This window comes from Mytilus edulis, chromosome 8 (assembly GCF_963676685.1).
Source record: "Mytilus edulis chromosome 8, xbMytEdul2.2, whole genome shotgun sequence".
NCBI classification, from domain to species: domain Eukaryota; kingdom Metazoa; phylum Mollusca; class Bivalvia; order Mytilida; family Mytilidae; genus Mytilus; species Mytilus edulis.
Window position 1 is genome coordinate 1,360,928 of NC_092351.1, and position 122,483 is coordinate 1,483,410.

General features: G+C 33.0%; 4 protein-coding genes across 4 annotated transcripts; 2 read left to right on the plus strand and 2 right to left on the minus strand.

Moving 5' to 3' along the window:
* Nucleotides 1-15,154: 15,154 nt before the first annotated feature.
* LOC139486678 (uncharacterized) lies at nucleotides 15,155-32,816 on the minus strand. The gene is made up of 8 exons (XM_071271599.1): nucleotides 32,703-32,816; nucleotides 25,907-25,963; nucleotides 24,196-24,385; nucleotides 22,979-23,281; nucleotides 22,269-22,332; nucleotides 16,895-16,938; nucleotides 16,454-16,534; nucleotides 15,155-15,198 (listed from the first exon to the last, which is right to left on the minus strand). Exons 2-8 carry the CDS (start codon nucleotides 25,928-25,930, stop codon nucleotides 15,155-15,157), a joined length of 750 nt encoding a protein of 249 aa, XP_071127700.1. The 5' UTR covers nucleotides 25,931-25,963; nucleotides 32,703-32,816.
* Nucleotides 32,817-39,954: 7,138 nt separating this feature from the next.
* Nucleotides 39,955-55,311, plus strand: LOC139484585 (uncharacterized). The gene is made up of 5 exons (XM_071268357.1): nucleotides 39,955-40,012; nucleotides 49,424-49,532; nucleotides 50,415-50,473; nucleotides 52,014-52,202; nucleotides 54,192-55,311. The coding sequence occupies exons 3-5, from the start codon at nucleotides 50,440-50,442 to the stop codon at nucleotides 55,160-55,162; spliced, it is 1,194 nt and encodes a 397-aa protein (XP_071124458.1). The 5' UTR covers nucleotides 39,955-40,012; nucleotides 49,424-49,532; nucleotides 50,415-50,439; the 3' UTR covers nucleotides 55,163-55,311.
* An 8,955-nt stretch (nucleotides 55,312-64,266) lies between these two features.
* LOC139484590 (TRPM8 channel-associated factor homolog) lies at nucleotides 64,267-67,583 on the plus strand. Its single transcript, XM_071268364.1, has 3 exons — nucleotides 64,267-65,632; nucleotides 66,366-66,611; nucleotides 67,060-67,583. The coding sequence occupies exons 1-3, from the start codon at nucleotides 65,462-65,464 to the stop codon at nucleotides 67,213-67,215; spliced, it is 573 nt and encodes a 190-aa protein (XP_071124465.1). The 5' UTR covers nucleotides 64,267-65,461; the 3' UTR covers nucleotides 67,216-67,583.
* A 4,709-nt stretch (nucleotides 67,584-72,292) lies between these two features.
* Nucleotides 72,293-105,795, minus strand: LOC139486679 (ankyrin repeat and KH domain-containing protein mask-like). The gene is made up of 9 exons (XM_071271600.1): nucleotides 99,102-105,795; nucleotides 94,893-95,147; nucleotides 92,645-93,160; nucleotides 87,717-87,832; nucleotides 79,019-80,257; nucleotides 78,156-78,186; nucleotides 77,239-77,528; nucleotides 73,104-73,131; nucleotides 72,293-72,585 (listed from the first exon to the last, which is right to left on the minus strand). The coding sequence occupies exons 1-9, from the start codon at nucleotides 105,793-105,795 to the stop codon at nucleotides 72,293-72,295; spliced, it is 9,462 nt and encodes a 3,153-aa protein (XP_071127701.1).
* Between the last annotated feature and the right edge of the window lie 16,688 nt (nucleotides 105,796-122,483).

A 122,483-nucleotide genomic window follows, 5' to 3' on the forward strand; every position in this document is an offset into this window, starting at 1 on the left:
TGTTATAAAAAAAAAATGATCTTATAAGAATGTAAGGTTTCTTTTTTTGCCTAGTAGTATTGTGGATTGTTTTTTAACTTTAAATGTTCGATTCATTGGTAGCAACACATTAAAAAAAAACTACAATACATATGACAATAACTGTTATGAGCACAACATTCACTGCACATTTTTAAAGTTCTACTAATTAAAACCAACAAAAACTAAAATGAAAACTTCAAGTTTTGCGATGTTTGTTTGATTGAATACCGATTGAGACTGAAATCTTATGGAACATTTGCTTCTAGTAGCTGTGAGTACTCGTGGTGTAATAATTTGCGTCTTAATATCTTTATCTAATGTGCTAGTTAATCTGCTCTTTGGTCGGGTTGTTATCTTTTTGACATATTCTCCATTTCCTGTCTCTCTTTTAAGTGCTGTATTGTTACACAACTGTAGCAATAAGGGTGGAAAGGAGGAGGAGTTTATTAAGTTGAGGTGGGGCGGGAAGGTGAAGCACAAACAAACATGTTAAGGGGGCTCGCGGGTCTTAATCAATTTTTTTATTTAATATAGGATTTCGCTATATTTTTCTATAAATAAACTTTATCTCATACTTAATAGAAAAATGAAATAAAAAAATGGGGTCATCGTTCATTTACGCTAACAATCTGCTATCGAAAGAAGAATACATTTTTGTTAATGTAGTACTAATATAATAGGTGAAATAGCGATAATATCGAAATAAAAAAAGAACTAAATTACTGAAATCGCTTAAATTTTACAATTATTTAGTTTATGTACAGCTTATTCGAAAACAACAATAAAAATATAGATCACCGATGAATTAAAACAGATATTTCAATTTGAATGCCAAAAATGGCATTTTTGCACCAAAGGGAGATAATTTTGTACTTTTTCAATGGTATCTACATTTCAAAAGTCACCTGGGGTCTACACGAATGAATTTTTTGGAATTATTTTTTTACCATATGATAAATTAACAACTTTTCAAGGTAATAAATAAAATTTGTAATGAAAACTAAATGTTTAATTTTTTTCTGAAAATCTTATACCCTCCTTAAGGTCTGTCACGAATGCGTAAAACCAGTGGTTGTCGATGGTTGCTATCTGTCATATTTTTAATCAGGTCGAACGCTTTCATTTTGTTTTTATCGTTCATATTGTTATAGCTAGCATTCGTAATGGTTTTTGCTTGTTGTTGAAGGTCATTTTGTTTAAATCTTGTTCCAATTTAGTCCGTTTTTGTACAGTAGTTGTCGTCTGTTTATGTAGTTCATACGTGTTTCTCGTTTCTCGTTTTTAAATAGATTAGATCGTTAGTTTTCCCGTTTGAATGATTTTACACTAGTAATTTTTTAGGCCCTTTATATCTTGCTGTTTGGTTTGAGCCAAGGCTCCGTGTTGAAGGCAGTACCTTGACCTATAATGGTTTACTTATATAAATTGTTACTTGGATGGAGAGTTGTCTTATTAGCACTCATTCCACATCTTCCTATATCTATATATGATAAGCAAGTCTTGGTCGTTTTGTTTATCCAGTCAAAATGTAGTGGAGACTGTATATAAAAAGGAAGAGATTAGAGACACCAGTAGTAAGATCATCTAACCTCGTATATTTAATTCGACGAAACCTGGCAAATGCTTATTATCGTTATAAATGTCGCTTTACTTTGAGTTAAGATTTATTTGAAAACGCTTATTTGATACTAAAATGAATGCACAAAAGTTAAGTTAGGAGTCATAAACCCGATTAAATACAATTACATGTTGTATCTGCCCAATTTTGTTGATTTTGTAACGTTTGTGTTAAATTTGACCAACTGTTAACCAATAATCACCAGCACCGTATCAGGACTCACCAGAACAATGACAGGACACACCAGTACAGAATCAGGACATGTCGGAATTTTGATTACGTGAATTTCAAATGAATCTACATGAAATTATCGTGAAAAATATACGTGAAACAAGTTTATATGTAAAATTCACGTGAATATTTTCATGTGAATTTTACGTGAATTGAGATTTACACGAGTCTTCAGGAATTTCACATGAATATAACGTGAACTTAAAAAAAAAGTATGGTATGATTTAAATTCAATTTGATTTAGATGTTGTTTGAATTACTTGATTTTAAAAATGTATGTGAAGTTCACGTGAACAAAACTGATGTGAATTATACGTGAAATTCGCTGAGATTCACGTGAAACTCACATACATTGATTGCACGCGAGTTTCACGTATAAGCTCGTGTGAGGTGAAATTCATGTTAATTTCACTTGAGATTCACATGAATTTAAATTCACATGCAATTGATGTGAATTAAGTTTGCCTGTGTATGAACTAATAAGAAAGAAAATTAAAACATCTTAACTGTTTCCTTCCATTTTTATGCAAGAAAACGTCAATATTCATTATTTTAGTATTTGTTTACATTTTTTCAATTATCAACCGCACCAGTCATGACCAAATCAACAGCACAGAATGTTTTCTAATGTCCAGGGAACCTTATGCAATTTCCTATCATTTTGACCTAGTGGAGACAAAAGAGCTGCCGTAGGGATTTTTCTATGAATTAAAAAAGGGAGTTGGTAGGGTCCCAGATTTAACAAACTCTTGGAGTAAAAAAACAGTCGTTTAGATTAACAAAAAATCATGATGTTAATTCCTCTCTTGTTATTTTTGTATGTTTCTCTGACACTAAATATTCTTCTTATCGAACTATAACAAATAATTTATCAGTCGGACGACTGGTATGCTTTTTGATTAAAAAGAAAACAGTTCCATTACTAAGAGAAAAGTGTGTGTAATATGGTTGCCAGTTTTTATTTTTACTTTAAATCTAACAAAAAGAAACAGTTGTACTTCCCAATTAAGTTAGGGTTTTGTTTCTTTTCTTTTCAAATGCATATATAAGCTAGAAGATTACATTGTATCGTTATACTAGTTAAGTGTGAACCAGGGTTTCCGCTGGCATTTGCGAAAAAATAATAATTGTGATGATTAAAATTCGTCATTGGCGAAAGAATTTGGCGAAAGAAATATATATAACGATTTTGTTTCAGCCATCTTGTTTATATACTTTTTTCGGGTTTTTCTGACTTTACCGATCAGAAATACTCGGATTTCACCTTGAACTCGTTAAGATTTGCAGATGGCAGTTAGGTCCGCTGCTGTATGCCCTGAGGTAATCGGTGCCCTCAGGTAATCGTGGCAATAGTGCCCATATGCGTAGTAATAACATGATCTAAAAATAGAATAAACTAAAAATACATCATTGTACTTTCTATTTCGACTGACAGTATATGTGCGAAAAATAGGAGAAAACAGGAACACATACAATTTTTTACAAAAGTTACGACAAATAATTCACGAAAAAAATCCAAATATTTGGTTTATTTGTGATCATTGCAACGTGAACAGATATTTATTTAGTGAAACGTAAATGACTTAAAATAATTAAAAAGAAAACACTTTTTGAATGGCGATTTAAACTTTCATAATAATAGTTGTCAAAAACTGGTTTCATGGAGATTTATGTAAATAAATGTATTTACAATTATTTAAACTAACTATTAAAGAATAAAAGTTATCCACGCATGCTTAAGGCAGCAAACATTTGATTTTCGGTGGGGGGGGGCTATGGATTTTTTTCCCTCAGCGAAAGACAATATTTTTTGGAGACAGGTCGAAAACATTTTTTTCTTTCATTTCAAATTTAGCATTACATATAGTGGCAGAACAAATAGAAACAAACTGAAAAAAAAACATAGCCCCCCCCCCCCGAAAATGAAATGATTGCTGCCTAAGTTTCTTGAATGTCCTGTTGAAACTTTGACTATCATTGTGTTTGGTAATATATGACACTTACATATGGACAGATTACGAATATATTGATTTTGGTTACTTCTTTTAAAGTAACATAAGTAGAAAATGATAACATTTAATAGATAGGTTATTAAAAATCAGTCCATCTTGTCCGACTGTATGAGCAGCAGTGGCGGATCCATCCATTTAAAAAAAGGGGGGTTCCCAATCCAGGACACAAGGAGGGGGTTCCAACTATATGTTTCCATTCAAATGCATTGATCTCCAAAAAAAAGGGTTCCTATACCCAGAACACCCCTGGACCCGCCACTGTCAATTGTTCAACTACTAAATTGTCTGTTTTACTTACTAGTACACGTGGTACAATAAAAAACCTGATAATAAATTGTTCAAATAAGGCCTTTGAAAATAGTGGAATTAATTACTTTTGGAGTGTCAAAAACTCGTTGGAAGTACTTGATAAATTGCATGCATATATTATTGGTGATTTTAAATCTGTTCAAAGTTTTGATTTTTCTACCCTATATACCACTTTGAGTCATATTCTTATTAAGAAAAAATTCACATCCCTAATTAACTGGGCATTTAAAAAGTCGGAATGCGAGTTCATATGTTCAAACTCTTTGCGATCATTTTTTAGTATCATTAAACATAAGAACTATGTCAATTGGACATGCTTTGATACTATGTATGCGCTTGAATTTTTATTTGATAACATTTTTGTTCGCTTTAGAGATTCCGTATATCGTCAAGTTATTGGAATTCCAATGGGGACTAACTGTGAACCAATTATTACGGACCTGTTTTTGTATTGTTATGAGTTACAATTTATGACTTAAATTAGCAAAGACCCATCAAAACAATATTTGATACAAAAATTTAACAATACTTTAAGATATTTGGATGATATATTGGCTCTCAATAATAACGACTTCAGTATGTATACTAAAGAAATTTATCCTGTAGAACTTACTTTAATTAAAGCTAATGATAACAATGACCACTGCCCTTTCCTCGATCTTGATATCTATATCATAAACGGGAAGATTAATAAAAAAATGTTGATAAGAGAGATGTTTTTTTCATTTCCTATTGTTAATTATCCATTTGTAGATGGTGACGTTCCCTTGTCATCATCTTATGGTGTTTATATATCTCAACTTGTACGATTCTCTCGTGTATCTAACAACGTATTAGATTTTAGCGAGAGAAATTTATGTATTACTAAAAAATTATTACACCAGGGTTTTCGATATCACAAACTGGTCAAAACATTTACTAAATTTTATCATCGGTATAAGGAAATAATTCGTAAATATAACTCAACATGCAGACATCTTATACGTTCTGGTATTTCACATCCATTTTTTATGGAAGTATTCTATATAAAGAACAGAAATGTCAGTATTCTCCTCAGAAACTAACAAAACCTTTAAATAGACTTATTAAAAAGGGATAATAGTTACGATACTGTTGTCAGGTCATTAAAGATTTCATATTTTGGCTTTAACATTGATTCACTGATAGAGTCTTTGAATCGGAACTAAACACATCTATTTCTAAAAAACAGTTTTTGGCATAACACGGGTTATGTTCTTCTCATATATTTTATGATAGTATGATACTAAACCCCTAACGGGAGGTATTGTGCCTGATATTCATATGATGAACACATAATCTTTCAATCAGTTTAATTGAGGTCTGGAGCTGGCATGTAAGTTAACTGCTAGTAGTCTGTTGTTATTTATGTACTATTGTCATTTTATTTATTTTCTTTTGTTACATCTTTTGACATCAGACTCGGACTTCTCTTGAACTGAATTGTAATGACCGAATTGTTATGCTTTTACTTTTCTACACTGGCTAGATGTATAAGGGGAGGGTTGAGATCTCATAAACATGTTTAACCCCGCCGCAATTTTGCGCATGTCCCAAGACAGGAGCCTCTGGCCTTTGTTATGCTTGAATGATTTTAAAGTTTCGTTTCTTGTGTATAATTCGGAGTTTAGTATGACGTCCATTATCACTGAACTATTATGCATATTTTTAGGGGCCAGCTGAAGGACACCTACAGCTGGGGGAATTATCGCTACATTGGAGAGCCATTGGTTGCCTTCGGCTGTTGTCTGCTCTATGGTCGGGTGGTTGTCGCTTTGACCTATTCACCATTTCCTTTCTCAATTTTAATAACTATGTTTCTGATCTAATTTTGTATTCTATAAACGGCATCTATATATTTACACTACAAATCTACAACTCTCAGTCTATGGCTACACGTGCTGATCTTATCTATATTCATGCATAATATTCATTAGCTGTGTATGAGTATCAAAATCGTATCATACGCGATGATGACCAGCCAGTATACACTGTAAGGAATTTATTCACCAGTATTAAAAAAGAGAAACATTGCAGTACGAGCAGTAATCTATTTTTGTTTTCATTTGACATTACTTTGAAAGTAACGTAGTTACAAGCACATGTTATATAGTATATAACTGCTTTTTTTTAAAATGTTAATTGTCTTAATCAATCTTATTTGAGAGATGTTGGATATTTTCAAGGAAAAACCTCACATCTCCAGTGGACTTTTGTACATGTTCAGATAACCTTAGGTCATCTCTAAATTACTGTGTATTTCCTGTATCTCAGATCATATCTATGATTGCTCACATGGTGAGGTTACCTCAGGTCACCTCTGTATGATTGAACATTGTGAGGTTACCTAATATTACTTCTGTATTGCTATACATACTCGTATTACCACACTTCGTATAAACTTTACAAAACACTATTTTTTTAGTTTTCCTCAGGGCACTTCTGCATTTCTATACATGGCCAAGTGCACATGTAAACTAATGTCATTTCTTAACTACTGTATATAAATATGTAACCTCAGAATACCTCTGTATGTTAGAATATGGTGAGGTTACGTAAGGTCACAACTTCATGGTCATTGTACCAGCTGCATGTTACCACAGATAAACTTTGCAAAACGCTAATTTTCTACAAACCTCAGGTTACCACAATTGAATGTTCATTTCCCTTCGTCAGCTTAGTCAGTCCAGATTACATCTATGTTCTTTTTTTTCACGGACAGGCTTCCTCAGGTCATCTGTTAATTACTGTACATGACCAGGTTACCTCAGGTCATCTGTAAATTACTGTACATGACAAGGTTACCTCAGGTCATATGTAAATTACTATACATGACCAAGTTCACTGTACTACTATGCATGGTAAGGTTACCTCAGGGAACCATGGTATTACTGTGCATGATCGGGTTACTTCAAGGAACCATTGTTTTACTGTGCATGGTCTGGTTACCTCATGGATCCATTGTACTACTGTGCATGGTCATGTTACCGAGGGAACCATTGCACTACTGTGCATGGTCAGGTTACCTCAGGGAACCACTGTACTACTGTGTATGGTCAGGTTACCTCAGGGAACCATTGTACTACTGTGCATTGTCATGTTACCTCAGGGAACCTTTGTACTACTGTGCATGGTCATGTTACTACAAGGAACCACTGTACTACTGTGCATGGTCATGTTACCTCAGGGAACCATTGTACAACTGGGCATGGTCAGATAACCTCAGGAAAGCATTGCACTACTGTGAAGGGAACCATTGTACTATTGTGCATGGTCATGTCTCCTCAGGGAATCATTGTTCTACTGTGCATGGTCATGGTCCTTTAAGGAATCATTGTACTGCTATTTATTTTAATGTTACCTCAGGGAACCATTGAACTACTGTGCATGGTCAGGTTACATCAGGAAACCATTGTACTACTGTGCATGGTCTGGTTACCTCAGGGCACCATTGTACTACTGTGCATGGTCAGGTTACCTCAGGGAACCATTGTACTATTGTGCATGTTCAAGTCTCCTCAGGGACACGTTGTTCTACTGTGCATGGTCATGGTACCTCAGGGAACCATTGTACTGTTGTGTATTGTGAGTTTGCCTTAAGGAATCATTGTACTACTGTGCATGGTCAGGTTACCCCAGGGAACCATTATACTAATCTGCAGGGAACTATTGTACTGTGTATGGTCAGGTTTCTAAAGTGAACCATTGTACTACTGTGCATGGTAGGTAACCTCAGGGAATCATTGTACTACTGTGCATGGTCATCTTACACCAGGTAACCACTATACAACTGGGCATTGTCAGGTAACCTCAGGGAACCATTGTACTATTGTGCATGTTCAAGTAACCTCAGGGACACGTTGTTCTATTGTGCATGGTCATGGTACCTCAGGAAACCATTGTACTGTTGTGTATTGTGAGTTTGCCTCAAGGAATCATTGTACTACTGTGCATGGTCAGGTTACCCCAGGGAACCATTGCACTACTGTACATGTTCAGGTTTCTTCAGGGAACCATTGTACTACTGTGCATGGTAGGTAACCTCAGGGAATCATTGTACTTCTCTGCATGGTCAGGTTACTTCATGGAACAATTGTACTACTGTGCATGGTAAGTAATTAGGGAATCATTGCACTACCGTGCATGGTCAGGTTACCTCAGAGAACCATTGCACTACTGTGCATGGTCAGTTTATCTCAGGGAACCATTGTACTACTGTGCATGGTAAGGTAACCGATGGAACCATTGTGCTTCTGTGCATGATCAGGTTACCTCAGGGAACCCTTGTACTACTGTACATGGTCATGTTACCTCAGGGAACCATTGTACTACTGTGCATGGTCAGGTTTCCCCAGGGATCCATTGTACTACTGTACATGACCAGATTACTTCAGGGACCATTTTACTTCGGTGCATGGTCAAGTTTCCTCAGGGAACCATTGTACTTCTGTGCATGGTCAGGTTACCTCAGGGAACAATTGCACTACTGTGCCTGGTCAGATTACTTAAGGAACCATTGTACTACTGTGCATGGTAGGTTCCCTTAAGGGAACCATTGTTCTAATGTGCATGGTCAGGTTACCTCAGGGAACCACTGTACAACTGTGCAGGGTCAGGTTACCTCAGGGAACCTTTGTACTCTTGTGCATGGTCAGGTCACCTCAGTGAACCACTGTACAACTGTGCATGGTCAGGTTATTCATAAAGATAGACAAGAATGAGATTTACAGATAATTTAGTAGACTGAATTTTTTTCTGAACTAATTTTTTCTGTTTGTTTATAGGTTTATGGTGAATGGAAATATAGACTTTTAAAAAAATATTGCATCTTTTGGGGATATCATTTCAGGAAAGTGGAAGGATATCATGTTTACTTAAAGTGTTGAGGTCTAGTAAAAATAGCTAACAGAAAGTAGAAAAAAATGAGTTGACTTCAGGATTGCGTAACGTTTTATTCTTCGTGGCAAGACCCCCTTTTTTCAATTTAATCACAATTTCACTATGGTACATCCATGATATGAACATGCATTTTTTTTCTAAGATCAGCTGTTTTGCATGTAAGCCTATGTAGCAGTCAATAACAAGACTGCAACCTTATGTTAATTTGATTTGAATCGATTATATTTGTTGTTATTTTTTGGGTTACCTGAGGTATTCCTGTTATGAAAGAATACTTCGTAGATACTTTGCTGGTATATGCATTTATGCTGTAATTACACAGTTTCTTAATTTAAAATGTAGGACTCATAGATTTGTATTGTTTATGCGATTATATGTAAATGTTACACGAGTTGACTTGAGTTAAATGGGTTGTATTTGGTGTTATAACTGGGGTTACATGAGGTAACCCTGTCATGAATGAATACTTCGTAGATACTTTGCTAGTCTTTGCATTAATTGTAACAAACCAACTTATTCATTTTGAATAACAGACTTCATTTAAGTTATATTGTTTATGGGATATATATGTAAAGGATATCTCAAATAACTTTAGTTAAGTGGGTTATATTTGCAATTATATTTGGGGTTACCTCAGGTACCCCTGTTATGAAAGAATGCTTATTAGATAGTTTGCTAGTGTCAACATTTATGTTGTATTCAAACAATTTCTTTATTTTACATGTAGCACTTCACAGATGTAAATTGCTTACGCGATATTTAGAAAATGCGATCTGTCTTAACTCGATTTAAATGGATTATACTTGTAGCTATTTTATGTGTTACCTGAGGTAACCCTGTCATGACAGAATACCTAGTAGATACTTTGTTAGTATATGTATTTATGGTGAAATAAACCAACTTCTTCATTTTCAATTCATTGAAGTTATATTGTTTATGTGATGTAAATGTAAAGGTGATCTGAATTAACTTGAGTTAAATTGGTTGTAATTGCTGTTATTGCTTGGGTTACCTCAGGTAACCCTGTTATGAAAAAAATATTAGTAGATACTATGCTAGTGTATACATTTGTATTTTAATCACACAATTTCTTAATTTCAAAATGTAGGACTTCATAGATTTGTATTTTTTATTTGATGTCATTGTTATGGTTACCCGAGGTTATCCTGTCATGTGAGAATACTTTGTAGATAGTTTTCCAGAATATACGTTTTAGTTGTAATAAACGATTTACTTTTTTATAAATTTGAACTTCATAGTTTATTGTATTGTGTATTGTTTATATGATATTTAGGAAAGGCAACTTAAGTTAGCTTTATTTGAATTGATATTTACTGTTATTTTTTGGGTTACCTGAGGTAACCCTGTTATGAAAGAATACTTCGTAGATACTTTGCTGGTATATGCATTGATGTTGTAATTACACAATTTCTTAATTTAAAATGTAGGACTTCATATATTTGTATTGTTTATGCGATTATAGATATATGTTACCTGAGTAAACTTGAGTTAAAAGGGTTGTATTTGTTGTTATTATTAGGTTACCTGAGATAACCCTGTCTCTCAGGTAACCCTGTAATGAATGAATTTTTCGTAGATACTTTGCTAGTGTTTACATTAATTGTAATAAACAAACTTCTTTATTTCAAATGTAGGACTTCATGAAAGTTGTATTGCTTATGTGATGTACATGTAAAGGTGAACTCAGTTAACTTCAGTTAAGTGGGTTATATTTGTAATTATGTCTGTGGTTACCTCAGGTACCCATGACATGAAGAATGCTTTTTAGAAAGTTTGCTATTGTAAACATTTATATTTCTTTGTTTTAAATGTAGGACTTCATAGATGTGTATTGTTTATGTGATATACCTGAAAGGCGACTTAAGTTTACTTGATATGAATGGATAATACTTGTTGCTATTTTATGGGTTACCTGAGGTAACCCTGTCATGACAGAATACTTAGTAGATACTTTCCTAGTTTATGCATTTATGGTGTAAAAAACCAACTTCCTCGGTTTTTAATGTAGAAATTCATTGAAGTTATAATGTTTATGTGATGTATATGTAAAGGTGGTCTGAATTAACTTGAGATAAATAAGTTTTATGTGTTGTTATTTTATTGGTTACCTCAGGTAACCCTGCTATGAAAGAATTCTTAGTATACACTTTGTAAGTGTATACATTTATCTTTTAATTACACAATTTCTTAATTTAAAAATGTAGGACTTCATAGATTTGTATTGTTTATGTGATGTATATATATTTAGAGGTGATACCTGAGTTAACTTGAGTTAAACGGTATTTGTTGTTATTATTGGGTTACCTCTGGTAACCCTGTAATGAATGAATTCTTCGTAGATACTTTGCTAGTGTTTACACTAATTGTAATAAACAAACTTCTTTATTTTAAATGTTGGACTTCATGAAAGTTGTAATGTTTATGTGATGCACATGTAAAGGTTTTATTCATGACGTCATTCCCGATCCAAATTCAATAATGATGCATTTTATCCTAAATATTTCATCTGGAATCATCAATTTAGAATGACCATGACTTTGTCATATTAGAACAGAAATAATTCATTACGTTATTTTTAGACATGGTATTCCTCATCTGCCATGGTATTTGCTAGGGTATTTCCCATCTGCCATGGTATTTGCTAGCAAATACCCCGGCACACAGAATTTCCTAATGGCAAATATCCCGGAAGAGAAAAGAAAATCTCAATATATAGAAATTGGTGAAAAATACCATGTTTCTCATCCAATCAAAATACAGCATTATTACATAATATTCATTAAGTCTTCCTACTAGAAATGATTGTCATTAGATTTCAATGAACCTTTGGTGTCATTGCAAGTTATCGGATTTTAGGCGTATTCTGTTTGGCGCGTATTCTTATTGTTCGCTGGCTTATTGTTTGCTGGCTTGAGTCTGGTTATAATCTGTGCAATGAAAGTACAAGATCCTTTTCACTGTTGTTTTTAATAAGTTATATTTTAATCTTGACAGATAAAAAGTAAACATCAACAGGAAACGTTTTAAAAAGGAATCCCGGTTCCTTCGACAAATCTAACGTATGCTGCTATTGACGGTCGCACCCTGTGTTGGTTAGTATCATTTTTAAAATTGTTGATAATAGTTTATTTATACAGAAATTAATGTATTGGTGGATAAACAATATTCTTAGTGTTTGAAATAAACTTTGACCGGTTTTGATTTTTTGATTTTGTTTGCCAAAATAAATAATGAATATTGTCATGATGATCAACATGATGAAAGACCTCTACAGATTTACCCTAAATTTCATCTATTGTGTCTGGTTTTTTTGGGCTCACCTGCATCCGGCGAGCGTCATCGTCCGTTGTCGTCGTCGTCCGTCGTCGTTAACTTTTACTAATATCTACTCCTCTGAAACTATCATTAGGATATCTAATTTAAACCAGAGGCTCTAAAGAGCCTGTGTCGCTCACCTTGGTCTATGTGAATATTAAACAAAGGACACAGATGGATTCATGACAAATGTATGTTTTGGTGATAGTGATGTGTTTGTAGATCTTACTTTACTAAACTTATCTGTATCTATCATGAACTACGTCCTGTTAGTTTCAGTGGAAAATGATAGTGAAAATTTACAAATTTTATGAAAATTGTAAAAAATTGACTATAAAGGGCAATAACTCCTTAGGAGGTCAATTGACCATTTTGGTCATACTGACTTATTTGTAACTCTAACTCAGTTGAACAATATTGCTGTTTACAGTTTATCTCTATCTATAATAATATTCAAGATATTAACCAAAAACAGCAAAATTTCCTTAAAATTACCAATTCAAGGGCAGCAACCTAACATCGGGTTGTCCGATTCATCTGAAAAAATTAGAGCAGATAGATCTTGACCTGAATAACAATTTTACCCCAATGTCAGATTTGCTCCAAATGCTTTGGTTTTTGAGTTATAAGCCAAAACTGCATTTTACCCCTATGTTCTATTTTTAACCATGGCGGCAATCTTGGATGGTTGGCCAAGTCATCGGACACATTTTTTAAACAAGATACCCCAATGATGATTGTGGCAAAGTTTGGTTAAATTTGGCCCTGTAGTTTCAGAGGAGAAGAATTTTCTAAAAGATTACTAAGATCTACGAAAAATGGTTTAAAATTGACTATAAAGGGCAATAACTCCTAATGGGGTCAACTGACCATTTCAGTCATTTGACTTATTTGTAAATCTTACTTTGCTTAACATTATTGCTGTTTACAGTTTATCTCTATCTATAATAATATTCAAGATATTAACCAAAAACAGCAAAATGTCCTTAAAATTACCAATTCAGGGGCAGCAACCTAACAACGGGTTGTCCAATTTGTCTGAAAATTTCAGGGCAGATAGATCTTGACCTGAATAACAATTTTATCCACAGTCAGATTTGTTATAATTGCTATGGTTTTTGAGTTATAAGCCAAAACTGCGTTTTACCCCTATGTCCTTTTTTTTTTAGCCAAGGCGGCCATCTTGGATGGTTTGCCAAGTCATCAGACATATTTTTGAAACTAGATACCCAAATGATGATTGTGGCAAAGTTTGGTTAAATTTGGCCCAGTAGTTTCAGAGGAGAAGATTTTTCTAAAAGATTACTAAGATCTACGAAAAATGGTTAAAAATTGACTATAAAGGGCAATAACTCCTAATGGGGTCAACTGACCATTTCAGTCATTTGACTTATTTGTAAATCTTACTTTGCTTAACATTATTGCTGTTTACAGTTTATCTCTATCTATAATAATATTCAAGATATTACCCAAAAACAGCAAAATGTCCTTAAAATTACCAATTCAGGGGCAGCAACCTAACAACGGGTTGTCCAATTTGTCTGAAAATATCAGGGTAGATAGATCTTGACCTGAATAAAAAAATTACCCAATGTCAGATTTGCTCTAAATGCTTTGGTTTTTGAGTTATAAGCCAAAACTGCATTTTACCCTTATGTTCTATTTTTAGCCATGGCGGCCATCTTAGGTATTTGGCCAGGTCGTCGGACACAGTTTTTAAACTACATACCCCTATGATGATTGTGGCCAAGTTTGGTTAAATTTGGCCCAGTAGTTTCAGAGGAGAAGATTTTTGTAAAAGTTAACGACGACAGACGACGGACGACCGACGCCAAGTGATGAGAAAAGCTCACTTGGCCCTTCGGGCCAGGTGAGCTAAAAATGTGTCCGGTGACCCGACCAACCAATCAAGATGGCCGCCATGGCTAAAAATAAAACAAAGGGGTAAAATTTTGATTTGGCTTATATCTCTGAAACCAAAGCATTTAGAGCAAATCTGACATAGGGTAAAATTGTAAATCAGGTCAAGATCTATTTGTCTTGAATTTTTTTCAGGTTAATCGGAGAACCCGTTGTAGGGTTGCTGCCCCTAATTTTAAGGAATTGTGCCTGTTTTTGGTTATTATCTCGAATATTATTATAGATAGAGATAAACTGTAAACAGCAATAATGTTTAGCAAAGTAAGATCTACAAATAAGTCAACATAACTAAAATGGTTAATTGACCCCTTAAGTAGCAATTGGCCTTTAAAGTAAATTTTTAGCATATTTTTGTAAATTTTTGTAATCTTTTACAAAAATCTTCTCTGAAGCTTCTAAGACAAATTTAACCAAACTTGCCCACAATCATCATTAGGGTATGTAGTTTTAAAAAGGTGTCCGATGACCCAGCCCGTGAATCATGATGGCCGCCATGCCTAAACATAGTACATAGGGTAAAATGCAGTTTTTGGCTCATATCTCTAAAACCAAAGCATTTAGAGAAAGTCTGATGGAAATAAAATTGTTCATTAGGTCAAGAAGTGATAATATCATTTTGAAGCCTAAAACTAACGGTACTAATGGACACCAATTTTCTATTAAATGGCTCAGATACAATTTCGAATGAAGAAAACATTAGTTTATTTCTCATGGTACAACGGTTCAATATCAAAACTAAAAGGTTTACAAATAATGACTCATACAATAAACCTGTAAGCATTTCGTCTTATCAGTTGCATTTTTCTTTACTTTTCAGTTCATTATGTAACTCAACTGATAATATTAATATCTTAATTATGTAACAGAGCATGTAGTTTTGATTTATTTGTGTATAATGTATCTAATTTACCAAGGAGACAGATTAATATAAGCAATTGTTGCTTGTATCTGGGTCCTTATTGTGAATGTGTTTATAATTTATACTTGTATTTATCATAATAAAATATTGTTTACACTATGGATAAAATGATGATTTTTCATGCAGTTTTCCTTAACGTATTGTTCAAGCAGGTAATTTAATATAGATTACAATTCAATAATAAACTACTATATTGTACTTAAGAACCCTTTCATTTAAGTCCTATAGAATAGATGCGTTCAACATAGTAACCTAGCTTTGAGTTATTTTTCGAAAGCGCATCAACCTTTTACTCGAAAAGTGGAATTAAAGGATACTGATAGCCTTTTTCCATTCCTTCTAAGAAGCATCTTGATTATGATAGTTTCAGGGAAAAAGAAAAAAAAATCAAATTTGTTGATACTTTTGCCAGATGAAAAGTCTTATATTATATACTTGTATATCATAACAGATCACTTAGACCAGGCATCTTATTAAATATGTATAGTTTCAGAGGATGTTTTGTTTGAAATAGATTGATACTTCCCTTAGATATGACATTTGAATCTACGTTGGCCGTTCTTTTTATGAAACAACTCTTTTTAGCATTCAGATATGATTCACGCCTCATTGATATTAAATTGACTGAATAATTTATTATTCATTTTGGCGAAATTTCATAGAAACATAAAACAAACCTTTTGTGTGTTTGTCCAAGATTTCCTCTTTGCTTTTTTGTCGTTGGGGTTTATGTTGAGTTTCCGAGTTGTGAATTGTCTACACCTTATTCATTTATCGAACACTGTATGTAATATGAGTTAGACGCAAAAACGACAATTTGTAGGGCAAATGTATAGATAACTTTTAAAAAACGATAAATAAACTTCTAAATATTATTCAAGATGTATTTTAACGGTATTGCCAATGTATTATAAAACATGTACGGTGATAAAAGGTTTACCAAACAAGGTTTATTCGGATACACTTTGAATTTAGTTACGGAAAAAAACAAACGCAATGAGAATGAAGTTAGTTATCTTTTAACATTTACTACATGACAAAAATAACCATAGCCTCTTGTTCATACACCTAATACCACAATCGTTGAGATAGACATTTGAAGCACTTGATTATTTACTTCAACTTCTGTATATGTAAGCATACAAGTGACACTTAGTTTTACTAGCTTACCTGAAATGACAATGAAACCAAGTGTAAAGCCTGCAAAACCAATGCGTCCAGGAGTCTCCCAAGATTCCCATTGGTTATTATCTGCAAATAGATTTAATGGTGTTTGGTAAACTACTTTTTGTATAGGGCAATAAAGTTTATACTATACTTGATTTAATCTCCTTTGTAGATAGTAATGTGCAGTTTATCAGGATTAATACATGCAATTTATAAAGTCAACTTGTTAATTCATATTCCTCTGCTAGAATGTACTGTTTTCGAAAATAACAGGTACGCAGTTAATATATATAAACATATGCAAATGATCAACAATGTTTTTGGCAGAATGAAGTCAAAAGTTTATTCAACACATTTATTCTATATATGTCCTTTTCATGACTATGTATATGTACCTTCCAAACAAATTATGGAGGAATGATACTCTATTAAAAGGATCCTTACCTTCAAATAAAACAGGCATGTCGGTTCCATTTCCATGTTTTTGCCTAAAATGAGGCAATATATTCATGTGTTACATATTTGTTTTTCGTTCATTTTTTTTCATAAATAAGGCCGTTAGTTTTCTGGATTGAATTGTTTTACATTGTCTTATCGGGGCCTTTTATAGCTGACTATGCGGTATGGGCTTTGCACATTGTTGAAGGCCGTGCGGTGACCTATAGTTGTTATTTTTTGTGTTATATTGGTCTCTCGTGGATAGTTGTCTCATTGACACTCATACCACATCTTCTTTTTTATATATTACCATATTGATATTTAGTGACAATATCTTTCGGTGCATGTCTTGTTGTCGTTTTAATTTACCTTCATTCACAGTGTGGGAACGGAACTGTACGGTTTTATAATAATTTGGTCATTCGGGAGACTGTCAAGCGGGGCTCCGACATTCGTAACAATAACAAGTTGCTTGATGGGACGTTTGATACATTCAAGTTTCACTGCAAAAAGTTTCTGCTTCATGTTTTAGTAATCAGAACATTCTATACGTATACATGAACCAATACAATAATAAAAACAACATTTGCATCAATTCGTTTTTATTAGAATGGTGGGGCTCTTGTTAAATCGATCATAAATGTTTAATAAACATCGAAAAACCAATCGTTACTATCAAAATTTGTATATGTACCGTTTCTGATACATAGTCTTGCCTGTCTGAAAGTTTAAAAGTCATTGTCTAAGTCGAAATCCAAATATACTCATTTTCTAAATGTCGGATACAAGTTTATTGTACAATTGCTTAGAGCCCATCTGTACAATCACTCGGAGCTTTCCTTAGCCAAATTCATCTTACCTCCTATACATTTCTACGCATATGATTGGTTAAAAGCGTCCGCGTGAAGACCGTGTATATTCAATAGTAGCTATAAATAGGTTAGTAGGGAGGCTGGGCTTAATTCATTACACGGTTAATAGCGGATTTACGACTTTGGCACTGTTTGTTTATTTAAAAGTATTGAAAGTTCTGTTTAATATTATTTTATCAAGGATGTTGGTAGTAAATAGTTATTGCTTCCATTCATTTTTAGTACAGACCAATTGAAGAAGGTTCTTTAAATTGAACATTTGAACACTTTAATATAGAAATAAGAAGATATTATGATAGCAAATAAGACTCTAGTCTAAATTCAACAAATAGATAGTCGGTAAGATACATTCGTTACATAGTGTGCTAGTGACCTAATTATGAAATTATTCATGTGGGCTTGAATATATCGTGATTTTACAACGGGTTGGCCCTTTATGACAAATATTTTACCCTGAGCGTTAGCGAAAAAAGGGAGAAGAAATCTTACTTAGATGATGATGTGTGTGCGATCATGGTTTGCTACCTAGACAATTTGAAATCTTTCCGAACTTTTAATGAACTCAAAGACATTTTTCAAAATGGTTTGGTTTTGCTCTATAGAAAGAAGACAACTACCCGAGGAAAGTAGTTCTATGTTAATTTTACAATCATTCGGAAGCCAGCGCAGACGTTCAAACAGTTTATTTCGTATGTCTGAATATAATATACATTTAAAAAAGAAATGATAGGAATCTTCACGATTAACACCACAGCGACAGGAAGGGTCAGAAATAATGTTGACCCTAAATAGATCATAGTTTAAGGATGATGCAAAACATCGAAGTTGGGTGAGAATTATATTCAATTTTCGATTTCCAAATTCATAATGCTTCGGTACAAATATATTACTCTGAGGATAACGGTTTTTTAGTTCAGTTTTAAATTTATTAATTGATTCCGCATCAAGAGTTGAATCATCAAGATTATTCCAAAGACGTATGGTTGATGGAATAACAGAATCGTTAGTTAATGCTAGTCTGCAGAATGGAATAATGATGTCATTTCCATTGCGAAGAGGATAGACCGTCATACTTTGTATCTTTTGGGGAATTAAATTTGAGAAATATTCTTGAACATGATTATTTTGAATATTATAAAACATTTAGATTTTTCTTCTCTCTCTTCTTTCAGCTAATGTTTCCCATCCAAGTTCTTCATAAATAACTCTTGAGCTTGTGAATATACATGTAGGTAACCCCGTAACTATTCTAGCAGCTTGGAGCTAGTTCCAGTTTATTGATATAACCTACCAAATATTATCCCAAACCTCACTTGCATATTCAAATAAAGGTCTTATAAAAACTAAATAGAGTTTTTCTAAATTTTTCCTGCTCAGTTTATATTTCAACTTCCTTAGCATATTTATATGTTTAGACGTGCTTAAGATAATATTATCAACGTGGGCATTCCATTTAGCATCATTGCTAAATGTAACCCCTAAATGTTTATGCATATTTGTAATAGGTATATTTTTATCATTGAATATAAAGTTAATTTCTGATGTTTCAACATTATTATAAAAAGTAATGGTCCAGGGACCGACCCTGGAGGAACTCCAGCTGAAAGAAGAAGATTGCTTGATAACCACCCTTTGTTTTATATCACTTAAGTAGCTTCTAAACCATTTTAACAGATTTCCATTTATACCATAAGCCTTCATTTTATGTAATAAACCATCATGCCAAACCTTATAAAAGGCTCTAGAGAAATCGCAAAAAACAAAACTTATCTCTTTCTTTTCAAGTGAGTTCAATATGCAATTATATATTTCTAACAGTTGGTGAACCGTGAACATTTAGGAAGAAAACCCGATTGATACTCATAAATTAATTTAAATCTTTGTAAGTGGTTGTAAACATATTTATATACAACACGTTCCATGACTTTGCCTATGCATCTTATGAGTGATATAGGTCTATAATTTGAAGGTAATGAACTATCCCCCTTTTTAAATAAGGCTATAACATTTGCACTTTTCCAGCTGGAAGGATATTTGCACTGATGCAAGGATTTATCAATTATAATACATAATGGAATTGCAAATTTTTCGGGACAAATTTCAAGCATCTTATGACTAATGACATCCGGGCCTGACGCTTTTTTGGGATTTTTAGTTTTTATGATATCAACAATTTCACTAGTACTAATCACTATATCATTCAATAAATTGTTATTTTTTTTGTCGAAATCGGGTAATTGAGCATTAACATCTGCTAGCGATGAAATGAAACAAAATACTTATTTAGAATGTCGCATTTCTAGTCGTCTCTATCGGCGAACTCCTCAAAACGTTCATCATTAAGAATATTTTTTAATGGGGGTATGTTATTAGATCCTCTATTTGCCTAATCAGCATCTTCATATTTTTCGAATAAGTCTTAGAATCTGAAGCGTCATCTAGTATTATATTTTCAAAGTTTTTCTCAAAATTTTCTTTCGCTTCCTTTTTCATATTGTTCACTTTATTCCTCTGTTTCTTATATTTATTAATATCCGTTTTTTTTTTTAAATTGAATTGATTTTTTTTCGTAATCTATCCCTTATTCGAATTGCTTTTCTGATATTACTGTTAAACCAGTGTTGTCATTACCACGTATAGTTACTATTTTGGTTGGAATTCTCTCTCTTGCAATGCTGAGGATTTTTTCAGTGAATATAGTGACCATTTTCGTCTACTTCCTCAACATTGGAAAAGAGTTCATTCCATTCAATTTGCATTCAACATATTTGAAACTTTTCCACATCTGTTTTTTCATATAACCATATTTCCCGTTTAAACGACTTTGGTTCGGGCTTGTCACATTTTAGCACCATTTGTTTACGTTTCCTTGTTGTGATGATTTTCGGATTCATAAGCGTGAATGTTCCCGTAAAATGCTTACATTCTTACGTCATCGTTCTATGACGTCGGGCTCCTCATTCATTTAAAAAACATATATGACGTGGGGGTACAATGAGAACAGCCCATGCAATATATTCATATTTTACCACGGGTGTGTATGCAAAGCGTTTGAAGGACGTCATGTTAGACTTAAGGAATAATTCATGGGGGCTTGAATATATCGTGATTTCACCACGGGTTGGCCCTTTATGACAAATAATTTTACCCTGAGCGACAGCGAGGGGTAAAATATCGACATAAAGGGACAACCCGTGGTAAAATCTAGATATATTCAAGCCCCCATGAATTATTTCGATTCTAATAGGTCAAATACGGCAATTCTTTTGGATCGAAGCGCTCTAGGTGGAGGCAAATATTTGCCATTCCCAGAAATAAACACACTATTAAATTGGCGTAAAAGAACGGAACAAACTGAATTAGTGACATGCTTAAACTATTTAAAATAACGTATATAGATAGTTTTGAATGAATTTAAATGATAACTTACTTATATGTCTTAAATGTTTAAACACATATGGCTTATAACACATTTTGACATCGTTTGTTTACGTTTTCATGTTGTGATGATTTTCGGTAATGCAAGCGTGTATTTTCCCCGTAAAATGCTCATATTCTAACGTCATCGTTTTATGACGTCGCAAACTCATTCATAAAAAAACCATGATTTGGGAGTTCGATCGGAACAGCCAATGTAATATATTCAAATTTTACCACGGGTGTGTACTCAAAGCTTTTGAAGGAAGTCATGTTAGAATATGATATATACGGGGTAAGTAAATTCCATATGGGGTTCGAGCTTCGCTCTCGCCCCATATGGAATTTACTGACCCCCGCATATATCGTATTTGGTCACTAACACACTATGTTACTTATAATATCAGAAACAGTATATATAAAAATTGTCAATGTAACGATGGGTTTTTCGTTGTTTGTTTATCGTTTTTGATCGCTGCTCCGTCACAGTTTTGTTCGACTTACTCGGAGCCCCACAATATGCATTCTAATGAAAACGTTTGGATGCATATTTTGTTTTTTTTTATTTTATTGGTTGATATATATATGTAAAGAATGTTCTGATTATAAAAACTTGAAGCAGAAACGTTTTATAGTAACACTTGAGTTCATTAAAATTTCCATTAAGCAACTTGTTATTGTAACGAATGTCAAAGCCCGCTTGACAGTGTCCCGAATGACCAAATTATTATAAAACCGTACAGTTTTGTTCCCATACTGTGTTCATTTATTCATATTATTTATAGCACTCATCTACTCAGAGATTTGCATTTCTTTAAAAAAAAAAAAGTAAGGTTTCTTTACCTAGATTACACGTGCTTGAACAACTCCAGTGATACAGAGACGTACAAGGCACGGGGATACTAAAAAAGAAAGCGTCAATGCAAAAACTAGAAAATAGTGGAAAGACCATATAACATTAAACACAACGCAATACAAAAAAAGGAAAACCCTAACACTATCAAAAAAACAGAAAGATATTTTAGGCAGGTTATTCATATTGAAGTGGTTAATTGGTTAAAAATCATCAACCAAGATCAAAAATTAAATACCTTTTATTAACGTGTTCGCAATAGAAACTGTCTTTCATTAAACCAATATAATTGCATTCATAATCTGAAAAGAAAATGGAAAATTCTTACATTTAATCGTATTGAATCTTTTAAATTCGGATAGTTAATTATGCAATGCGTAAGTTGGTTATTAGATACATAGATGACAAAACCAGTGCTTTTTGCATTTGAAGAACGGGATGTCATTGACATTCACACATCGAGAATGCGTAATACGAAACTGAATAATATGTTATTTTTGTTTGTAAAACAAACACTTTGACTAGTTTGTTAATGTGTCAATATTTTTTACTCATATTTTGATTACTTATATTAAAGAATGATATGTTAAAGAATCACTTTTTTTAATTTAACCAAATAATTATATCTTGTCTACAGTTTATACTGTTTATATATATTTTTAAAGTTGATAATCAATCAAAGTTTGAGTATACCATTGACAAGCTACTATGCAGCCATGGACTACCAATGATACCTAAAATCAATAAACTGGACATGTACCAATTGTGTTAAAAAATGATTTGTGATACATGTAGCCGAGATGTCTAATACCTCATAGATGAATAATAATGAATAGTAACATTTGATAGCCTGCAAAATAATAGTTTTTTTAAAAATGTGAGCATCAACTTACACAAATGTTTTTCACGGACAAGAAACTAATGAGCATCAACATACATAAAACTAACCGGGGGATAATGAAGTATTCGTTGAACATTTTTTGATGTAACAGGAACAATCCTCTTCCAACGGAACACAGAAACACTTATTTCGTGGCTTAGAGACAAATGCATAGCCCCTGGTGTAATCACATCTACAAGTGGCATCATTAATTGATGATATGTTGTTGTATACTATTTCACCAAAACCGTTACACTCTGACTTTAAGTTCATACAAACGCTGCTTTGGTTTGACCAGAATCTGACAGGTTGATATCGTCCGTCAGAACATCTAACATTTCTATATGTCCCGGAGATAACATATTTAAGCCCTGCAACATGAAGGTAAATAAACCTTATAAAGTAAGAAGAGTAACATCATTGGAAAATTAAATTGTATCTGCAATCGACCACGACTGTTTACAGATATGTCCAACCATCTGTTTTACCACTGGCTTTCTAATGTTTATATCTGAGCGTAAGCAATGCAAGTATACTTAAAGATTCGCGTCGAACGAACAAAATCATGAGGTATTTCTGTAATTGTGGCTGATTCAATGAGATCTTGAGATATACGTTTAAAAGTAATAAAGATCGATACGAACAAAATTAATCTCTTTACAGCAGATATTGTTCACCGATATATAAACGATGTTCTTTCACAATTTTAAAAAATGAGTTAAGTCTGTGTTAGCATGAAATATTGATGATATGGTCATACTTATAAATTAACTGTTTACACAACTTTTCATTTTTAAATACTTAGACTTTTCTACCTTAAGAATGTGTTACAGTATCTGTATTACGCAAAACGTTTACTTCGTATCTTGTTTGGCTTTTTATGAGTATTTTTTATTATAGAGTCAATGATGAGTCTTTTCTAAACGAAACGCGTGTCAGTCCTGGTATCTATGATGGTTTTTTTTAAACAGAGCTGCTTAATGTTTAATGTCACGTAGATACAAACATAACAATGTGCAATATCGACAGTAAGCAGTGTATGGTTGTATGTATTCTGATAGTCTCGTTAGTATCCTTATATAAAAAGATTCAAAGATTAAAACAAACAAAAGTACTTAATAAAAGATTCTTAATTAACAAGCAGATCGTTTAAAATTATTTAATTTTCCAGAATCTACACCGTTATCACCGTGTTCCGAGTTCATTTTTAATAAGATAACTGTGCAAGTGTACAATAGTCGTTTCATAATAATTACGTGAAATAAAACAAAACAAATTTCTATACCTGCTCTGACAAAGTTGTCTTTCCTATTAGAACAAAATTCTACGTAACCTTTCTTTATTGTGTCGTATAAGCAGGTGTATGCACTAGAATTTCCACTACATACACTCTGAATACGAGCCGTTCGTTGAGATGGGTGGGGACATTGTAGATCAAACCCATTGATTGTAGATAGTAATCCAAATAAAAAAATCTGAAATTAGATACTCATTATAAATCAATTGATCATAGATACTTGAATTCAAAATTTATACTGAAGCTGCAGCTCAGACAATATGACATTCGAAAAAAAATAAACTTAAAGAATTTCCCATTTGAGGTTTTTTACGTTTTTGTTAAAATTGTAAATATTATATTTCTTTATCTCAAATTGGTAAAACAAATTTGAGAAATTTGTAACAAAAAGACATATTTCCTATCTAGCCATTGCATTAGCTTTGATATTATTTAGAGATTAGATTACATTCTACTTCAATATTACGTCACAAAAAGTGCAATTTTATGGGGGGTTTTAAGCTACTATTCTGATTTAATTTCACAGACGTCTGATTTCATGAATATTGTATGTAATAATATGTATCGGTTTTATTTTATTGAGTTGCAAAAAACTTTCCATGTAAATTATTACTAAAAAGAGAGACGAAAGACACCAAAGGGACAATCAAAAGCATAGATCGAAAATAAATTGACAACGTCTTGGCTAAAAAGGAAAAAGACAAACATACAATAGTAAACAAACACAACATAGAAAACTAAGACTAAGCAACACGAACCCTACCAAAAATGGGAGTAATATCAGGTGCTCAGTAAAGGAGGAAATATCATAATTTCAATTATACTAAAAAACGTCAGAGTACAAAGCATGTTATTCAAACAAAATTACGAACTACAGAAATACATATGGGTCATTATTCATTTTGCAAATTTTAAAATTAAGATAGATTTTTATTCTTATGACTGATGCTTGCAATCCTTCAATCGAATGTCAGAATCACAGAATCATAAAATGAGTAAGTTCTTTCTATATATGTCTTCAATTTGACATTTCTGAAAATTGAGCTCACGCAACTTATTGTCTCCTGAAATAGTCATATACATGGTAGTTTTCCCGTTTGAATTGTTTTACAATAGTAATTTTTTAGGCTTTTTGTAGCTTGCTGTTTGGTGTGAACCAAGTCTTTGTGTTGAGGTCCGAATTTTGACATGTAATGGTTTACGTTCACAAATTGTGACGAGAATGTAGATCAACAACACACACTTCATAGATACTAGGACTATATTTTGTATTTACGCCAGGCGAGCGTTTCGTGTACAAAAAACTCATAAATGACGATAGAATCCCCAAAAAGTTAAAGAAAAATAAATAGATAATATAGTACAAAGTTGAAGAGCATTGATGAACAAAATTCCTTAAAGTTTGGCCAAACACTAATAAGGTAATCAATTCCTGAGGTAGAAAAGCCTTAGTTCTTTTAAAATTCAAAATAGTTGTCTCATTGACACTCAATCCACATCTTCTTATATTATATAAACCGTTGATAAACCGTCTGATATAAAAATTAAATTAATACAAAGAAAAACATCACAATTTGAACAAAAAAGAATTTAGAACATAAAAAATGTCAATGAACATGAACTACATGAACTATACAGGCAAAAATTATTTAAAACCGAGTATTTTTCAAAATGCACTAAAATGTCATAAAAACTATACCTGAATGTTTATCATCTGTATCATTATACATGTTCATTCATGTATTTCTTATTATATCTAGAAATATAAATAAGCTAGATTAATATTCAAAAATATAATAACGATGCAAAAATAACAAATTTTAACAGTATGTTTAAATGGAACACGTGAATGAAGCTGTCACACACTATATGTATAGCTATACAGAAACACTGATATATAAATAAAGAAATGAAACTCATTGATTTCAAATATTTACATGTTTAATTTATGCAAATTAATAAATATGTAATTGTTATAAATGAGAATTCCTGCAGATCGATTTTCTGTCCACTGAGGTATAGTAGTCTTAAACTGTCGGTGATTTTTTATATATACATCAAACTTAAACCAACATACAGGCACCTTTAATTTGTATTATAAAGAGAAGCCTTTTAACCTTTACCATCGTTGCATTTGAATAAGTGACAGTTGAGTAACATTATGTTTTTCAAATTAATTTAAGAAGTCCGATAGCGTTACATTATGTAGCATATGTATCATACAGGTCAAACACATATAAGAGCATTTTCGTCAGTGGTTGTTGTTTTTAGGTGCGGTTCAAACTTGTTCATCGTTTCTCGTTTTTGAATGGATAAGACTATTTGTGTTCCTGTTTGCATTGTTTTACACAAGTCATCATAGCGCCTTTTATAGCTTGCTTTACGGTTTGTCCCAGGACTCCGCATTTACGGCCGTACCTTGACCTTAAATTGTTTGCTTTTACACTTGGATGAATAGTTGTCTCATTCGTATTCATACAGCGTCTTCTTATTTATACATAACATTTATATATGTTATTAGTCATTTTAGTTATACTTTTTTGTTTGTTAAAAGTATTGTCATGTGAATATCTAATGCATATTATTGTTAGTTTGTGGTCTTTGTAGCAGTGTTATTTAAAACATCGAGGCTTTTCACCACCCTTTTTTGTTCTCAGCCAGTAAAACACAATAAAACAACAAATTTTTTGGGAAGGTTATATGAAATGTATTGGAACTTGAAATGTATCTGACGATTTAGATAGTTGACTTGGTAATAATGTTCAACTTGTTAAATTGGTATCGTTTATGCTGTAATCATTTTTATATTTTCTTGCCATTTATCCCTTTCTGCACCATTGTTTAAAGATGTTAAAAGAATTAAAACAAAGTTGAATAAGTTAAAGGTAAATGTCATAATCTACCTCATCTCTCAGAGTGAAACGAAATGTGCTAACAGGTGTTTGAAAATTGAAAACTTTTTTTTTGAATGACTCAGACTTCGAACAAGTCAAACGTAGGATGTAATCGAAGGATATCTTGAATAAGTTTATCTATTAAACATAAGAGAAACAGATTCTTACATAGATACTCGAGATAAATTTCGATGTTTATACTAAAGCGTTTATTAAGTCATATTCTAAAGATGAAATTGGGAATCCATAAAAACTGCCCGAACAGAGTTATAAGAAGAAATTAACAATCCATCATTTTCTACACTTGAGTATGCCTGTACCAAGTCAGGAATGTGATACTGGTCCATTCATTTGATGTGTTTTGTGGTTCGATTTTGCCATTTTATTAGGAACTTTTCGTTTTGAATTTTCCTAGGAGTTCAGTATTTTGGTTATATTACTTTTTAGTTGTGCAGTCATCAACAAAGTTAGAGAATAACGTACTTTGGGGGGGGGGGGGGAGAAATCCAGTAAATCATCACGAAAAAGACCATATCACATTACTGCAAAATACCAAACATATTTTATAATAGAAATAGAAACCGGCTAAAATGAAGCTAAGGTAAACTACTTCAGAGAAGGTATAATATATTTTCCCAGACAAGTCCATACATTTGTTTGAGTGTGTATAGACAACCACGGGTAATAGTTCGTATTTTCATAATAAGCTCTATGATATTTTTTTAACTGTGTTTTCATTCAGTTAGACAACAACTTTATATTACGCAAACTCAGTATATTTAGTGAGATAAAATATAAATCCGACGAGAATAACAAATATAACAGTATAACATGAAAAGTAAATACATGAATTTGGAATAGAAAATAACGTGACACGAACGCGTCTTATAGCAATGTGAATTCACACTCAAATATAAGAGGATACAAACGACACAACAGAAACACAACGTTTAAAGATAACACACACAGACACGAACTATAATATAACAATGACCATTTATCTGACTTCGTACAGGACATCTTTTAAAGAAAAAAAAGGGGTTGAACCTGATTTTGTTGCATGCCAAACCTCCCGCTTGAATGGCAATGTTGAATATAAATCAGAGGTTTATCTACCTGAAAACCAGGTTTAATCCACCACTTTCTTCATTAGGAAATGCCGGCAGTCAGGAATAATACCCTTGCAATTTTCATACGTTTTATTTGTTAAAACCTTTAAGGGAGTTGGCTTCTCAGTTTCAAAATAATTATCTTTTCATAACACAAGTATATTGATAGGAGATAAATAAAGGAACCAAAAGAGCCAAAAAAATATATCGGTCAATGTACTTGTTTACGAGATGTTAGCCATAAATTTAGAGCGCGAAAAAGTTTTCTCTTGACTGTTCATAGCTTTATCATTAACAAGTTTTAGTTCTCAAAAACTATTAAAACATAATTAAAATTGCATACGACTTTTACAGATGGCTTATGATCATACATTTAAAAGATTTATAAAATAGATAGGGGTCAATGTGTAAATTTTCATAAAGCATTCAAGAGGATAAAACCAGAGGATTTCGAAAATCTGACAACAATTGCAAAACATGACAAGCGAATTTACTTAATATCACCATTTAATGATAATTGAAAGGGACTCCGATTTGTAGTGACCTTTGAGTTCGGTATTTTTTGTTATTTAACTTATTCAAAGCTGCAATGATGATAATGAATTAAACATGTAAGTCGTTATATAACAGAGAAAAAGATTGTGGACATTTAGCATGTTTAGTACAGATGTATTCACCACAGGTTCATTTATACTTGGGAATCTCGAAAAAATCATTCAATTATTCAATCTGAGATAATGAAACGTGCGGAGACAACCAGTCCACCCCAAATATAATGAATCAAGTGCGAGCGAATATACAACAACAAATTTATATATTTCATGAGTTTGACACACGGTATTTTTTATGTCTAAAATCACACACCAAGGGGCTAGAGAAAGGAGTAGGTTCAGTTAACCCCTTTTTGGCCCCAAAATATAGCAGTTTTAGAAAATTGGGAAAATGTAATCTTCAAGCTATATTTTGGAAAGTAAAATGCTTCTGCTACATAAATATACGATGCACAAATATCGCGTTCTAGCATCATGAAGTCATGCTAAATTACTGAAATCTTCAAAATGTTTGCATTTTGGTTAATTTTTAGACGGTTTCCGTCTGAAATGAAAGTGACCACATTCGTGTTCATTCATAATATTTAAATGTAAGTTGCATTTGATGGTAATACAAAACATATATAAAGGTTGATGATGAACACGGATTCGGACACTTTCTTTTTTGACAAAAAACATCTGAAAAATTACGTTTTTCGGCATATTTCATAGATTTTTTCACATTGAAGCTTGAATCAGAGCGTTGTTAATGACTAAATCAGTTAAAATCTTTCACAGAAACTAATCGAATCAATTGAAATAGACACTTTTAAGTGTTTAAAAAGTGTCCAAAAACTTTCGTTAGATAAACTTGAAATTTGAGGCCAAAATCGGCCATTACCGGATCTACTCCTTTGTCCGACAGTATTGTGTTTTCATTTGAACGACACAGGTATATACAACAATATCACGAGATATAATCTGGTTTATAATCCTGGTACTTTTGATAACTATTTTGCTCTAGCCTATATAAATCATTTGAACTACAGATCGTATTATTCTCCATATACAGTACATCTTTTTTTTCCAATGCGGAATTATTGCAAAATTGCTGGTTAAAAGTTTCTAGAACGTGTTCGTGAACATGGTTTAGTCGATGCAGAGCTATTTTCCAAAATAGTTTTTGAGGTGTCGTAGCCATGATGTATAATACAGAATTACAAGGACACTTGAAAAAAATCATATTAAAGTTTTATTTAGTCATTTTGATGAACTTACATATTACCCTTAACGAGCCTCACCTTCCGATCTTTATATTTAAATGTCTACAATCATGTCAATTTGTTTGAAGGTTCAAGTGTCATATTTATATTTCAATAGACCTATAACGTAGCTATATGGACAAATACAATTGAACACTATCAACACAATAGACAAAATAGGTTGATTCAATAAACAATTAACATATAATCATGATAGGCATTTCACAATATATGATCGACGGAAATAGTTTATAGACATAAGAATATTATTAATATAAATGTATGAATATACAGTAACTTACGTTATTTAACTAAAAACAGTATGATTTTTACAACATGATGCAGTTATAATGGTCTGAGTTAAATAAAGCATGACATTTATCAACGTTTAGATTTGTAGAGAATTTGTTTGGCAATAATATGTGTCCTGTCAAATTTGAAATGAAAAAAATTGGAACGAATAAGGAAACTCTTCACTTAATGAGTTATGAGGAAGGATGACACATCAATGGTTTGTATGTAAAGTCAATGAACAAACGTGATTTCTCACTCAAAACAAAACATTCCATCATTTCAACTAAAATCAATCTTTTTCAAAAATCATTTTTTTATTCCAAACTTAATTGAAAGAGTCGGTATTGGTGTGTTTCAAAAAGAGAATGTCGACGGTAGATTCAAGTATCATATCTTTGGGAGGGATAAATCCTACTTTGTATAGAATCATGCTAATTCAACGATTGTTTTTATCTGAAACTTTCATGATCAAGATGATTGAATTATTAATTGACAACATATTTGTGACGTTTAGAGGACGTGTTTTCTAACACACTGTCGGATTTAAATGTGCTTTTCTTCTGCTAGCTTGTTTCTTGATTGTAATGAGTCTGACGCATACATGGACTTTTAAGGAAGAAATTAGAGGTTAGTAATTACTTATCTGTACGTTCCGCTATATAGACGATGTTCTTTCACTAAATTTGGTGCCTATTTTGAACGAATCTATCCCATCGAATCAGAGATAAAGAATGCTACAGATACATTTAAATCTGCCTCATATCATGACGCACATAAAAAAATTGATAATGAGGGTTAAAACAACTTTACGACAAAAGAGATGGTTTCAGTTTCCCAATTGTGAAGCTCAGTAGTGCCTGCATACGGAATATATATATATAACATTGATAAGATATTCCCAGGGTGCAGTTGAAACAATCCCATCGTAAATTTTACCAGATTTGTAATTACGTAAGTATTACGACAGGTACCACCACATGTACTTGAGACAAAGATCTGCTTACTATTACATAACACTTGAGATCACCACTGGTTTTTGGTTGGGTTCGTGTTGCTTAGTCTAAAGTTTTCTATGTTGTGTCTCGTTTACTATTATGTGTCTGTTTGTCTTTTTATGTTGTAGCTATGACGTGGTCAGTTTGTTTTCAATGTAACGAGTTTGTCCCTCTGGTATCTTTCGCCCCTCTTGTCAATGTACAGAACAGATTTAAATGACATCATTGGTTTGATAATCAATGATTATTAGAACATATTTTTTGAATATGAAGGAGCACAAACCCCCGCCTGCTTTGTTAATATATGTTTTCGTTTGATTACGAGAAAGCATTTTTGTTTTTAGCTAACTCTTCTGCAAAAAGTCTACATAAGACTCATCAGTGACGCTCATATCAAAATATTTATGGGATAAGAAAATCCTTAGTATTTTGAAAAATTCAAAATTTTGTAAACAGGAAATTTATAAAAAGACCACATTATTGATATTCATGTCAACACCGAAGTGTTGACTACTGGGCTGGTGATACCCTCGGGGACGAAACGTCCACCAGCAGTGGCATCGACCCAGTGGTGAAAAAAGTTATCAAAGGTACCAGGATTATAATTTAGTACGCCAGACGCGCGTTTCGTCTACATAAGACTCATCAGTGACGCTCATATCAAAATATTTATAAAGCCAAACAAGTACAAAGTTGAAGAGCATTTAGGATCCAAAATTCTAAAAAGTTATGCCAAATACGGCTAAGGTAATCTATGCCTGGGATAAAAAATTCCTTAGTATTTTGAAAAATTCAAAATTTTGTAAACAGGAAATTTAAAAAATGACCACATAATTGATATTCATGTCAACACCGAAGTGTTGACTACTGGGCTTGTGATACCCTCGGGAACGAAACGTCCACCAGCAGTGGCATCGACCCAGTAGTGTAAACAGTTATCAAAGGTACCAGGATTATAATTTAATACGCCAGACGCGCATTTCGTCTACATAAGACTCATCAGTGACGTTCATATCAAAATATTTATAAAGCCAAACAAGTACAAAGTTGAAGAGCATTGCAAACTTGTCGAACTGACATTCTTACAACGCTTATATTTATACTAGTGTTTGTAATAAAAACGAAAGTAGCAAAAATGGACGCTTTGCCAATTTAATCCTTAGGTGTAAGATTAAGTACATTTACTGGATTTATGTCAATACTATATAATTTTAACTTAAGGGTGAAAGACAAATGTGTTTAGCAACACGTAGGTAGAAAAAAGGTCAAAATCACAGAAATAGTGTATACACAATTGAATTTAGGTTCAATAGCCAGTAGTGTCATTCCTCATTGACTTAAATGTTCGAATAACTAACATTATCATTCTAATATATAAATTGGCTTCAAAATATCAAATAAAATATCTTACCGCAATGTTATATTATACAATGTATGTAGTTTGATTGAAAAGTCCCTCCTTCAACTGTGTTTACTGGTTTTACCTGTAAACACCATGTCATACAAATATTTGTATCGGTTAAATGATGCGTACGATTTTAGTTATATGACTTGAGACTTTTAAAATAAACTAATTGAACTATACATTTCCGGAGTGCATAAATCATGACAGAATTAGCTCCGTTTTGTCTCAAAATATAGCAGTTTCACAAAATTGTTAAAGTGTAAATTTTTGGCTATAAATAAAAAAGTAGTATACTTCTGTTACATACACGGCTGTTTATGACAATACAATGCACATGTATCGGGAACTGACATAATCAAGTCAAGCAAAATTACTAAAATCTTCACAATTTTATCATTTGACCTAATTTTTGAACACTTTCTATGTTAAATGGAAGTAGCCGCTTTTGTGTTCATTCTTAATATCAACATCTAGGTTGTATTTGATAATAATAAATAACATATATAAAGATTGCGACAGAACACGAATGCGGTCACTTTCATTTTTGACTAAAAACATTTGAAAAGTATCATTTTTTCTGACGTCGGACACTCAAGTAGATCCATGTGTTCGTGGATAGGTTTTTGTGTCCTGTTAAATTGTTCCTTTTAAAAGTTTTGGATTCTCATAAATTCTATGTATAACTTTTGGACTAGTTTGATTTCTGTAATTTATTCTTACATACTTTTGATTTTTTAACCCTGTCTGCGCTCATTGCCTATGTAAAATTTAAAATTGTTTATAATCCAGGTACTTTTGATTATTGTATTCACATTGAACGACAAATTTATGTGACGTATATAATTTTTCTGACGTCAGACACTCAAATCAATCCATGTGTTCGTAGATAGTAGATGTTGTTGTGTCCTGTTAAATTGTTATACGATGATGACTGATGTTCCCATATTTTGACTATTTTATTGATTGTGACTGTTTATTTAACGCATCATGTAAATGTAACGGAATTTGATGAGACTGTTATTAAAGTGAGAGGGTTAGCGCTATAGAACCAGGTTTAATCCACCATTTTCTACATTTGAAAATGCCTGTACCAAGTCAGGAATATGACAGTTCTTGTCCATTCGTTTTTGATGCGTTTTGTTTTTTGATTTTGCCATGTGATTATGGACTTTCCAAATTGATTTTCCTCTGAGTTCAGTATTTTTGTGATTTTATTTTTATTTTTTATAGCATACTTAATAGATGATACATATTTGACGTTGAACTTGAGCGTCTTGTATGAATTAATTAGTACAATTTTTTTTTCTTATAAACTGATTGAATCGATTAAAAGTAGACACGTTTTAAAAGTGTTAAAAACTGTCCAAAATCTAATATAAGATGTTTGTTGGCCCATAAAATAAAATAAAGTCATTTGTTATCTATCTACATGGCTAAAAATTACATAGCAAAATAGAAAAGAAGTCCAAAATCAATGGAAAATGAAAAACGTAAAGTTCCTTACCAAATTGGAAAATCAAGAGCGCAAAAACATCAAACGGGAAGAAAACAGCTGTATGGACATATCCTTATATAGAAAATGGTGGATCCAACCTGATTTTATAGCTAGCTTAACCAGTCTCTTGTATATAAAAGTCGAATACAATTTCTTTATTTTGATAACAGACATTATAAATATGAGGCAGGTCAAAAAGGAGGTTTGATTTTCTCACAGTAACTTATTATGAGTGTGCAATGTAACAATTAATAAATATGTCAAAACATTACAACATCTTCAGACAAACTTTATAAATATTGTTTGTCTTTTTTTGAGGCAAAAGTTTTAAAGGTGAATTTTGTCCGAAATAAACGTAAGAAAGTACCAAGGCATCTTTTTGTGCCATTTTTGGCTTGCTGTTCGGTTTTAGTCAAGCTCCTGTTGGACTACCATACTTTCAGCTATGATTGTTTACTTTTACAATTATGACTTGGATAGAAAGTTGTGTCATTTGCACTCAGACCACATCTCTTATATCTCTAAACATATCAGACCACTCCTACTTCCTCCAAAAACAAATACCTAAAGTCTTCTAAATAAAGTTATCCTTAAATATTATAAACATTTATACTATAACACATTCGGGCGTTGGTTGGAGTCTTGTAGACATTTGTGTACCCCCTTGGTATAACGCGATGTCACTATGAGATGAGTCCGTACACTGAGTTTAATGTGGGTCTATAAGCATGTTAAGCTAACCTTTGTTTTTAAACGAGTGGTCTCATTTTTGTCAGAATTATTGACTGTTTAATCACAAGAATCATAATTTATATAGTTCAAGATTGTTCGTGTGTATTTAATTAACATTCTGAAGTAAACAGAAATTGGGTAAGTGAATGACAGCTCAAAAGCTATAATTTAGTAGTGAGGCAAACCAGGTTTTTTCACCGCTTAGCAGAGATAGCTCTAGCCTCCTTTTTCAAATATCTGCTTTTGATTTATTAAGCGGACATCTGAATCAAATACTTATGAATTTTGGAGTTAAATTATTTTTTTCAGATATTAAATGCGTAATAGTTTGTTAATAGCATACACGATGAATTTTCTTCAGACAAAAAGTGACGTTTTACCGGATCAAACAAATGCCGATGAAAATTCAAAACGGAAAGTCCATAATCAATGGCAAATTGAAAATCTTAAACACTTCAAACGAATGTATAAAAGCTGTCGTATTGCTAGCTTGATACAGTCATTATCTTATAAGAACATTGTGGGTTTTATCTAGTATATAGCTTACTTAACCTCTTCCTTGTATGACAATCGCATACAATTTCTTTATATTGACAAAGGTGTGTGAACAATTTTTTCATGTATAGGTAAGGGACAGACCACATACGAATACGTTATAAGACAATTATCAAAAGTTTGGGTGACGGATGAACACTCATAAATGAACATGTTGAATAGACAAATAATCAGGCGTGGTATGATTGTGTTTGAGACAGGTATCCACCTGAGATAAACTGGGGTGGTGTTCTCGAAGCTGTTTTAGGATTAGGACGTGTCCAAAGACCCTCTTATGACTAGTCTGTGTCCTAAGTCGTGTTCTCGAATCTCTCCTAACTTAAGATATATCACATTTTTCGTCCTAACTGTAGAGGACCTCATTAGGTGTCTTAAGGTGGTATGGGAGTCTAAAATAAAAATGATAGAATTTGTTCATACTTTGCCAAAACGTAGTATCTATTGATATATGTTGAAAAATGTAATAAAATGATAGGTCACCGCGCATTTTCTCAAGCTACAGGCCGTTACAAAATGACAAATTTTGTATGGATTATACAGAAAAAAAAACACCATTTTGTGACTAAAAACTAAACAAAATGATAGAATTGTTAAATACTTAAGGAAAAGAAAACTTTCAGAATATGCTTTTAGAATATCAAAAGAAAAGATAGGGTCACCGTACGTTTTTTCCGGCTAAAATACAAAATAGGAAAATTTCATGTAGAATCCTTCTGAAAATGCACTGTTTTAGAGTTACCTCCCCTTGAAATGCCAATTTTTCTAAATTTTTTTTAACAACCAAAACTTATCAATATTTGCAAAAATATTAATATTTGTAAGTTACATTCTTATAAATTGGTTCTTTAAAATGAAAATTCACATTAAATATCTGCATTCCTGCATCAAATTTTGCTAACTTGATAGAAAATATGGACCTTTGGTTCTCTTTTTTTACAATCCAAAATGGAGGAAGACACCCATACCACGTTATGATCATCATATCTTCATCCTAACGTTTTGCATGCTTTTTTCTCAATCTTTTACGTGAAGATGAACATGAAATGAAACGCACCATCGGTTAATAATTCGTATACAGAAATTGTGAATGATTTTAAACTTTGAACTTCGTGTTTTACGATACGATGACACTACGAATTCAATATTCTCATTTCAAAACAAATTGTTTTCCAGTCTAAATTACGATCCTTTTTTTATCTTATTTTATAAATACATTTGAAATCATGCATTTAATTAAATACATGTTATTACAAAATTTCGTAAACAATTTTTTTAATTATATGGTTTCGTCTTTAATAAATGTTTTATCAAACAATTACCTTAACGATTTTAAAATTTCCCACATACGATATGTTTAGGACGTCCTAACATAAGATGTGTCTGAGATAGCGTCGGGACACAACTTAAGAGTGTCCTTAGTCGATCCTAAGTCCATCCTAAAATTGGTCTTATCTATGACTTAGGACGAATCTTAGGATATTTTCGAGAACACCACCCCAGTTTTTTTTCTAAATCTCTGTGCAAGTATTCTTAAGATAGTTTCATATACTGTATATTTCATATTCGCATAATAAAAATGCCAATAATTTTATTCACTTGTAACAATATATGTATGCGCTGTAATTTTATCACCAAATAGATCGAATTTTCTACAAATGTACTAACCAACTATATAATTTAAAAAACAACTCTCCATTTTACTGCACTAATGCAATAGGTACAGTTTATTGAGAGAAAAAGAAAACTGTTGGATCCAGAAGAATTATCATAGAATAACTAATCGAAGAATTCAAATACTAGTAGAGAAAAATATTCAACGAGCGACCTAACAACACATTAATTCACGAATGCGCGTAGCGCATGAGTTTATTATGAGTGTTATTCGCTCATGAGTTGCATATTTTTTCGATATTTGAATTCTTTAATTAGTTATTCTTTTCATTACATTGGCAAATGGCTTCTTTTAAAAATATTAATAGAAAACATTCAAGGAACTATATCTTTTTTCTACGTATACGCTATTTGTTTTGATCCGCCGTTATCGACCTCTTGACAACGCCTTTTGTTGTATGACGTCAGAGAGTTAAATAACCACGTTTATTTCACAATTGAAATTATCGGTATTTATTATACTGGGAAATCAATGTAATTCATTGCAAACAATGTAATAATTAAAGTTATTCAAATTGTATATGAACCTTTGTTATGAGACCGTGTATATTTCCGCCAAACATTTTTTTATTTTAAGCTAAAAAATAGTTTTTGTAAAATACTCTACAAATTTTAACGGTAATTTGTTTGATAATGTAACAAAAATCTGTTGAAGTCACTTCTGAAAAATCATTTTCGTTATGAGATTTAAAATTTGTAAGTATTATGAGATTACATTATTTGATTTCACGGGGATAATAAAAAAGTAATGATAAGTTTGTCTTTAAATGATTTCATCTTAGCAACAGTTTGAATAAATGAAAACATTTGAATTTGATTGTTTTAGAAAAAAAATAAATTTCAATATCCTTCTAAAGAACAAAATATTGAAACTGCTAACCTTTTAGCATTTTTCCATTTGCCTTAAAGTATTGAAAAATGAAAAATGCTAAATGTCAGTATTTTCAATACTTGCTTTTGAGTATGAGATTGAAGTATGTTTTGTTTTCTAAAGCAAGCAAATGCCAATGTTTAAATATATTAAAACTTTTGACAAAATAAAATCATTTTTAACACAAACTTATTATTATTTGTGTTCATATCTTTTCACGAGAATAATAAATTTCAAATCTTATAGAAAAAATGGTTTTTCGAAAGTGATTCGAATAGATTGTTGTTACATTTTTCTAACCAACTACATATAAAATGTTCAGAGCAATTTGAAAATTTGTTTTTCATTTTAAAATGAAAAATGTTTGGCGTAAATGTACACGGTTAAGCTTTTCAAATACAAAGTTATATTGCACTGAAAATGGTATTGATTATCAATTATACTAATATGAATATTTAATATAAGCAAAGTAAACTTGTTAATTAAATTGGCTGCAACACATAGAACATCTGTTATAGGAAGTTGACAGTCACTGTGTTACTTTTTTAAAAACTAATCATAATAGTTGTCAGTTAATAAGTTCAAAAAATTCTGAATTAATTATCAAATGATTGTTATATTTGTAAAACAGGAAAATATTGCTCATGCTATTATTTCAACTTCCTACAACACTTTATTGCTATGAAACTGTTTCCTGTTTAAGCCAATACTGTTTATTTTCTCTATCTAATTAGTATTAACTCAAATTTGATACTATGATTTTATATTTACAATTATTAGTATTACTAATCGGTGTGGAGTCTTCGCAGACAGGAAACTGTTCAGACGTCAGCAGGTAAACTATACAATTTATTTCATACTTAAAATTTGGATAAGTCACAACATGCACAATGAGCACACAATTGATAATATATACGGTGAACGTGTCAAAGAGATAACAACTCGACCAACTAAAAAATAAAAACAGCCGAGGGCCATCGATGGGTCAACACAGCGAGGAAATCATTCACATGGAGGCTGGCTACAGCTAAGCTCGATACAAAAAAATGTACTAGTGCTTAACTTTGTATGATATACTGTTTTATGATTTCATAATCTGATATATTATTACGAATGTTAATATTATATTCAATTTCAGTCAATTTTAAAACCAAAGGTAAAAACATACAGAAAAATAATTCTACTCATTGAACAGATAATTTAACAAATGTACTATTTACTTGGAGACGCAATCGGAAAATTGACCTATATGACTGTTTCAGGTTACTTAGGGTTTTGATATCCACTAGTAAGTCTTTCAAACGTTCGCATATGCCTTATTGCAAGTAGACGACAAAGGTAAACTCGTTGTCGTAAGTCAGCGTAAAATATAAATGTGTTTAATTTTATGTTATCATTTGCATTTGCTACATTTGCACCTTGCGCCATTTTGTTTTAATATTTATTCTACATTTTGGGTTTTACTCTGTAGTTCTCTGTTAAATTCTCGTTTGTTGTATACCACCTCTATTGATAATAAAAATATATGGGAATCACAAGTGCAGTGAAGCATCAAGTCTGGAAACGTCATTTTTCAATTGATAGATATTAAAGTAGAAAAAGATGGAAATGCAGTTTTACAATTTCAATATTGAATTAATAGCATTTATTAATTTTATAAACTATTTTCAAATGGTTGTCAGTGCTACTTGTTATCATCGACAACATTAGTATAAGATTAAACCAATAACCCAAACATTGTCACCATGAACTAAAACCCAATAAATAGAAACAGGATAAACTATCAACCATTTTTTAAACCGAAAATGGGCATGATGAATTAAGATATTAAATTGTCGTTTAGAAATGGGTTATGATTTGTTCACCAATTTTTTCGTAGTTGCTCTGAACAGGGCATAAATAGAATCAAAATTAATATCTATTGTTTTAGTTCCGGAACAAAGAAATGGTTTTGTTGTGATAATCATGAAGAGGTTAATAATACCTGCATCGGTGAGTAAAATTACGCAAAATGAAAATGCAGGTCAAAACTACAGAACCTAACATAAGATGTGTGCTTTGATTTTAAAAATTATATAATGTCCATTAAGACAACCAGACTCAATCTAGCGACCAATTCTATCGCCCACTAAAGTTAACAATGAGGATAAACACGTTACAGAACCAGTTAGAGATATGTCTGAAAATCACAAAATGACATTGTACAACAACGTTCTACTTATATTTTATACGTGATGTATCGCTATTAACAGAAAAATACATACTTTTAGAAAGGAAACACTTATTAGTTTTTTTTTAAATTTTATTTTGGATTTCAATAAACGTGAGTAGGGTGATTGCTCGAGGCTTATGATATAAATCAGTTATTCAGTTTTTAAAGATTTTATATTACAGGACAGTTTACATTTATATCAACTCGAGATTTCTGTTCGTTTCCAAATAGGAAATAAATAAAACAATAAATAAACAAAAGGCAAAAACGAAAAACAAGTTCAACAAAATAAAAATGTCTGGAATGCTTTTTGTTTGCTTAACTAAGATGTTTTAACGTGTAAAACAAACTACATCGTACATATTATATACTAGTAGATACATTAATCAAAGCTAGCTATCATAGTACATAACTGTTAAATCAAGTCTCAAGATTCAGAGGTGTGTATACTAAGTTATGTAAAACAGAATAGAACAAATCTAAGTACAGAAGTTCAGATCTCAAATTACTGTGAGATAAATAAAATGTTTTTAAGTGAACAAGGAACCAGAAAAAAAACATGTAACGACTTTCTATACCCTCGGCATTCTAAAATATCACGTATTTCCCTTAAAATCATTTAGGTGTGAGGGGAGTGGCTCTGGAAACATAATATGTGTTATAGTCCAAGGCACTTGAATTATTATTCAAAGCAATTAAACAAATAACAATTTAATAAGGAGAAAGAACACAAAAACATATTCAATAAAACATTTATAAAATCAAAACATTCTAGACTACGTTCAGCCAGAAGTTTTTTCATACAATATTGCTTTACCAAGTTAACCTAGCCATTTAGGGCTTATTATAACACATTCAACCCAAATGTATCAATTTTCATATGCATTGCACACTATCAGTCCACACATCAACAGTCCCTTAACGACATCAAATATAATTATTATTTCATTTAATAAAATAAGTTCTTTAAAAATGGTAAGCAAAAGTGAATAACATTACACAATTATAACAAACGTCAAATAAATAAAGGATCTCGAATGTCTTGTACAATTGATAAATACTGAATAGAATACATCAAATGAAAATGTATTATAATAAGCAAATAATTAAACAGCCTTAAATAATTGATAAATGAAAAGGGAAATAATCTATTCCTATTACACTGATAAAAAATTACTATATCGACCCGGTCAAAAAGAAGATGCAAAGCAGTACATGAAACAAAATAGTGCCTATGCTTATTGATAAATCTTTTTCAATTAGTTTACTACTAGTATTTAGTATATTTTGGTATCAAATGAGAGGGTAATCACTTAGGATCACTAAAGGATCCTTGTTAAATAATAATCAGAAAAAAGATAAAAAGCAGGGCATATTTTCCCCGTTGTACAGTTTTGCTTAGTACCTATTTTGTTTTTTCCGAATGTCTGGGAACCAGAACATAGCAGTACCCAGTTAAGAGTTTGGTTTCGCATTTTAGCCCCAGTGTATTTTTTAAATATGAAAAGTATTGTGCAATAACATTCATTTTCAAAAAGCTGACTACTAAATAAGCCTTCAAAGATGGTTTATAAGAACATCAATGTTATTTTACATGTTAAATGGGCTATTTTCTGTTTGACCCGAGGTCAAGAACTTATATGTAGGGGGATGGAAGTGAAGCTACCGCTGCCACCTCCCGTAATGGACATAAATGAGAAATTGGGTATGTGATTGTCAGCTTTCAGTGCTCTTTCTTTCCCGGGCATTTTCATGAAAAGAAGAGCCTGGGACAAGCATTATATCCCACTAGATGGGGGAAAAACTTTGCCGTAAATAACTGTACCAAGGTCTGAAAAATGAGCCCATAGGCATTACTGTATATGTACCTCAGACTTTGGATTGACAGGGAAGTCTTCAGGTGCACTTTCCCACTCAGGAATTGATACGAGTTGAAGATATAGATAATAGCTTTCATTCTAACCACGAGCGGTCAAGAACTTTGCCGTAGGGGGATTGGAGTATAGCGACCGCTGCCACCACCCGTAATGGACAGAAATGAGAAATTGGGTATTTGGTTGTCCGCTTCCAGTGCACTTTCCCACCCGGGCATTTTCATGAATAGAAGAGCCTGGGACAAGCTTTCAATCCCATTAGGTGTGGGAAAAAACTTTGCCGTAGGAAACTGTAAAGAAAGTCTGAACAAGTAAACTGCGAGCTACTGCTCACTGATGATACCCCCGCCGCAAGTGGATAATATTAATAGTGTTAAAATATGCAAGTGTTCGGTAAACAGGAAGTTGTCAAGTGATCAATCTGAAAACGCATCACACGGTAAAGCTGACTTATATAAATCCTGAAACAAAATTTCAGACATCCTTGTATTGTAGTTCCTGAGAAAAATGTGACAAAAATTTTCAACTTGGCTTTCATGTGTAAAATCGTACAAGTGTTCGGTAAACAGGAAGTTTTCAAGTGATCAATCTGAAAACGCATCACACCGTATAGCTGACTTAGATAAATCCTGAAACCAAATTTCAGAAATCCTTGTATTGTAGTTCCTTAGAAAAATGTGACGAAAATTTTCAACTTGGCTATCATGTGTAAAATCATACAAGTGTTCGGTAAACAGGAAGTAGTCAAGTGATCAATCTGAAAACGCATCACACGGTATAGCTGACTTAGATAAACCATGAAATCAATTTTCAGAAATCCTTGTATTGTAGTTCCTGAGAAAAATGTGACGAAAATTTTCAACTTGGCTATCATGTGTAAAATCATACAAGTGTTCGGTAAACAGGAAGTAGTCAAGTGATCAATCTGAAAACGCATCACACGGTATAGCTGACTTAGATAAACCCTGAAACCAAATTTCAGAAATCCTTGTATTGTAGTTCCTGAGAAAAATGTGACGAAAGTTTCATGGGACAGACTGACTGACGGACGGACTGAAGGACTGACGGACGGACTGACGGACAGACAGAGGTAAAACAGTATACCCCCCTTTTTTAAAGCGGGGGTATAAAAATGAGCCCATAGGCATTACTGTATATGTACCTCAGACTTTGGATGGATAGAGAAGTCTTCAGATGCACTTTCCCACTCAGGAATTGATACGAGTTGAAGATATGGATAAATCTCTTAGATCGGTGAACCGTGAATCGTTAAGTTGAACTTTAAGTATGCAATATACAGGGTTTCTCCCACCCTATGCTGACCAACTGTTACTTGGTCTTGGCATAAGTGCTATTGTCCTTAGTTACCTCTTCCTCTGGTTTAAAGCCCATATGCAAAATCTGTTAGTTTGGTCAGCCGGATTAAGTAAAGTTTGACTATATGACATAATCAGTACCCCACTTCATGCTAGACAAATTTTGAATTGGTCTAGGGCATAGTTAGTTCTATGGGATATATGTGAAGTTAGCGGCCGTTTCGTTATTCGTCATCCGATATTCTTTATCCAACCGGCTGCTAGCAGTCGGTTTGATATTGAAATTAGGTGAAAAATCCAAACAAAATTAAAATATTCGATATAATATAATAATATTTAAAGCAGGATTGTCATATATAAGAGGAGTCAAAAGATATACAAGAAATTGTCCAATGACCCCTTCAAGCTGTTGCAAACTCTCGTTGTCCTTAAATATAAAATCTTATGTGAGTCGAGATTCGTGTTTATGAAATATAAATCTTTATCAATAAATCGGCAACAAAGATGTAACTTTATATATGTTATTTCTCAAAACAAAAACAAAACCCGACCACGCTAGAATCATTTAGAAATAGTTATGGAAAGTCAAACATACAAGACATTTTAAGCGAAACCCTACTGGAGACCTCTTAAATGTCAGTGAGGCACACCTGGTCTTTCAATGTTTCTAAAACTCGATTACTAGCTATATAGTATGTATATATAAACATGAAATCAAAATGAATTTCAAGAATGAGGGCTTAAATTGTCACTTTTCATCTTAAAAGTGTCCAAAATTCAGGTTAAAGGCCATCTTCCCAACAATTTGCAGATGATTAGTTCTTATAAAGATTAAACGAGACTGAAATGAATTTGGGTAAACTTCTTGTTTTCTATGGTTACATGTACGGATCCGGAAGACTCAACGTGTCAGTTTGATATTCAAAATATGCACGAAGTATGAAGGCCGATTAGACAGGTTACTCAAGTCACCCAACGTCAAAACCGTAGCACTACAAAAAATGTATACGCAAGTTGAAGTAATGTAAAGTGAAATGTCAAAAAAGGGGGAGGGGGGTCCTCAATGTATTTACAGCAGTCACCGGTAACTATAGGTTTTCACTATATTTTTTTTAATATCGAACTGGCACTTTGAGCCCTAAAAAATTAAGAAGACCAAAAGTGTAACCTATTTCCTTTTTATATCATAAATATATATATACTAACTAGCTTTGTGTATGAATTTTAGGAAGATTGGTAAATCAGGGAGATCTAGCATACGCCCTGTGCCCTTCTATCTTATTTTTTTGCGGTTGTTATTCGAAAAGTTTGAAGATGATATTTCTCTTGGAAATCCTTTTCATAGCATCATAAACAAAAAAATATACAAGATTATCACACTGTACGGATATTGAAGGAACAGGAGGGTCACACCGTTTTTTCAGCGGTCTCCGGTAGAGTTTCACTATACATTTTGAATATCGAACTGGCACTTTGAGCACTTCATACTTATAGAACGACAAATATATTCAAAATCATTGTTATACCATGTATATCTATATATTAACCAACCCGATGTGTAATATTAGGAAGAATTTGTCAACGCCTTGTACGTATACCCATCTATCTGTATTTTTACGATTTTCATTTGAAAAGTAACACATTAAGCCCTCCGTACATATCGAAAATCTGGTAAATCCTTTTGATAACATCTATTTATATACGAAATATAGAATACAGAATGTGTATAGAAATTCCTTTTTTATATCATTTATATCTATATATCAATTAACTTTATGTATAATTTTAGGAAGATTGAGAGATCAGGAAGATCAAAAATTAATATTAAGTCAATCAAAAATATATGTAGGTTTGGCTTTCCATAACTTTTCAAATCATATTTTCTAGTTTTAGTAGACCGACGTTGCTTGTTTTTTTTTTTTTTACTTTTTGTCGAAATATCATCTTTTAAATGAACATCTCAGATTATATTTTTGTTAATAAAAATATACATGTCATACACTGTAAAGAAGAATATCCGATGTACGTAATGGTTTATATTTGAGGGCGAAGATATTTGATACCGTCAGCTTGTCGGCAAAAAGGATTTCCTACATCTCTTAATTTTTATTCATTTAACTATTACTAACATACCGTTTTAAAATTGACTAATGTTTACTCATTTTCTGTGCTTCATAAACCTTTAAATTATTGATGATTCAGTGTAAATCATTTCACTAAAGGCATACTATCAATGAATTGTTTTTTCGATCTATGTGATTGGAGTCATCAACCTTTTATTTACTTTCATTTAAATTGTGTTATAAGACGCAGCCCTTACAGAAAGTGCACCTGAAGCTGACAACAACATACTCAGTTTATCATTTTGGTCCATTACGGGTGGTTGCAGCAGTCGCTTTACACCCAATCCCCTACGGCAAAGTTCTTGACCGCAGGTGGTAAGTTTGCAAGAAATTAACAATATCTTCAACTTGTATCAATCCCTGGGTGGGAAAGTGCACATGAAGACTTCACTGACCATCCGAGATCTAAGAACCTATACAGTTATGGGTATGGGCTCATTTTTTAGTCTTTTTTTACAGTTCCCTACGGCATAGTTTATTCAACACCTAGTGGGTTGAAAGCTTGTCCCAGACCCTTTTTAATATTCACAAATATGCCCAGGTGGGAAAGTGCACCAGAAGCTGACAACAACATACTCAATTTCTCATTTTGGTCCATTACGGGTGGTGGCAGCAGTCGCTTTACTCCCGTTCCCCCACGGCAAAGTTCTTGACCGCAGGTGGTTATATTGCAAGCAATTATCCATATCTTCAACTCGTATCAATCCTTGTGTGGGATTGTGCACCTGAAGACTTCAGAGACGATTCAAAGTCTGAGGTACCGATACAGTTATGGGTATGGGCTCATATTTCAGTCTTTCTGTACAGTTCCCTACGGCAAAGTTTTTTCCCACACCTGGCGATGTTTTTTTTTTATCGTGTCAATCGTACGTTCGTGTGGCAAGCCTCGCAAGCTCCATACGACAAAGTTCGCCACCGGACATGGTTCAAACGTAAGATATTAAATCAGAGCAGGGCCCACTGAAATTATATTTTGGGGGTTAAAACCCTCTAGGAATTAAATTCCATCTACACTTGCTCAATAATATCCAATTATGGACAATTTTATGTTACGGGGGTCCTGAAATCTTTTGAAAGCTTCTCATGTGCTTTTTTTATACTTTTTCTTTTTAACCGGACCAAATCACTACTTTACTTTAAAATTCATGACCCACACTTTTTTTACAGTGTGCTTTAATCCCGCTACTTTCTATTTGAGGCATGAAACATGAAGAAATACATTTGGAAGGGGTATAAAAAAATTGCAAGTAACACACTGTCCACACTAAGGACTATATTGGTGGACAACGAAAAATCAAAAGTCGATAAATGTGTACTCGGGACCATTTGTGGATGCCGAATGGTTAGAAAGCCAGTATATAGTAATTCTTTCGAACATAATATGTTTCCTATTTCGTTTATTTGAAAGCTTATACATTGTACACAGGAACGAGTTTTAGTCAACTCACATTGAATAGTTATTTTATGCTACGCCTTCACCAGTGAAGACCATAATGTTATATGGTCTGTAGGTTTGTTCGTTCGTTCTTTTGTCCGTGTATCCATCCATCTATACTGTATTAGATTGAATCTAGGACGACGTTGTAGTCAGATCAAGTTGAAACTAGGTACACATGTTTATCAAAATATGTTCTTTTTAAAATTATTTACGGTTCTCTGAATATTGAAAATAATTTTGCGAGCAAATCATCATAAACAAACACTGTTGGTTTTTTCTTCTAATTCAATTCGTTTACTTTTTTTTGTGTAAACAATATTTTATAATGATAAATACAAGTATAAATTATAAACACATATTCACAATAAGGATCCAGAAACAAGCAGCAATCCTTATTGTGAATATGTGTTTATAATTTATACTTCGTTTACTTTTTATTCTCATTTCGTATCCCTAAGTTACTCGTATATAACTATTATGTGATTGGGGGATATACCATCCGTTTTTAATATTTTATTTGCTATCCTTGATTTTTGTTTACGATCTCGGTTAAGAGTTTGAAAAACTGAAAAAACGTAAAGAAGACCTCAAAATATAGTTTACATTTTCTCCCAACTAGTGCCCTTCTCGATAGAGTAAAATACGTAGAGAGGCGCACTTTCCATTCTATAAATACATGTATAATAACATAACGTATGTGTGTATGAAGGGGAATAAAAATCGTTCGCTAAAAAAGATTGTTCCTGTGCTTTTTGTGTATTTTTCGCTGTGCATTTGCTGATTAAAGATGCCCTATCTCCTTTGTTTTTCTATTGTATTACGATATTTTGACTTTTTACTATTTTCTGGGACGTTATCCCTTTACTGATTTATATTTATGCAGACATTTAGCAACCAAACTAGTCACTACATTAGGCTGACAGACGACTTCTGACTTGATAGGATGGATATCTCTAGTTATTTAAAGGTTAAAAAAAATATAAACCGTATTGGTAGCCAGATTTTATTTATAACAGAACGTTGTTTCACTATGTCGTTTTGTGGTTTTCTCATATACCACATAATGATTCTTTGACAAGTTGATTTTCATTGTGTTCTTGAGTGGTCGCTAGAATTGGTCGCTAGGATTGGTCGCTAGCTTGAGTCTGGTTTAAGACAGACTAGTAAAAATCTTGTCCAAATAATGGGATTATAGTTTTTTTTTTTATCTCACAAATGATGGTTTTAAAAATAAAAAGACGGTAACAAATGCTCTGTTAAATGTAAGATCTACTACCAAATTTGTTTTTCGGTTTGGAAATTTTGACATTGTTGTCTATTGACAAAGATAGCTTGTATGTTCGTTCAAAAGCCGCGATTGCCAAATACCAACATGATAACATCTTAATATTTTTGACAATAATTGTGTATGACTAAAAGACAATTAAACTGTCTATAAGCTTGAAATATTATTAAAATTTCAAGAAATGGCACAAGACAGCATAAGATTATAGATATAGGAAATGTGGTGTGAGTGCCAATGAGACAACTCTTTATCCAAATAACAATTTATGAAAGTAAATCATTATAGGTCAATGAATTTAAATGTGGTTTTTGTTTCTAATTATTCTGTGAATGTTTTATATCTGCAAGACCAATAGCAGATTTTGGATTGACTAAGTAAAGATTTATTTTCTGATTTATTCATCGAAAACACATTTTAAAGTACAAATATTATGAGCAGATAACAATAATCAAAAGTAAAATGAAATAAAAATGACTGTTTAAAAAATCATTAACTCCACCTGATGCAAGTTTCAATAACTATTTTCTCAATGACTTGCAACCAAAATATATATAAACATATCCAAAACCATATACTAACGTTTAAGAATCGGTACAATAAACCAAGACAAAAAAAAGACAAAACCAAGACAAAGAAGCATAGAAATACACGCAAATCATGCAAATATCGATAAAACAGAAATAAAGCGGAAGGGGGTGCAGAATTAGTTTGTTGAAATATTTCTTAATAAATACATTTTCGATTAAAAAGTCTAGCATTTCGATAATATCATCTTTGAATTGACTGTATAAGACAGTATCAATGTGAGAATCAGATGGAAGAAGGGCAGATTTACGAATTTTGTCAAATTTCATTCTTTATAGATAATGTTAAAGAATATATCGGATTACTAGATGTGCTGTTTATTCCAAGCTCTTTTGTTAGACAATGTAAATATTGGTTTGAAAAAGAAAGACAGTATTATCTTAGCCATCATCTGACGGATCAACGACATGTTTGTCATGCAAAGAGGATGTCTGATAAAACTCAAACCATCACAACATATGAATAAGATGGTATTATTATATTTTATTAATTTGGTACTCATATGTCCGTAATGTATGCATTAGCTGTGATGTTACATTCTGTATCAACTTGATATTTTTGTTTTGACAGAATGTTTGAATGGCTTTGAATCGTTTGATGGTCGTCCTTGTAAACCTTGTCCAGATGGATTCTATGGCAAAGACTGTGCCTTCCAATGCCATTGCAAAGACACACAACTGTAAGCATACATTTGTTATTTTGCTGTTTTAGTCAGATTTTGTAAAAAAAAATCCCTTGTAAGTTTGTACATGGATTATACCAAGAGAACATTCATTTTAAAACAAAATGACAGCGTCGTGGCAAAATTAAAGACGTTAAAATTACCAAAAACTCATTATATCAATATTTAAAAGACAAACAGAACAACACGAACATAATCTAATTCCGACGTAAAAATTACTCTGGATGAGTAAGCAGTTTCTGTTCCAAAGGTTGTACTAATCGGTTGCTTGTGCAATTTCAATTGACTATAAAAGAAGGACGAAAGATACCAGAGGGACAGTCAAACGTATAAATCAAAATTAAACTGACAACGCCATGGCGAAAAAGGAAAAAGACAGACAGACAAACAATAGTACACATGACATAACATAGAAAACTAAAAAAATAAGCGACACAAACCCCACCAAAAACTAAGGGTGATCTCATGTGCTCCAAAAGGGTAAGTTTCATTCTGCGTTATCACAATTTAAGATATAAGGGTTTTATTAGTAATACAGCGTCGAAAATTGGAACATAACCGCGGTTATTTGTTCCAGATATTTGATATAGGTCAACCAAATTTCCATTTTGTTCTCAATACATTATGCTTTAACATTATAAGGAACTGCTGTGACACCAAGAGCTGGATGATCATGATCGACTGCGTGTCGCAAATTACCACCTCATACCTTACCTCTATTGCTGCTATGATGGTTGTATTTTCTTACAGTAATTCAAAAATTAGAAGCACTAAATAAATATAATTTTAAAAATGTTTTATTAGTGTTTCATAAAATTGCTGTTCGGAATAACTGAACACATGTAGGACATTTAATAACATTTCTCACGATTGTTGTAGATGTGATAATATAATAGGATGTATCATGAAACAACAGAATATCACAGAAGAAGTTGCAGGTACAATTTTAGCGATCATATTTTTTTCTTAAGTCTCCTTTTATGTGTACATGTTAGAGGCATAGTTGATTACCAATGTTCGAAATCGAATGCAAATATTCAAATATAGGTAAAAAAAACTCAGGAAATTATATAAACTCCAATTGAACAAACACATAATCCGAATTCACTCTCTGTGTAAATTGCTAAATAGAGGAATGACTCACTCGCAAACTTCACATATTAGACGTATGCATTGGTGCCTATATATGTTATTCCTCTAAACATGCCTCTCGTGAGTAAACAGTGTTTGTGTTGACTTGAGTTATCATTGATATGTTTATAATTATAAATTAACTGTGAACAAAACTTTAAATTTTGGAAAAACTAAGGCTTTTCTACCTCAGGAATAGATTACCTTAGCTGTATTTGGCAAAACTTTTAGGAATTTTTGGTCCTGAATGCTCAACTTCGTACTTTTTTTGGCCTATTAAACATTTTTGATCCGAGCGTCACTGATGAGTCTTTAGAGAAGAAACGCGCGTCTGGCGTAAATATTAAATTTGATTCCTGGTTTCTATGATGAGTTTATATACAAATATGTAATCAGTAAACCCTTTCTTGATAATGAATTTATTAATCAATTCATTCGTTCTTTTCAAGAAACCTCCTGAAACAGGGATTTTTCGTCACCATCACATTTTATTGGAAGTATTATGTACAAAAATTACTAGACAAGAACAAGAAAATGATACATTATTTCTATATATATTCAGTAAACTAAAAACGAAAAGATGCAACGACAATACTCGAACACAGAAATGAAAACTAAAGTTAATGAACCATGTTTACCATTCGTTAATGTTTTATTTTTAAGAGAAAACATAATAAAAATTATGATTGTGTGATAATATTTACGGCATCATTTTTTCTGTTCAATTTTTTCCATAACTATAATGATATATCTTCTATGATGCTCGACGCACAAGTACACGTATTTAAAGATTTATAACCTAATTCAAACGTGTTTTGTCTAATAGACCTGAAATTTGCAAACAGAAGTATCATGGCCAAAGTAGAACATGAATACGTGTTACGCTATACAACAAGTTTCAATCTATCATTTTCTACCTACGGAAATGCATATTCTAAGGCACTAATATAAGTGCTATATAACATTCGTTTGGTGTGTTTAAACTTTTGATTCTGCCATTTAGTAAGGAATTAATTTTCATTGGAGTTCGGTATTTTTGTGATTTTTACTTTTTCCTTGAAATAAAATTATATCCTGAATGTAATAACACCGAATTCTGATAATCAATATACTGTCCGTGTTTATTTTTCGTCATAGCTTAATCATGAAATCGATACACGAGTTTCTGTCATTATAACGAAAATGTGTTGTGTAATGCGTGATTTAAGTTAAATGTTTATATCTAAAATTCTTATTTTGTTTACAGTTCTTGTCTACACATCGGTAAACCAATTTGGTCTTTACATATAAAGCATTTATATTGATGCGTAGTTTTTTGTTAATTATTCATGACAGTTGTTATTTCAGAATCTACAGTAACAGTGCAATATACATCAACTATGACAGAGATAGACATCGACATTACTTCGCTCACTACAGTGTTACCGCCTACATTCAAAGCTTCCGTGATGACGTTTGCAGAAAAAGAAACAACATTTGTGATTACTACAAGAAAAATAATAAGCACGACTAAAACGTCTACAGAAAACAACTTAGGTAAAAACTAGATACATATACTCAATTATGTGTGCTTAATAGCCTGTGGTACCTCATGGCGAATCCCACCAAAAACTAGGGGTGATCGCAGGTCAATATGCAAAAAAGTAAAATCACAAAAATACTCAAGTCTGATAAAAATTCAAAGCGCGCGATTCATATACATATAAAATATTATTAGGTTACCATTTGAATGAAAATCGTTGTATGGCAAAATTAATTACCAGGTCAGAGAATTGAAAACATTACCAAAATAATTGCTTAGTCTATTTATTTATGTGGCGGAAAAGCTGATGCAATTTCAAATGATTGAAAACGTTTTATAAATAATATATCATATATCATGTTAGTGCCAGATAGTTGCGGACATAATGCAGATTCCGCCCACTGGTACATGTGATAAGAACATTACCAGTACCAATTTTCCTGCTCCATATGCGCTTTTCGACAATACATGTCTCTTCAGTGTTTCTCGTAACCAAAGTATTTGAAATCCAAAGCTTATATAAAAGATGAAGAAATATATTCAAAAAGGTTGAAAATGTATACCCAAATCCGTGAAAGGAATCAGAGCTTTGCATGAGGGAGATACATTCCTTAATTTTTAATACTTTCTAACATTTTCTAACAGCAAATTTTAATAACACAACATATCCGTATTTCCATGCCAGTACCGAAGTACTGGCTACAGGGCTGGTGATACCCTCGTGGACTAACACTCCACCAGTAGATGCATTGACCCGGTGGTAGTAATAACATTAACGGTACCAATTTTTCTGCACCTGATGCACCTGCAAAATATTTGCATGATTAAACACGCAGAGGGATGTTGATTTTCATTCTATGATCTGTAATAGTTTTCCCCATAAGTTAAATCTATGTTGGTGTTCCGATTAGAGCAGGATTTTTGATTAAGTGAGACTATGATCAACGAGACAATTTTGATATATAATCGCATTATAAATTTTGTTCAATAAAGCACAATTCACCAACCTCTCCCGCGTATGGAGAATATATTTCTCAAACAAATTAATGGGCCATGGTATTGTCCAAAAAAGTCAACAGAAATATGTTACTTTCAATTTGTCCTCTCGAACTTGTATTTTTCTTATTGTGTACTTTATTAAGAGATTGTGTATATAGATATACGACGATGTGATAATGAGACAACTCTCTGTTCAAGTCACAATTTGCAAAAGAAAAAAAAACATTATAGGTCAAAGAACGGTCTTCAGGACGGCCCATTTACTCACACCATTATGTTTTACTATATTTACTATTGCTGTTAAAAAAAATATTTTGGGTTTTTTCATCACACAGGTTTGTGAATATAACTACCGTTGACATAAATAAAACAGATATTTCCAGAGTGTCTTTTTTTACTTTGCGGAGTTTGGTATATTTCAGATTCTATATGAAATTTATTGTTCTGTTCTCATAGGCTTGAAAGGTTTGAAAATAGTCGTATTGAATTAAAACATCCATTTGGGTTTAGATACTTAGTTAATATTTCATTGTGATTATTCACATAATGATACGTGTGATATGCGTACATGGAACAATGTTTCTGTTGATGCGATAAAAGTCATAAACTTAAAATCTCAGGCATAAATACGCGCGTCTGCCGTATATATATAAACGTTTTTGTCCCCGAGGGTATCACCAGCCAGTAGTCAGCACTTTGGTGTTGACATGAATATCAATTATATGGTCATTTTTATAAATTTCCTGTTACAAAACTTTGAATTATTTGGAAACACTAAGGATTTTGCTTATCCCAGAAATAGGTTACCTTAGCCATATTTGGCACAACATTTTGGAATTTTGGGTCCTAAATGTTCTTTAACTTTGTACTTATTTGGCTTTATAACTATTTTGATTTGAGCGTCACTGGTGAGTCTTAAATGTATGTAGACGAAACGCGCGTGTGGCGTATCAAAATATAATTCTGTTACCTTTGATAACTATATTCAGAATGATTCGTTTCAGGATTCAGCAACAGAGAAATAATTGTTTATTCAATTTGTGCCGGTGGGTTTATTTGTGTCATACTTCTTTGCACAGTGTGTCAGCGCCGGTATAAACAGATGTACGGCAACTTTAGACGGTACAAGACTGGGAAGAAAAGACGTAGAAATATACCAGAAGTCTCAATACCGGCAATTCCCCTAGAAGCAAGTGATGGGATATATGAAATCATAGATGAATCGAATATAATAGATAACTTTGAAATAATCAGAAAAAGTAGAAGCTTAGTTTCTTACAACGACGAAAGTTATGTTGAGCCTAACAGTAACGGTTATCTTACTCCTTACCAACCTGTTGATGAAGGGTTGAATACAAATGATTTGAAGGACACTAAATCAGAATCTTCAGAGTTAATTGGTTCAAATGATCAAGGCACAGGTGATTGCGCATCAACTTCGTCAAGCTCGGAGGTAGATGGAAGGAGATCCAGTTATCTAAATCCATACCAGCCAATTGTTCATTCAGGAGATATTCATGAATATTCATCTACTCATAACATGAATGAATCAGGTTCATCAGGGTCAGAAGCAATAACGCGTGAATCTGGTTATCTGAATCCATATCAACCAATCGTTCATTCAGCAGATATTCATGAATATTCATCTACTAATAACATGAATGAATCTGGTTCTTCGGGTTCAGAAACAACAACGCGGGAATCTGGTTATTTGAATCCATATCAATCAATGGTTCCTGACAGGGACTTACATGATTACAAATCTGTCCTCGATTCTACAGTAGGATTCGATTCAGAAGTTTCAGACGAGTGTTCCAAAGAAATAGTTGTACATTCTTATCAAGATCTTAAATCAGAAAGTGATACACACGAGTATAAATCGGTCAGCAGTATGTCAATTGATACAGTGACTAAAGACGATTCTAGTAAAAATGTCCAAATCAAAACAGAAAACGAATATTTGCACATGGAATAAGTTCTTAGTAATAAGAACAATTGACCTAATTATTTTTGCACGGACATGTTACGTTCAATAAAAACAACATGAAATACAAAATGTACAATTAATCATGATTTCGCTTTAAGAAAAGTTCAGCTTAAATAAAAAGCATCTATTAAAAGACACAATAATCTCGTGAAAGCTAACGAAAATTATATAATTGTCTTAGAATGTGATTTTTCTATAGATCTTCGACGAAATGGGCGTACACAGAAGATAGTTGCATAATAAGAAATCATTGTAATAGTTACTTTTTAACATGATGGGGTTCACCTTAAGATTTCAAACTATTAATAGAGAATAAAATTAAAACAATAAAAATAACGAAATCCGAGGAAAGTCCATATTCTACTCCTTTTTTCTAAAAAAAAAAGTCCATCGAAAGGTACCAATATAAATATTCCGTATCAACTTTAAAAAATAATACATTATGGTCTTGATGTATTGATTCTACGTACTGATGTTATTTACAACCTTAACAACGTATTATATTGTTCTTTCATTTTTCTTTGTTCAATTATTAATATTACTTTTACTGTTTAGTCTCTTTTGTGTGATATTCATTTGCAGTGGCTCGGTACTTAAACATACCGTAAAAGTGTTTGTAATATCTTTCATTTTTGCTGGTGTGTTTTGTATATGCGACTTGTTTTGTGTTTCTTTGGTTCTTATAACGTGACTCTTTACTTTTAAAGATCCCGTCGTTATGTTATTGTTCTATTTATAATATTTCGTTATTGTTTTATCATACATTTGAAAATGCTTTAATTGACCGACAAACGACAAAACTATTTTACTCGAATAGTGGTATCAACCATATGTGGATTCCTAAAAATCTAAAGAACTTCTAGACAAGTTTGAATCTCGGTCTGTTTTTTTAAATTAATTGTCACATGATAATAACTTTTGATTTTTTAACCCTGTGTACCATCATTCTCTATATAATTTTTTTAATATACATTGAACGACAAAATTTTTTTCCATGAGACGTTTACATTTTCTGACGTCAAACACACGGAGCAATGAATGTGTTTTCTAATTTGATAGATGCTTTTTTGTGCTTCTTTTGTAAATGTTTGTTTGTTTTGAGGTTGTAATACAGTGATGACTGATGCATCCGTATTCTGACGATGTTACCTATTATGTCTGTTTTATTCACGCATCGTTGTATATATAACGGAATTTGATGCGACGATCAGACTGTCATACAAGTGAGATATTAGTGCTAAAAAACGAGTTTCAATCCACCATATCTGCATTTGTACCAAGTAAGGAATATGACAGTTTTTGTCCAGTCGTTTGATGTGTTTTATCATTTGATTTCGCCATTTGATAAGATGATTTCCAATTTGGATTTTCCTCGAAGTTCAGTATTTTTGTGATTTTACGTTTTATCCAATGACATGATCAAAAGAGTGAAACGCATCGAACGTATAGATAACAACTAACAACTGTCATAGACGTGACTAAGAAAAGGCTTGAGAAATTATTGATAAAGCATTGTTTATAGCTAGCCGATGAAATCATACCCTGTTTAAGTAATCATGTATGGCGTTGTAAATGATTTGAAGGTCCATTTGTTGCTTTTTGATATTTTATGATATTTAATAGTCCACAGCTTGGTTGTATCCATATTTTCAAATTGAAATTTAACAATCACATTTGAAAAAACTCCAATAATTGAGATTCTTCAATATTGCCGGTCTTTTCCATAGAACCTGTGAAGAACTGTTAATTTCAATATCAAAGGCTAAGCACATCAGACAAAATATTTTGTAAATTCAAATTTAAAATCATTGAATTTCAAACTTGATTTTAACGATATTTTGGTGTGTTTTATTTATTCTGAAATGTTTAAATTAAAAATTGAAACAAATTGTTGTTCCTAATTGTACATTAAACAGAAATCCAAATGAATTTCGACATCTTGTTATGCATTGTATAGTTTATATTTCTAGAAGATAAAAATTCTTAATGAAATACATATTATTTCATGGTAAGTAATGTGTTTAATGGAGGTAAGTTTTCTTAATATACAATTTGGATATTAGTATGGCGTTCATTATCACCGGAACTAGTACATATTTGTTTAAGGGCCAGCTGAAGGACGCCTCCGGGTGCGGGATTTTCTTGTTACATTGAAGACCTGTTGGTGACCTTCTGCTGTTATTTTTTCTATGGTCGGGTTGTTGTCTCTTTGATACATTTCCCATTCCCATTCTCAATTTATTAATCTTAAGCTAAAAGGATAAAGGGAGATTTTCAACGACACACAAAACTCATGGAAGTAATAACTGCACACATATATATATTTGTACCTATCACGAAATTTGCATGGATGTTTAATGTGTATGAATCCTTACATGGGTTTTATATTTGACCAGTGTTTGTCATTTTGTTTGGTTTCTGCTTATTTATTTTTTTGTAATGTACACACAACTTTTTCATATTTGTAATTTTGCCATTCTAATACTCTTCTTATTTCAAAATTTCTGTAAACAGATTGATGTAAATTTTGAGTTTATGAAACGAAGCAACAGGACACAATTCTATTAATGTAGATGTTGTTCATAAGTTTTTCTCATTTTTTTTTAATATAGATAAGACCGTTTGATTTCCTTTTTGAATGGTTTACACTTATATATTTATATATATTATTTTCGGCACTATATAGCTGCATGTTCGTTGTTAGCTAATGCTCCGTCTCGAAAGCTGTACTTTGATGAGTTTACTTTGACCTATAATGGAATTACTTTTTAAAATTGTAATGTCTCTGTGGCACCCATATTATGTTTCTTTATATCTATAAGATGTTGTCAAAGGAACATAACCGCCCAATAAAAGCCTTGTAAGCGCTGTAGGCAGTTAACCAAAAATGAATTGAAAGAACAAACATAACACATTTGTCTTTTGTGCATTTATGTTTATTTAATGAATTGATAATTACGGCAAACTAATTAATATTTCATCAAGGTTTTCAGAAGCAACGCATTTATCAATGCGTATTTCTTATATCTTTAATGTTAAGTCTCCAGTGTTACAAGATCGCAATGATTGCACTTGTTATAATTGGTAGTTAACGTTGGTGCCAGTTGACTTTTAGTGGATCCAGTTAATGAAAGACAAGTTTGTTATTGGTATGAATTGACTTGATTCTCTGGAAGGAACGCTGAGTTTGGATTCTTCAGTACATAAGGTATGAGACACTAATCAGACAAATGTTTACTACAACAGGGATCAAAGGTGAGGTTTGACTTACCTGTCCATAGTAAATGTCAATGTCCCGAACATTCACCCTAAGCCCATGATATCACTCCATACCATTATTCAAGAAAACTAAACATTGACCAATGAACCATGAAAATGATTCAATGTCAGATGAACCATGCTAGGCGTGCATGTTCAGCTAACAATTCTTCCATTCAACACATATAGTTAACCTCTTGTGTAAAGTTTAAGAAAACCAGACCAAAACACAAAAATTTAACACTAAGCAATAATGAACCGTAAATATGAGTTCCAGGTCAAATAAAACCTTACAATCATTCCATACACCAAATATACACATTATTTATTTATGTGCCTGTCCCAAATCAGGAGCCTGTAATTCAGTGGTTGTCGTTTGTTTATGTGTTACATATTTGTTTTTCGTTAATTTTTTACATAAATAAGGCCGTTAGTTCTCTCGTTTGAGTTGTTTTACATTGTCTTATCGAGGCCTTTTATAGCTGACTATGCGGCATGGGCTTTGCTCACTGTTGAAGGCAGCACGGTGACCTATAGTTGTTAATGTTTGTGTCATTTTGGTCTTTTGGTCTTTTGTGGATAGTTGTCTTATTGGCAATCATACCACATCTTCTTTTTTATATACTAGACCTATTGCTTATAGTATCTGAGATATGAACTTAACCTTGTTCACTGATCCCTGAAATTAGGTCAAGGTCAAGTAAAAACTCTTTGACGGGCATGAGGACCTCGCAAGGTACGCACATACCAAATATAAATATTTTATTACTTATAATAAGAGAATTTAACATAACAAAACACTAAGTAATAACTGGATCATGAAAATGAGGTCAAGGACATAGGACATTAGACTGACGAAAACTTTGTAACATGAGGCATCCGTACACAAAGTATGAAGCATTATGGTCTTCCATCTTCCAAAATATAAAGTTTTTAAGAAGTAAGCTAACGCCGCCGCCGCCGCCGCCGCCGAAACACTTTCCCTATGTCGAGCTTTCTGCGACAAAAGTCGCAGGCTCATCAAAAATAACTAACGTAAACTCAATTAACCGAGTTAAGCCAGACACATTTTTTGCATCAATAAAAGTTTATAAGACACAAGAAATAATTGTACTAGGATGCTGCAACGAAGTATTCCAAACAAAGTTTCCACAATTCTTCATTACCATGGTTGCCAGGAATTGGTTTATTTTAGATATGCATATGTGACGCCTTATAGATTGGCCTTGTCTGTCCTTCTATTCTTTTTGAAAAGACGAACTGGAATTAATATGGTTTAGGGGTGGGTATCTCGACCGTTTACAAGTTCTTAAATAGGAGGGCATGGGGTGACCTTAACTTTACATCTTTACATGAATATATATGTCCGGGGTGGGGTTTTCAACCGTTTGTAAATTCTCAAACAGTAGGAGTGGGGTGACCGAACGGACTCCCCTTATATTTCATTTCATTTGTTATTTTGTTTCATACATGCATATATGGTTTAGGGTTGGGGAATCCTGATTGTTTACAACTTCACAAACAGAACCCAAATGAGTTTTATTTTATTTGTATTATTGTCCCATACAAGTATAAACATGGTTAAGGGGTGAGGATCCGTTTTGTTTTTATTCAATAAATTGGCAAGCAGTCAGGGAATAATTAAATAAAGAAAGGAATTTGAATGTGCATAATCAACTTTAACTAAAAGGATATCATAATTAACAATACTTCCTTTTTATCAGGCTTTTTTTTATCAGAATCAAACGAACGTACGTTTCCTGTGGGTTAAAATAAACGCCAACTTGGACTACTATACATAACTTTATTTCCTCTATTATAGATTTTTTGTGTACACGAACAATATTTCTGGGCATTTTGCCATTTGTGAAGGACTTGTAATTACAGATTTTCGGCGATGAAATATGTCATACATAAAGGCAACAGTAGTATACCGCTGTTCAAAACTCATAAATCCATGGACAAAAAACAAAATCGGGGTAACAAACTAAAACCGAGGGAAACGCATTAAATATAAGAGGAGAACAACGACACAACACCGAAACGCAACACACACAGAAACGGACCAAGCATCAGACAAAACACCACGAGAATAACAAATATAACATGAAAACCAAATACATGAATTTGGGATAGACAAGTACCGTGTTACGTCTTATCTCAATATCTCAAAAATAAGAGAAAACACAAACGACTCAACGTTAAAATGCAACACACATCAGGTTTAAAATTCAATACGCCAAAAACGCGCTTTGTCCACACAAGACTCACCAGTGACGCCCAGATATAAAAGATCGAAAGTGAAAAAAGTACAAAGTTGTACAGCACTGAAGATCAAAAGTTGAAAATGTTTCGCTAAATACGGCATTGTTTTTATTCCCGGGATAAGAACATTCTTATTATATAGAATAATTCATGTTATTGCAAACAGTAAATTTTATCAAATGAATATGAAAGAGATATACATAAAGAAACTGAAGTATTAACTAATTACAGAAAACTAAACACGAATACATAACGCCCAGATATAAAAGATCGAAAGTGAAAAAGGTACAAAGTTGTACAGCACTGAAGATCAAAAGTTGAAAAGGTTTTGCCAAATAAGGCATTGTTTTTATGCCCGGGATAAGAACATCCTTATTATATAGAACAATTCATGCTATTGCAAACAGTAAATGTTAACAAATGAATATGAAAAAAAAGAGGGACGAAAGACACCAAAGGGACAGTCAAACTCGTAAATCTAAAACAAACTGACAACGCCATGGCTAAAAATTAAAAAGACAAACAGAAAAACAATAGTACACATGACACAACATAGAAAACTAAAGAATAAACAACACGAACCCCACCAAAAACTAGGGGTGATCTCAGGTGCTCCGGAAGGGTAAGCAGATTCTGCTCTACATGCGGCACCCGTATACATAATGAAATTGAAGTATTAACTAATTACAGAAAACTAAACCCGAATACATAATGCTAAGTTTAACATAGAATAGACACACCCGAATCAGTCCATGGCGTCAACGTAACATGTTCTATGTACAATTGTTCTTTGACAGCTTGACAGCAAAAACACAGGGGATAATACACTATGGATGGATTCCTATTGAACATTATTTCCTATGTACAACTTCAGATATAATGGTTCGTTCGAGGATCATTTAAGGTTATTCTGGTCTTATTTTTTTCGTATCCGAGAATAAAAAGTAAGAAAAATAAATAACTAACATATTAGCCTGTTTCGTTGGGAAGAACATAAATCTAGGGTGCTAGCATAAGGTAGCTTATGTGTTCAATCATATTGTAGAAACAAACGGACCTTCACGGACAGAATGAGTTTTTGAGAGTATTTTGTATTTCGTCATAAAGAAGTCAACTTGTTCATTTTACACTTACACTGTCAAAATAAAATCACCTTCATAATATAAAGTTTTAATGCCTTATATGTTAATACTCGTTTAACAGCTCTCTATTTCTCAGTCAAAATATTACAAGTGGTAACCATACAAAAGCCTTTTCGCTTTAATTGCTCATCTCCATAGCAAAGTTAGTCAAATTCTTTCTTATTAATCTCAAAGGCGAATTATGGGGGGGGGGGGTGTAGGGCCTCCCCTTTTGGGAAAAAAATTGGTTGCTTATATAGGAAATCACTGAATGGTCACTGGAGCGTGCCCCCTCTTAGGCAGTCAGTGGGCCCCCACTTATTAAATATAAGTTTCTGATTATTGTTGCTGAAAACAGACGAAAACAAACGCATAAATATAAACGGATCCGGATTTGATTGTTTATCAACGTTTTTCTACCTTATGCCGTCGTTAATTATATGTCAAGTTCAAAGTTAAACTTTGATTTGCCAAAAAACCAGATCGAATTTCAAAATAATAACACACTTATCACAGATCAGTACACATTTTATTTTTCATAATCGATTGTGTATTATTCTGAAAAGAAACGATATATCAGAGTACAATATTATATTAAGTGTAAAGCACATGTGTATACTAGTTCATGTTAAATGATATAATAGATAACTTTGACATATATAATGTCTTGAATATTGAACTCGACGTTCTTGATATTGACAAAATCACACAATAAAAATAACATCATGTTCCAACAGCTGTTAATATAATGATTGCATGACCAAATTCGGTTTACTGTGTATACATTTTATAAGAACCTTAAGCTTTATCAGGTATGTTATATTACTATTTATTGGTGTCGGTGTGTGTGTATATATCTTTTAAAAATTAAAGCCAAACAGTATCATGACCATTTTCCAACAGAGTTTGTTTAAGTTATCCATGCCCACCGTCATTTTGCACCAAATTTAGGAAATTTTGTTAGTCTTTAGAATAATTCTCTAGAAAATATTTCAATAGGTTTTAAAGTTTTTATTGTGAATATACACACTGCAGTTATTCATAGATAAATAAAAAATATACTGTACCCTAAAATCCAATCACTGCGCTCCTTATTGAACTTCCTTCACCTGCCATGTGAAAACTAAAGGCCAACCTATTGCTTGGAAAATTTAATACTACCGTTTTCCCTATACGGTCCTTGTAATTTCATCTTTATAAAATGTTTTGAACACGGATTTGGTAAATGTAATGTAGTGCAGTAAATATTAAAATTGAGAAAGGAAATGGTGAATATGTCAAAGCGACAACCACCCGACCATAGAGCAGATAACAGCCTTGCTTGTTTTCATTGTTTTGAATTCAATTCGTCTACTCATAGTAGTAGTACTATTTTTCAAATATGCGCATATTGATTGGAAACACGATCGATCAAGAAATTTAAGTCCAATCAATTATGTGCTTAAACATTGATGTAAAAAAGGTAAACTGCGAAATTGCATAATATATGTCGTAACAGTATACTTATGATACTTATCAAGTTTTGTAGAAGACAATTGAAATGAAAGACTGGAAAAGAGAAATTCTGGACGGTGTTGACATGGTATCATTTCCAGGCTGTGTCCCGGGAGTCATTTTTGATTACGGAGAGAATTCACAAGCTATCCTTGCCAACAAGAAAGGACACGTTTTATGTGCGGCAGGTTTGTATTCTTTATTGCGCTGATTCTTCGAAATGTTTTATATTGAATACAAATAGGTATATACATGTGTTTTTCCCTTGCTGGTTACGTTTCCATCGATATTATACGAATTTCAATTTAAAAGAGTTTTACAATTGTATTTTTCATATGTTATTGTTACATTTGATTCGATTCGGGGTTATTTTTGTGGATGAACAAAGTAACGTCTATGCTTGTAAAAAACTTTGAAAAAGATATCGGCAAAATACTTTCAATGTCGACACTGACTTAGAGATAGCAAAAGACATCAAAACATCATTACATCTCCTAAAAGCGAGGAGGAATATAATGAAAGCAACACCTACTTATCTATAACATATGTTCCTATTTTATGTCATCATCAATTACTTCTCTGAAAATACTGATAAAAAATGACTTCGCTTTTTTTTTGTTGATATTCAATTGTACTTTTATTTGAGTTTGATAAGAACAATAATACATTCATATTTTATAGTGTATCTTTCTATGGCACATGCATGTTGTGATGTTTCACTGATACACATGACTCCTAAGTCAGGGACCTGATGTTCATTGGTTGTCGTTTTTTTGTGTGGTTTATAAGTGTTTTGTTTTTTTATGAAATAGATAAGACCGTCGGTTTTTCTACTTGAATGGTTTCTGTAAATGCAAAAAATAACCTTTTATCATTTAATACAGTGTATATTTTCAGCTGAATATGGCAAAGGAAGAATAATTGTATTTTCGCACAATGTATTTGTTAACAGTTTTGGAAAGAAAGATACGAAACGCAAAAAAAACGATTCGACGAAAATATCAGAAATTGGATAACGAAAAACACAGACAAAGGAAATGAGATACCTTGTTTTTCTGATTACTTTAATAACCTCGATGAGCTTCCTCCTGAATGTAGGATAATAACATGGAATGGACTTCCGGCTCGGACAGACGATAACAGAGTATTGAAATTACTTGATTGGGTAGAAAGAGAAGGTAGGTTGATATGTGGAGTGTTCCCATGGGGGAGATTTGCGGAGGTTTATAAAATAGACGTTGAAAATATACCACATAACATCATCTTCAGGGCAATAGGTATCGCTTATGCTGGTAAATTAATGTACAAGAATGATAGCGATTTAACGGAACTTTTAGTAAAAGACAATATGGCGCATTATACAAAGCCCAGTGATCTAGTTTTAGCAATTAACAAGCACCCAGAAAAGATTAACAGATAAGGAGGATTAATACACAATGTAGTACTCTTACCAGAGGAACTTTATATCAAACACAAACCACATGTTGTGAAAATGATTCAGAAATTATCACCAGATAACAACCATATACCAACAAGGAGTAAACCCGTTGAGTCACATGGCGCCAAAAAAGCCGCGATGCTTATGTGCGATATCATGATCCGAGATGGCTTAGAAGGGAATTTAGTATTAGCAGAAGGAATTCATGAATTTCCGGGAAGATTTGAGAATATACAGTCTATCGAATTAGAATTTTCCTCACAGACACACAAATTTCATTCAACGGGATGTTACCTTCCTGCTGGTACCATCATGGAATTGTTGTGGAGCAAGACGAAATAAACATGGAATATTATTAGTGGTCTGCATGGTGACGAGCTTTACAATACTGATTCTAAGCTAAGACGATGGCCTAAGATCAGAATAAAGAAAGAGCTTAAAACAAACGAATTTGGAAAGTTTTCTTCTATACCACTAACCATTTGCAGTCCATTTGGAGGACTGATTTATTTACAGTCGCCTAAAAGTACAAAGGATAAATTGCAGTTGAAACAACACAATGTCGTAACTGCTCCCATATTTACTTACAAAACGGCAGATACATGGGAAACTACAGAACGTTAAAAGCCAGGACTATGGTGTCATATCATTGGTGACAAAATAGCCTTGACCTTACCATCCGCGTCAGTAAGACAGCTCTCAGATCCAACAATGACGATGAAAGTTTGGGATTCTGTAGTATCTGCCCATATTGACCTACTTGGGAAGGATCCATCCAATGGAAGAGGACAATGGGTGGTTACAGATGAACAGCCGTCCATTGGTTACATGCATTATGGTTATCCAATCGTCACCCATCTGGACATGGCAGATCCTAATAAGGTTCGGTTTAAAAATTGACCAAGAAAATATGTTAGAATTTTGCATATTCTGTACTTTTTTTAGTCTTTTGACTTTCCTTCTTTTAACGTGATTCATGTTTGCTGTAACAAAAATAGGAAGTTATATTGAAGAGTGCCACATGTGGATTTTTATCTGCTCACACGTCCAGCTTCATGTTATCATTCTCAGGTTTGAAGGGGTTTGTCTTGCTCAGTTGATATTTTTTTATGGTGTCCATGTTTTGGTTGGGCACTAATATTTGTTTGTTTGTGTGTTGATCCTTTCCGTTTGCACACATGACGTTTAAGATATAGTTTATCTCTTATAGTTGTATTTCCATACACACCAAGCATCATAATTTCAAATTGCATTCCTAACTTAACATATCTGACAAAATGACGTCCTTTCACTGAACTAGTATACTTATTTGTTTAGGGGCCAGATGAAGAAATCCTCCGGTTATGAGAGTTTCTAGCTGCATTGAAGACCAATTGTCGGCCTTCAGCTGTTGTCTGCTCTATGATCGGGTTGTTCTTTCTTTGACAACATCCCCCATTTTCATTCTCAATTGCATTATCATTCTCATTAAAGAAAATCCTGATTTGCAAATAGTATGAATATTGCGTACCCTATGCCTCAAACGTCTTACAATTTTATCAAATACCAGTATGTTTACATTGTGCGATTTATTCAAGTTTTATTATTACATGAACCATTTTACATGTGTAATTAGATCTACGAGGACTGCTTCCTATTGTCCAGAGACCACATTCTGAACGTAAACAACAGAAAAGGAAGTTTGGGATTGTTCCATGAACTGGGACATAATTTTCAGGATTCTATGTGGACGTGGGTTGGAACGAAGGAGGTCACTTGTAATATATTTACTTTGCATGCTATGGACGTAGTTTGCAATGTGAAACCATGGGATCATCTCTGGGTCAAAGAAAAGTTCGAAAATGCCAGCAACTATCTCCGGGTGAGATATATCATAAGTTATATCTATGAGTGCTTTTCTCAAATTTATACACAATCCTATTTCTTGTTTCATCACTTTTTATTGCCAAGAAAAATAACCGGTGTTCAAAACGTGTTTTTGTAACTTGAAAAATACGGCTTCGTATACATACCTCTGCTGATTAATCTATTGTATAAACAAAACAAAACTTGATTGATTTGTGTCAATTAACAAAAGAATACATTTGAACTTTATGTCTCTATCATAACTAGATGTTGTTTAAATATGGCGGCGATGAGCAATATTACTCTGTCATTATTCATTACAATAAACCTATTCAAATATCCGTAATTTCAAAGGTTTTAATTTGTATAGACATACGTTATTTGGATTATTTGGATGGAAAGTTGTCTCATTGGCACTCACACCACATCTTCCTATATCTATATACACACACTTTTGTTTACAGGAAGGGGCAAAGTATGACAAATGGTGTACTAATCCTGGTATAGCTTTGTTAGTGTACGTACAGTTGGCGAGGGACTCTGGCTGGGCTACTTACAAATCTGTATTCAGGACTTATGATAAACTTCCAAAAGACAAACGACCATCAAACCAGCAGTAAAAAGAGAACATGTGGATACAGACGTTTTCCAATGTATTCGAGAAGAATCTAAGCCTCGTTTTCGAATTTTGGGGATGGACGATTCGGAGCTTGGACTATTTGAAAAGGTTTCCTCCATATCTCCCTGATGACTTGACAACACGTGAATTTGCAAAAAACAGAGCGACAACAATACTTAAAAAGTACAAAAATATTTCTTCTGGTGCCTGTCCTACTCAGAAACCAGCACACATGGACAATGCACATTGTCCCAGTAAAGGGGGTTCTAAAATGATTGATCAATGTGATGTAAAAGACAACAGTGTGAAGGAGGCTGACAATGACAACAGTTCAAGTTCATGTTCTTTTTTATGAGTATTTTAAACACATTGTGTTGTCATCTCAATGTTATATTTAACTTTGCCATTAAAGTGCGAGGTTTGGCATGCCACAAAACCAGGTTCAACCCACCACTTTTATTCCCCTTTAAAAGTGTCCTGTACCAAGTCAGGAAGATGGCCATTGTTATATTATTGTTCGTTTATGTGTGTGTTGCATTTTAACGTTGAGTCGTTTGTGTTTTCTCTTATTTTTGAGATATTGAGATAAGACGTGGCACGGTACTTGTCTATTCCAAATTCATGTATTTGGTTTTCATGTTATATTTGTTATTCTCGTGGTGTTTTGTCTGATGCTTGTTCCGTTTCTGTGTGTGTTACGTTTCGGTGTTATGTCGTTGTTCTCCTCTTATATTTAATGCGTTTCCCTCGGTTTTAGTTTGATACCCCGATTTTGTTTTTTGTCCATGGATATATGAGTTTTGAACAGCGGTATACTACTGTTGCCTTTATTAAACACACGGACTGTTGAATGATGAAATACAAGTGAAGTTCTACTTAGTCACTTTTTATTCATCACTTCTCATGTTGCATTTTTTGGCAACACTTGAAATAATATAAGATTCAATTAAAAGTCTGGAATAACTCTTATTTTAAGCAATGTAGAACAGAGTGCTTCGATGCCCTTTGTCTTGATAGCACTGGGTCGATACCTCTGTTGGTTGACTATGAGTACACAGAGGGTGTCATCAGCTAAGTGGTTAGTAATTTGGTACTGACGTGATTTGTAGCAAACCTTTCTAGAAGTGTATGTTTATAAATTTCAATAAAAACTAAATGCTCGTAAGAGCCTGTGTCGCCCACCTTGGTCTATGTGCATATTAAAAAAAGGACACAGATGTATTCATGACAATATTGTGTTTTGGTGATGGTGATGAGTTTGTAGATCTTACTTTACTGAACATTCTTGTTTCTTACAATTATCTCATTATCTCAATTTATAATGAACTTGCTCCATTAGTTACAGAGGAAAATATTTTGTTAAAATATACAAAAATTTACAAAATTTACAAAGGCTGAACATAATTGCTGTTTGCAGTTATCTATACTATAATAATATTTAAGATAATAACAAAAAAACAGCAAAATTTCCTTTAAAAAAATCCAATTCATGGGCAGCAACCCAACAACCAGTTGTCGGATTCATCTAAAAATTTCAAGGCAGATAGATCTTGACTTGCAAAACAGTTTAACCTCCATGTCAGATTTGCTCTAAATGCTGTGGTTTCAGAGTTATAAACCAAAATCTATATTTCCTTCCTATGTTCAATGTTTAGCCATGGTGGCCACCTCGGTTGGTTGACCGGGTCATGCTACACATTTTTAAAACTAGATACTCTAATGATGATTGTGTCCAAGTTTGGTTTAATTTGGCCCAGTAGTTTCAGAGGAGAAGATTTTTGTAAAAGCTTAAGACGGACGACGACGGACGACGACAACGGACGACGACGACGGAAGACGACGACGGACGCCGGACGCAAAGTGATGAGAAAAGCTCACTTGGTCCTTTGGGACAGGTGAGCTAAAATGAAACTGAGATATTATCTCCAGCCTGCAAAGTGGAATTTAGATGGATTTGTCGATTTTGCAGTCCAAATAATTTGTAATACCCTGATTGTCGTGAAATTCGTTTGTATTGGTGTTATGAAAATAATTGTGTTAAGTTCCAGATTACATAGTTGTTACATAAGAGCGTCACTGTTTATGTTCCTGTGGCGTCTGTCTTTGATGTAGATGTTCTTTGTTGTTCTGCGGTTTGCATGCTGTGTCCACATTATATTATGTTCCTGTGGCGTCTGCCATTAATGTAGGTGTTCCTTGTTGTTCTGTGGTTTGCATGCTGTGTCAATTGTTTTATTATGTTTTTGTGTGTATCTATGATGAGTGTTCTTGTATGTGTTTGTTCTGTCAAGTATTGTTGTCATTTAGCGTAATAGTTTAACATTATCGTAAAAGCGGAAGGTTGGTTGGCTAGCAATAAAAACAGGTTCAATGCACCATTTTTTCTTAAAATGTTCTGTGCCAAGTCAGGAATATGGCAGTTGTTATCAAACAGTTAGATTCTATATTTGTTGGCGTTTGCTTTTGTTTTAGTTTTCCCCTTTTATTTGATGTGTTTCCCTTTTGAAGTTCGTTACCTGCATTGGCTTTCTCACAATCAATTTATGACTTTTGAACACCGGTTTACTACTGTTGCCTTTATTTTAGGCCCTTTTAAGTCACTACCTTTTTAAATGTTTTGTTTCTCATACATCCATGGCTTGGCAACATTTAAATACAAGTTTCTTACTGATGGCAAAATCCCGAAAATTGCTTACGAGTTACGAAATTAAATAGAAGTGCTTTTAAGCATTGAACGGTAAAAGTTGCTTCAATGTATCAGTGATAGGTAATTATTGCATAAGTGGTACATGTAGTTGGTTTCACAGCAATTCTAGACAAAGGGAAATAACACCAAATTTTTAAAGAAGATTTTAACAATGACACCTTTCTTCTTTTAGAACAGTTATTAAATTCCTGCACTTGTAAAAGTTATGTAATTTTTTTGACAAGTGTAACATTATTTTGTGCCTTGAATATCTCAGCATAAACTAAATCGATTTATTTCTTGAAATGTTCATGGATAGGACGTATAGAATGTAATGATCATTGAACTATTTTTTGTGTATAAAAAAAGGTAATGATAAGCATTTGATGAAATCCTCACCACAAAATTGTTATTTCCATCTTTTATAGCCCATTGTCGAGTGGATTATACAATAAATTTTGAACAAGAACTTATAAAAAACAATTAAAAGAGTAAGGTTAAAATCATTGAATGATTTTTTTTTTTTTATTTTATTATGTATTAATTTATTCATACATTGGTGATATATTTATAAACCAAGTTCCAAGTTCAACGTGATAGCACAGTAATGTATTGACAATACACACATTGAACTTGAAACAAAGATCACTTCACAGACATATTAATACATTGTTTCTGTTAGATTGAAGTAAAAATTAAAAACACACTCACATACACATTCACCTCAAAATATTTTAAAAACATATACAACTATTTTAATAAATGAAGGAAATTAAGATTTAAGAATGATTATTTGAATGTTTGTCTTTAACGCCACTTCCAGCACCGTTAAGTCAACGCAGCCAATGGTTATTAGAGGAGCAAATAGGAGTGCCTGAAAGGTGTTTGTGAAAACTGGCAATCCTAGTTACCAAAGATTGGAGTCAACCTTACAGACCTTAGTTTTCACACATTAATTATCAAATTAACGAACAACATGGACCACTTGGTCAATAAAGCTTGGATAAATTAAGGCAACAGCCTAAGATAAAAGCTGAAATACAGACGGCACGAAACAATCCACTCTCATAATTTCTTACTTGTTACAGCATCATGACAGTTAAATAAAAGAGGGACGAAAGATACCAAAGGGACAGTCAAACTCATAAATTTTTATGATATTCTTTAAACAACATTATATATAAGTCTTATTACATTTTTGGTAAATTTTGAAATCATTGTTTAAATATGAAACAAAGATTACTTGACATGAGTTGTTATTAGTATCAATATGTGTTAGCCTTTACTGTAGGTTAAATACAAACAGATAAATAAACCAGAATTATAACAAAAATGAATAACAAGATAAATTCTGAACGAAAATATGTACATGATGAATTGAAAGGATTCAAGCATTAGGAAATATTGTCATTGTCTAATTAAATGTGGACTAAAAAACAATGCAATACTATTTAATCATGGTCATCATTTAAATGAAAATATTACATGAATATTTAGATGATAACATGTAAATGAAATATGAGTATGAAGGAGCTAGTAATGATTTGCTCTAAAAATATAAAATGATGTTAAACTATTCTATCATTAACATGATATTTTCGTATGTATTTAGGCTTGTATTAACTCATCGATATATAATGGATTTATTTTTCACGTCAATCGTTCTGATCGGAGCGGGAATATAACGTGCCTGTTCGTTTTTTAATGTGTTGAAATCATGTTAAAGAAATCACTTTGTTTTAGATTTCTATATTTGCATAAACACATCAGTTATACATATTCAACATGTTCAATGCTAGTATCTTTTTTGAGATTATTTAATTGTTTCATTCATGCATAATGTTCTAACTCGTATATAAATAACATGATTTGAAACAAACATGATTTAATTACCCTTTTTCAAATTGTCAGATAATATGAATTATTAAGAAACTAATGTAGGGTTTCAACTCCCTCAGAATAAATTTATATAAGAAAAGCATTGGCCTTTATGAATGATTCTTTTAATAAATTGCAAAGCTTTATAATGTTAATATTCCCTGAGGCTGGCATATCGACTGGATGGTTGAACCAACATGTACGACACATACTGTGGACAGTTTGTTAAATGAATAAAGTTGTGTGTATTTTACGTGGGGAAAGGAGTTGAATTGAGTCAATTTGTATTACAAATACCGTAGAAATTAATTTGTTTTAATCAATTTGTTTTACGCATACTATATAAATTGTGTAGAGGTGCATCAAATAGTACGACCCATATTGTAGAGGAAATTCATTGTATATTGGATTAAGTTGAACGAAAATGTATGACATATACTGTTTCCGAATTTAAGTGCATATCGAATAAATTGTAAAAACAACATTCAGTGATTGACATTCATTATTTACAAAATCATTTGCGGAGATACATGTCTTTTACAAACTGGAAGCCACCAAGATGAACACGTTCCAGTCCAACCAGTAACTTGAATAGAGTAGGTTTTTCTTCAGTTGATTTTTTCCATTTTGTTAAGATATCTGCAGTTTGGTCGTACATCTTTCTGTAATCTGTCTTTGTCTGCTCTATAGAATGAATAGTAATTCCTAGTTCTACACCAAGTTGTAAAGCGCAGTTACCAAGGTTTTGAGGTAGATTTTTTAGGACATCATCATTTGGAATTTCGTCTGGTCCGACATTTGGAAATTCTGTAGAGAAATATGAATATTATTAAATATACGTTGACAAATTTTATCTATCATTTTTAGTTGCCATTTCTTACAAACTTTCATTACCTGAGAACTATTTCATTTATTTATTTAAATCACAAAAAAAATAGGGTACGTTTGGTGTTCATCATTTTTAATGTTACCGTTCTAGAGCAAATGAACATGTGATTGAGTGTGGACATTTCAAATGTGTTTGTCTCAAAGTACTTGTAAATAAAAAGGGCACAACTTTTTGAATTAGTTTCAAATCTTAATGCAAAGGTTTGCACCACTGCAGATACGTTGTCTTTGAATTTGATTGTGTTCATCGACCTCTTTCTAGAGTAACTGTACCTGAATGTTGGAAACATTCAGATATTTAGGTTTCCATTTGATAAATAGATAACTGTGTTTTGAATAAATTTACATTGTGATAAATTGTTCTCAAACTTCAGACAATAAATGATACATAGATATCAGGATGTTGCATATTCAACTGAATGCTTTTGTATTCTTACCAGAAAAATCTGTATATTCTCTAAATACCTGAAATTAAAGACACAAGTATTTTTTCAATAATCAATAAACACAAAGGCAAAACTACTTATGGTTTATATCAAAACTCGCCTTGTAAGCAATTTAATTTCTGCAACTTACACCAGAAGACTATTTCTTAATACTGTGTACTATTTACAAATTCAGTGGTACACGAAACCATAAGAGACCGAAGCCTCAAAATCAAATAACCTTATATGACTCTAATATGAATTCATAGGAACAAATGTGTACTAGAAAAATGTAATAAATGAAGATTATTTACTCTCTTTTCGTCTTCATTTTTATCAATCATTTTAAAAGTTCCAAAAAATCAGTTAATTAAAAATATCATTCGATGACGTCAGCTTCCAAACTGTGGCTTTACATTGCGATGTAGCAAAATTGCAACAGCGCCTGTATATGAAGTATATATCTCCCAGTTGATGCTATTTCAGAGCGAACAAATAGCCATATATAAATTTCACTTGTAAACCAACTATTGAAAACCAACCGAGGGGGGGGGGGTGCAACTTCTATATGAAGGTGAATACAGATGTGCCTCGTGAAAATATCCCTTTTTTGACACATTAAATATATCAATGGTGGGTTGCAATTTCACAAAAGAAATTTGTCACTGGGTCAAACATTTTCATCTTTCGATTAGTGTTAATGATTTTATCGTTCAAGATGTAAAAAAATTAATATATGATAACTGAGGAATATACAATACAATACAATACAATATTTTTATTGTCTATCAAGGACGCCCTAAAAGAGCAGTATAATTACAAGCAATTTGTTACAATGATTCTTATTAATTCTTAATGATATGCAAATGACAAAATATAGAATAAGGAAAATGAGCCCAAAAGTAAAATTAAAACCACAGATATTTATATATGCATATATTGAACATGTAAAAATGTTATTAAGCTGTTTATGGATACCATTAACGCCATAAAATTTAAATTTGGTCTATGAATGATTAACTGGGTCAGCGAATTGGCATTATTTACATTTTTATCAGTTTATCCCTCTCAGTCCAGAGACTGATTATTAGATTACATAGGTGTTTTAGAACTTCTAGATTCTCACAGCCCATTAGCCATATAAACATATTTTCATCATTACATTTCTTTAAAGTCATGAGAAACCTCAAATAAAAAAGATTAATGCATATGCTTTTAATAACTCAATGGATAGTTTTCATTATAAAACTTATGTACATATGCTTTTTTCTGAAGACAATTCTTTAATTTATTCATATTTAGAAGAAGTGTACTTTATTTTAATTGCTTCCTTCCAGCAAGCAATTCCCCCGACATATTTTCCGTATGCAAAGTGACATCAGTGTGACCCATCTCGTAAAAATCCGGTGGTCACAATACGCATGAATGTCCTTAAGATAAACTATTATCTGAATTTACATGTTAAAAACGTGCTCTCTTTCCATGCTTTTTTGTTTATTTTTTGTCGATTGTTGACAAACAGGTGACCATCGTTAAACCTCGGTTTTAAAACACGAACTTTAATTACCTGCCATATTTTCACAACAACACTGACCGATTAAAAAAAAATTGACGATTATACGAAATATACACGAAAAAATTATAAATTACGTGCACAGAAGACTAAGTTTATGATGTTTGTATGCATTGGTTCAAGAATTGGAAGAAAATTATTTTTCACCGGTCACTCGTTTCTTATGACTTTAAATTAGGATAAGAAAAACAAAGTTCCTTAATAAATGTCATTCTGTATGTTTCTAATTTTTTGCATCGTAGGAGAAAGTGGATCTCATCTTCCACCTCCTCTTCACAGAGTTTACAAATACGCTCATAAGCTGGGATGTTTTTGTGCCTCCCTGTTTCAATTGAAAGTTGATAGTCCCCAATCCTTAGTTTTGTTAAAGCCTGCCTTTGTTTAGAGTTTAGCAGGTTTAAATAAGGTGCAAAATTAAAATGAGTTTTGAATAAACGAAATGTGCGAAGTTTATTTTTTTGGTTATTAATACTTCTTACATCATTAAAAATGTTATTTTTCCATTCTTTTAAATATAATCCTTTAAGTTTTCCCATGACTATTTTTTTAATACAATATTTACTGTTATGTAGTAAACTGTTTGGAGTGAGATCCAGAAGCTCCAAACCTTTAAAAATATAACTATACCATGAAGTGTGACCTTTTTCATGTAGGCTTTTAGATAGTGCCAGAGCTTCTTTAAGTAAAATGTCTTCAGAGTTTTCTAAAGTTATCCAATATTTAAGGATGCTTAATAAAATAGACAATTGTATTGGTAAATGTCCCACTTCTGCCATAACAGTATTATTTGTGCTCTTTCTGTTCACACCAAGTATATATTTACAACTTTTTACATTCAATTTTTCAAGTATAAAATCATTACATAGTTTATAAAAAGAAGATGAATCCTTGAGTTTCGAGGGACTGCCAGCACCCCATATTTCTGATCCATACAGTAAAATTGGCTGAATTGTATGGTCAAATATATGAATGAATGTTGAAATTTTTGGAAGTGAGTCACTAAATGATTTTCTTAGTTTAAAAAAAGCCTTTAACCCCTTTTTGTAAAGTTCAGACTTTGCCTCTGTAAATGCACCATATGCTGAAAATACAACTCCCAAATATCTATAATGTTTCACATTTTCTAAAGTGATATTATTGATGGTAAATTTGGAACTTAATAAGCGACCAGATGTGTTAAATATCACACATTTAGTTTTTTCATAGTTTATTTTCAGATTCCACTGCAAGCAATAAGATGACAGCTTATCAAAAGAAGTCTGCAGTCCCTTTTCACTTGAAGAAAGCAATACCATATCATCAGCATATAACAAACAACTCAAGGGACTCTTATTCAAGAATGCTGGATCACTAGAGATATCAAAATCATTCTTTATTTCATTAATCAAGATTTTGAACAAATTTGGGCTTAAATTGTCCCTGTCTTATCCCAACATCAGATTGAAAAAAATCAGTCAAACTATGACCTGATTTGACACATAATTTAGTATTGACATACGTGTTTTTCAATATATGATTAAATTTATCATTTACACCAATTTATCTAAGTTTATAGAAAAGCCCCTGAAGCTAAACTAAAACAAAAGCTTTTTTAAAATCAATAAAGCATGCATACAAAGGTTTACTCCCTTTTTTTTAAATGTTTTTCAATAAGGGATCTGTACGTTTTTTCTTTGTAAATCCTATTTGTTCGTGGGGTATAATATTATTTTTTAAAAGACATTTATCTAATCGTAAATTCAGGACTTTTGTGAATAATTTTCCAACACAGCTATTAATAACAATGCCTCTATAATTAGATGGATCATCTTTAACTCCAATTTTATGAATAGGATAAATATACCCTTGACCCTTGACTCCATTTAGTTGGATACTCCCCTGATGAGGATATAGTATTAAATAGTTTATTAAGTGGTTTCACCAAAACTGACTGGCCACATTTAAGCATCTCATTTATTATTACATCGAAGCCTGCTGCTTTATTATTCTTCAACTCTTTTATAGCTTTATATATTTCATTTTCAGATATGATGTATTCTAATTCATTAAAAATTTAGTTTTTCTCTAAGTTTCTGAAAGAATATCCATTTCTGTATTTGAGTATGTCTCCTTGTTCAATTTTCTGAAATAATCATACCAATCAGTTTCAGATACATTACTTTCTTCATCAGTTTAAATTTATCTTTTGATTTGAGCTGATCAAGCAGTTTCCAGTATTCTTTTGGATTTGTATTGTACAAAAGTGTCCAGTCTATTTATAATCTCTTGGCGGTATGTGCGAGACTTTAGTTTTCTAAGCTTCCTATATTGCTTAAGTGTACTAAAATATAAAGATCTAACATTTGGGTCACTACCATATTTAAGAAAGAGCTTGAGTCTATTGTCGAATATATGAACGGGTTATGATTCCGCTATGAAATATTTTTATTGGGCAGGATTTCACAATACTACAATATGTATGAATGGGTTTTGTTTTTGAAATCCCAGCTGAACATCTGTACCCAAAATCCATGTTGAGATCCCCGTGTGAAAAACAAAGTTCAAAAATTCAAATAAATTGTATAAAGTACAAACCTTGCAAAGAACATGCGTATCAACACCAATTGCTTTCAGTCCTGCGTGCAAATTATTTAATGATTTAATTGTTGATTGTCCTTTTATCTTTGTATTCATCCAGGTATATAACACCATGGTATTTAGCGTTAGAACATCATAGCCGCACGTGTGATTTACATTTTTCCAATGTATTTCTTGTAACCCGAGTTGAAGGACCAATTTTTTACAACTATCAATATCAAGCTGGTTGGCAAGTCTTACCAGATGTTTGTCGCTTGGCAACATTTCCAGGGCATCAACGTGAAGGCCTGAAGCGTATAAAGATTAAACACAGAGTCATATAATCATAAAGACATTGTAGAAAAAAGTTTCCGTTAAAAAAATATATGTTAGTCGACCTTTGTTGAATGACTTTACAAACATATTTTTGAATTGATTGACATTGATTGATAGACATAAAAAAAACTATCTCAAAAACACAACAAATTGGTATGACTATTTGTTCAGCTTTCCTCCAGGGTTCAAATGAGTAAATATATGCATTGCTACGTCATCGTCATGACTTCATTAATTAACAAATTCCAAACTGTTTAATCAGCTAAAATGTGAAGATGTGAAAATGAGAAAAAACAAAAGTCCGTTCTCATATAAAATAAATAAGCAAACACTGAATATGACAGACATTAACCAACAAAAACAACTGAGTAACAGGCTCCCGACTTGGACCGGCATATTACAAATGTAGGTGGGTTGAACATGTGTGATCGATTAATCATTCGCTAACCTAGAGCAGTGTCGTTACAGCAAAACATAAAAATAAACTGTACAAGTAGTTACAATTGACTTAATTCAAATGATCAGTATGAAGCACATAAATAACTACCATCAAACAAAAATTACAAAGCACAATTATGTTCAATCAAACCTTAATTTACCTGTACAATCTGGTGGACATTCTTCCTGTGTCTGATAAAAGAAAGAGAAACTCAGTGTATTTTATAATATCAATAAATATATGCCATTTTTGGAACGATTTGACGTAGGCTTTTGTATGTGATCTAAAGGTAATACAGTTTTCAAGTGGATTTATTATCGCTGTCAATTAGTACTATAACATTAAATATCAAAGAGTGTTTGCTCTTGGCAATTTTAGAGTTCTCTAATCATCCGTAAACATTTATAAAATGCAATATTACTACCGCTGTGTTGATATCTGTATCACAAGTGATGAATCAAAACTTCATATCTGGTAAGAAAAAAATTATATTGTTACATTCAGGGTTGATGTCTTAAAATTTGTGAAATCATTTACCGCATGAATATCTCTGTTATCGGCTTTTTTCGTTAGTACACATCTTTATATTTCAATATATGTTACAATCGACTGATGGGCATCATTTATATAATACACATCTGATTCAGGAGAGGTGCTACTGGTAAATATATTTTTACATTTTACACTTCTGCTAATGAAGATACATTACTTTTCAAAATAAACTGCTAATGGCGTTTACCATGAAACTAGCAATGTTATGTGATCTGTTTGTGTTATCCCGTTTTTGTTTATGATACTTATGAATGTGTTATTAATCTATAGATAGAGCCAGAAGATGCAACATATACATGAAAACCTTTATTAATATTTTGCATGACAAACATGAACATAAACAGGTCATTAAACATTTTGAAAAAAACGTCATATCGGAAAAAATGTTAAAAACAATCTAACATGGATAATACATATTTAAAAAAAAAAAAAAAAAAAAATCAAACACAATCCTTTGTTGATTTTACATACCTTGTCAAAAATCCAAAGCAACGGATATTTAGTAAAATGTTGATTTCTACTGCAACTCCAGCTAGATGTTCGTTTCGCCTCGGAAACAGAAAACACACAGGGGGATCTGTCACAAACTTCCCCGACTTCAATTTGAAAGAGGTTTGATACATCTTTATTTTTATGGCTCTTACCAATACTGGTTAGATAGAATTTCAAAACATCGTTTAAAGTGAATGTCAAGCAATCTTGAATGCTGGCTGCAATATCTGGCGAGATGGTAAACTTAGATGGCATGTGTGTAAGGTAAACGATGATTCTCGTGTCCTCTATAATTATTCTAAACTCGGTTTTACTGTCAACATATAACACGGCTGAGGAGTGATATAAAAGTGAACAGTTGTTCTCCTCTTTAATAGGCCAAATACTACTTACAGCACCAATAAGTTTGAAGGCCAATGAAGACGGTATGGTTCTATTCTGTAATCGATAGACCAAAGAAATGGTTTTGTTTTCAAATGATTTGTCATCCAAAAATGACATCGGCATTTTGTTTTTAGCAGTGCACGGAACCAAGAAACAATCGTCTGTGACTGTCTTGCCTAAGTACCGCTTTGGAAGTACCAAAATATCCAGATGTACGAGGACTTGAATGACATACTCTTTGAACTCATCACATGATAAGTACTGGTCGACTTGTTTTTGTTGCCATAGTTTCAGGAGATCACGTTTTCTTATAATTCCAGTATCCGTCATTTTTCTTAGAATATTTTTCAGGGTTTCAGCTTCGGGCCAAAACATTTCATCAGTGACAAATGACTTCAGGATATTCACCAATGCAGGAGGATAGAGAATAATGAAACTGTTTAGTTCTGGTTGCTTAAAATACATTAGTTTACCCAATGCGTGTTGTGTTAAGAGAAAATCGTCCAGTTGTTTGTCAGAGAGTGCTAGTTCTCCATTCATGGTGTTTGCCTGAGCTAAGTGTGTTTTTAGTATAACATTTATTTTATCTTTTTTCATATTATCAATCAGAAGCTCGAGAGGAACCCAAATCATTGGCCGTCGTTGTCCCCAGGATGACTGGTTCACAGCAAAACTGACAAGTTGGTTTTTCAAATTCTGAATTTCAAGATCATCTTTGTCTGTACCATTTATGAAGTAAACTGGATCGAACACAATGTGTTTATGCATTACATGGGTACCAAACATTTCAGTGACTTTTTTAGCGAATTCTTTTTTCATCTTCTTCTGCATATCCTGGAAGGTAAATGATATAAAATTGAAAACATAACTGCTAATGTTACATTTTTGTTAATGTGCTTTCCCATATTTTGACTATTTTATTGATTGTGACTGTTTATTTAACGCATCATGTAACTGTAACGGAATTTGATGAGACTGTTATTAAAGTGAGAGGGTTAGCGCTATAGAACCAGGTTTAATCCACCATTTTCTACATTTGAAAATGCCTGTACCAAGTCAGGAATATGACAGTTCTTGTCCATTCGTTTTTGATGCGTTTTGTTTTTTGATTTTGCCATGTGATTATGGACTTTCCAAATTGATTTTCCTCTGAGTTCAGTATTTTTGTGATTTTACTTTTGTCTATATGCCTTTTAGTGCTATTTTGTAACATATCTGTTTGTTTATTAGGTCTTTCCACCTTTCCGTGGAAAGACCTATTGAATTTGTTCTGATTATTATTATTTTTTTTTTTTTTTATTCTTCCGCCTAAATTTTTTTCTTGCGAAGTATTGATGTTTCAGAAGATGTCGCTTAGATATTTGGAATATGATGTCGTATAGTTTATACGTTTTAAAATTTTACAACTGCGTAACAAAATACTTTACGTTGTAAAAGTTATCTCCCAAAACACTGTTTTTCTTGTGGCCACTACTCCTTCGCAACCGTAAAAGATTACCACAAATTTATTTTACCAAATTGCTCGTTACTTCTTGAGAATTAGGATATTCATTTGGACCGAAGCTATCCGGAGACTCCATATGAGAGTTATTTCCCCTTATGCATTTGATATAAGTGATATGCGTTTCTAACTGGTAAACCATCAGTGATATAGGCCTAGGGTCTTTGGATTAAGTTCCTTGGTCCAAAAAAATGAAAATAAGGTCAAGGTCAAAGGTCAAGGTCATATTCTTAATTTTAATTTTGGCTTATTTTCTCTACTTTTCAACAACCGTGAAAGATATTGACAAATTCTCTTTACTAAATTGTGAGTTGCGACATGTTGTAACTTATAAATTTTCGTTGGAAGGGTGCGTAAACAATAAATGAGAGTTTTCGCCCATCTTATATTTAAAATCATGCCCATAGTGATATTAGTTATCAAAGGTACCAGGATTATAATTTAGTACGCCAGACGCGCGTTTCGTCTACATAAGACTCATCAGTGACGCTCATATCGAAATAGTTATAAACCAAACAAATACAAAGTTGAAGAGCATTGAGGATCCAAAATTCCAAAAAGTTGTGCCAAATACGGCTAAGGTAATCTATGCCTGGGATAAGAAATCCTTAGTTTTTCGAAAAATTCAAAGTTTTGTAAACAGGAAATTTCTAAAAATGACCACATAATTGATATTCATGTCAACACCGAAGTGCTGACTACTGGGCTGGTGATACCCTCGGGGACGAAACGTCCACCAGCAGAGGCATCGACCCAGTGGTGTAAATAGTTATCAAAGGTACCAGGATTATAATTTAGTACGCCAGACGCGCGTTTCGTCTACATATGACTCATCAGTGACGCTTATATCGAAATAGTTATAAACCAAACAAATACAAAGTTGAAGAGCATTGAGGATCCAAAATTCCAAAAAGTTGTGCCAAATACGGCTAAGGTAATATATGCCTGGGATAAGAAATCCTTAGTTTTTCGAAAAATTCAAAGTTTTGTAAACAGGAAATTTATAAAAATGACCACATAATTGATATTCATGTCAACATCGAAGTGCTGACTACTGGGCTGGTGATATCCTCGGGGACGAAACGTCCACCAGCAGAGGCATCGACCCAGTGGTGTAAATAGTTATCAAAGGTACCAGGATTATAATTTAGTACGCCAGACGCGCGTTTCGTCTACATAAGACTCATCAGTGACGCTCATATCGAAATAGTTATAAACCAAACAAATACAAAGTTGAAGAGCATTGAGGATCCAAAATTCCAAAAAGTTGTGCCAAATACGGCTAATGTAATCTATGCCTGGGATAAGAAATCCTTAGTTTTTCGAAAAATTCAAAGTTTTGTAAACAGGAAATTTATAAAAATGACCACATAATTGATATTCATGTCAACACCGAAGTGCTGACTACTGGGCTGGTGATACCCTCGGGGACGAAACGTCCACCAGCAGAGGCATCGACCCAGTGGTGTAAATAGTTATCAAAGGTACCAGGATTATAATTTAGTACGGCAGACGCGCGTTTCGTCTACATAAGACTCATCAGTGACGCTCATATCGAAATAGTTATAAACCAAACAAATACAAAGTTGAAGAGCATTGAGGATCCAAAATTCCAAAAAGTTGTGCCAAATACGGCTAAGGTAATATATGCCTGGGATAAGAAATCCTTAGTTTTTGAAAAATTCAAAGTTTTGTTAACAGGAAATTTATAAAAATGACCACATAATTGATATTCATGTCAACACCGAAGTGCTGACTACTGGGCTGGTGATACCCTCGGAGACGAAACGTCCACCAGCAGAGGCATCGACCCAGTGGTGTAAATAGTTATCAAAGGTACCAGGATTATAATTTAGTACGCCAGACGCGCGTTTCGTCTACATAAGACTCATCAGTGACGCTCATATCGAAATAGTTATAAACCAAACAAATACAAAGTTGAAGAGCATTGAGGATCCAAAATCCCAAAAAGTTGTGCCAAATACGGCTAAGGTAATCTATGCCTGGGATAAGAAATCCTTAGTTTTTCGAAAAATTCAAAGTTTTGTAAACAGGAAATTTATAAAAATGACCACATAATTGATATTCATGTCAACACCGAAGTGCTGGCTACTGGGCTGGTGATACCCTCGGGGACGAAATGTCCACCAGCAGAGGCATCGACCCAGTGGTGTAAATAGTTATCAAAGGTACCAGGATTATAATTTAGTACGCCAGACGCGCGTTTCGTCTACATAAGACTCATCAGTGACGCTCATATCGAAATAGTTATAAACCAAACAAATACAAAGTTGAAGAGCATTGAGGATCCAAAATTCCAAAAAGTTGTGCCAAATACGGCTAATGTAATCTATGCCTGGGATAAGAAATCCTTGGTTTTTCGAAAAATTCAAAGTTTTGTAAACAGGAAATTTCTAAAAATGACCACATAATTGATATTCATGTCAACACCGAAGTGCTGACTACTGGGCTGGTGATACCCTCGGGGACGAAACGTCCACCAGCAGAGGCATCGGCCCAGTGGTGTAAATAGTTATCAAAGGTACCAGGATTATAATTTAGTACGGCAGACGCGCGTTTCGTCTACATAAGACTCATCAGTGACGCTCATATCGAAATAGTTATAAACCAAACAAATACAAAGTTGAAGAGCATTGAGGATCCAAAATTCCAAAAAGTTGTGCCAAATACGGCTAAGGTAATATATGCCTGGGATAAGAAATCCTTAGTTTTTGAAAAATTCAAAGTTTTGTTAACAGGAAATTTATAAAAATGACCACATAATTGATATTCATGTCAACACCGAAGTGCTGACTACTGGGCTGGTGATACCCTCGGAGACGAAACGTCCACCAGCAGAGGCATCGACCCAGTGGTGTAAATAGTTATCAAAGGTACCAGGATTATAATTTAGTACGCCAGACGCGCGTTTCGTCTACATAAGACTCATCAGTGACGCTCATATCGAAATAGTTATAAACCAAACAAATACAAAGTTGAAGAGCATTGAGGATCCAAAATCCCAAAAAGTTGTGCCAAATACGGCTAAGGTAATCTATGCCTGGGATAAGAAATCCTTAGTTTTTCGAAAAATTCAAAGTTTTGTAAACAGGAAATTTATAAAAATGACCACATAATTGATATTCATGTCAACACCGAAGTGCTGGCTACTGGGCTGGTGATACCCTCGGGGACGAAATGTCCACCAGCAGAGGCATCGACCCAGTGGTGTAAATAGTTATCAAAGGTACCAGGATTATAATTTAGTACGCCAGACGCGCGTTTCGTCTACATAAGACTCATCAGTGACGCTCATATCGAAATAGTTATAAACCAAACAAATACAAAGTTGAAGAGCATTGAGGATCCAAAATTCCAAAAAGTTGTGCCAAATACGGCTAATGTAATCTATGCCTGGGATAAGAAATCCTTGGTTTTTCGAAAAATTCAAAGTTTTGTAAACAGGAAATTTCTAAAAATGACCACATAATTGATATTCATGTCAACACCGAAGTGCTGACTACTGGGCTGGTGATACCCTCGGGGACGAAACGTCCACCAGCAGAGGCATCGGCCCAGTGGTGTAAATAGTTATCAAAGGTACCAGGATTAGAATTTAGTACGCCAGACGCGCGTTTCGTCTACATAAGACTCATCAGTGACGCTCATATCGAAATAGTTATAAACCAAAGGGTAAGCAGATCCTGCTCCACATGCGGCACACGTCGTGTTGCTTATGTGATTACAAATCCGGTAAATAGTCTAATTCGGTAGGTCAAATTCATGAAAGGGAAGGGGATTGTAGTTACGACGTGAGGAACATATCCGATATCATTTGTGAAATGGTTATTCCATAACGGTCAACCAACTCGTGATGGCGTCCGTAAAATTTACGAAGGGATGATTTCAACTTCACCATTTGGAACTCTTGATTTAATAGCTTCCTTGTGAGCAGTAACCCTCTATCAAGAAAATCATGATAGGAAATGCAAGCACGGGAATATCGTATCAATTGAGAGATATATACCCCGTATGCAGGTGCTGCTGGAATGTTGCTACTTAGAAATGGAAAGTTCACAATTGGAAAGCTGAAATCATCTCTTTTGTCGTAAAGTTTTGTCTTCAACCGACCCTCATTGTCAATTTCTAGATGTAAGTCAAGATATGAGGCTGAATTAATTGTACCTGTAGTATCCTTTATCTCCAATTCGATGGGATAGATGCGTTCCACATAGTCACTAAATTTTGAATTGTTTAGTGAAAGAACGTCATCTATATAGCGGAAAGTAGAGTTAAAGGATATTGCTAACTTCTTATCTTTCTTCCTAAGAAGTTCCTGCATGAAGTCAGCCTCATAATAATAAAGAAACAAGTCAGCAAGTAGAGGGGCACAGTTTGTTCCAATTGGGATGCCGACAGTCTGTTGAAAAACACGTCCTCCGAACGTAACAAATATGTTGTCAATCAAGAAATCAAGCATCTTGATAATATCGGTTTCAGTGAATTTTTTGTTTGAATCAGAGTGATTCTTTACAAAGTAGGATTTATCCCTCCCTAAGACAAGATACTTGTAACTACGTTGGCCATTCTTTTTTATGAAGCAAATTAATACCAACTCTTTTAATTTGTCTTTAAGTTTGGAATGTGGAATACTTGTGTAAAGAGTAGAGAAGTCAAATGTTTTAATACTGTTACAAGATGAAAGAGAGTTAGATTGTATGTACTCTAAAAGATCTTTGGAATTTTTAAGTATCCACATCTGATTCACGCCACCTCTAGAATAGGCAGTTTCACAATAACTTTGAAGCCCGTCTTTGATTGCTGATAAAATGGATGTTAATAATTTAGAAAGAGGTTTTGTGGAGCACTTGGAAGACCCAGCAATATACCGCTGTTTGTAAGGACACTTATGTAGTTTAGGTATCCAATACAGTGATGGAAGATCCAGTTCTTCATCTTTGGTTGAAATACCAAAGGAACAAAGAACAGACCTATGATTATCCAGGATTTCCTCTTTGGTAAGTGTCGTGAGGGTATATGTTGAGTTTCCAAGGGAATTGTCTATACCTAATTCGTTTATCAAGCAATTAATGTAATGACTTTTACAGACAAAAACGATGTTATTTGGGGCTTTGTCTGCGGGGACAACAACATATTTATCATGGAGGTCGGATAGGTGTTTAGCAACATTTGGGTCTTTAAAAATTGACGTAGCATGGGCATTGATGGACCCATTCAGCTTCTCAATTCTGATTTGTATTAAGGACCTCACAGCCTTTATCCATTCGGATAGAGTGTCTACGTCTTCCTTCTCGCGCTTAGCCCATTGCCTGGCATAATCCTCGACTGAATCCATCAAAATTTTAAAGTTGTATTTCCAATTGATGGATTTAGGCTCACGATATTTCGGACCTTTCGATAACACGTTTGGTAGAGAAGTGTTATTAACAATGTTAAGGTCACCGGTAATAACGTGGCCAGCAGGATTATATGTGAATTGGGAACTAGCACAAGTGCAATCAGGAGGTTTAGACTTGAAGTCGTCAATATCGAGATCCTGCAAAACGCGTTTGTAATTGAAAATTTTATTTGCAATAGGTTTGGTATAGGTATAAGAAATTATTGGTACGGACTGGTCTTTAAAATAAGGAGGTATTTTCGATTGAACTAATTTATGATGAAGGATATTGCCAAGGTTGACGCCATCGAGACCTTTGTTGGCAAAGGAAAGATTTAGAAAAGATCTTTTCTCTTTTTCATCTTTTCCAATGCGAACTGGCTTGAAAAGTTTGTGACTTGCAATATCCGAATTTATAGCTTGAAGTTTGTATTGGTTTGAATGAGGGTTTGTAACAGTGGATTCCAAACATAAATTGAACAGAGAATGAAGTTTTGAAAGGGGTAATGAATAAAGTTTCGTGCGAATGTGATAAATACCTAACGGTTTTTGTATGAATGGCAGAAGTCAAATAGAGACATCATGCAGAGAGGGTGATGTATAATGACGATGACCATGACTGCGTCTACGTCGAGGAGTCGAGTTGAAAATATTCATCACATTCACCGAGTTACACGAAGGACTAGATAGAATACCTATACCATCAATTTTGTCATTGCAGCCATACGGTGTTGCAGTTCCCAATTGTCTAATCCAGTAGTCTTCTTTTTGTCTACGGAGAGTCGTTGAAAGATTAGGATTGTTAGAGAATAAGGTGATTATTGGATCCGAAAAGTACCCACACATGACTCCTTATCAATGCAAAACTTCATTTGATGTCGAAGTCATTCTGTTCAGTTGTAGTTCTTAATAATTGAAAAATGCGACCACTAATTAACGATCTTGAATATATAGAAAGAAGGTAGGTCTAGCGGAACCGAAAAGTATGCACACATTACAACTAATCGATTTGCAGCTGTTTACCAAACAGGACATATGTCCAGAAGTTCCTCCGAAAGTGCTACAGAAATATGTTTTCAACGATAAGACGGACGTATATACTGACAAGGTGGGATCAGAATAATCCCAATCTTACTGTAGACGGGATTCGATGCTGTTTAGAACACTGGAACGACATTTAATGTACCAAATAACACTGGAATTATCAGCATTTACAAATTTAGGTTTACTTTTCAAAAAGAAAATAATTATACGTATGTGTCTACACTGTGGTTAGATTGATGTTTAAGAGGGAAAAAACAAAAGGTATGTTATCTGTATCTTGTTTTATTGCGCTAACAAACGTGTTTTTGATATCAACAAGATCGTACTACATGTAAATAATTCATTCTTACCTCAGAAATAAGGTCGCTGTGGGTGGCAGCGAACACGATCATAGGCATAGGATCATCAACATCACTATCATCAACACAATAAGTGAGTATAGAATTGACCCAATGCTTCACAATAGCTAGAACAAAAATAAGAGTATACAAGTCATATCCTGTCTACATATGCCTTCTCTATTGAAGAAAAAAATATCATCTTTAAATAAATCAATAAATCCTTGTTATTGAGACACCAAATTGAGGAATATGTTGTCAATTCGTTTGATGTTTTTCCATTTTCGATTTAGCCATTTTATCAAGGAATGTTCTCCGGAGTTCATTATTTTTGTGATTTTACTTTTTAAAAACAGAGTGTACTATTTACAAAAATAAAAGTTAAACTAGCGTTTCACTAATGTATTCAATGTTTGTGTCGCTGAAACTTGATGCTTACTATATTGGTGGGTTTCATTGATAATGCAAGCCTCTAACTTGACCTCTAAGTACCAGTCTTGTCATTTTTTCTGATTTTTTTTTCTGGACTCATTTTCTTCTGTTTGATTATAGGTTTATTGAAGGCCGTACTTTAACCTATAATGGTTTACTTTTTAAATTGTTTTTTGGATCGAGAGTTGTCTCATTGGCACTCACACCACATCTTCCTATATCTATTTATGCTGAATTGAAACATATATATATAGTAGGGTGCCCAATCAACAAATTTTATCGATTTGCCTTAACGGAATAACATACGGCTATATTTTATATCGTTGGAAAGAGGCGAACAAGCCTCTTCGAAATAGCGTTGTCGTCGTTGTCTGCCGTGGTCAAGTTTTTTTTTAATCAGGGTCAAAGGTCAAAGCAAAAAATCAAGAAAAATGCACAGTCACATTTAGATAGCTTGTTTCTCCTACACATATTTGTTTTGAGCAAAATAAAAACAAACAATTTATAGAAAAATATCTTTTGTATCTATATTAAGAACTTGTTTTATATTTTTATCGCCAAAAATGACTTTAGATTGACTTTTTTTCATATAGGGTGCAAATTTGAACTTTTCAAAAAGCTGTTAAATAACAGTGACCTTGACCTATTTCCATTTCTAAATTTGATTTTTTTGTATTCAATTCGGTACAAGTATCATCTAAAGATGTTTTTAAGATCTTAACTTTAATTATTTGTCCAAAAAATAATTGTGATTTTCACGTCTTTTGATAGTAAGGTGTTCGTCAATTTCTAGGAAAAAATCAACTTTCTGTTATTGGGTGTTAAAGAGTATACATAAATGATTTGTTTCGAAATTAACGTCGAATTTGGTTGAATATAAAGCTCTATGTATAGCTTTGCTTTAAAGAAGTACAAATTACTTCAAACAGAGACAAAGGGGGAGGGGTAAAAGTTTTGAAAACAAAACATGTGATTAGAAACAGGTAAAACACCCTATCCTACTTATACAGATGACCAAATGAGCAACAATTGGCTATAATGTTTATAAGTATTCCAAAAATATAATAAGGGAGAGGGTTATATACAGCACCGATGTATTTTACAAACAATTGCAAACACAATAGGCGTGAGAAACCAAAGGAACATTAAAAACTTATAAAATGAAGACAAGCAGACTTTAGTATGGCAAAAACACGAAAAAGAAATGCAAACAGAAAATTATGATCATGGCTAGTTTTACCTACACTACATTCTATGGTATCCTGTAGTTCCCTGACCAACGTCAAAGAACATATAGTAGGTTTGTTTTTTTATTATTATTTGTTTTAATACATATATTTCCCCACTAGATAGATTATTATTATATTTCCCACGATTTCAAAATTGAGTCGATGTTTTATCTATTATTTAGAAAATATGATGGACTGCGTTATTTCATTCGATAGCTAACAATGATTCATAAGATACTCATACAGAAAAATGAAATCTTTTACATCGTCATCTTCGTCGTCATCAATGTGTCTAACTACAACCACACAAGTATTTACATTTTGACATATGTCATTTGCCTGACATGGGCATACATCTATACATGATAGATTTTGTTCGAAGCAAATGAAACCCTTTGAAAACACAGAATTCCCCTTACAAGTAGAAACTAAATCTTGCAGCAATTCAGATGACATATGACCTTCGAGATAGAAAGGAACAATTCATTGTCCATTCTGAAGAGGAGAATGTTAAGATAGTTCTGCTACATGGGAAGACATCAAATTTACGTCTGGAGTGAAACTCTTATTACATATTGTTTAAAAGTAGATTCGCAAGTTTGACAAGGGAGAAATTTTAAATTGTAGCCAATTTTACGCTCAAACTGTTTAGCTTTTGATCTGCATCTATAGGTTCAGCGAAGTTACAATAAGAAAGGTTTGACAAATCGGTGAAATCATCTGGGCTGTCCCTCAAGACTAAAAAACAGTGCGCTTACTAATCCTAAACAGGGTCCAATACGTTGTATCGCATCATGTACATGTAACAGCGTGGTAGAAAGTTACAGATGACAAACCCGAGACTATTACACATTTTGTGGACAGGTATACAGTAGTGATCGTTTGTTTATGTAACTTATACGTGTTTCTCTTTTTTTTTTATATCGATTAGACAGTAGTTTTTCCCGTTTGAATGGTTTTATACTAGTAATTTTTGGGCCCTTTATAGCTTGTTGTTCGGTGTGAGCCAAGGCTCCGTGTTGAAGGCCGTACATTGACCTATAATGGTTAACTTTTTAAATTGTTATTTGGATGAAGAGTTGTCTCATTGACACCCACACCACATCTTCCTATATCTATATAGATGCGAAAATCTTATATACAAGTTATAATGTCTGTTTGAAACCATAGCTCCTGTATATGCTGCATGGAGTGGATGTAAGGAACGCATAAGATTATACCATCTATATCTTGTGACTTTCTTATTATCCTACCCTTGATTCCTTTCCTACCTATCTCTTTGTCTTCATGAAAAGCATGCATAATTACGTAAAATCATGCGAGTATCTACTACATCGGGCATACAACATAATGATTATTAAAACCTAAATACTCTTTCTGTGCTGATTTAGGGTCCTTGGAAGTGCTAACTAGAATATGACTCCATCGTGTATCATAGTAACTGTTGATCTATCATGATGCTAATTACAGACGAATAAGAACTTCATTCAGCTTTAAAAAAACTTTGTTGTGTCTGCTAGTGTACGATTTGTAGCAAGAATGATGCTACAACATTTTGTAATCATCAGTACGAAAATGGTCTAGGTCTGAAGCATCATGCAATAAACTCAAATCTTTCCGTGCTCCCGTATCCCCGATAAAGCTTTTGTTTGTGCTTATTCCTCGCTTATTAATAAGCAATTCAGTAGAAAAACACTGACATATAACACACTTATCCCATTGTTTTTCATGTCTAATTTGTGTCTGGATTGATGGACATAGTTTAACAGGACTGTAAATGTGTGCCAGATTCCGGGTCTGAAACGTGATCGAAGGATTTGATTTGTATATTACAATTATAACAAAACTATCTATGAAAAAAAAAATTAAAGGTATAAATCCCAACAAAAAATATTTCCAATTACAAAACAACGATCTTCAAACTAACTGGACTATTCCAAATATACAATTTGACCATACAACAAGCAAGAAATATAAATAAAATTAGTGACAATGGTCCTAGTTAATGACCTGGTAGTGTAAGCTACAAAACGATTAACGGCACGAGAAAAGGCGTGTTTGAAACAAGGCAGAATTATCACTAAATTTGTGTTTTAAATTGCTTTTTTCTTCTCACCGATTAACATTACACAGAAGATATTTGGCACACATATGAACCATGTGTTATTGATGTAATCAGAGTAAAAATCGCATGAAAGTAACATGTAATAAATTTTCTTTTGTTCAAAATGTGGTAAATTTCAGCTAAAAAAATAGCCTTACAAAAATCATGAAATACTTAAATAATATAAATCTTTTCAGCTTTCGTTATATGATAAATTTAATTTTTAAGCTAAAAGATAAGTATCATTTGAACAAATAACACAGAAAGCAATAATTTTATTTTTCGTGTTGAAGATGGTCTGTATGATGAGGTATCTGTGGGTACCCTAAGAAACCAGAAAATTTTGAAAAACGTGACCACGGCAGCATACGACGACATTCATGATTAAAAAATATAATGATTTTCCAATCGTTTGCATATAAATATAGCCGTATGTTATCCGTTAACTTAAACTCGTTAACTAGACGTCTTTTTCGATACTGGGCACCCTACTAATATAGATTTAAAAAAAAATCTTGCATGTTTTTTGGGGATATCAATCCAAGAAAGTGGAAAGATATCATGCTTACTGGAAGTGAAGCGGCCTAGTAATATCAGCAAACAGAAAGTAGATAAAAATTGTTGTGACTTCAGGGTGACGTCACTTTTTTTCTCGATTAAATCACAATTTCGCATTAGAAAATACATAATATGAACATGAATTGTTTTTTTCTATGTGACATTTTTTATTTTTTTATTTTCTAAGATGTTTTAGTTTAAAGCATCATCAATATGATGTTAATTTTTAAAGCTGTATATTTTATACACAAACTCGGACCTACAATAAAACATAGAAGTAATTGGCATCAAAAAAGTTTATAGGCATTTGAATTGTGCATTGAAATCAATGCCAAGCAAAGTTTTTTTTTATATATGTTTTTAAAATGCCATTTAGATATAAAAGAAGATGTGATATCATTGCCAATGAGACAACTATCCACAAGAGACCAAATGACACAGAAAGAAACGACTATAGGTCAACTGACATATTCAACAATGAGCAAAGCCCAAACCGCATTGTCAGCTATAAAGGCCCAAAAAAAATACAAATATGTATTGTTTTCAATGATTATACATTTTGATAGAAACGAAAAATATATTTTGTATAGTCATACATTTTTCACTGTTATACATACTTTCATTAGAAATATCTCCCGTATGATATTCCCTTAGTGGTTCATGAAAATCCCTACTACCGTCAAACATCACGATAAATGTACCTCCGTGCTGAACAAATAGCTGATGAGTCATATCATACGATCGTTGACCACCAAAGTCGACTAAATCTGAAGGGGCAACCTTGATTTTGTATTGACCACTCTTAATTTCTTTCAAAATGTCATCACGAACAGCGTAGGCGTCAATTTTGTTTATCTTAGGCAGACTAACTGATGTAGCTTTTTCAACGTCGGACGTCAATGTACTTTTAACTGGTAAATCTTTAGATTCTTCGACAAAAACATCGGATGAATGAGAAACTGTTAAACTGCAATCTGTGTCTTTCTTTATCGTCTGTTGATTTGACTTAGGAAAGTCAGTAGATGATGGCGCAATGTGCTTGTCCTGGTTGATATCAACACTTTGACGTATGACTGTCTCACGATTCGGCTTACCAATTACCACCTTTGTCAACACATTTTGATCTCTTACGCCTACAACAAAGACCTTTTTTATAACTTTATGAACAAACGTTGATACAGATTTAGAATATTTATTTGTGAAAATAATATGTAGAAATAGCAAAGATAAACAATATTTATACACGATGATCGGATATAGATAATTGATCACTGAAGTACGAAACACTTTAAATTTCTCTTATTCTTATGCTGTTTTCACATTTCCTTAGCGGTGGGAGAAAAAAATATACATCACTAGTGAAGTCTCTGTTCGCAGTAAATGATTGTTCTTAATCTAATTTTTAACTGTATTCTTGATTTCTTCTGAATTTCTATTGTGACGTCATAAAAAAAAAGCGACCATGTCTGATGACGTCTCATATAAAGGACTTTCTGAAAATATTTCAAAGAGAAGGATACAAATCATTCACCAAACAGATTCCATGACTATTACTGGTGTATTACTGTATTTCTCCACTCTCCACATTTAAATTGATAATTTTCTTTAAAAAGCTCGACAAGCCTCGCGCTTAAAATATTATAAATTTTACGGTCTCGAGTGGAAAAATGAATTAACACACTTGTTGCAGTTATTGAATCTAAACATGCTTGACAAAAAATAACCTCCATTGCAAAAATGTTCACTTGATGAAAAAAATAAATGATAAAAAACGTTTATAAAGGAGTATTATAAAGATGCATTCATAAGTCAGAAAGCAGCAGTTTTTAAACAAAGAATTTTGTTTATTCAAATTTTATCGGAAAACCGGCGAAACCTTTCCATCACGACGATCGAATCAGATGCTCACCAATTTTGTGAAATAGATTGAATCAATGGATATTATACGCCTTTGCTATCTAGAGCGCAGTTTTATGTTTATTACGAAGTCCGTTCGTCTATGCGATTGTATATCACAAAAATACTGATTTCCGAGGACAATTATAAACCGGAAGTCCCTAATTAACGCTTGGACTTTGCCATTGCCAGGTGTGGGGTTTTCTATTTTGTATTCTTTCAAATACAAAATAACAGATCATTTATTGAAATCAACATAGCTGTATCAATAATATAAAAAAACTGATCATGTCATCATGTTTATTTTTTTCATCACATTTTATCAAGTTGTATTGAACATAATTATCATACTTGACTTTTTATACTAATGTATGCAATGTATATGTTTGCATTTTGTTTGAGTCATCATGATGAGGGCCTCAGGGAAGATTAGTTATATAGCTAACTGTGTAACCCTCTTAAAATAAAGTATTGTTGTTGTTTTTGTTGTTGCTATCCGGAATTCATCCATATATCGTTTGTTTATACGATTGTTCATGTATATGCAACTCCTTCTAAACAATTACTAATAAATAGATTTGGTGTTTTTACTGTCTCCTGGTTGGTTAAAAGTATTACTTTTATTTTCAATGTTGTCAATTTTTATGGCGACACGCTCACTCTGACGTCGTGTATTCATACGCCAACATTTGTGTACGTTGCTATTGTTACTATAAATAATATAAAAAGTTTTTTGCGCCTTATTTTTGATAGAAATTTATTGATAATGAACGGCAATAATTTATTTTGATTTACTGAACCATAAAATTAGTTTTTGATTCTTCGCGGAGTATTTATTGTAAAGAGTCAATAATTAATTTTATGGTTAAATAAATTCGAAAATAAATAATAGCCATTCATTAAGTATACGAATATGCTATTCATATTTAAAAACAGATTTAATCTTTATCATTTTTTAGACTTCATTACCTCCTGTTAAAGGAACCATCTCATGAGTTTCCAAGTTAATACCGTTACGCCCAAAGTGTATGACCAATCCATCTGTCGATTTCCAAGTAAGTGGTATTGTACTACCAATAAGAACACTTGCTAGGGTTGACTTTCCACATGCGCAACTTCCACAAAGGAAAACTCTATTTTCAAATGATTCATATGTTCCAGTAGAAAGCAGTTTGTTAAAATCCTCAGAACTACCAGCAAAAGGTAGTAAATACTCAGGATTTTCTAAAATGAATGTTAGAATCATAATTAGTGTTAACGTTGTGTATATTAAAAATGTAAAAATTCTCCTTAAAATCGAGTCGAGATTTAATTGTGATTTACTCAAATATTTTTATTTACAAAAATGTCTAGGAATTTGCGATGATTGAAAAAAATGCAACATCAATTCTTATTGTTTACACAAGATAAACTATATTGTTTTTTGTTTATGTAGGAAATGATATCAAAGTAACGCGAAGTTTACAAAGTTTTACTAAGAGGTCGAATTGGGAATTATCAGTTATTGTTTTTTGTATAGTGCATATGTAAATTTTCGTAACATAAGGTACATTGTATTTGCATACATTGTACAAGGTGCGATGCAACCAAGACTTCTGCCTTCTATAACATAAAGGTATATAAAAAAAGTCTACGACGTCGCCGCCGCCGACGGATTGTAATCATTATGTCACGTATTCTGCAACTTGTCGCAGAAGAATAGATATATGTTCAGGGAATTTTACAAAGAAAGTGTTGATAATACACAAGTAGGTGTTGAAATATGTGTTCTTATTCCAAACCATAACCAGGTTTAGGCATTTAATAAATTGCGTGGGATTAAGAATGATCAGTATTTGATGAACATTAACGTAATTTACCATAACATTTCACATTAATGTTTATTGTCATCGCTCTTTGGTTATTGGGTTTGTATATTAAACACAACTTCTATATTTAGACGTACGTAAAATTCTTCTTGTTTCCTTTTTCCATTTATTTCAAATCTATTTCAAATTAGCGTATACCTTAATAGATGGATTTTTTACTTATATTTGGATACAATGTGTTTGCATATCACAGAGGTATATCTAAATTCATTACACCTTATATAGGAAGGCCAGATTTTGATTGTTTGATAGATAGTGCAGTTTTTCGCGTATTCTTACATTGTTTACTTATTTAAAACGAATCCACTGGTTTTTCACCACTATCGGAGAATACGACTCAAATTCCCCTCTAGTCGTGGTATTTGTAACTTTGGATATTCCTATTTTATTCTCGCGAGACTCTTTCTGTCAAAATATTGATAAACCACAATTACTTTTACGCATAGATCATGTAGATGTTACATAAAGACAGCGCTTACCCGTACAGGCACATGTAAAATTCCCTCGGTTCTTTGAGAGCATTTTAGTATCATCAAAGCACGCATTATCATTATCATGTCTATCAATAACATATAATAAAAGATGTATGTAAAGAGAGTTTCAATCAAAATCTATTCGGTGTAATAAAACAGAAATATCATGTTACGGAGGAATTTTTACGAAATATACCAGTCTTGGGACCAAATTTCCCTAGCCTAATGGCATGATATATCTGTTTAATATACAGTTGACAACTTTGCCAATCTTCAGGGAAAAAAAGTTTCCCCCAACTTATTCGTCAATATGGTGTGCTGCTTTTAAAGAGTAAACCGGATTATGAGTTTTTTGGAACTTTTTCTACTAAAAGAATAAAGTTGATGAGTGTGAAATAACACATTATCAGATTGTAAAATTTTCCGAATATTAAAAACCCCGATACTTTGATTAGCAGTTTGTTCAGGGGTAACCATTTGTGTGCTATAAATGGTAATATTTGTTAGATCGTTGTCGGACTTACTGATAACTCAATTAATCTTAAAATGTTAAAATGAATAATCTGTGCCATATATGGGTGTCATTTAAAATAATCTAGCAAGAAAAACACTTTGATAAAATGTGTTAGATAAGAAAGCTTTGCAAGTGAAAAGAGAGCATCTCGCGGAGTGATACATAAACCCTTCAAGGATGCGAATTTAAGAGTATCAACAATGGAGTTACGAACGGATTGAGCAACGGACAGGCAGGATGATTAAACGCGGCATTGTGCTCTTATTTCTCTTCAAAGAAATGTTTAGGAAAGACAATTCCATTGAAAAATAATGAGAAATGGAAAAATTCGAATAACAAATGGGAAACTCGTGTGTTTTGTTTATAAGGTACAGTCCAACTGTGAAATTAATTTAATTTTAGTCAAAATGAGAGCCAGATATGTTTTCATCTTAAGACCTCCAGCAACCACCCCTCCCTTTTCCTAATATCTAATCGTCTATGTCTAGTACATGAATGCTATTCTTAAATTAAATCTATGGAGTTTAAAAAGAAAAGAATATGATTTATATTCGCTTCAGCTGTTACAAAAAGTGAATAATAATTCGCCTTTACCTGACGATGTGGTTATTTTTTTTGTCAAAATAAGACAAAAACACCGCTGATGAATTATTTGTTTTCGAGTGACTAATTTGACCTCATTGAATCCTAACTCATATGAAATTCATTTCAACCCATTTGCTCGATATTGGTTACACATGCATTAGTTGTGATGATCTATTCAAAGGAAATAAATGTAAACACTGAAAGTGAATCGAAGGAGAACCATTCCGCTGATTGATTCAATCCACATACAAATCAAATATATCTTACATGAAAAAAATAGATAACTTAGTTTTTAATTCATTACATGAAATTGAACAGACATAGAGAAGTCAAACTGCACAAGTTCTTTATCTGTTTGTATTGATATTTTCGTTTATATGACCGTCGGCAGTCTTTGGATGTCAGCTCGATAGTTAATTAGATGCAGTCAAGATAAAACTACACAAGAAATGTTCAATATATCATCGAAAACATGCATTATTTAACTGTTTATGTTAGACGTATTGTTTATGTTATTTATAAATTAAAATGAGAATTTGAGCCAAATCAGTGAAAATAAATTGACAGATTATGCCTCTTAAAACTATCATTTTATCTATCCGATTAAATGTTAAAACCGGTAATGGGAGATACAAAATGTAACCATATACACATATATAGTCTTATAATTGTAAGCTTAAGGATGTACTTAGGTGAGGTTCTGGAATTCGTGTCAAATGTTCGGACTCCTTCGTGTTTTTCCATTCAATACAATGTAAAATGTTTTGTCCCATAAGGTTATACCCATTGAGTTTTTTCATAAAAGACTAAATACCTCATAAAAGGTCATTTACTAAACGTTAAGAAGATTCTTAATTTTCTTTCTTTTGATTTGAGACCCAAACAATACCGATGCAAATATAAGGTAAAAGTCCAAATCAGCCTTTTCCCGCAATATTTTAAATCTCAAATATCATAAAAGGAGCTCCACGAGCTATCAATAACTTATGTTGATCCTAAACTAATGCTCTATCGGCTTATAGTATCAATTTTAGATTCTTGATTAATTAAATTTCACGTAAGTACATTCTTAATTAAGTTACTTGCATTTACGGACGTTGGTTCGTTTGAATCTTGCAAATACTGAAACGTTATTAATCTATTGAATTTCTTTCATGAATAATTAATATATTATTATGACAGTCATTTCAAAAAACTATATCATCAGTATACCAAATGCAAACACAATACCAATATCATGACAGTCATTTCAAAACAGGAAGCCAACGAATAAGTTTGTCAATCTTGATTTTTTCTAAAACGGAAAGGTATATATAATTTAACGAAACAAAAATATACTTCTACAATATTGTGATTTTATTTTGGAATAAAATTGCAATTTTTACCGCAATTTGGACACTGATAATAAATTTTGTAAAATTCGTATATACACGTAATCTAATTTCAATAAGTCAGAATGCTGAGTTTCATCAAGAAGTCATTTGTAGTATGCATCAGTATTTCTAATGAAAGATTATACTCTGGAAAACTATCGGATATTATAAGATTATAAATTAGAATGTGTTCTTTTTGTTTTAATTTGAAACAAATAAGATGCTTCTGTAAATATTTTTCCAAATTTGCTAATTTCATAACCAATATACCAAATAAAAACACAATTATAATGATATCAAAACAGAAGTTTTTATTAGTACATGTATTTTGAAATAGTTCAGATAAGCTGATATTTGCAACATACCTGCCACATTCGATTCTTGTGTTTGTATATCAAGGCCTTTCTCCATAACCATATCTTCGTTTTCAGAACCCTTCGTAAGTGATGGTTTTCTTTCATCGCTAGGTTTGAGTTCATTGGAAAGTTTATCTAAAAGTAAGTTAACTATATCGTTGTTACCACCTGTCGAGGCCAATACAAGTGCGGTTTCTCCATTTTTGTTGGATGTGTTAATGTCAGCACCTATCTCAATAAGACGGGCTACTATCGGTAGACGTCCTCGACGACAAGTTTTCATAAGAGGTGTCATTCCAAGATAGTCAGGTTTATTTATATCACAACCTTTATCTATCAGTAAGTTTACTATATCAATGTTACCGTATGAACAGGACAATGACAATGGCGTGTCTCCATACACGTCGGTAATGTTAATGTCAGCACCTCTCTCAATAAGACGGACTACTATCGGCAGATGTCCGCGAAAACAAGCTTCCATTAGAGGTGTCACTCCATTATTGTTAGGTTTATTTATATCACAACCTTTATCTATCAGTAAGTTTACTATATCAATATTACCATTATAACAGGACAATGACAATGGCGTGTCTCCATTCTTGTTGGTAATGTTAATGTCAGCACCTTTCTCAATAAGACGAGCTACTATCGGCAGATGTCCGCCACGACAAGCATCCATTAGAGGTGTATTTCCAGCATTGTTTGGTTTATTTATATCACAACCTTTATCTATCAGTAAGTTTACTATATCAATGTTACCATTCACACAGGCCCATGACAATGGGGTGTTTCCTTTCTTGTCGGTAGTGTTAATGTCAGCACCTTTCTCAATAAGACGGACTACTATCGGTAGATGTCCATAAAAACAAGCATTCATTAGAGGTTTCATTCCAGCATTGTTAGGTTTATGTATATCACAACCTTTATCTATTAGTAAGTTTACTATATCAATGTTACCATTCATACAGGCCCATGACAATGGGGTGAATCCTTTCTTGTCGGTAGTGTTAATGTCAGCACCTTTCTCAATAAGACGAGCTACTATCGGTAGATGTCCTCGACGATAAGCATACAGTAGAGGTGTCATTCCACCGTTGTTAGGTTTATTTATATCACAACCATTATCTATCAGTAAGTATACTATATTAATGTAACCATTATCAAATGACAATGACAATGGAGTGTTTCCTTTCTTGTCGGTAGTGTTAATGTCAGCACCCATCTCAATAAGACGGGCAACTATCGGTAGATGTCCTTCACGACAAGCTTCAATTAGAGGTGTTATTCCATTATTGTCAGGTTTATTTATATCACAACCATTATCTATCAGTAAGTTTACTATATCAATGTTACCTTTACCACAGGACAATGACAATGGTGTGTTTCCATTCTTGTCAGTAGTGTTAATGTCAGCTCCTCTCTCAATAAGACGGGCAACTATCGGTTGATGTCCTTCACGACAAGCCTTCATAAGAGGTGTCATTCCATTATTGTTAGGTTTATTTATATCACAACCTTTATCTATCAGTAAGTTTTCTATATCAATGTAACCATTATCAAATGACAATGACAATGGTGTGTCTCCATCCTCGTTGGTAATGTTAATGTCAGCACCTATCTCAATAAGACGGACTACTATCGGTAGATGTCCATTAAGACAAGCTTTCATCAAAGGTGCCATTCCAGCATTGTTAGGTTTATGTATATCACAACCTTTATCTATCAGTAAGTTTATTATATCAATGTAACCATTATCAAATGACAATGACAATGGGGTGTTTCCTTTCTTGTCGGTAGTGTTAATTTCAGCACCTTTCTCAATAAGACGAGCTACTATCGGTAGATGTCGTCGATAACAAGCATTCATTAAAGGTGTCATTCCATGCTTGTTAGGTTTATGTATATCACAACCTTTATCTATCAGTAAGTTTACTATATCAATGTAACCTTTATCAAATGACCATGACAATGGCGTGTCTCCATCCTTGTTGGTAATGTTAATGTCAGCACCTATCTCAATAAGACGAGCTACTATCGGTAGATGTCCATTAAAACAAGCTTTCATTAGAGGTGTCGTTCCATAATTGTTAGGTTTATTTATATCACAACCTTTATCTATCAGTAAGTTAACTATATCAATGTTACCATTCATACAGGCCCATGACAATGGGGTGTTTCCTTTCTTGTCGGTAGTGTTAATGTCAGCACCTTTCTCAATAAGACGGACTACTATCGGTAGATGTCCTCGACCACAAGCTTTCATTAGAGGTGTCACTCCATCATTGTCTGGTTTATTTATATCACAACCTTTATCTATCAGTAAGTTAACTATATCATTGTAACCTTTATCAAATGACCATGACAATGGCGTGTCTCCATCCTTGTTGGTAATGTTAATGTCAGCACCTATCTCAATAAGACGAGCTACTATCGGTAGATGTCCATTAAAACAAGCTTTCATTAGAGGTGTCGTTCCATAATTGTTAGGTTTATCTATATCACAACCATTATCTATCAGTAAGTTTACTATATCAATGTGATCATTATCAAATGACCATGACAATGGCGTGTTTCCTTTCTTGTCGGTAGTGTTAATGTCAGCACCTATCTCAATAAGACGAGCTACTATCGGTAGATGTCCTTCACGACAAGCTTCAATTAGAGGTGTTATTCCATTATTGTCAGGTTTATTTATATCACAACCATTATCTATCAGTAAGTTTACTATATTAATGTTACCATCATTACAGGACAATGACAATGAAGTGTTTCCATCCTTGTTGGTAGTGTTAATGTCAGCACCTATCTCAATAAGACGAGCAACTATCGGTTGATGTCCTTCACGACAAGCCTTCATTAGAGGTGTCATTCCACCGTGTTTAGGTTGATGTATATCACAACCTTTATCTATCAGTAAGTTTACTATATCAATGTAACCATTATACAATGACAATGACAATGGTGTGTCTCCAAAATTGTCGGTAGTGTTGATGTCAGCACCTATCTCAATAAGACGAGCTACTATCGGTAGATGTCCTCGATAACAAGCATTCATTAAAGGTGTCGTTCCATAATTGTTAGGTTTATGTATATCACAACCTTTATCTATCAGTAAGTTTACTATATCAATGTAACCATGCATACAGGCCGATGACAATATCGTGTGTCCATCCTTGTTGGTAATGTTAATGTCAGCACCTATCTCAATAAGACGAGCTACTATCGGTAGATGTCCATTAAAACAAGCTTTCATAAGAGGTGTCATTCCATTATTGTTAGGTTTATTTATATCACAACCTTTATCTATCAGTAAGTTTACTATATCAATGTTACCATTCATACAGGCCCATGACAATGGGGTGTTTCCTTTCTTGTCGGTAGTGTTAATGTCAGCACCTTTCTCAATAAGACGGACTACTATCGGTAGATGTCCTTGATAACAAGCTTTCATTAGAGGTGTCACTCCATCATTGCCAGGTTTATTTATATCACAACCTTTATCTATCAGTAAGTTTACTATATCAATGTAACCTTCATCAAATGACAATGACAATGGCGTGTCTCCATCCTTGTTGGTACTGTTAATGTCAGCACCTCTTTCAATAAGACGAGCTACTATCGGTACATGTCTATAATGACAAGCTTTCATTAGAGGTGTCATTCCATCATTGTAAGGTTTATTTATATCACAACCTTTATCTATCAGTAAGTTTATTATATCAATGTAACCTTTATCAAATGACAATGACAATGGAGTGTTTCCTGTCTTGTTGGTAGTGTTAATGTCAGCACCTTTCTCAATAAGACGGGCTACTATTGGTACACCTCTATAATGACAAGCTTTCATTAGAGGTGTCATTCCATCATTGTTAGGTTTATTTATATCACAACCTTTATCTATCAGTAAGTTTACTATATCAATGTTACCATTGATACAGGCCCATGACAATGGGGTGTTTCCTTTCTTGTCGGTAGTGTTAATGTCAGCACCTTTCTCAATAAGACGGACTACTATCGGTAGATATTCTCGACAAGCATTCATTAAGGGTGTCATTCCATGATGGCCAGGTTTATGTATATCACAACCTTTATCTATCAGTAAGTTTATTATATCAATGTAACCATAATCAAATGACAATGACAATGGTGTGTCTCCAAAATTGTCGGTAGTGTTGATGTCAGCACCTTTCTCAATAAGACGAGCTACTATCGGTAGATGTCCGCGATAACAAGCATTCATTAAAGGTGTCGTTCCATAATTGTAAGGTTTATGTATATCACAACCTTTATCTATCAGTAAGTTTACTATATCAATGTAACCATGCATACAGGCCGATGACAATATCGTGTGTCCATCCTTGTTGGTAATGTTAATGTCAGCACCTATCTCAATAAGACGAGCTACTATCGGTAGATGTCCATTAAAACAAGCTTTCATAAGAGGTGTCATTCCATTATTGTTAGGTTTATTTATATCACAACCTTTATCTATCAGTAAGTTTACTATATCAATGTTACCATTCATACAGGCCCATGACAATGGTGTGTCTCCATCCTCGTTGGTAATGTTAATGTCAGCACCTATCTCAATAAGACGGACTACTATCGGTAGATGTCCATTAAGACAAGCTTTCATCAAAGGTGCCATTCCAGCATTGTTAGGTTTATGTATATCACAACCTTTATCTATCAGTAAGTTTATTATATCAATGTAACCATTATCAAATGACAATGACAATGGGGTGTTTCCTTTCTTGTCGGTAGTGTTAATGTCAGCACCTTTCTCAATAAGACGAGCTACTATCGGTAGATGTCGTCGATAACAAGCATTCATTAAAGGTGTCATTCCATGCTTGTTAGGTTTATGTATATCACAACCTTTATCTATCAGTAAGTTTACTATATCAATGTAACCTTTATCAAATGACCATGACAATGGCGTGTCTCCATCCTTGTTGGTAATGTTAATGTCAGCACCTATCTCAATAAGACGAGCTACTATCGGTAGATGTCCATTAAAACAAGCTTTCATTAGAGGTGTCGTTCCATAATTGTTAGGTTTATTTATATCACAACCTTTATCTATCAGTAAGTTAACTATATCAATGTTACCATTCATACAGGCCCATGACAATGGGGTGTTTCCTTTCTTGTCGGTAGTGTTAATGTCAGCACCTCTTTCAATAAGACGAGCTACTATCGGTACATGTCTATAATGACAAGCTTTCATTAGAGGTGTCGTTCCATAATTGTTAGGTTTATCTATATCACAACCTTTATCTATCAGTAAGTTTACTATATCAATGTAACCTTTATCAAATGACAATGACAATGGCGTGTCTCCATCCTTGTTGGTACTGTTAATGTCAGCACCTCTTTCAATAAGACGAGCTACTATCGGTAGATGTCCTCGACCACAAGCTTTCATTAGAGGTGTCATTCCATCATTGCCAGGTTTATTTATATCACAACCTTTATCTATCAGTAAGTTTACTATATCAATGTAACCTTTATCAAATGACAATGACAATGGCGTGTCTCCATCCTTGTTGGTACTGTTAATGTCAGCACCTCTTTCAATAAGACGAGCTACTATCGGTACATGTCTATAATGACAAGCTTTCATTAGAGGTGTCGTTCCATAATTGTTAGGTTTATCTATATCACAACCTTTATCTATCAGTAAGTTTATTATATCAATGTAACCTTTATCAAATGACAATGACAATGGAGTGTTTCCTGTCTTGTTGGTAGTGTTAATGTCAGCACCTTTCTCAATAAGACGGGCTACTATTGGTACATGTCTATAATGACAAGCTTCCATTAGAGGTGTCATTCCATCATTGTTAGGTTTATTTATATCACAACCTTTATCTATCAGTAAGTTTACTATATCAATGTTACCATTCATACAGGCCCATGACAATGGGGTGTTTCCTTTCTTGTCGGTAGTGTTAATGTCAGCACCTTTCTCAATAAAACGGACTACTATCGGTAGATGTCCTCGACCACAAGCATTCATTAGAGGTGTCATTCCATTATTGCCAGGTTTATGTATATCACAACCTTTATCTATCAGTAAGTTTATTATATCAATGTAACCATTATCAAATGACAATGACAATGGAGTGTTTCCATACTTGTCGGTAATGTTAATGTCAGCACCTATCTCAATAAGACGGGCAACTATCGGTAGATGTCCTCGATAACAAGCTTTCATTAGAGGTGTCATTCCATCATTGCCAGGTTTATTTATATCACAACCTTTATCTATCAGTAAGTTTATTATATCAATGTAACCATTATCAAATGACAATGACAATGGCGTGTCTCCATCCTTGTCGGTAGTGTTAATGTCAGCACCTTTCTCAATAAGACGGGCAACTATCGGTAGATGTCCATTAAGACAAGCTTTCATTAGAGGTGTCATTCCAGCATTGCTAGTTTTATTTATATCACAACCATTATCTATCAGTAAGTTTGCTATATCCATGTAACCATACCTACAGGACAATGACAATGTTGTGTTTCCATCCTTGTCGGTAATGTTAATGTCAGCACCTATCTCAATAAGACGAGCTACTATTGGTAGATGTCCTTTATGACAAGCACACATTAGAGGTGTCACTCCATTATTGTTAGGTTTATTTATATCACAACCTTTATCTATCAGTAAGTTTACTATATCAATGTAATTATACATACAGGACAATGACAATGTCGTGTTTCCATTCTTGTCGGTAGTGTTAATGTCAGCACCTTTCTCAATAAGACTGTTAACTTTTGAGAAATCTCCTTCGAAACAAGCTCTCAGTAAACTGTTTTTTTCAATAGTATTATGTTTACGAATAACGTTTATATCAGATTCTGACAACGACGAGCTATCCTTTGTTGTAGGAAAAGCTTCGCCAATTCCTGCAAGAAAAAAAACATTTTCAGAATTGTTGTTTTAGATAAAACGATAGGCTTTCAGTATTTTTTAATCATTTAGAATGATGCATTTTAAGCTAGCTATTTTTTCTATGCTACAAACGTTACTATTCTGCTTAATTCCGTACCTACATGGTATCTTACATTTAAACACAATAATTGATTTTGAGGGCACCTACGTATACATCTCCATTAAATGACTATTTATGCAGTCATTGGTCGTAAACATATCAAACTATTGTTTGTTAAAGAAAAAATATTTGCTAGTAAAGTATTTGCATGAAAATGTATGATTATTAGAAAACAGACACAACCTTGCTGAATCACTCCTTAATGGAACGTACTATATGACCTTTGAATGTCTGTATTCCGTGTGAATTGTAAATTAAGACTTTGTGTTCTGTTCCCGCATGGCAAATTACCAAATATCCTTATTTTCTATAGAACCGCCACGCTAATATAAAATGGGGTATGGTATAATATTCCTTTTTATGTGTATTGCCAGCAGAAAAAAAAGAGGATAAAAGAAAACATTTTTTTTAATATTTCGGTTAAAACGTTAATTATCAAATAATCACGAGAAAACAGTAAATTTTAAGAGCAAAAACTTAGGATCCCCTTTTCAGAATGTTAAATATAATAACTTGTTAAGTTATTCCTAAATTAAAAGTTTTTATCTAGATAAGAGAGTTGTCTACTATTTTTAATTGTGTTTTATCAAAAAAATCTTCTTTGCACTTTGTTTGCTGTTATCTTTAATTAATTGATATACAGCAGTGGGTTTAATATAAAAATAAAAAGAGATGTGGTTGTGCCAATGAGACAAAAATGACTCAGAAATAAACAATCATAGGCCGCATCGTACAGCCTTCTACAATAAACAAAGCCCATACCGCATAGTCCTCTAAAAAGGGCCCTGAGATGACAATGTAAAACAATTCAAAAGAGAAAATTAATGGCCTTATTTATGTATAAAGAAGTAACGAAAAAAAATATGAAACATATAAACAATCGACAACCGCTGTATTAAAGGCTTCTGACTTTGAACAGGCTCATAAGCACATAATGTGGCGGGGTTAAACGTGTTAGCGGGATCCCAACCCTCCCCTAACCTGGGACAGGGGTATAACAGAACAACCTTAGATCGAACTATAAAAGCAGTTGAAAAAGGCTAAACTCAGAAGGACAAAAATACAAGTGGACGTGGTTAAGTGCATCTTATAAGTAAACTGGTGGGCGGTATTCTAAGCTTTTCAGTATATAAAATACAACTTTAATGTGAACGACGAAACGTGATACCTTTATTATTTTTTTGCAAGTATAATATTATTTTACGAATATAAATAAGTACGATAATTAAGGAATAACAGTACTGTAGTTGAAGAGTTGCCACCGTCAATTGTAGATTTGACGGTTGCAAATGCAGTTTTATTGGCGACGCATAGCGGAGAAAGTAAAACGGAGATTTGCGACCGTCAAATCAAAATTGACGGTGGCAACTCTTCAACTACAGTACTGTTATTCCGATTCTAATGCATTACAAAAAGAAAAAAATACGATAAAACTTGAAAAAATGTCTAAATTTGACAAATAGAAAAAAATCCGCGAAACTTCATGAATGATTTTGGCACAAAGACGTCATTGCTAAACGTGACGTCATACAAATAAAAACTTACAAACTGGAGGTTATTACGTTACCTGTACGCTTCAAATTGAGATAAAATTACATTAAAACGGCGAATTCGAGGTTGGTGTTGTTTTATTTTCGATTATGTAGTAGTAATCGAACAATTGTTGATTCAATCAATTCAAAATGGACGGTCCCTCCTTAGTTACGCCTGGTCAACTGTGGATTTGACGGCAACTTTTAGCCAATGAAAAAACTTGTTAGCTCCAAATTGCATTAGAATCCATAGTACACAGCACCTACGTTCAGTCTTTCTTTTCATCAATCCAGACACTCCTCGGTGTACTATATGAAAGGAAAAACCTTAAAACATGCACAAGACAGGTACCAAAGATTTGCTCTGTAAATCTTATTTGTTTTTTTTGTTCTTATAAGTTTCGTCGGTCATTAAAAAAGTATAGGTACCGATATTCCCTTATCCGCACAGGATCTTAAACAGACAATTCAAGTTCATATTTATGCCTTATAACAGAAAAAAAACAACATTAAATATATGTTATCATACTCACTATCAAATATCACGTACATCACCACCAATATGACTAAAATAGAAAAAAAATACAATGCGTCAATGCGAACTATAATATTAGGCTTCCCTATGAATAGTATAAAATGGCTGAAATGAGTTCATTTCCACGGTGGGTGAGGGTGTCCTGCGCTTGAACGTTCTGTGCTGGTGATTCGGTTCTGACTGGTGCTGTTAGGTCCTGACTCTTCGCTGGAGGGGTTTGTTTACATTTTATGAGAACGGCAGAAAAACAACCGTTCTGTTGCTTAATTTTCACTAGTACGCCATAAGTACCATGCGAGGAATATTTTGTATTGCAAAGGTCGTGCAAATTCTCCAAACGTGTTTGACCTGACGATGTGCCGGTGATTTAATTTAGGTAAAACGGTCCTTGTTCTGTGCATATGTTCATATACGACCTGGTTCTGTGTCTTAATATTTTAGTTAAAAGTGGCAAATATTCTAGATCATTGATGCAGAAATTCGTCTTATGGATATGTAACATATATTTGATGGATCATATATGTTCTGTTCACTGTTATTTTGAAGGTATATGTACTGTTCACTGTTATTTTGAAGGTATATGTGCTGTTAACTGTTATTTTGAAGGTATATGTGCTGTTCACTGTTATTTTGAAGGTATATGTGCTGTTCACTGTTATTGTGAAGGTATATGTGCTGTTCACTGTTATTCAGAAGGTATATGTGCTGTTCACTGTTATTGTGAAGGTATATGTGTTGTTCACTGTTATTGTGAAGGTATATGTGCTGTTCACTGTTATTTTGAATGTATATGTGCTGTTCACTGTTATTGTGAAGGTATATGTGCTGTTCACTGTTATTTTGAAGGTATATGTGCTGTTCAATGTTATTTTGAAGGTATATATACTGTTCACTGTAATTTTGAAGGTAAATGTACTGTTCACTGTTATTGTGAAGGTATATATACTGTTCACTGTTATTTTGAATGTATATGTACTGTTCACTGTTATTTTGAAGGTAAATGTACTTTTAACTGTTATTTTGAAGGTATATGTGCTGTTCACTGTTATTGTGAAGGTATATGTACTGTTCATTGTTATTGTGAAGGTATATATACTGTTCACTGTTATTTTGAAGGTAAATGTACTTTTAACTGTTATTTTGAAGGTATATGTTCTGTTAACTGTTATTTTGAAGGTAGATGTGCTGTTCACTGCTATTTTGAAGGTATATGTACTGTTAACTGTTATTTTGAAGGTATATGTACTGTTCACTGTTATTTTGAAGGTATATGTGCTGTTCACTGTTATTGTGAAGGTATATGTGCTGTTCACTGTTATTTTGAAGGTATATGTGCTATTAACTGTTATTGTGAAATTATATGTGCTGTTCACTGTTATTTTGAAGGTATATGTGCTGTTAACTGTTATTTTGAAGGTATATGTACTGTTCACTGTTATTTTGAAGGTATATGTGCTGTTCACTGTTATTGTGAAGGTATATGTGCTGTTCACTGTTATTTTGAAGGTATATGTGCTATTAACTGTTATTGTGAAGGTATATGTGCTGTTCACTGCTATTTTGAAGGTATATGTACTGTTAACTGTTATTTTGAAGGTATATGTGCTGTTAACTGTTATTGTGAAGGTATATGTGCTGTTCACTGTTATTTTGAAGGTATATGTACTGTTCACTGTTATTTTGAAGGTATATGTGCTGTTCACTGTTATTGTGAAGGTATATGTGCTGTTAACTGTTATTTTGAAGGTATATGTACTGTTCACTGTTATTTTGAATGTCAATGTACTTTTAACTGTTTTTTTGAAGGTATATATACTGTTCACTGTTATTTTGAAGGTATATATACTGTTCACTGTTATTTTGAAGGTAATTGTACTTTTAACTGTTATTATGAAGGTTTATGTGCTGTTAACTGTTATTTGTAAGGTAGATGTGCTGTTCACTGTTATTGTGAAGGTATATGTACTGTTCACTGTTATTTTGAAGGTATATGTGCTGTTTACTGTTATTGTGAAGGTATATGTGCTGTTCACTGTTATTTTGAAGGTATATGTACTGTTCACTGTTATTTTGAAGGTATATGTGCTGTTCACTGTTATTGTGAAGGTATATGTGCTGTTAACTGTTATTTTGAAGGTATATGTACTGTTCACTGTTATTTTGAATGTCATTGTACTTTTAACTGTTTTTTTGAAGGTATATATACTGTTCACTGTTATTTTGAAGGTATATATACTGTTCACTGTTATTTTGAAGGTAATTGTACTTTTAACTGTTATTATGAAGGTTTATGTGCTGTTAACTGTTATTTGTAAGGTAGATGTGCTGTTCACTGTTATTGTGAAGGTATATGTACTGTTCACTGTTATTTTGAAGGTATATGTGCTGTTAACTGTTATTGTGAAGGTATATGTGCTGTTCACTGTTATTTTGAAGGTATATGTACTGTTCACTGTTATTTTGAAAGTATACGTGCTGTTCACTGTTATTGTGAAGGTATATGTGCTGTTCACTGTTATTTTGAAGGTATATATACTGTTCACTGTTATTTTAAAGGTATATGTACTGTTCACTGTTATTGTGAAGGTATATATACTGTTCACTGTTTTTTTGAAGGTATATGTACTGTTCACTGTTATTTTGAAGGTATATGTGCTGTTCACTGTTATTTTGAAGGTATATGTGCTGTTCACTGTTATTGTGAAGGTATATGGACTGTTCACTGTTATTTTGAAGGTATATGTGCTGTTAACTGTTATTTTGAAGGTATATGTACTGTTCACTGTTATTTTGAAGGTAAATGTGCTGTTAACTGTTATTTTGAAGGTATATGTACTGTTCACTGTTATTTTGAAGGTCAATGTACTTTTAACTGTTATTTTGAAGGTATATATACTGTTCACTGTTATTTTGAAAGTATGTGTGCTGTTAACTGTTATTTTGAAGGTATGCCAGCTGAAGGACGCCTCCGGATGCGGGAATTTCCCGCTACATTGAAGACCTGTTGGTGACCTTCTGCTGTTGTTTTTTATTTGGTGGGGTTGTTGTCTCTTTGACACATTCCCCATTTCCATTCTCAATTTTATTTTTTACAGAGTTAGTCTTTAGTGCCGTGTGGAGGCATTAGAGTGCCTCCCCGTGCTTCAAGTTTATGCTCTTATAATATACTAGATTATGGAGTGTGTGTCCGAGCGAGAACAGCTCTAGTTCATTACTTAAGAAATATTTATCAAAAAGTAGTATTTCAATATTCAGCCCCATTCTACTATTTAGTCAGCCATCAGTCCTACCCTGATATACACTATCTTTTTCGGGTAATTTATACTGATAGCGTTTGACATTTTCAGCCGAACAAAAATTTATCAATTTTACATAACTTTAATTATTGTATGCTGGTTCATATTCTGGACGCCAATCTTTGCTCCTTTCCCTAACTTGTTAGTTCTTAATATATTTCCAATATATGCGCATGTGCATGAAAGTGAAAAGTTGAGGTTTTTCATCTCGGATATAGTTTTGCTATAAGTTTAGAATTATAGACTTTCAAAAGCAGAATTTATGCAAACGGATTGCTGAAACAGTTTTATTTTGTGTCTTGGTGCTAAATTCGATAGATTTTGAGAGATTTTTTAGTTAGACCAGTAAAATCAAAGACGATACCTCAAATATGAGTAATTCTCAGGAGTTAGGAGAAAGTACTCGGTGTCCAAATGAAACAGTGGTAACAGCGGAAATTCACGATGATGAGATAGAAACAAGCAATGTGAGTACCAGTATAATTGACTCTTGTAACACCAGTAACATAAGAAAACGTCCAGCTTCTGGAAACTCTGATATATCTGATAATAAACGTTCTAGAAATCAAACACCTGTGAGTAAAGATGAGAAAAGCAAACCAAAACCTAAACCAAAAGCTAAAAGTGAAATGAAAGAGCCAAAAGATATGATGCTAGGACTAACAGATAGTATGAACAATATGTGTATTTCGTTAACTCAACGAATAGACTCATTAGAGAAAAATATGTCAATAGAGATAACACAACTCATTGAAGAAAAGGTAAAAGTAGAAATCGACCAGGTGAGACAAGATTTTAATGATCAATTTAACAACTTTAAAGATCAGATAAAAGGCCTGGAGGCAAAAGTTAGTACACAAGACAAATCGTATTCAGATGTAGTAAAACAAAATAACTGTAATGTGATAATCCGTAATCTACAAGAGGACCCTAGAGAGGAGTCGAATTCAAGTATTTTGTAAAAAACTGTTATTTCGTTAGTGCGGGATGGTTTAAATCTTAAGGATGTGTTTATTGAAAGTGTTTCTAGAAAGAAAAGTCACAATAGTAAGCCGGGTGTAATTGTTGCAGCTGTAAACAACAGTGACCAAAAAAGGGAGCTTATGAAAGCAAAGCGTAATTTGAAGAACGTACATAAATTCAAGGATGTGTACATCGAGAATGATATGTCATACTCTGAGAGGAAAAATGAAGCAAACTTCCGCACTCTGATAAGAGCGTTTAAACAAGATAATCAGGCCTTTACTATGAACGGTGGCCGAATTGTGAAGGTACATCATAACAACCAATCGTCAGTGGCAAGTGGTAAGAGCGGAGAAGGCAAACAGAACGAATCCGTCAATAGACGAAATGTACATCAGAATGAAGGTAACAACGGCCAACGACAAGAATACAGCAATCGTGGAAATATTAGAGGAGGTGGACGCGGAAGAGGGCGTGGTAAAAAATTCCAATAGGTTACATGCGGATTTTGGAATGTGAACGGTTGGAATTGTGACAGGAACAGTGATAAATTTAAACTTTTATGTGCTTGTTTGAATAATAAAGAGCTGCATATTCTGGGTATCGCAGAAACACATCTGGTTAAGAACAATACAATTAGTGTTGATGGATATACGTGGTTTGGTCATAACGGAATAGGCATTCATATACGCGCAAAGGCTGGCTCTGGTGGAGTATGATTTTTGGTTCGAAATGACCTGATGGAACTTTTTAACGTTATAATTGTGGAAGACTCAATAGACGGTACATGTTGGCTAAAGTTCGAGGATAAGTTGAATTTGGACAATATTTTCTATGCCTGTGTAGTGTATTTGCCACCAGAAAATTCAACGCGTGCCGTGAATGTACATGAGTTTTTAGAATCGCTAATGTCACAAATGTATACGATTCCAAAGGGTAATCAGTTTTATTTATGTGGAGATTTTAATTCAAGATGTGGTGATTTAAATGACTTTGTTGAAGGTATATATACCTTGTCAGAGAGACGAGTAGTTGGTTATAAAACTAATAAATACGGCAGCATTTTCTGTGAATTTCTAGCGGACATTAACTGTTGTATGTTGAACGGTAGGAATAATAGTCACAATGACTATACGTATGTATCGACAAGAGGATTAAGTGTTGTTGACTATTGTATAGTACCATACGAAATGTTGAAATCCTTTGATAGGTTTGAAGTCAGGCGCGTTTCTGCGCTTATTGGGGATATGGACATTATCGGTATTTTAGACCCGACACGGTGTATGCCAGACCATTCTTTACTTAGTTGGTCAATGCACTTGAACTTTCCTGTTGATGAAAACACAGAGCCAAAAGTCAATGCAGCTAGCTTTAAAACCAAATATGACCTTGGGAAAATACCCGACGATTGGTTAAATAGTGAATCGTTTATATCGGATATTGATCGTATACTATGTATTTTAGAAGAGTCTGAATCTAATCAGTGTGAAAACATATGAAAGCTTTATTAATAGGATCAAGTCGGAAATGTCGGGAAAAATCCCTAATAAGATCATTCACATTAGCAACGGTTCCAGTAATAAGCATCGGAGAATCAAGAAACCTTGGTGAAGTACAGAATTAACAGACCTTTGAAACGAGGTGTGCAAATCGGAAACTATGTATCTAAAAAACAAAAGTTGTCATTCTAAAACACAGTTGCGCCATTTATATTGTCAAAACAGGAAATTATTTGACAAAAATGTACAACAGGCAAAGCGTCGTTATTGGTATAAAATGCAGGATGATTTGACCAGTTCATGTGATAATCCGAAAGAATTTTGGCGAAAAATTGGAAAGATAGGCATAGGGGCAGAAAGGCAACGTAACATACCAATGGAAATAAATTTAGAAGATGGTTCGGTATCAACAGATCCAATTTCAGTTTTGAATAAATGGAAAAATGATTTTTCTTCAATGTTAAATGTAGAAAATTGTATACAGCCTTCTGAAAATATCGACTCTAAAGATCAAGAGAAATGTGATTATTTATTGGATTGTGAAATTACAAGTGAGGAAATATTTAAAGTAATAAAAAAGGCTAAAAATGGGAAGGCGCCCGGTCTTGATGAGATACCAGTAGAAGTGTTGAAAAACCAAACTGCTTTATCATTTTTAGTTCGTTTGTTTAATGTGTGTTACAATACGGGTAAGGTCCCTGTTCTATGGGTCAAAGGTGTAATTGTACCAGAACCGAAATGTTCTTCGTCTGACCCCAGAGATCCTCTTTCCTACCGTGGAATAACTTTAGCTCCAGCTACTTACAAGTTGTACTGTGGTGTTCTTGACTGTCGGTTGCGGGAAAAGTTTGATGCATCGGACAGTATCCATGATGAGCAGAATGGTTTCCGAAAAGATCGTAACACCATTGATCACCTTTTATCTATAACTAGTATAATAGAGTCCAGAAAACTACGTAAACAGTCTACATATGCTGCTTTTATTGACTTTAAAAAGGCATACGATACTATAAATAGAGCATTGTTATCTAATAAATTAGAGTTACTTGGTGTTAGTTCTAAAATAATAAAGGCATTAAGATCTTTGTATAATAATGTTCAATCTTGTATTAAGTTGAATGGTATTTTATCTGACTGGTTCCCTGTTAATAATGGTTTGAAACAAGGGTGTATAATTTCACCATTATTGTTTAATTTGTTCATTAATGATTTAATTGATGAAGACAAAAAGTTAAATGTTGGTATTAGCATAGGTGAAGAAAAAGTGTGTATAATGTTATATGCAGACGATGTAGTTTTCTTAACAGAAAGTGAAAGTGAATTACAAATCATTTTGAATACTTTAGAATGTTGGTGTGATAGAAACATGATAAAGGTTAATCTAGAAAAATCAAAAGTTATGCATTTTAGAACACCTTCTGTGCCATGTACTAATTTTCCTTTTGTTTTTAATGGAAAATGTGTTGATAAAGCATCAAATTATACATATTAAGGTTTATTATTAACCAAACATTTGAGTTATGAGGAAATGGCAAAAACAGTTGCCAAATCTGCCAGTAGGGCGTTAGGGTTACTAATAGCAAAATGTAAAGCTCATGGTGGTTTTCAATATGATGTATTTACAAAATTGTTCAATTCAATTGTATGGTCAGTGATTGACTATGGTGCCTCTATTTGGGGTACTAAAGAATTTTCATGTATAAACGCTGTAAAACATAAGGCTATGAGATTTTTTATGGGAGTGGGTAGATATACCCCTAACTTAGCACTTTATGGAGATATGGGATGGAAACCATGTATTGTTAAACAATGGTCTTCCATATTTAGGACATGGTCACGATTTAGTAAGATGTCTAATAGTAGACTTAATAAGAAAAATTTTCTTTGGAGTAATACTATCAGTTATAATAAAGTAAAAAATTGGAACTGTAGAGTAAATACAAAGTTTAAAGAACTTGATCTTAATCAGTATTGTAATATTGAATGTATTTTGAGCAAGTCTGTTATTAAAGATATTGAAAACAATCTATTTATTATGTACCAGAATAATTGGCATTTAAATTTACTAGCTAATAAAAGCAGTAAATTGCGTACTTACAGGTTATTTAAATCAAATTATTGTAGAGAAAAATATTTAAGTATTACTATGCCCGGTAAATATAGAAGTGCATATGCTAAATTTAGAGCAGGTGTTGCTCCGATTAAAATTGAAACTGGCAGATATGAAGGTATAGATGTAAATGAAAGGTTCTGTTTCAATTGTAAGAAAAACAATTTGAATATAATTGAAGATGAAAAACATGTTTTATTAGAATGCCCAGAATATGCAGATCTGCGAACGATATTTTTTAACAGTGTATGTAATATAGAAAGTTGTTTTAGTAATTTAAGTAATGAAGAAAAGTTTTTATTTATGTTTTATGATGATAGAGTTTGTTATTTTACAGCCAAAATCTGCCATGAAGTACTTTTTAAGAGAAAGTGTATTTTATACTCGTAATAAGTTATTATAAGGTTGACGTTTGTTTTCTTTTGTATAAGTGTTTTTAATAACATGGTGTTTTATGCTAAGATATATTGATATATGTAATAGATGTAATATAAATGTATTTTAATCTGTGTTTTTACAGTCTCTCATAACTCTTTTTAGAGTGGCTCTTTTATAAATTGTTAATATTATATTGTGTTGTATATCAAATGTTTTAAAGAGGTGAGACTCTAATAAATTATTTGTTTGTTTGTTTGTTTGTCCTTTATTATGTAATTCCCTAACAAAACAAGTATGAAGCTTAGAAACGGAAAAATACTAAAAACCTAAACTTATTCAAAGGGTATCTACACGTCTCAATTTTCAAAATCGGTTATCTAAAAATACTACCATCGCTAACATTTTTAACAATAAAAATCGTGGTTACCCTTCTATCGATAAGTGTCATGCCAAAAAAATGACTTACATGTCCCCGTCTTTTCACCAACAATACGGTAAGGTCCACGTTTAATGGTCGCACATTTTCTTTAAATTTTGAAACTGATATAACTTGAAAAACAAACAGTATTATTTATTTACTCACATGAAACAAACCGGGGTGTGGTATTCAGTACGTAGGAGAAACTGGACGATATTTATCAAAACGCACTCAAGAACATCTGTATCGTTTTAAAAGACCAAATAAATTCAAAAGTATCATTTACCAACACCTTAAGAAGCACAACAATCCGTTTAAATATTTAGCAGTTCAACCTTTAGAAGTAGTAAATAAGCAGCCTGGTGAATCGCATTCAAAGTTTGTACGATCACGGAAAATAATTGAATTAAATTGGATTAAAAAATTACAGACAGTTTACCCTCTCGGTCTAAATGATAATATCATGGGAATTGGTAATATATCTAGAACCAATTCCGTTAACATTTTGGATATAGTTTCTAAAACTGTTCGAAAAAACCGTTCTCATGGTCGTAGAACAAATCGCAATCAAAGAAAATTTCGGGCCAATCATACAAATATTTCGGACCTAATTTCTATTTCAAAAAACAACGGCAGACATTATCTGTTAACAAAACTCTGTTCGTTACCGATTAATAAGTTAAATAAAATTTTGGAGGATTGCAACACAATTTCATATAGCAGTCCTAAGTATGAAATTGTTCAAATTATTATGGCATATTGTTATTCTAAATTATTTCCCAAAATTGATCGCCCTGAAGATCATAAAAATATTTTTATTAAAATTAAGTATGTCAATAAAGGCTTTGATTTTGTAAATATTGCCGGTATATTTAACGACCATTCTGTTAAAGAACAAATTCCTGGTTAAATCTACCCGGAAATTTGTGTTTAATTATAGTCAATTGTGTACAGATGTTAATATCAGTGAAAATACAGCTACTTCATGTAATTGCAGTAATTCCGCATATATGTATGGACCCATTTTCCATGTTATAACAGGAGATCTTAACATCGTTCAAGACCGAGAGTTAAAATCATTCCTCAGTAAAGGACCTAAATATCGTCCCCCGTCAATTATTAATTGGAATGAGTGTCGTAATATCATCCACGACTCACTCCATACTTACTGTATGAAATGGATAAAACGGGAAAAAGCTGACAAAAAATCTTTGGACTCTTTTTTAATTCAGTAATGAAGATAGTTGATATACGTATTCAACATTTTAAAGAACATTTTACTATTCACAATAACCACAATAAACCTATTTCTCGTATCAAACATAAACTAAAAGAACTAGCCAAGGAATTTGTTTTTGTCCCGGCCGATAAAGCTGCTAATAATATTATTATTGTTTGACGTAAATTTTACATTGAGGTTCTGAAAAAGGAAATCACCAATTCACCAACATTCCAACTGACTCCATTTTCAGAAAGCGAAATCTGTAACAAACATAAACTTTTAGCCACCGCTTTACAAGCAGAGCCAAATACAATGAAAGTCCCAACTATGTATTGGCTTCCAAAGCTACACAAAAACCCTTACAAATATAGATTTATTTCGTCTTCAAGCCATTGTTCAACTACTAAATTGTCTATTCCTCTTACCAGCACACTTGGTACAATTAAAAACCTTATAATAAATTGTTCAAATAAGGCCTTCGAAAATAGTGGAATAAATTACTTTTGGAGTGTGAAGAACTCGTTTGAAGTACTTGATAAATTGCATGCTCATATTGGTGATTTTGAATCTGTTCAAAGTTTTGATTTTTCTACCCTGTATACCACATTGCCTCACATTCTCATTAAGAAAAAATTCATACACCTAATTAAATGGACATTCAAAAAATCAGAATGTGAATATACATGTTCAAACTCTTTTAGGTCATTTTTTAGTAGCAATAAACAAACAAAAAACTATGTTAATTGGACATGCTTTGATACTATATATGTCCTTGAATTTTTACTAGATAACATTTTTGTTCGCTTTGGGGATTCCGTATATCGTCAGGTTATCGGAATTTCAATGGGAACTAACTGTGCACCACTTATTGCGGACCTCTTTTTGTATTGTTATGAGTTACAATTTATGACAAAAATAAGCAAAGATCCATCAAAACAACATTTGATAAACAAATTTAATAATACTTTTAGATATTTGGATAATATTTTGGCTCTCAATAATGACGACTTCAGTATGTATATTAATGAAATTTATCCTGCTGAACTTACTGTAAATAAAGCTAATACTAATAATGACCACTGCCCTTTCCTCGATCTTGATATCTATATCACTAACGGAAAGCTGAATACTAAAATTTATGATCAAAGGGATGATTTTTCATTTCCTATCGTTAATTATCCGTTTTTAGATGGTGACGTTCCCTTGTCACCATCTTACGGTGTTTTTATATCTCAACCTGTACGATTCGCTCGTGTTTGTAACAATGTTTTAGATTTTAACGAGAGAAATTTATGTATTACTGAAAAATTATTACACCAGGGTTTTCGATATCACAAACTAGTCAAAACTTTTACTAAATTTTATCATCGGTATAAAGACATCATTCGTAAATATAGCTCAACATGCAGACTTTTTATACGTTCAGGTATTTCACATCCAATTTTTTATGGAAATATTCTTTATAAAGCACAAAGGTGTCAGTATTCACCTCAGAAACTTACAAAACCTTTAAATAGACTGATTAAGAAGGGATATAATTACGATACTGTTGTCAAGTCATTAAAAATTGCATATTTTGGCGTTAATATTGAGTCCCTGATAAGGTCTTTGCGTCGGAACTAAAGACATTTATTCTAAAAACAGTTGTTGGCATGACACGGGTTATGTTCTTCTCATATATGTTATGATGGTATGATACTAAACCCCTAACGGGAAGGATTGTGCCTGAGGTTCATATGATGAAATCATTATCTTTCAGTCAGTTTAATTGAAGTCTGGAGCTGGCATGTCAGTTAACTGCTAGTAGTCTGTTGTTATTTATGTATTATTGTCATTTTGTTTATTGTCTTTGGTTACATCTTCCGACATCAGACGTGGACTTCTCTTGAACTGAATTTTAATGTGCGTATTGTTATGCGTTTATTTTTCTACATTGGTTAGAGGTATAGGGAGAGGGTTGAGATCTCACAAACATGTTTAACCCCGCCGCATTTTTGCGCCTGTCCCAAGTCAGGAGCCTCTGGCCTTTGTTAGTCTTGTATTACTTTTATATTAGTTTCTTGTGTACAATTTGGAAATTAGTATGGCGTTCATTATCACTGAACTAGTATATATTTGTTTAGGGGCCAGCTGAAGGACGCCTCCGGGTGCGGGAATTTCTCGCTACATTGAAGACCTGTTGGTGACCTTCTGCTGTTGTTTTTTATTTGGTGGGGTTGTTGTCTCTTTGACACATTCCCCATTTCCGTTCTCAATTTTATTTATATGTACTGTTCACTGTTATTTTGAAGGTATATGTACTGTTAACTGTTATTTTTAAGGTGTATGTGCTGTTCACTGTTATTGTGAAGGTGTATGTACTGTTCACTGTTACTTTGAAGGTATATGTGCTGTTCACTGTTATTGTGAAGGTATATGTGCTGTTCACTGTTATTGTGAAGGTATATGTGCTGCTAACTGTCATTTTGATGGTATATATGCTGTTCACTGTTGATGTGAAGGTATAAGAACTGTTCACTGTTATTTTGAAGGTATATGTGCTGTTAACTGTTATTTTGATGGTATATGTACTTTTAACTGTTATTTTGAAGGTATATGTGCTGTTAACTGTTATTTTGAAGCTATATGTGCTGTTAACTGTTATTTTTAAGGTATATGTACTTTTAACTGTTATTTTGAAGGTATATGTGCTGTTCACTGTTATTGTGAAGGTATATGTACTGTTCACTGTTATTTTGAAGGTATATGTGCTGTTACCTGTCATTTTGATGGTTTATGTGCTGTTCACTGTCATTGTGAAGGTATATATACTGTTCACTGTTATTTTGAAGGTATATGTACTGCTAACTGTTATTTTGATGGTATATGTGCTGTTCACTGTTATTGTGAAGGTATAAGTACTGTTCACTGTTTTTTTGAAGGTATATGTGCTGTTAACTGTTAGTTTGATGGTATATGTGCTGTTCACTGTTATTGTGAAGGTATATATACTGTTCATTGTTATTTTGAAGGTATATGTGCTGTTAACTGTTTTTTTGAAGGTATATGTACTGTTCACTGTTATTTTGAAGGTATATGTCCTGTTAACTGTTATTTTGAAGGTGTATGTGCTGTTCACTGTTATTGTGAAGGTATATGTACTGTTCACTGTTATTTTGAAGGTATATGTGCTGTTAACTGTTATTTTGAAGGTAAATGTACTTTTAACTGCTATTTTGAAGGTATATATACTGTTTAATGTTATTGTGAAGGTATATAAACTGTTCCCTGTTATTTTGAAGGTATATGTACTGTTCACTGTTATTTTTGAAGGTATATGTGCTGTTAACTGTTATTGTGAAGGTAGATGTGCTGTTCACTGTTAATGTGAAGGTATATGTACTGTTCACTGTTATTTTGAAGGTATATGTGCTGTTAACTGTTATTTTGAAGGTATATGTACTGTTCACTGTTATTTTGAAGGTAAATGTACTTTTAACTATTATTTTGAAGGTATATATACTGTTCACTGTTATTTTGAAGGTATATGTACTGTTCAATGTTATTGTGAAGGTATATAAACTCTTCACTGTTATTTTGAAGGTATATGTACTGTTCACTGTTATTTATGAAGGTATATGTGCTGTTAACTGTTATTTTGAAGATATATGTGCTGTTAACTGTCATTTTGATGGTATATGTGCAGTTCACTGTTATTGTGAAGGTATATATACTGTTCACTGTTATTTTGAAGGTATATGTGCTGTTAACGGTTATTTTGAAGGTATATGTACTGTTAACTGTTATTTTGAAGGTATATGTAATGTTCACTGTTTGTTTGAAGGTATATGTGCTGTTAACTGTCATTTTGATGGTATATGTGCTGTTAACTGTTATTTTGAAGGTGTATGTGCTGTTCACTGTTATTGTGAAGGTATATGTACTGTTCACTGTTATTTTGAAGGTATATGTGCTGTTAACTGTTATTTTGAAGGTATATGTACTGTCAACGGTTATTTTGAAGGTATATGTACTGTTAACTGTTATTTTGAAGGTGTATGTGCTGTTCACTGTTATTGTGAAGGTATATGTACTGTTCACTGTTATTTTGAAGGTATATGTGCTGTTAACTGTTATTTTGAAGGTAAATGTACTGTTAACTGTTATTTTGAAGGTATATGTCCTTTTCACTGTTATTGTGAAGATAGATGTGCTGTTAACTATTATTGTAAAAGTATATGTACTGTTCACTGTTATTTTGAAGGTATATGTGCTGTTAACTGTCATTTTGATGGTATATGTGCTGTTCACTGTTATTGTGAAGGTATAAGTACTGTTCACTGTTATTTTGAAGGTATATGTGCTGTTAACTGTTATTTTGATGGTATATGTGCTGTT

Excerpts from the sequence above, each read along its gene's own strand:
- LOC139486679 (XM_071271600.1), bottom strand. The coding sequence starts at position 105,795 with ATGTATAATTACATTGATATAGTAAACTTACTGATAGATAAAGGTTGT. Across the intron at positions 78,187-79,018 it reads TGCTTTGGATTTTTGACAAG|ACACAGGAAGAATGTCCACC; the intron begins GTATGTAAAATC and ends TTCTTTTATCAG. Across the intron at positions 77,529-78,155 it reads ATGTCCACCAGATTGTACAG|GCCTTCACGTTGATGCCCTG; the intron begins GTAAATTAAGGT and ends TATACGCTTCAG.
- LOC139484590 (XM_071268364.1), top strand. The coding sequence starts at position 65,462 with ATGACGATGAAAGTTTGGGATTCTGTAGTATCTGCCCATATTGACCTA. Across the intron at positions 65,633-66,365 it reads ACATGGCAGATCCTAATAAG|ATCTACGAGGACTGCTTCCT; the intron begins GTTCGGTTTAAA and ends ATGTGTAATTAG. Across the intron at positions 66,612-67,059 it reads ATGCCAGCAACTATCTCCGG|GAAGGGGCAAAGTATGACAA; the intron begins GTGAGATATATC and ends TTTTGTTTACAG.
- LOC139486678 (XM_071271599.1), bottom strand. The coding sequence starts at position 25,930 with ATGATACAGATGATAAACATTCAG. Across the intron at positions 22,333-22,978 it reads GAATACTTCATTATCCCCCG|ATTATGAATGCAATTATATT; the intron begins GTTAGTTTTATG and ends TTTTCTTTTCAG. Across the intron at positions 16,939-22,268 it reads TGCGAACACGTTAATAAAAG|GCAAAAACATGGAAATGGAA; the intron begins GTATTTAATTTT and ends GCCTCATTTTAG.
- LOC139484585 (XM_071268357.1), top strand. The coding sequence starts at position 50,440 with ATGAAACAACAGAATATCACAGAAGAAGTTGCAG. Across the intron at positions 50,474-52,013 it reads TATCACAGAAGAAGTTGCAG|AATCTACAGTAACAGTGCAA; the intron begins GTACAATTTTAG and ends TTGTTATTTCAG. Across the intron at positions 52,203-54,191 it reads GTCTACAGAAAACAACTTAG|GATTCAGCAACAGAGAAATA; the intron begins GTAAAAACTAGA and ends GATTCGTTTCAG.